The sequence below is a fragment of the Neoarius graeffei genome, chromosome 26 (assembly GCF_027579695.1).
Source record: "Neoarius graeffei isolate fNeoGra1 chromosome 26, fNeoGra1.pri, whole genome shotgun sequence".
NCBI lineage: Eukaryota > Metazoa > Chordata > Actinopteri > Siluriformes > Ariidae > Neoarius > Neoarius graeffei.
The window spans coordinates 12,216,614-12,360,792 of record NC_083594.1 but is presented as its reverse complement, the minus strand read 5'-3'; the positions used below and the strand labels follow the sequence as shown (position 1 = coordinate 12,360,792).

The 144,179-nt window shown below is 41.5% G+C and overlaps 6 protein-coding genes and 1 pseudogene across 7 annotated transcripts in view; 2 read left to right on the top strand and 5 right to left on the bottom strand.

Moving 5' to 3' along the window:
• The first annotated feature begins 4,662 nt into the window (after nucleotides 1–4,662).
• On the top strand, nucleotides 4,663–5,683 carry LOC132874593 (aerolysin-like protein). The gene has a single exon (XM_060910899.1). It carries the CDS (start codon nucleotides 4,678–4,680, stop codon nucleotides 5,665–5,667), a length of 990 nt encoding a protein of 329 aa, XP_060766882.1. The 5' UTR covers nucleotides 4,663–4,677; the 3' UTR covers nucleotides 5,668–5,683.
• Nucleotides 5,684–43,336: 37,653 nt separating this feature from the next.
• On the bottom strand, nucleotides 43,337–52,174 carry LOC132874608 (aerolysin-like protein). Its single transcript, XM_060910920.1, has 2 exons — nucleotides 52,115–52,174; nucleotides 43,337–44,356 (listed from the first exon to the last, which is right to left on the bottom strand). Exon 2 carries the CDS (start codon nucleotides 44,333–44,335, stop codon nucleotides 43,337–43,339), a length of 999 nt encoding a protein of 332 aa, XP_060766903.1. The 5' UTR covers nucleotides 44,336–44,356; nucleotides 52,115–52,174.
• Nucleotides 52,175–62,404: 10,230 nt separating this feature from the next.
• Nucleotides 62,405–68,316, bottom strand: LOC132873940 (aerolysin-like protein; annotated as a pseudogene).
• Nucleotides 68,317–75,063: 6,747 nt separating this feature from the next.
• Nucleotides 75,064–106,019, bottom strand: abhd6a (abhydrolase domain containing 6, acylglycerol lipase a). Its single transcript, XM_060910855.1, has 9 exons — nucleotides 105,944–106,019; nucleotides 102,634–102,765; nucleotides 97,755–97,911; nucleotides 97,453–97,566; nucleotides 94,506–94,638; nucleotides 91,520–91,677; nucleotides 83,886–83,940; nucleotides 83,697–83,797; nucleotides 75,064–75,968 (listed from the first exon to the last, which is right to left on the bottom strand). Exons 2-9 carry the CDS (start codon nucleotides 102,750–102,752, stop codon nucleotides 75,786–75,788), a joined length of 1,020 nt encoding a protein of 339 aa, XP_060766838.1. The 5' UTR covers nucleotides 102,753–102,765; nucleotides 105,944–106,019; the 3' UTR covers nucleotides 75,064–75,785.
• Nucleotides 106,020–112,824: 6,805 nt separating this feature from the next.
• LOC132874066 (deoxyribonuclease gamma-like) lies at nucleotides 112,825–122,587 on the top strand. Its single transcript, XM_060909952.1, has 8 exons — nucleotides 112,825–112,985; nucleotides 114,742–114,830; nucleotides 114,986–115,078; nucleotides 115,209–115,321; nucleotides 118,643–118,755; nucleotides 120,577–120,734; nucleotides 121,230–121,326; nucleotides 122,283–122,587. The coding sequence occupies exons 1-8, from the start codon at nucleotides 112,857–112,859 to the stop codon at nucleotides 122,346–122,348; spliced, it is 858 nt and encodes a 285-aa protein (XP_060765935.1). The 5' UTR covers nucleotides 112,825–112,856; the 3' UTR covers nucleotides 122,349–122,587.
• Nucleotides 122,588–122,902: 315 nt separating this feature from the next.
• Nucleotides 122,903–123,558, bottom strand: LOC132873978 (protein SPMIP1). Its single transcript, XM_060909819.1, has 2 exons — nucleotides 123,156–123,558; nucleotides 122,903–123,038 (listed from the first exon to the last, which is right to left on the bottom strand). Exons 1-2 carry the CDS (start codon nucleotides 123,556–123,558, stop codon nucleotides 122,920–122,922), a joined length of 522 nt encoding a protein of 173 aa, XP_060765802.1. The 3' UTR covers nucleotides 122,903–122,919.
• Nucleotides 123,559–124,502: 944 nt separating this feature from the next.
• flnbl (filamin B, like) overlaps nucleotides 124,503–144,179 on the bottom strand; it is an 82,277-nt gene continuing 62,600 nt past the window's right edge. The window contains exons 31-45 of one of the 2 annotated variants that reach the window (XM_060910947.1): nucleotides 143,034–143,174; nucleotides 141,949–142,077; nucleotides 141,655–141,828; nucleotides 141,362–141,520; nucleotides 138,620–138,847; nucleotides 137,808–137,960; nucleotides 136,980–137,102; nucleotides 132,277–132,543; nucleotides 131,867–132,004; nucleotides 131,684–131,799; nucleotides 128,837–128,969; nucleotides 128,375–128,551; nucleotides 127,115–127,333; nucleotides 126,020–126,223; nucleotides 124,503–125,585 (exon numbers count right to left, since the gene is read on the bottom strand). In XM_060910947.1, coding sequence (XP_060766930.1) covers nucleotides 125,398–125,585; nucleotides 126,020–126,223; nucleotides 127,115–127,333; nucleotides 128,375–128,551; nucleotides 128,837–128,969; nucleotides 131,684–131,799; nucleotides 131,867–132,004; nucleotides 132,277–132,543; nucleotides 136,980–137,102; nucleotides 137,808–137,960; nucleotides 138,620–138,847; nucleotides 141,362–141,520; nucleotides 141,655–141,828; nucleotides 141,949–142,077; nucleotides 143,034–143,174 — 2,549 coding nt within the window. In that variant the 3' untranslated portion in view covers nucleotides 124,503–125,397. The remainder of the gene's footprint in view (nucleotides 125,586–126,019; nucleotides 126,224–127,114; nucleotides 127,334–128,374; nucleotides 128,552–128,836; nucleotides 128,970–131,683; nucleotides 131,800–131,866; nucleotides 132,005–132,276; nucleotides 132,544–136,979; nucleotides 137,103–137,807; nucleotides 137,961–138,619; nucleotides 138,848–141,361; nucleotides 141,521–141,654; nucleotides 141,829–141,948; nucleotides 142,078–143,033; nucleotides 143,175–144,179) is intronic. The other variant, XM_060910948.1, reaches the window with a different exon arrangement.

Here is a 144,179-nt window from a genome sequence, read left to right as displayed (position 1 = left end):
AGCTCACTGTTTCCAACATCATAGTTCCTCTCCAGAGAGGTGACTTTCCTAGAGAAGAAGGCTCCTGGATGAAGCTTGTGCTTCTCACCAAAGCGCTGAGATAAGTTTCCTCCTACCCTTGTGTCGGACACATCTACCTCCAAGGTGAATGGTTTGGTTGGGTCAGGATGCTGCAAAACTGGGGCAGAGGTAAAGGCGTGCTTGAGTCGGTTAAATGCTTCTTCTGCCAAAGGGTTCCATTGGAGGCGCTTAGGTCCTTTCTTGAGCAGGACTGTTAGGTGAGCAGCAATCGTGCAAAATCCCCTAATGAAATGACGATAAAAGTTAGTGAAGCATGAGAAATGTTGAAGGTCCTTTGCAGACGTGGGTGTTGGCCAAGACGTGACAGCAGAAACCTTGGCTGAGTCCATACTGACTCCTTCTGCGCTGATGATATAGCCCAGGAAGGAGATTCAGTTCTGATGGAACTCACACTTTTCTGCCTTTACATAGAGCTGCTTGTCCAGCAGGCACTTGAGAACCGCTCTGATATGAGCCTGGTGACTTTTCTCATCAGAAGAGTAGATCAGGATGTCGTCTCTGTAGGCGATGGCGAATTTACCTAGCATGTTCTGTAGCACATCGTTGATAAGACACTGGAACATGCTAGGAGCTGAAGAAAGGCAATAAGGCATTACCCAGTACTCAAAATGGCCTTCAGTACTACCGCTAACTCAGTAGTCACTGGACTCACTGCTCGAGCTGTGCTTGCAGCTGGAACTGCACGGGACGGACAGATGGGGCAGTGGCTGATCTGATGCTCGGAACTCCCACAGTAGAAACACAGACCCTCTTTCCTCCTTCTCTCATGCTCAGTATGTGTCAAACGGGTACGGGACACTTCCATAGATGTGTTGTCCTCAGAAGGTTGAACCGGTTAGGTACTTTCTTGTATAGAGGACCAACAAATGATCTACATGTCAACAAATGTCAACAAATGATCTACATGGATCGCTAGGTCAGTGAGGGTGTCCAGCATGGGCGTAGCGAACGCGGGGTATGCGGGGGACATGTCCCCCGCACTTCCCATATTTGTGCCCTCTGTCCCCTGCACTTTTTACAGCCATTACAACCACTCAATTCATTTTTAACATGTGGAAACACATTTTTCCGAGCCGCCTCTAAACGCATCATGAGCAGGAGGAGCTAAGGCAGCAAACAAACACCGCTGTCGTGTGTGATCAGAAACGCTTTAGAAAATATTGTATGAGTATCTTTGGTGTGATTCAGATCTGGGCAGCGCTTCTGTATGTTCAGCAAACCAGCCAAGAGGCTAAAGACTTTAGACAGTTTTTTCCAAACCGTCTAAGTTGAGTAATGCTGTTGAATGTAGATAATGTTTAGCTAAAAGATGACAAATAGATGTCAATTTAGTTAGTTAAGCTAGCTAGCTAACTTAGAGGCAGTAGTAACTAGTTACATTTACTCCGTTACATTTACTTGAGTAACTTTTTGGATAAATTGTACTCTTAAGAGTTGTTTTGTTGCAAAATACGTTTTACTTTTACTTGAGTAATATTATTCTAAAGTAACAATACTCTTATTTGAGTAACCTTACTATTTGGGTTACTCTAGGATTACTCAGTTTTGGGTAGAAAATAAGAATATAAATGTATTTGTGTTCCTTTGACTGTTATTTTTGTAAAGATTTAATTTATTTTTGTGGTAGTTAAAGTTTGAAGTACATGAATTTGCTGATTATTATTACTGTATTCCTAATTCTATTTCAAAATGTTGCTTTCCACATATTTTTTAATCTTTATTGCCACAATAGGAAGAGCAGGGTGAGAGAGGAGACAGTGGACCAGAGGCCAACAGGGATGATTATGCAGGGTCACAGGTGAGAAGAGAATATAACTAGCTATGTCACTACTACTATTCTTAATTCTATTTATAAATTTTACTTTATAGATTTATAGATGGGTGGCACGGTGGTGTAGTGGTTAGCGCTGTCGCCTCACAGCAAGAAGGTCCTGGGTTCGAGCCCCGGGGCCGGCGAGGGCCTTTCTGTGCGGAGTTTGCATGTTCTCCCCGTGTCCGCGTGGGTTTCCTCCGGGTGCTCCGGTTTCCCCCACAGTCCAAAGACATGCCAGTTAGGTTAACTGGTGACTCTAAATTGACCATAGGTGTGAATGGTTGTCTGTGTCTATGTTTCAGCCCTGTGATGACCTGGCGACTTGTCCAGGGTGTACCCTGCCTTTCACCCATAGTCAGCTGGGATAGGCTCCAGCTTGCCTGCGACCCTGTAGAAGGATAAAGCGGCTAGAGATAATGAGATGAGATTTATAGATTTTGACTTTAGATTTTGATAGTATATCATTTTAAAGAACTAAAGTCGGTTCCCTGGTGCTGCACTGTTTGTGGTTATGTGGTTCTTTAGCTGCTAAGGAGAGGTGCAATTGAATGCGAGAGGATGATAAATCACTCAATAGACCTCTGAACAAATTGTCCCCCTCACTTCTAAAATGATGGCTACACCCCTGGTGTCCAGCATTAGTTGTTCATCCCTACATGCCAGCTCACTAAGGATCTCAGGATAAAAACCTTGGCGGAAGACGGCTTTCAGTGCTGGGAATGGGCTAAAATTCCTCCAAGCCAGTGTGCAGGACTGATCAACAGTTACCGGAAACGTTTAGTTGCAGTTATTGTTGCACAAGGGGGTCACACCGTCACACCAGATACTGAAAGCAAAGGCTCACATACCTTTGCCACTCACAGATATGTAATATTGGATCATTTTCCTCAATAAATAAACGAGAAAGTATAATATTTTTGTCTCATTTGTTTAACTGGGTTCTTTTTATCTACTTTTAGGACTTGTGAAAATCTGATGATGTTTTAGATTATATTTATGCAGAAATATAGAAAATTCTAAAGGGTTCACAAACTTTCAAGCACCACTGTAGTCAGCTGGGATAGGCTCCAGCTTGCCTCCAACCCTGCACAGGATAAGCGATTACGAATAATGGATGGATGCATGGATGGATGGATGGATGGATGGATGGATGAAATCAAATCATGTCAAATCGCACTGCATTGCAATAGGGGTGAATCATATATCATTTCATATCACATCATATCAATATTGGTGAATCATGGCACGGTGGTGTAGTGGTTACCACTGTTGCCTCACAGCAAGAAGGTTCTGGCAATTCATCTCCACTTTTAATTTCTGGTCTCTGTCTCTCACATACTCTGCATACCACCATGGACTGGCCTAACCTCCTGTTTGGCTGCGCTTTTGTAAACATTTTCCTGGAGAATAGCCCTATATATACACTCATGCGTTATCAGAAAACTTCAGATTGAGCAGAACACCACAGCTGTGTGTATGTCTCTGTAGCAATGAGAGCGGGTGAGTGGAGCACAGAAGTACGGCAGGCCAGAACTGAGTTCCAAAAACTCTTTATTTTTGCACTTTTCAGTGTCTGTTTTTCACTCTCCCAGCCCACCACACCACACCACACCACACCACACCACACACTACACACACACACAAGTCATCTGGTTGGGGAGAGAGCTCCCTTCCTCTGCTCTCTCTCTCCTTTTATAGGGTGCGGTCACTGGGGAAGACACACAAACACAGGTTAACTAACATCAGGTGTAGTTATTCTGCCACTTACCTTCCCTGACTCCGCCCTCCATTCAAAGACTGACGCTTGACCACACCCCTGCTGCCACAGTCTCATCTCTCTCTTTTTCCAGGATCTCGTAACCAATAAACAACAGGAAGAGGACAGACGAGGTGGAGATTGAACCCAAACAGCAATCTAAACATCTTTTAAGAAGGCTTTTCTCACTAGCTGATTCTGATCACATTTGTGTGTCTGTTATTTTTGATAAAATTGGGTAGGTTATGAAGCTCTGTAATGTTTATTTTACCCACATTTACACCAGGGATAGAGATTATGGCAACTTACATTAATATTGATTTTATTATATGTGGTAACTCCCCCGCCTCTTGCCCATAGTCAGCTGGGATAGGCTCCAGCTTGCCTGCAACCCTGTAGAACAGAATAAGTGGCTACAGATGATGGATGGATGGATGGATGGATGGATGGATGGATGTGGTAACAGTTTACATGATGTACCTCATTAATGAGCACTAACAATCCATGAACTTCAGCATTATAAAACATAAGCAGTGTGAACAAAGTAAGTTAACATGTGTTAATCGATGTTTGTTTAAATGTTGTTGAAATCCACCAACATTGACTGACACTGATGTTTTTTTGCTTTTTTTTAATCCAAACCTAAAAATAAGTCTGCATAAATGAGCAAAACTGAAACTACAGTGTGTTCCTAAATGTTTATAGCTAGGTGAATTCTGGTATCTAAGTGAAAATGTTAGATACTCTATAATAATCAATGACATGCACTGGCCATTAGGATTTATAAATCCATCTAAAATATATGGTGACAACTGGTGACACTTTATGAACTCAATCAGCAAATAATACTAACCATCTTGCAGCTGTTTGTTAAAACTTCTGACATTTGAAAATTTAATTTATTAGAAATTAGGAAATCAAAAGTCTTCTTAAACTTGCCTCTATTGCAGCATATTTATCTTCCATACTAACTAATTAAACCTAAATATTTGTTTGTCTTTTTAAGGTACAGATTAAGAACAAGATCATGTCATACCTAGCAGGCATCCTTATAATCGGTGGGCGAGGAGGATCTGCCTTTGATTTTAATGGTACTGGAAATGGAGCCACACTGAAAAAGATCTGGGTGTGGGCTGGCGGGCGGCAGATAAAATCCATCAAGGTTTGGCTTACTGATGGCCAGTCCAAGCAGTTTGGAAACCCTGGTGGGAAGTTTTCAGAATTTATATTTGAAGATGGAGAGCATTTCATCTCCCTTTCACTTTGGGGAAATGGAGCTGGAACACGTCTGGGTGGCATCAAATTCAAGACAAATCGCTCCCGGGAGTTCTTTGCATACATGACAGACTGGGGGCTGAAAACAGAATATCCAATTGATGTGGGTTCGGGGATCTGTGTTGGACTCACAGGACGTTCCGGTTCAGATATTGATAACTTAGGCTTCATGTTCATCAACACCATCAGGTCGACTAAGCTAACAGATGTTCAGTATCCCACAATTCATAGTGTGATACCCAATGTGGCTGTTGAGGGAATCAAATCCATGACTTACCAAAATAAGTCCAGTGTAACTCAAGAATATAAAATAGAAACCTCCAAAAAAATCACCAAAACGTCATCCTGGTCTGTTACCAACAAGATTGAATTCTCATTTTCAATGGAAGTGAAGGCAGGAATTCCAGAGGTTGTGGAAGTATCAACTGGATTTGGCTTCACAGTGGGAACCGAGGGCTCATATGGTTTAGAGTACACTGAAGAGAAAATGGAGCTGTTCTCATTTCCTGTCAAAATCCCTCCAGGGAAAACCATGGATGTGGACATCACAATTGGCCATGCTACAATTGATCTCCCCTACAAAGGCACAGTCAAGATTACCTGCTATAATGGCAGCGTGCTGCAGTTTCCAACCAGTGGAATCTACAAAGGTGTCACTTACACTGATGCAAAAACAGTTGTGACGGAATCAGCGAAAAAGGTTGCTGAGGAGCCAGGGGCCAAGAGCGAATTGATTTCGTAAAACACTTCACAGTTTAAAAAAAAAAAGTTAAATATAATCAATCAATCAATCTCATTAATTCTACTTCTTAAGATTTTTCTGTGTGGAATAAAAGATTGGCTTAAATGATTGCTGGCTTTTCCTAATGATCATTAGAATGATTCTTTTGTTGCTTCTTTTAGAATAAAAACATTTTAGAATAAAAAGAAAGTGTTAAACATAATAAATCTCATTGATTGTGCTTCTTCAGGTTTTTCATTTATTCTGAGATGGATAAAATAATCAAATGATTAGATTTGATTACTGGCTTTTCCTAATGTTGATCATAATGATTATTTTGTTGCTTTACCCTAGTAGTGTACAAGTGATGCAGACACACACTTTTTGATTTGTAAAACATCCTTTAAAAAGCATTCTGAAAAATGTAAAATGAACAAGTCTTATTTGATGTTGATGCTGTTTGTAGATTTTTACCCATTCTCATTAGTTACTGCTGTCGAGATGATTCTTTGCTCCTTTTCAAATTTTTAAACAATAAAATCTTGCAATTCATCCTACTTGTTTCAAATACTTTACAAAGTTGTGTTTCAAAGCATGGTCTCTCTTTATCAGAGACACAGCCTTGGTAAACATCTCATTTAGTGCTCGGCAAACATACAGGATGCAATGTGAATACTCCTTAATTATGTCAATTTGAATAATTAATTCCAATATCATGTGCTTTCTTGGGCGGCACGGTGGTGTAGTGGTTAGCGCTGTCGCCTCACAGGAAGAAGGTCCTGGGTTCGAGCCCCGGGGCTGGCGAGGGCCTTTCTGTGTGGAGTTTGCATGTTCTCCCCGTGTCCGCGTGGGTTTCCTCCGGGTGCTCCAGTTTCCCCCACAGTCCAAAGACATGCAGGTTAGGTTGACTGGTGACTCTAAATTGACCGTAGGTGTGAGTGTGAATGGTTGTCTGTGTCTATGTGTCAGCCCTGTGATGACCTGGCGACTTGTCCAGGGTGTACCCTGCCTTTCACCTGTAGTTAGCTGGGATAGGCTCCAGCTTGCCTGCGACCCTGTAGAAGGATAAAGTGGCTAGAGATAATGAGAATGGGATGAGAATGTGCTTTCTTTGGTGCATGCCATTTGATAAAGTAATTTTTGGTATTTAAAAATGAGGTGGTATAATAGCACATCTTCCGTCAACCTGGTTAAAAAAAATTAAGATGAATTTTGGTGTCAGGACGATGATGTTAAAGATGTAGCCTCAAACAATATTAAGTTGAGAGACTATAAGATTTGCTACAGTCAAATGCATTAGGCTACTAGTTAGTGTATGTTTCAATAACCCCATAATAAGCAACAACATGCAGTCTAGCACTGTATTCTGAATGGTTTGGACGTACATCTGTTCAAATATGTTTGATATAGCAGGTGTGATTGCCAGGCTCTCTTATCAAAAAGAAGTTTCATCTCATCTCATTATCTCTAGCCGCTTTATCCTTCTACAGGGTCGCAGGCAAGCTGGAGCCTATCCCAGCTGACTACGGGCGAAAGGCGGGGTACACCCTGGACAAGTCGCCAGGTCATCACAGGGCTGACACATAGACACAGACAACCATTCACACTCACATTCACACCTACGGTCAATTTAGAGTCACCAGTTAACCTAACTGGCATGTCTTTGGACTGTGGGGGAAACCGGAGCACCCGGAGGAAACCCACGCGGACACGGGGAGAACATGCAAACTCCACACAGAAAGGCCCTCGCCAGCTCCGGGGCTCGAACCCAGGACCTCCCCGCTGTGAGGTGACAGCGCTAACCACTACACCACCGTGCCGCCAAGTATACTTATATATAACTTTATTAAGTACATCTCTGACAAGTAAATAAAAAGTACACTGAAAGCATACACTCTTATTTTTAGTTTAAAAAAAGTATACTAGAAGCACACTTGAAGAAACTTCTTTTTTGTAAGGCATAGCATGAACAAAGGAGATTTCTGAGGACTATTAGTTTTCTAGCCCGAACCCTTACCTCATGCACACTACCAGTAGACAACTTAAGTGTTTTGTACCTTAAGTTACAATGAAGTTATAAAGGTAAGAATTCACAAAATAACAACAGATACTCAGGATTAAGAACATATTCATTTTCTTTAAAAATCAAAATTTAAAGCAACATTGTATCAACAATGTTGATACAATGTATCAACATTGTTGATACAATGTTTGATACAACGTATCAACAACGCTTTCAGAGAAAGCGTTGTTGATGCTCATCGGGCTGGAAAAGGTTACAAAACCATCTCTAAAGAGTTTGGACTCCACCAATCCACAGTCAGACAGATTGTGTACAAATGGAGGAAATTCAAGACCATTGTTACCCTCCCCAGGAGTGGTCGACCAGCAAAGATCACTCCAAGAGCAAAGCTTGTAATAGCCGGCAAGGTCACAAAGGACCCCAGGGTAACTTCTAAGCAACTGAAGACCTCTCTCACATTGGCTAATATTAATGTTTATGAGTCCACCATCAGGAGAACATTGAACAACAATGGTGTGCATGGCAGGGTTGCAAGGAGAAAGCCACTGCTCTCCAAAAAGAACATTGCTGCTCGTCTGCAGTTTGCTAAAGATCACGTGGACAAGCCAGAAGGCTATTGGAAAAAAGTTTTGTGGGTGGATGAGACCAAAATAGAACTTTTTGGTTTAAATGAGAAGCGTTATGTTGGGAGAAAGGAAAACACTGCATTCCAGTATAAGAACCTTATCCTATCTATGAAACATGGTGGTGGTAGTATCATGCTTTGAGCCTGTTTTGCTGCATCTGGGCCAGGACGGCTTGCCATCATTGATGGAACAATGAATTCTGAATTATACGGTACCAGTGAATTCTAAAGGAAAATTTCAGGACATCTGTGCATTAACTGAATCTCAAGAGAAGGTAGGTCATGCAGCAAGACAACGACCCTAAGCACACAAGTCGTTCTACCAAAGAATGGTTAAAGAAGAATAAAGTTAATGTTTTGGAATGGCCAAGTCAAAGTCCTGACCTTAATCCAATGGAAATGTTGTGGAAGGACCTGAAGGGAGCAGTTCATGTGAGGAAACCCACCAACATCCCAGAGTTGAAGCTGTTCTGTATGGAGGAATGGGCTAAAGTTCCTTCAAGCCAGTGTGCAGGACTGATCAACAGTTACCGGAAACGTTTAGTTGCAGTTATTGCTGCACAAGGGGGTCACACCAGATACTGAAAGCAAAGGTTCACATACTTTTGCCACTCACAGATATGTAATATTGGATCATTTTCTTCAATAAATAAATGAGCAAGTATAATATTTTTATCTCATTTGTTTAACTGGGTTCTCTTTATCTACTTTTAGGACTTGTGTGAAAATCTGATGATGTTTTAGGTCATATTTATGCAGAAATATAGAAAATTCTAAAAGGTTCACAAACTTTCAAGCACCACTGTAATTGTCCACCTTAATTGATATGATTTTCACTTAATGTGTACCTTAAAATGACAAACACATTTAGTTTTAACACATTAAAATGAAAAATAAACTGAGAAAGAGACAAGAATTTTGATTTCCTGATTGCTTATAAATTAGATATTGAAATATCTGAAGAAAAAACCCTTCACTGAGCTAAGCCCAAGTGACACTGGGTACACCACTGAATTTAGAGTAGCCAGTTGACCTAATCCGTATCTCTCACACTGGTTGACAAAGACAAGACATAAGACACAATCTGCTCCATCTGGACTGTTAGTTTACAAATTGCAAACTTTCAAAAGTCACTTCACATAACTCAGATATTCACAACTTCTTAGGTGTATTATATCTTGAAAGACATCACATCTTACCGGTATCAACAACACTAGTAAAACCACTAAAACTCATGTCTGTGTTCAAATAATTTTATCAAAAAAATCCCATTAGAGCAGCACTGAGCAGCTGAAGTCTCTCGTGGCTCCAAAGTTCCTCAACCAGCAGCTTGACTCCAAGTTGGAGAAAGACAATATCCTGGAGACCACAGTCAGCTTCCTGGGATGACAACAGCAGCAACAGCAGCCTGCATTCTCCTCCAGCTCAACAGCTGTCAATCAAGCCTTCTCCAGATGTGCCCATGACATTGTCCACTTTTTGTCCAAAGTCAAGTCAAGTGCTTTTATTTGTCACATACATTTTACATGTAGTGAAATGTTGAAGGGGTCATCAGCTCAGCATATATATAAGAATAAAAACATATGCAAATAAGTAAACGCACTAGAAAAATAAAAGATGACTCCTGAAGCATGACATGTAAAAAATAAGTCTAAAATACTAATGAGTAAGTTAAAATAGCCTGAGGATAACAACAAGATTAAAATGAAATGTGCACAGTTAAAAAGAGGAAAATGAGTCCTCTAACACTGATATAAAAACTGTAGTAAAAGGGATTATTTAAAATGTACTGAGTTTAGCAGTCTAACTGCCTGTGGATAAAAACTCTTCCTCAGTCTCTCTGTTCGTGCATGGGGAAGAGTTTTTATCCACAGGAGTTTTTATCCAAAGAAGAGGTGAAGACACAGAGCCAGAGAAAACTCCTAAAGCACTTCCAGAATCTGCAGCCATCTTCAGATGAGAACAGGAGGGAACGTGCTCCGCCTCAGCTGAGCTCTACAGAGCAGCAGATCATCAGCCAAGAGAAGAGTTCAGTGAAGAACGCCCTCTGGAGGCCCTGGTAGTCCTCTAGAGGTCTTTATTATTAGACTTTGAATAGATTTAAGAGTAGAAAAATAAGCAACGTCCTCTTAGAGGGAGGATTTCCCATCTCATCTCATCATCTCTAGCCACTTTATCCTGTTCTACAGGGTCGCAGGCAAGCTGGAGCCTATCCCAGCTGACTACGGGCGAAAGGCGGGGTACACCCTGGACAAGCCGCCAGGTCATCACAGGGCTGACACATAGACACAGACAACCATTCACACTCACATTCACACCTACGGTCAATTTAGAGTCACCAGTTAACCTAACCTGCATGTCTTTGGACTGTGGGGGAAACCGGAGCACCCGGAGGAAACCCACGCGGACACGGGGAGAACATGCAAACTCCACACAGAAAGACTCTCGCTGGCTACGGGGCTCGAACCTGGACCTTCTTGCTGTGAGGTGACAGCGCTAACCACTACACCACCATGCCGCCCAGAGGGAGGATTTATTACTGAAAAATACTTTGAAGAGATTCAGTTATGGATTCTGCATCACAGGATTCATATTTTCCTTCTGAGGAGTGTCAGGACATTGGTTGAGATATCAGACCTTTCGACTGGATAGCATGATTTAGACCTGAAAGACCGATATCTGGCATGTTTTAAGCTGAAAACTGGAGGTTTACTGTTTACCCGTAAGCTAGAATTTGTTACAGTTACTTTGTCTGTATGACACATTTTATGCATCCCTCTGTATGGATGTGTTTATTACTGTAATCATTAATTGCAATTCATACTGAATATTCGAGCGTGTCTTTCGATTCCTCAGGATTTTCTCTTATTGAGAAAGGTTTCATAAATGTATGAATGTGTCTTTTCTAAAGACCTCTTTAAGTTGTTCCATCGTACTGTCTTGCAGAATTCTTCCAGCAGCTGTTGTGATTTATTATCACTAATCACAGAAATATAGAGAAATAGAATGTTGTCATATGTTGTGGTCACTTTCTACTTTCTCAACAATTCATTACACTAAATACAAGTTCTATAGTGAATATCACATGCGCAAGACTTTTTCTGAAATGAATAATCAATGTTTTAATTGTAAAATGTGATATTTTGGTATGAGATCAATCTGTTCTCGTCAGTGATACTGAAATTCTTCAATTTGTTTGGACTCGTAGCATTTCTTACTTTTATAATGTCCATGAAACTGCTCTCGTTCAAATACTCAAGGGTTGTTTGGACAGCTAAGGCCTTTTAAACTCCCACTGACTGACAAAGAAATGAGATACATACGTTTCATCTGAATCACTGACCTTCCTCATCAATGTAAGAGTGCAAAATACACTGCACACACCCAAAGTTCAAGAAGTAAAGAAATAAAATATGACAAGATGTGCTGTTATAAAAGATTAATCAATGACCATCTGAAAGTTGATTCTTTTCCTTTCACAGCACATCCTGAACTGTTTTAGTCCTCTTAGACCACTGGGATTTGTCAATGATTACTATTTTTTTGATTAATTAAAAAATGACATATTTTATCTGTTTATAGTTATCAATGTAATTCACATCACCTGTCAGTGTTTTTAATTTTATGGCTGATTGGTGTGTGTGTGTGTGTGTGTGTGTGTGTGTGTGTGTGTGTGTGTGTGTGTGTGTGTGGACACAAGTGTTTTACTGGGAAATACGCCACTCATATTTTTCATACGAACTACATCTGGGACATTGAGTAATATATTTAACAGTTATTCCATGAAATCAAGTCGTACATGAATAGATAGCTGACGAGGCACGTAGCACCAAGTTTGATATAAGCCATGTATGAGATTGAGTGGAATAATGGTTTTATTCTATCCACATTCACTGGATTTGGAGAAACAGAGCGTTTTTATTTTTTGCAAATTCGAGAAATAAAAACTTTATACAAAATGTCCAACAAAATCATTTCCGCTCAGAATGTGAACAAACCATCAAAATGACAGTAGCAATTTGTGACATCTAAAATGTACTTGTTTTCTCAGGTGAAGTGTCAATTTCTGATTTATTAATTTTTGAAATAGTTAGCGGACAGTGGGGTTTAGCAAACGTAATGTGATTCTGTGATCCTGAGCTTTCCTATACTTTTCCCCATTCAGACGAAGCTCTGGACAGTGGAAGCATGTCCATTCAGATATGAATGATTCTGACAGGCTTCATTATGAGTGTGCTGAAAAGCCATAAACACTGCATCATAGGCAAGGTGGAGTCATTGTTTCCAACATTCAGATTAAATTTAAAATAATTGTCTCATGGATAAAAATCATTACATCCCTGAAATAATCAGAGGTGGACAAAGTACCCAACTGCATCAGATCGTGCTGGCTCATCAAAACCTGGATCAGTCAGAGCAGACGGCACAGCAGCAGCATACAGCTTGAAAGGATACCTGCAGCAAAAAATGGGCTAGAAATATTACACGTTTTAAACAAATGCATTTTGACGACCCTGTATTGTCACACTGTTGCGTAAAACAGTGCTTTAAAATCCTTTTGTATTCCTGCTCACTCATGGGTGCAGCCATATTGCCATTTTGTGGGCGATGTCAAATGTCAGCATGTCATAGTATCGTTGATAGGGCATCCTGTATCCTGACTGGCTCGCTGCTCCTGTGATGTAACCAGATGTACAAAACATTGCTGAAAAACAGCAGCATGTAAAGCCTATGGTTGAAAAAATAATAAATGAGATTAATAATTTTTTTTTTCCTGTGTTCCATTGCTGACAACCGAGCAACGTAAACAACTTGCTAAACAGTGGCTACACAATTTGGGAACAGGTCATGCTTTAGAAACACTCTCCTTTGGCAAATATTCTATTGTTTAGCTTTCTTTTTTTTAAATTCAATGTCAGTTTTCTGCTTGGCACACTTTCCACATCAGCATCGGATAGCTGCCAAACACTATGACCTGCCTTCCCAACTGTGCACTTGCAAAGCACCACTGATTTCATCCTGAGATTCATCTGCTGATTCACTCCTGATTCTGGTTCATTTACCAGATGCAGATGGTCCTTTTTCCTTTAGGAGGATAACTGTGACAGCAGGGGCGTGGTCGAGCACCCGTTTGTGAAAGGAGAGCAAGGCCACGGAAGGTGAGTGGAAAAGTGGACCAACTGTGTTTAGAAAAGAAAGAAAGAAAGCACAACTTTATTCATCACACACTTGTGAAATTTCCTCTCTGCATTTAACCCATCTGAAGCAGTGAAAACACACACACACACACACACACACACACACACACACACACACACACACAGCAGTGGGCAGCCATGCTAACAGCACCCAGGGAGCAGTTGGGAGTTGGATGCCTCACTCAAGGGCACCTCAGCCCAAGGCCGTCCCATATTAACCTTACCTGCATGTCTTTGGATTGTGGGGGAAAGCAGAGCACCCGAAGGAAACCCACACAGACACGGGGAGAATATGCAAACTCCACACAGAAAGGCCCTTGCCAGCTGCTGGGTTCGAACCCAGAACCTTCTTGCTGTGAGGCGACCATGCTAACCACTACACCACCGTGCCGCCCACAACGTGTTTAATTAACGTTGTGTGTGTCTTGCAGTGACGGCCGAGGACTGATAAGAGAGAAAGAAATTTTGCCGTCAGGGAATGTTGTGTGGTGTGGAAGAAGCTGAAAAGCCAAGCAGTGTATATTAAAAAAGTGTCAGTGATGCAAGAACCCGCCTGTCCCTGCTTCAGTGTCCCACCCAAGCAGGGAATTGTTGCAATAACTCTTTCATCTGACTGTATCCAGGCTAACAAGGATGTTTATATCGACAACACTTAACTTCCATTACCTGGCTATCAGAAACTTGGCGTCACATCCTGGATGCCATATTGGTTTCCTACAGTATGTCCGATAAAGCTTGAGGTGATTAAAAAAAAAAAAGTCAATGATACCTCATCAGATGGCGCACTTGTGTGCATTATTATAATTAGGGCTTGTACTATTGATATCGATCATGTTTAAATGCTGTACCAGTCCCCTTTCAGTAGTCATGTGACTTTAACATGTCTTTTCATGTCATGTGCTGATTATGTGATTCCCTTGTATTTTTCCCCCCCAGAGTTACTTCCTGTCACATTTTTACAAATGAGTGTATGAACACCGAAACATCTCGTTTGAATAGTCCAGTGATTCCAAATAAATATTTAAGAATTTATGTCAAGGTATGAGAAGTTTCCAAACAGATTCACATGCTCATGATGATCAATGGTGGTCGTACGTCGGCTGTCCATCGCTAGCACTGATGACGGATTCATTAGGATGCGCAGAAATGGAGATGGGCCGTGAGGCCTGCACCAGAGCACATCAGACTTATTCTCCTTTCCTAATGAAGCACCTTAAACAGTAAGGTAAGCCAAACGATGTCGTGCCCCCATTGTGTTGTCTCTCCGGACCGCCAGACCTGATGTCAAGTGGTGCACAAAAGTGCCACAGACCTGACAGGTATGGAAGCTGCCCCGCAGTGACAACTGACTTGCCGACTGAGGTCATCCATTGTCCATTTGAGTGGCTCTTCCACATTCCATCAGGTGGTGTGTCATTGACCCTGATCTGCCACAGTGCACCAAAAAGCGCCCTGCTGCCTGCGCCTTATCAGTAATGTACTATTTAATCCAGAGCTGGAACCCAGGCAGGTGCTACCACTCCAGGTCAGAGCGGACCTGGGAGCAATGGTGATTAAGGGGTAACTCCACTTTCCCCCAGTCCTCAAGTCTTCCAGGACCTGAAACTCACCACTGGTTGCAGTTTAAAGTCATACCCAGAACTAATGGTGGTCATAATCACACTTAAATTATCACATTATTTATGTTTGGCAAAGTTTAGAGTAAATGCTTCATTATAGTGTCTACTAATGCATCTCAAAAAATTAGAATACCATGAAAAAGTTCCTTTTTTTCATAATTTAATTCAAAAAGGTAAACTTTCATATATTCTATATTCATTACATGTAAAGTGAAATATTTAAAGCCTTTTTTGTTTTAATTTTGATGATTATGGCTTATAGCTCATGAAAATCAGAAATCCAGTATCTCAAATTATTTGAATATTCCCTAAGATCAATCAAAAAAAGGATTTACAACATAGAAATGTCCAACTTCTGAAAAGTATATTCATTTATATACTCAATACTTGGTTGGGGCTCCTTTACCATGAATTACTGTATCAATGCGGTGTGGCATGGAGGTGATCAGTCTGTGACACTGCTGAGGTGTTATTGAAGCCCAGGTTGCTTTGATAGTGGCCTTCAGCGTATCTGTATTTTTGGGTCAGGTGTTTCTCATCTTCCTCTTGACAATACCCCATAGATTCTCTATGGGGTTCAGGTCAGGCAAGTTGGCTGGCCAATCAAACACAGTAATATCATGGTCAGCAAACCATTTGGTAGTAGTTTTGGCACTGCGGGTAGGTGCTAAGTCCTGCTGGAAAAAGAAATCAGCATCTCCAAAAAGCTCATCAGCAGATGGAAGCATGAAGTGCTCTAAAATCTCCTGGTACATGGCTGTGTTGACTTTGGACTTGATAAAATACGGTGGACCAACACCAGTAGATGACATGGCACCCCAAATCATCACAGAGTGTGGAAACTTCACACTGGGCTTCAAACACCTTGGATTCTGTGCCTCTCCACTCTTCCTCCAGACTCTAGAACCGTGATTTCCAAATTAAATGCAAAATGTACTTTCATCTGAAAAGAGGACTTTGGACCACTGAGCAACAGTCCATTTCTTTCTCTCCTTAGCCCAGATAAGACACTTCTGACATTGTCTCTGGCTCAGGAGTAGCTTGATATTAGGAATGCGAAAGTTGTATCCCCTTTCTTGAAGATGTCTGTTCGTGATGGGTCTTGATACACTGACACCAGCCTCAGTCCACTCCTTGTGAAGCTCTCCCAAGTTCTTGAATCAACTTTTCTTGACAATCCTCTCAAGACTGCGGCCATCCCTGTTGCTTGTGCACCTTTTCCAGCCACCCTTTTCAGCAATGACCTTTTGTGGCTTACCCTCCTTGTGGAGGGCATCAGTGATCATCTTCTGGACAACAGTTAAGTCAGCAGTCTTCCCCATGATTGTGGTTGCATGTACTGAACTAGACCGAGAGATACACTGTGTTCATACTGTTTTACTCAAACTCGAAATGAAATATTCTAATATTTTGAGATGGGTTTTTTTATGTTTTTGTACTGTATGCCATAATGATTAAAATTAAAATAGAAAAATGCTTGAAACATTTTAGTTTATGTGTAATTAGTTTATAATATATAACATTTTCACTTTCTTAAATAACTGATGGAAAATATTGAACTTTTTCACAATATTCTAATTTTTTGAGATGCACTAGTATAAGAGCATACAGTATACACAGTATAATAGCACTGAAACAAGGTTATTAAACAAATATATTTAACTTGAACCATATGAAAATCAACATCTGTTGACCTGCATGTTCAATTCTGTTATCCCAGCCAGTTTCCATTTCACATAGAATGCTGTATTATTTCTCCTGTTTCCACAGTTAAACCTCAGCCACTAAATTTTACATGAACATAATTTACAAATTTTATTTATTCTTTCTGTATTTTTACTATGGCATATTGTAGCATATTTAATGAACGAATGTACTTGATTATATTTGTATTAAACACTTGAAATATATTGAAAGGTTCTTTGTAATGGTGTTTGTATGATCATATAGGTGGAAAGTTAATATTTCGACAAAGAAGACCAAAGTTCATGGCATATTAATAAACCTGAATAGACCTGTCAAATGTGGTTTACCCAAAGCAGCACACTTGTCAGGAATGCAGGTGACAGATGGATGTAAAAGTGGCAGGGAGTTTATTAAAGGCTGGCAGAAAAATCCAAATAGTAGATCAAAATCAGTGTCAATAAACAAGCAATGGTCAGGGGAGGCACAAACAGTATATCAGAGGTGGTGAAATCAGAGAGCATAAACCAAAATACAAATGGTCAGTAACCAGATAAACAAAGACTTGGTAAAGTCAGGCAAGGGAACACTGAGCATTTACTTCACAGTGTTAGTGTGAGCTGGGCAGGCCCGACTCTAGGTCTTTGGCTGCCCTAGGCGAGATTGAGTTTTGGCGCGCCCCCCCCCCCGGAAAAAAAACCCCTCTAATAACATCTAAATAACACTTTAATCTAATCACTCTATTCTATTACTATTAAACAATGTACGGTGCATGGACAATAAACAAGAAGTCATTTTTATCTTTTTCATTATTATTATTGTTATCATTATTCACATAAAGTGTCACAAAGTAAAATGACCACACAAATTCAATACATATCTCCATATAATGGGCAAAAACTCTTCCGCACCCTGTTCAAAGTGTAGTGCATGGACAATAAACAAGAAATTATTTTTAGTTTCTTTTTTGCTATTAAAAGTTAAGTCATCTCTGAAGAATTAACAAATTAAGTGAATAAAAAATTCTACAATTCTAAATTGTGCAAACTTAAGCACCCTGTTAGGACATCAATGGGCTGTATTTTCAAACAAAAGTGCTATTATGGGTACTTTGTTATTGAAGTGACATTACAATGGGACTCGTCTGGTCTTCCTAATGGCAAATTCCTTGATAATATCATCAAAAGATATTTCTCTTGAGATCTCTTGGTTGATGCTCATTAGAGAAAGCCCATTCAGACGTTCTTGACTCATTGTTGACCTTAAGTATGTCTTCAGCAGTTTTAATTTTGAAAAGCTTCTTTCAGCAGAAGCTACTGTCACAGGTAGTGTAACAGCAGAGGTAAGGAGCGCGTATTTCTACATCCCCAGCCGCATCAGAGGTGTTGTAAAAAAGGTTTTCAACCTTTCATGAGCCAGGGCGCACTTTTTTCAATGAAAAAATCTCAAGGCACATCACCAATAGAAAATATTGACTGAAACTAAAACGCTGTTGCCAATATTTACAATATACAGTCATTCTATAATTTTCCACGGTACACTTGGTGATCTCTCACGGCACACTAGTGTTCCGCGGTACTAGAGTTCGGCAGCACAGTGGTTGAAAACACTGTACACCACTGATGCACTTGGTAACATCTCCATTCAATAACTCCATCCCTCCTTTTTGGTGGGGTTTTGGTCGCCCTTGGCGCCCCTGGGCGCACTTTGCGCTCTAGGCAGTTGCCGGCGCTGGTAAAGAGAACACATCTGAGTGCTTGTTTCGTTTCCCTGCAGTCTTGACGCACTGAGATTGTTTCTTGTTTTCAACGCGTTTATTATATTTTCCTCCAGGAAGCTCTTCGCAACATGGTTGCTTGAATGAGCTGCTAAACTGTCATTTTAATGAGAACACAGATCAACAAAACAACTTTGTTTTATTAAAAAAAAAACGTGCCAGGCACCATTGGAATATCTCGCTGCGAAACGTGTTCGGTGCATAAAAGACCTTTACTTCAGCCCAGACTGCTCAATGACACCGACAGACTGCTCCAAGTGCAGCCATATTCAAAACAAGCAACAGATCTATGTCAGTTATCTACGTTATGCAAAAACACTCTTTAGCCAACAACACTTAGGCTATTACATGGCCAAAACAGAGAATAGCTGCGGATGCGCACTTGAGCGCTTATTGTTTCATGATTAACAACCACCACCCCACCCCACCCCACTTTTTTGACAAATCGCACCCTAACTACATGCTTTGCTGTACAGTTAAATTAGGCTAAGACATTATAATGCTGACTCGTTTTCAGAATAGTGGAAGTCATAATTTTTCTCCCCCCGTTGCACCCCTGGATGGACGCAGCACCCTTAGCATTTGCCTATATTGCCTATGCCACGGGCCGGCTCTGGAGCTGGGAGTCCTTTTATGCACTATGGTAATGAGGCTATGATTCAGAACCGGTGCGATCAGTATTCTGGAGCCTGAGAGCAGTGAGGTGCACGGTGGTTGTCATAGTCTGCGGCAGCCATGTTTGAAGGCCGCTGTGAACTCTCAACAGATGCAGATGCAACAGCTGTTCATTCATCTGTTCTTCTCTGCAATGATGGAAGGTCATTCGCCCAGGCTTAAGCTCTAGTTTAAGTCTTGTTTTAGCTCTAGAGTGAATTGGAATTTTATCTGGTTCACTAAAACCACTAAATCATCTGAATTACAAATATCTGTTCATGTATTCGAGAACAAACCAGTAGGAATGGGCCTTTACTCATAGCACAGAACCTGTGCATCAGATTCTGTCCTTTCTATCTGCTCAGCCAGACAAACTCAAACTAGGACTCCTGTTGTGTGAAAACACTAATTATACAGAGGACTGCACAAATAGATACTTAGTTACATGGTTTCTTTGTAATCATGAGGTCCGTTTTCTCCTTATGTTCCTGCTCTCAGAATGTTTTTGTCATTAACTGATGTTTTCCTTGGCCAACCTGTTCAATGTCTATTTGTGAGTACATCATGAGTTTCTTCCTTTTTCAGGACATTTCTAATTGTTGTATTGTCTATGGCTAGTGCTTGTGCATTGGATCTGATCAAGTGTCCCTCTTTTCTCAGCTTCAAATGGCTTGTTTTTCTCCCATAGACAGCTCTCTAGTTTTGATGTTGGTTTGTCTTTTTGACAACAAATGCAGTCTTCACAGGTGAGACCTTGAGCTCAAACTAATAGAAAACATTCAATGCTAGGATATTCTTTTAAACAATCAAATAGCTCACACCGGGCGGCATGGTGGTGTAGTGGTTAGCGCTGTTACCTCACAGCAAGAAGGTCTGGGTTCGAGCCCCGTGGCTGGCGAGGGCCTTTCTGTGTGGAGTTTACATGTTCTCCCTGTGTCCGCGTGGGTTTCCTCCGGGTGCTCCGGTTTCCCCCACAGTCCAAAGACATGCAGGTTAGGTTAACCGGTGACTCTAAATTGACCGTAGGTGTGAATGGTTGTCTGTGTCTATGTGTCAGCCCTGTGATGACCTGGCGACTTGTCCAGGTTGTACCCCACCTTTCGCCCGTAGTCAGCTGGGATAGGCTCCAGCTTGCCTGTGACCCTGTAGAACAGGATAAAGTGGCTAGAGATAATGAGATGAGATGAAATAGCTCACACCAGACAACAAGAAACACATCAGTTGCTTGTTCCAATATTTTTGATTACTTGATAAATGGTTATGTTCAAACAAAAGGTCCCATGTTTTAAGTTGTTTAACACATCTAGATGTAAATATCAGGAAATAAATGCTGACATTCTGATTTATCTTCTCATATTCATCTTTTGATCTCAAACCCAGATGTCTTCAGTGTATACTGAAAACAAAAGATTTGGCATTGCTGTTCCAATATTTTTGGAGGGGATATAAGCATTCAGACTTTTGTTTTTGTTATTCCATATGCTTCCAGTGCATATGTAAAGTGTGTATTTATAAGCATAAATAAAGATATATTTAAAAACATGATAGAAATGGCTTTATTTCTGCCTGTACACAAGTGTTTTAGTAACTATCATGTGCCTGTATAACCTGAATAAGTTTATCATGCCTATATTTGTTTCTCACATCAAAGAATGATTGAATTATACAAACAGATATTCAACATGTTCAACATGACAATGCCCCTGTGCATAAAACAAGGTCCATAGAGATACATGCCCTGGAAGATCAAGGACTGGCACAAATGGGTAATTCAAGGATATCTAGGTCCTTGTATTATCTACATCCTTGGTTTTTGTGTTTTATGCTTTTTGCAATTATGCTTGTATAGCACTTTGGTCAACTGCTGTTTTTAAATGTGCTTTTATATTTGACTTGACTTCATGGCAGTGGTATTCTATTCCCTAATGCCAATGGCCTCTTTCATCAGGATAAAAATAACCCTACCACACTACAAAAACTGTTCATGAATGGTTTGAGGAGCATAACAGAGTTCAAGGTGTTTACTTGGCCTCCAAATTCCCCAGATCGAGTATCTGTGGGATGTGCTGGACAAATAAGTCCAATCCATGGAGGCCCCACCTTGCAACATACAGGACTTAAAGGATCTACTGCTAATGCTTTGGTGCCAGATACCCTGGCATACCTTCAAAGTCCATACCTCAAAGGGTCAGAGCTGCTTTTGTGGCTTAAGGAAGACCTACACAATATTAGGCAGGCAGTTTTAACATTTTTTTTAATTTATGGCTGATTAGTGTGTTTGTGTCCATTACAACTCTTCTTGAATATATTTTACATATTCTACAACTTTACACTTTGACCATTAGGTGAGAGCAAGTGTTCAGATTAGTCATTTTATTTTTTGTAGCAGACACATGGCCATTGCCATGTGAATGCTACTTCTCATCCAACAATTGCACAGCAATGTTGTACTACTCTTCATAACTGGCACAAAAGTAACATCACTATTCACTGGTGAATAAATGTGCATTAATTCAATCTTTGATGGTAGTTTTCATATAGAATCCATGTAAGAAGTTAAGTCCTGATTGTATCTCATCTCATCTCATTATCTGTAGCTGCTTTATCCTGTTCTACAGGGTCGCAGGCAAGCTGGAGCCTATCCCAGCTGACTACGGGCGAGAGGCGGGGTACACCCTGGACAAGTCGCCAGGTCATCACAGGGCTGACACATAGACACAGACAACCATTCACACTCACATTCACACCTACCGTCAATTTAGAGTCACCAGTTAACCTAACCTGCATGTCTTTGGACTGTGGGGGAAATCGGAGCACCCGGAGGAAACCCACGCGGACACGGGGAGAACATGCAAACTCCACACAGAAAGGCCCTCGCTGGCCACGGGGCTCAAACCCAGGACCTTCTTGCTGTGAGGCGACAGCACTAACCACTACACCACCGTGCCGCCCCCTGATTGTATCTTGATCACATAAACGGTGTCCTCCAGATCAAGTACGTAGAGGGAAGCATCAGTGGCGGTTGACGTGAGTGTGGCTTGAAAGTGAGACATTACCATATATGAATTATTAATGTTTCATTACACACACACACACACACACACACACACACCACTGATTGTGTCTTAGCTCACATATCTAAAGAAAGTTGGTGTTGTCTGTAGCGAGTAATTACAGTATACCATCCATTATCTGTAACTGCTTATCCTGTGCAGGGTCACAGGCAAGCTGGAGCCTATCCCAGCTGACTATGGGCAAGGGTCCAGGGTGTACCCTGCCAAGTCGCCAGGTCATCACAGGGCTGACACAGACACACAACCATTCACACCTACAGTCAATTTAGAGCCACCAGTTATACTAACCTGCATGTCTTTGGACTGTGGGGGAAACCGGAGCACCCGGAGGAAACCCACGCAGACACGGGGAGAACATGCAAACTCCGCACAGAAAGGCCCCCAGCAGCTGCTGGGCTCAAACCCAGAACTTTCTTGCTGTGAGGTGACAGTGCTAACCACGACGCCACCGTACCACCCTATACAGTATACTTTAATTTCAATTTCACTGCAATTCTATTTGACTAATTATGTGACTCAATGGTGAGTGGTTGCACAAAAATTCATTTGTTACACACCAACAATACACTAGCGATCACAATTTTTACATGTTGCATTGCAAATAATATTGCGAGCTATATTTATTATTTCTCCCATTTCAGTATTATGGGTCATTTTGTGTAGATTCATGGCACAAAGTCCCAGTTAAATCCATTTCAGTTTGTACTATGGTGTTTTTCAAATATAAATCACATCCACAATCATGTTGATTAATTTACTTTAAGCAGAACAATGATGTTGAGGGGCGGCACGGTGGTGTAGTGGTTAGCGCTGTCGCCTCACAGCAAGAAGGTCCTGGGTTCGAGCCCCGTGGCCGGCGAGGGCCTTTCTGTGTGGAGTTTGGATGTTCTCCCCATGTCCGCGTGGGTTTCCTCTGGGTGCTCCGGTTTCCCCCCACAGTCCAAAGACATGCAGGTTAGGTTAACTGGTGACTCTAAATTGACCGTAGGTGTGAATGTGAGTGTGAATGGTTGTCTGTGTCTATGTGTCAGCCCTGTGATGACCTGACGACTTGTCCAGGGTGTACCCCGCCTTTCGCCCATAGTCAGCTGGGATAGGCTCCAGCTTGCCTGTGACCCTGTAGAAGGATAAAGCGGCTAGAGATAATGAGATGAGATGATGTTGAGCTTATTAAAAGTAAATGAAGTTGATTCTATTTGGGCTGTTATATAAATATAAAAATCTGTTCCATGTATTTGATTTGGCATTGGTTTTACACCAGCTGTGCCTTTCCTGACGCAACCCTCCCCAATCTATCCGGACTTAGAATAAGTCCATAAGTATGTACTGGCTTGTGCAATTCAAGTAGCTGAGTATTTTTACCTAACCGCATGTCTTTTGTACTGTGGGGGAAACCAGAGCACCTGGAGGAAACCCATGCAGGCATGGAGAGAACATGCAAACTCCACACAGAAGTTTGAACCCAGAACCTTCCTGCTGTGAGGTGACAGTGCTCACCACTGCACCACCATGCCACCTAATTCTACTTTAGTAAAGTAGTAATTCTTTAATTATGCTTAGATTTTACTGGTTAAATTCAGAATATTCTGTTTCAGCAAAGTAAAAAACAGGACTTGAAACAGATGCAAGACACATTTGCAGCAGAGCTTCACATTTGGTTGAAATGTGAGTCCATCAAAAAGTGTCCTCTCCGGAAACCACAAGGATAGTCACCACTTTGGTTGTTATTAGTTACCACCATGTACAAACTTCGCTGCACATCTCATCTCATCTCATTATCTCTAGCCGCTTTATCCTTCTACAGGGTCGCAGGCAAGCTGGAGCCTATCCCAGCTGACTACGGGCGAAAGGCGGGGTACACCCTGGACAAGTCACCAGGTCATCACAGGGCTGACACATAGACACAGACAACCATACACACTCACATTCACACCTACGGTCAATTTAGAGTCACCAGTTAACCTAACCTGCATGTCTTTGGACTGTGGGGGAAACCGGAGCACCCGGAGGAAACCCACGCGGCTTCGCTGCACAGTATTTGAAAATTTGTACTTAATCACATACATTTCAACAGTTTTCCCACGTTGTATACCTTACTCTTGTGGACAAGCAAGTGGGTCAATTTTAAAAATACACTATATGCCTCTTCTCACTACAAGCAACATACCCAGTATATGACCTGTAGCTCTGAAAGTCTGCGCAGTTCATTTCCATCTCAAAAGGTCATTTTTTGGCAGCAGAGAAACACAAAAAAGCTGAGGTTTGATTTTTGGACTACTGTGAACCCAAAAAGTATACCCTGATTGTGAAAGGGTCCTTTAAAAGTAATAATAAATTGATTTATGAATCGGGCGGCACGGTGGTGTAGTGGTTAGCGCTGTCGCCTCACAGCAAGAAGGTCCTGGGTTCGAGCCCCGGGGCCGGCGAGGGCCTTTCTGTGTGGAGTTTGCATGTTCTCCCCGTGTCCGCGTGGGTTTCCTCCGGGTGCTCCGGTTTCCCCCACAGTCCAAAGACATGCAGGTTAGGTTAACTGGTGACTCTAAATTGACCGTAGGTGTGAATGTGAGTGTGAATGGTTGTCTGTGTCTATGTGTCAGCCCTGTGATGACCTGGCGACTTGTCCAGGGTGTACCCCGCCTTTCGCCCATAGTCAGCTGGGATAGGCTCCAGCTTGCCTGCGACCCTGTAGAAGGATAAAGCGGCTAGAGATAATGAGATGAGATGATTTATGAATCATCATAATTACAGTAAGCAAGTAAATACAGGAAAGAAATTGAGACCGAGCTTACCGAAAAATTGTCTTTGCCAAATATCTTCTGCCAAGTCATTCTGAAGCGTGTATTGTTCTTGTGTTGCGATAAGCTCTGCACCTGGATCATACATCATTTAACATATGTTGTGCTGGTTTGACCAAAGCCATTCTGAATCATGTACTGTATTGTACACTATGAATAGTGTATTCATTCTGCATTAATTATCACTTTGTATTGTGTCATTTCTGCACCTGTATCAATCTTAATCTTATATCATGCTGATTTGGCTGCAGTCATTCTGCAACATGCATTGTACACTCCGAATAGTGTGTTGGTCAACGGTATATTGCTTCTTATCATGTGTTTGAACTCTCTTGAATCATGCATTCATGGACTTAAGTGTTTGGCCCAGTCGATACAAAATATGAGAAGCGTGAGATGTACTGTGCAATAGAGAATGTTGATGTATGGTGAGACATTTTAACCAGTGAGATACTGCACAATTGGTTTTCTGCAAATAAGTATTTCTTTCAGCTCTCATTCAGTGCCAGAGCACAGTTTTGGTGTTGTAAATGTAACTCAAATGTAATTAGATTCTGCCTTATCCATGCATAAACTTAAAGCTAAGAGCCACAGCTCTAAATATTTACATCAGGGAACAGATCCAGGGGCAGACTGGCAATCTGTGCATTCTAGAAAAGTCCAGAATGGCTGTCCGGTATACGGCCGTCGGCCCCGTTCAATAACCAAAATTTTCAGTCTATCAACTAACAGGTGGCACTAAGACAATAATTTATCTGTCAATCATTATTCCATAGGCCTAAAAGCCAACAAAGAGTAATGTTAGTGTCTGTCAACAGAAAGATGGCAAGCAGAAAACGTAAGGAGAAAGGTGGATGGGAAAAGTTAAAACAAAAGAAAGTGAAGTCACTTGAAGATGCTTCAAAATGTAGAAAGCTCACAGAGCTTATTGGCAGCAGTGCAGCTGCAAGCAGCAGCAGTAACGTTCATGTCACGTTATCACCGAGCAAGACCAAGAACCAGGTGGACATCCAACCTGACCAACCACATGCTGATGGTCATGATGAGGGGCAGGCAGCTGAGGGAATTTCACCAGAGGAGGAGGTACCGGTAAGTGACAATGACATAAAACCATAGCATAAAACAGGTTACGTAAAGGCCACTCATAGACCCCTCTCATAGTAGGCCAATCTTCTGTTGACTGGATTTGCAGTGTGGTGAGAAATGTGGTTTATTGCTGTCAAAACAAACATGTAACTACCAAGCAAGCCAATTATAAATAGATAGGCAAGCACAAATGGCCACGATTTCATATGTTCACCTCTGCATAATTCATGCAGATGAGGCTCTTTACGTTCAAGAGAACCAAAGCTCTAGCCTATCATTAACCAAAAGTTGGAAGGGGAGGAGTGTTTTCCATTTTGGCACTATTTATCTTCTCTTTCATGGTGCATGGTGGAATGTCTGTGGAATAGGCTACAAAAGTTGTTTGAAGGATGATTGGTTGAATGGTATCATAACTAATCACAGCAGCATTGCATTGTGCAATTTGTTAATACCCTAATTTTAGATCTGTTTGTCAGGCTTACCTACCAAAAATCAGCATAATATTAAAACTATAAAATGTGTCAAGCAGGCTAATTCTTACACAGAATAGACTTAAAAGGCTAAAAATGTAATTGGGATTTAGGAAAAACCTCAATCTGTTTTATTCTTGTCTGTAGCCTAGGTATCAAATGCTATGTTTATCCAAAGTTTTGGCTGGTTTTTAAAAATAGAATTTTGAGGTACAAGTACAGGTTTAAAGGCCGTCATTCCAAATAATACTGTTAAACAAATGTTAATCAGCATAATGTCAGTGCACAGTGTGAAGGGTTTTCCTAGATGACATTGCATAGTTTAGATATAATCAACAATAGCATTAGCATCCAACTTCATCTTTTCAATTGTTTGTTTATTCAGGTTGAAGATAGTGGCAGCTCAAGAGATGACAGGGAGAGTCCAGGAAAGTGCCAGAATGAGGGATCAGTGCCCCAATATTTCAGCCGCCCCAGCTTAAGGAGCAGCAGTTCTCAGGAACACCAGGAGTGAAAGTAAGCCGGTCCTGGCCGGTCCACCACTAAAAGATTTGGCCGTACTGGAAAGAAAAAAAAAAGGGCACTTTCAGCAGAACACACCTGCTAACGTCAATTTACAACCCCGATTCCAAAAAAGTTGGGACAAAGTACAAATTGTAAATAAAAACGGAATGCAATGATGTGGAAGTTTCAAAATTCCATATTTTATTCAGAATAGAACATAGATGACATATCAAATGTTTAAACTGAGAAAATGTATCATTTAAAGAGAAAAATTAGGTGATTTTAAATTTCATGACAACAACACATCTCAAAAAAGTTGGGACAAGGCCATGTTTACCACTGTGAGACATCCCCTTTTCTCTTTACAACAGTCTGTAAATGTCTGGGGACTGAGGAGACAAGTTGCTCAAGTTTAGGGATAGGAATGTTAACCCATTCTTGTCTAATGTAGGATTCTAGTTGCTCAACTGTCTTAGGTCTTTTTTGTCGTATCTTCCGTTTTATGATGCGCCAATTGTTTGCTATGGGTGAAAGATCTGGACTGCAGGCTGGCCAGTTCAGTACCCGGACCCTTCTTCTACGCAGCCCTGATGCTGTAATTGATGCAGTATGTGGTTTGGCATTGTCATGTTGGAAAATGCAAGGTCTTCCCTGAAAGAGACGTCGTCTGGATGGGAGCATATGTTGCTCTAGAACCTGGATATACCTTTCAGCATTGATGGTGTCTTTCCAGATGTGTAAGCTGCCCATGCCACACGCACTAATGCAACCCCATACCATCAGAGATGCAGGCTTCTGAACTGAGCGCTGATAACAACTCGGGTCGTCCTTCTCCTCTTTAGTCCGAATGACACGGCGTCCCTGATTTCCATAAAGAACTTCAAATTTTGATTCGTCTGACCACAGAACAGTTTTCCACTTTGCCACAGTCCATTTTAAATGAGCCTTGGCCCAGAGAAGACGTCTGCGCTTCTGGATCATGTTTAGATACGGCTTCTTCTTTGAACTATAGAGTTTTAGCTGGCAACGGCGGATGGCACGGTGAATTGTGTTCACAGATAATGTTCTCTGGAAATATTCCTGAGCCCATTTTGTGATTTCCAATACAGAAGCATGCCTGTATGTGATGCAGTGCCGTCTAAGGGCCCGAAGATCACAGGCACCCAGTATGGTTTTCTGGCCTTGACCCTTATGCACAGAGATTCTTCCAGATTCTCTGAATCTTTTGATGATATTATGCACTGTAGATGATGATATGTTCAAACTCTTTGCAATTTTACACTGTCGAACTCCTTTCTGATATTGCTCCACTATTTGTCGGGGCAGAATTAGGGGGATTGGTGATCCTCTTCCCATCTTTACTTCTGAGAGCCGCTGCCACTCCAAGATGCTCTTTTTATACCGAGTCATGTTAATGACCTATTGCCAATTGACCTAATGAGTTGCAATTTGGTCCTCCAGCTGTTCCTTTTTTGTACCTTTAACTTTTCCAGCCTCTTATTGCCCCTGTCCCAACTTTTTTGAGATGTGTTGCTGTCATGAAATTTCAAATGAGCCAATATTTGGCATGAAATTTCAAAATGTCTCACTTTTGACATTTGATATGTTGTCTATGTTCTATTGTGAATACAATATCAGTTTTTGAGATTTGTAAATTATTGCATTCCGTTTTTATTTACAATTTGTACTTTGTCCCAACTTTTTTGGAATCGGGGTTGTACCAAAAGCAACACATTTTCCTCAATATACATTGCGTAAAACTCGTTCTGACCTGTCTGAATTATGTCTGAAGTGAATTCCTTCCGTGTTTCGCTCGACAGAAAACGTGCAAGAGAGTGCTTAACCATCTTGCGCCAACGTGCGCAGCTGGTATCCAAAGTGTTTTAGTAGACAGAATGTCCAAAATGAAGTTAGTTTTCAACTGTTCAGCTAAAAAAAAAATAAATAAAAAAGTTATTAAAATGATTGTGTTGTTGAAATGATGCGTTTGCAATTTATTTATAATCAAAAACTGATACAAGTGGATGAAAGACTGATAGTGTAATAAAAAAGTACTATACTAGTACTACTGAGTGATAAGAAGTCCTAGTGAATGCTTGATAAGTAGACAATAATAATTAGGTGTATTTTTCGGTGCGCGCACTATGACTCAAAATAATAGTACCAGCAAGAAATAAAAGTTACTTTCACCCCGAGGAACACCTTGAGGCCTTCATGTTAATGGCTACTGAAAGACATCCTCATGTCCCTGGATAGTGACTGCATCATTGACAGAGTGGCAGAAAACAGTGACCTTCTGAGGAAACTTCTCTCTCAGCACTATTTGTACCAACCTTTAATAGCCAACATTCAGAATGACTGCTCAGTGTAATTATTGTTGGCAAAGTCAGTTACAAATATCAGTGATACAGATTTTTTTTTCCTCTTTAAAATGCAAGCATAGAAGTGACTGTAAAATAGCAGTATAAAAGACAATGTCTATGTTCATTTTTGTTTAGGAGATGCAAGTGATGTTTAGTCGTTCTTGAATATTAGGTGTTCGTGTTCTTGAATAAACAATCAGAAATAGTTCATCTGTGTGGGTTATGACAGACAATATACCACTATAGTATACCATAGTATAGTGGGCCTATTTGGGGGGGAAAGTCCAGGGCCGTTTTTTGGTCCCAGTCCATCCCTGAACAGATCCATTGCCCAAAGTATATGGCAGAAAATGTTATATTTTTACTCTTGGTTAGAGATCATTTTATAGAGCATTTAAGCCAAAATATTCCATTGTTTTTTCTACTAGGAGAATGCCCATATTCAAGAATTACTAAAGGAGACAAAGCAATACAGTTCACAAGCCTACCATCAAAATTATCAACATAAAGAACATTAACTCAATTTATAGCTCAGTAAACAAGAAAAAAACTAGATCAAATGTGTAAAGGAACAGATAAATATTAATAATGCAGTCAAGTCATGCTTAGAAATCACTGTTCAAGGGACCAACTCCCCTTTCCCATAATGCAGTTCATTGTTTTTGTTTTGAAAGCATGTGACCACTGCTCCACTAACTTTCTGTGCAGCAAAACCTCTGCAAATTCACTATCAGCGATCTCTTCAAAAGCCATCTTGAACTTTTCCTTCATCTACATGTCAGATGTGGAAACTTTGAATAGAATATGCAGTTCTGTTGGTGAATAAATTATAATTTCTTAAAACCTACTAGAGCGGTGGCTACAATTATTGACACCTTAATGATCTTTTGGCTGTTGCAAAAGTAGAAAAGGCTTTCAATATGTAAATATGGAACGGCATGGTGGTGTAGTGGTTAGCACGGTCGCCTCACAGCAAAAAGGTTCTGGGTTCGAACCCAGCAGCCGGCGAGGGCCTTTCTGTGTGTAGTTTACTTGTTCTCCCCGTGTCTGTGTGGGTTTCCCCCACAGTCTAAAGACATGCGGTTGAGGTGGGACGGCCTTGGGCTGAAGTGCCCTTGAGCGAGGCACCTAACTCCCAACTGCTCCCCAGGTGCTGTTAGCATGGCTGCCCACTGCTCTGGGTATGTGTGCGCTCACTGCTTCAGATGGGTTAAATGCAGAGAGAAAATTTCACAAGTGTGTGATGAATAAAGTTGTACTTTCTTTCTTATTGTGCATGAATAATTACTCAAACGTCCACTGGGGGGGAAGAAAGGAGTTGATTCCCGATTACTTAGTGTATCAGATTATGTGACACCATTCCACAATTATCGACATCTTTGTCCACAGTTACTGACATCCAGATGATCCAGTTGATCTCATCTCATTATCTCTAGCCGCTTTATCCTGTTCTACAGGGTCGCAGGCAAGCTGGAGCCTATCCCAGCTGACTACGGGCGAAAGGCGGGGTACACCCTGGACAAGTCGCCAGGTCATTACAGGGCTGACACATAGACACCATTCACACTCACACCTACGGTCAATTTAGAGTCACCAGTTAACCTAACCTGCATGTCTTCGGACTGTGGGGGAAACCGGAGCACCCGGAGGAAACCCACGTGGACACAGGGAGAACATGCAAACTCCGCACAGAAAGGCCCTCGCCGGCCACAGGGATCGAACCCGGACCTTCTTGCTGTGAGGCGACAGCGCTAACCACTACACCACCGTGCCGCCCATCCAGATGATTATTTATAAAAAAAAAAAATCATCAGTATGTGGTAAAGTTAACAGTTTATTTAAGATGTTTTACATCTCTTTTATATAAAATATCAATGTCAGTGCTTATGTAAATGAAGTAATTCTAGTATTTGTAAACAAATGAACAATGTTGAACCTGTGTCAGAAAATCTTTGTTCCACTTTTTAGTATTTTCATAGATCACATTTTGTTAATCATTCATTGTTATTTGTATTAATTTCTATTTTTGTAGTTTACCAATAAATGTCAATGTTAAAATGCAGGCATTTACAGATGTATGCATGGAGGAGAACAGATTGCAGAATGTCAACAAAGCCAAGCTGGGGGACTGGAATCGGTGTCGGTAAACTAGCGAGGGTCAGGCGATCTGTAAACAACGTAACACAGGGAAGACAAAGAGCAAAAACATGGAGGCAATACCAAAGGGTCAGGAAATATAAGAGGCAGTCAGAAAGGATACAAGCCTTGTTATGAACTGAACTAACAGGACAATATTTCACAATGGTGTGTTCGTTAGGGGAGCTTAAATAGAGGAACAGGTGATTAAGGAAATGAGAGCCAGCTGAGATTCAGTAGGTGGGAGACAGAGGGCACTGTGTGTTTTGGGAGCTGTAGTCCAGAGTGTCCATGTTTGTAGTTCGTTCTTTCTCAGCAGGTTTACTGACAGAACCCCCGAGGAGCTACCTCCAGGAGTTACATTCTTTCTGGGACAACCCCTACCTCTGGGTACTGGTTTATTAGGATACTGGGCATGGAATTCCTGCTTAAGAAATGGGTCGAGGATGTCCCTGGACTTGACCCAACTTTGTTCCTCAGGCCTGTATCCTTCCCAATCTACCAGGTACTCGACTTGGCCTCCTTTTTGTCTCAAGTTGAGGATCTTGTTGACCTGGTAGATGGGCTCTCCCTCTAGATTAAGCGCAGAGTGTTCCTGGGTAAGTGTGTTGCTGGCAAGGGGCCCTGGGATAGCAGGTTTTAGGTGCGAGACGTGAAATGTCAGCGATACTCAGCTGTGAGGGGGGAATTCAAGATGGTATGATACTTTATTGACGCAGCGCAAGACCTTAAATGGCCCGATGTAGCGTGGCTGGAGTTTTCTACAGGTGTTGGTTTCTCCCAGGTTCTTTGTGGCCACCCATACTCTGTCACCAGGGAGGAAGTTAGGAGTCTCTCCTCTATGCTTATCTGCATATTCCTTGTACTTGGCGCAGACTGATCCTAGCCGTTGATGGACCTCCTCCCAGATGGTTTGACTGCATCTGAACCAGTCAGTCATTGACAGCTTGTACCTGGCTGGGTGCATCACCCCAGGGAAACAAGGGCGGTTGGTAGTAGAGTATGCATTGAAACGGTGTCAGTTGGGTGGCTGAGTGTTTAAGCGAGTTTTGTGCATACTCAGCCCAAGGAAGGAAGCGTGCCCAGTTCCCCAGTTAGAGCCTTAAAAACACTCGATCTAAAAAACACTATGCCAGCCACTTGGTTAGAGAGTTCCATGTACACTTTTCCTGCTAGCATTTTAGGCCCTGCTGTTATGTGCTGATGACCTGGCGACTTGTCCAGGGTGTACCCTGCCTCTCGCCTATAGTCAGCTGGGATAGGCTCCAGCTTGCCTGCAACCCTATAGAACAGGATAAGCAGCTACAGATAATGGATGGATGGATGTTATGTGCTGAATTGTCTTGGGGGCATCTTTGCACAGTCTGCACCTGGGGTCCTCCCTCATATGGTAGACTTCAGCCTCTGTCAATCTTGTGCTTGTTCCTGTGCAGCTATGATTAGCACCTCTGTGCCGTCTTCCAGTCCAGCCTTATCCAGGCACTGGTAGGATTTTTCGATATCAGCCACTTCTTCTATCTGCTGGTGGCACATCCCATGCAGTGTTTTATCTTTCCATGATGGTTCCTCTTGCACTTCCTTCTTGGCTTCTGCTGCCTGAGGTATTAGCTCAGTTGATAACATCACTGACTTAATGCACTCTGGTGCAAGAGGTCATGGGTTTGTGCCCTGGTTGAAGCAACTCCAGTGAGGGCCTGTAGGCAAGGCCCTTAATGCTACCTGCCTACCTCATAAATGAGAGACAGGAAAACAAGAGGCTTGGATGTTGCCTGGTCTAACAAAGTCTGTATCAGGTGTTGAGGAACCAGGGCAACCTGATGAGAAATGGGCTACTGGAACAAGAGCAAGACACTCATAGATAAGTGTGTGTGTATGTATATATGGTGTGTATATATATATATATAAATGTCTCATTCTTCTCTAGCCGCTTTATCCTGTTCTACAGGGTCGCAGGCAAGCTGGAGCCTATCCCAGCTGACTACGGGTGAAAGGCAGGGTACACCCTGGACAAGTCGCCAGGTCATCACCAGTGTTGGGCACGTTACTTTCAAAAAGTAATTAGTTATAGTTACTAGTTACTTTTCCCAAAAAGTAACTGAGTTAGTCACGGAGTTACTTTGTCATGAAAGTAACTAATTACCAGGGAAAGTAATTATTCCGTTACATTTTGTTCCCCCTCAAAAAAAATCAAATTCAATTAGTGTAATCATAATAAAAATGAATGTTAAATGTGTTTAATGACTGAAATGGACACTTAACAGAACCAATTAGTAATGTTATCTACACTATATTAATATTTTTGTGGGACAATGTGAGATAAGACATCTATCAAATGTAATATATTTTTGTAGTTATTAAAATTATGTTACTAATTACTGGCCACTGACGAGGACAAACGCTTTGTTCCTCGACATAATGTGCATTGCATGTAAACACTCTTGCCTTTTATTTCAAGTAATGAAAAGTAATGGCTGTATTTCCAATGTGAAAGCGCAGTGCTGGGCTGACCGCTCGCCATCGCTGTGTCTTCCGATTGAAAGAGCACGCAGTAGTGCAGTAGGCGTGGCCTACCTACGTATGTTGTCCAAATCTACTCTGATTGGCTTACTGTGCCGTTGTCTCGTGTCTCCCCGCCCCACACGAAAGCAGAGTAAAGAAAGGCTGAACGAGCAGCGTGCCAGATGAGAACAGCTTTAATAAAGTAACGCATAGTATTTTATTGTAAGTAACGGGAACGGCGTTATAACGATGTAAAAAGTAATTAGTTAGATTACTCGTTACTAAAAAAAGTAACGCCGTTAGTAACGCCGTTATTTCTAACGCCGTTATTCCCATCACTGGTCATCACAGGGCTGACACATAGACACAGACAACCATTCACACCTACGGTCAATTTAGAGTCACCAGTTAACCTAACCTGCATGTCTTTGGACTGTGGGGGAAACCGGAGCACCCGGAGGAAACCCACGTAGACACGGGAGAACATGCAAACTCCGCACAGAAAGGCCCTCGCCGGCCACGGGGCTCGAACCTGGACTTTCTTGCTGTGAGGCGATAGCGCTAACCACTACACCACCGTGCCGCCTATATAAAATGTACATATAGATATTTATATACTGTATGTATGCCAAGATTGAGCAGAATAGCTGTTTTATTCTATCCACATTCACTGGATTTTGAGAAACAGAGAATTATATATATATATGTATGTATACACACACACACACACATATACATATGGGTCATTCTAGAATTCGGGGTACATTTCGCGTCTCTGAGATAAACCTTTTGTTATTTTCCGCAAAAGAAATCTTTATTGAATTAGTTTTGAACAGTAATGCAAATTATGACAAACTTTTACCAATAGCAATGCTTGATGTACATTTAAGACCCAATTTATCCATAAAATATGAACTAAATGACTCCCACCCCTCCCATGGGCGCCGCCGGGGGGGAAAGGTTAGAACAATTCTAGGGGCCCGGCACTGCCATGGGGCCCTTTAAGGGGCTTATAATATGCTTTTAATGATTTTAATAAGACTTTTGAAATAACAACAATGCAATATTCCATCTGGTAAAATGAGCTAATTGAACAAGGTTGTCTATTTCTTGAGTTCTTCAACATATTGTCATCTAACCCTCCCCCTTTTGCGAAATGGTACAGTCCAGTTCTGGTAGAAGCGCAATGCGTTAAATCTGTGTGCTGATCAATGCAACGCTACTTGCTGCAGTGTCGCGGTGCAGCAGCCAGCCAGCAGTGGAGTGCGTACAGTCTATGATCGCTAAATATGAAGAGTGGCTGTCAAAAACGTAAAGAAAGGCAGCTGAAAGCTGAGAGGGACTGGAGAGGCAGGCAACTGGTCACTCAGTTTTTCCCAAAGAAAGGTAGCTATCACTCACATGTGTGTTCAAAATATTAGCGAATGGTAAATGAACAGTATGAACGTGGTTGGATTAGCCTATCAAGCAGAGTGCGAATTACCCCACCATAATTGGGGGGTACCATCATGGTCCACTATCATATCAATCGCCCCCCCGGTCCTGTCCCGTCTCGTCTATAGAAGTCGGTGTCAGTAACTCAACACAATAACTCTGAACAATAATTTTTAATGTCATTAAGAAGCATGACAAACCATACAGTACTACCACAGAAGAAAAACAGCAGTACAACCTGATAACCTTCTTTGTCAGAACAAACTGGGTATCAACACTACAAATGAGTCACATACAGTATATACACACATGCAGAACAGTCCTGCTGAATGTCTTGCTCTCTTTCGTCCTGCTGTGCCTCTCCTGTCTGCTGGGAACCCATTTTCTTTATTCACATGAACAGTGTATAAAACCTAACTGCACCTACACTTGTACTGTAATTGTCTGTAGATCTTAGTGCTAATATTTACTACTTACTCTTTTAGGACCAAAAAAATGCCTGATGTCTGGCCCTTTTCTTTTCCTCATGTTTGGCCTACTGTCTCTGTGAATAAACTCAAACAGGGTACTCAGATGAAACTATGACTATCTTAAAAATAATACAAAAGGAATGTAAGTAAAAACAATAGAAAACATCCATGTACTAGGCTATTTTGCCTAGGCTAGCCTACTACCTGGCTCTTTTTATGTTGCCCCCAGTCCCCAGAGGTTCTGATTGTAATTTTACATAGGCTTAGCTAGGCCTACATCAGAACTTCTTGTGCCTAATCACACACACATGATGGGCCTATGTGCCAAATGAATTTCAGAAGGGCACAATTTATTCATGATAAAATGAGAATGGAAACATATGGAGTTCTTCTCCTTTGAAATGAGAATCGTTTCTATACCACACTGTAATAAGCTTGATTTAAATAGAGACTTAGCTTATCTTGCTAACTAATGTTGGTAACTAACGTTAACGTCTGTCCACTGTAGCCTTCTGGCCTCAGTGAGTAAGTAATTCAATGTATAAAGATGTGACATGAGCTGAAACAACAAATCACTTTAATAAATGAAAGTTGTAAAATCACACATTTTCAACAGGCTAAAAGTTGGTTAGCAACTAACATTACAATGCACGTCTTCTGCTGCAAACCACAGACTGTATAAATTGCTGCAAACCCATGGACTGTATCTGATGAATCAACTGAATACGGTGTGGACTAAAAGCTATTGCTTCTAGCGCAGGGCTTTTCAAAGTGTGGGGCGCGTCTCCCCTAGGGGGCGCCAGAGTTCTTCAGGGGGGGGCGCAACGTGAGGAAAAATAAACCAGAATAAGTTACTATTGTGGACATTTAGCGAACTTCAGCTAGCCTTTGCCAGAGACAAAATGGATCGATTTTTGGCACCTAAAGCTACAGTGAGTGAGGAGACAGAGTCTGGGCCAAGCAAAAAAAGAAGTATGTATGACCATGATTATTTAAAGTTTGGATTTTCATGGACTGGATCTGAAGATGCTCCACTGCCACAGTGTGTTGTCTGCCAAGAGGTGCTAGCTAACGATGCTATGAGATGTTTAAAATGTGTAAAACAAGATGTTTAAAAAAAGCACAGATGTTTAAAATGTGTAAAAAAAAAAGAGGTTTTCAAAAAGCACAGATGTTTAAAATGTGTAAAAAAAAAGATCTTTTAATAAAGCTCATATGTTTTAAATGTGTAAAAAAAAGATGCTTTCAAAAAGCACAGATGTTTAAAATGTGTAAAAGAAAAAAATACAAATGTGTACAACACCCATTTTTTTAAATACGAATGGAACATTAAGTATAGCAACAACAAAAATTGTAAGGGGGGGCGCTGTTGTTTATTTGCTCTCTGCGGGGGGGGGGCTGACTCTCCCACACTTTTGAAAACCCCTGCTCCATAGATTTACATAGAAGACTAGATGCCTCGTCCCTGTTGCCCGTCAACGAAGTCGAACGTCCGCACATGGCGGCCATCTTACCTCAGACAGCTGGCTTACCCATTATATTGTGTTGGTAGCGATATGTACTTTTCAGATGACCGTAACTTCCTCAAATTTCAATCGATATTCAAACAGTTTGGTTTGTCTCATCTCATCATCTCATTATCTCTAGCCGCTTTATCCTTCTACAGGGTCGCAGGCAAGCTGGAGCCTATCCCAGCTGACTACGGGCGAAAGGCGGGGTACACCCTGGACAAGTCGCCAGGTCATCACAGGGCTGACACATAGACACAGACAACCATTCACACTCACACCTACGGTCAATTTAGAGTCACCAGTTAACCTAACCTGCATGTCTTTGGACTGTGGGGGAAACCGGAGCACCCGGAGGAAACCCACGCGGACACGGGGAGAACATGCAAACTCCACACAGAAAGGCCCTCGCCGGCCCCGGGGCTCGAACCCAGGACCTTCTTGCTGTGAGGCGACAGCGCTAACCACTACACCAAGTTTGGTTTGTTATATAAAAAAAACAAACGGAAGTATGTATTTATGATATTAATGATGAATAATCATTTTATGTTTTAAAAAAAGACGCATAGCTTGGCGAAAATATTTCAGTATACTACAGACTGTAAGACAGGATGCATGCTGAAATTCCTATGCTGTGAGAAGCCTAACACTGCATACTCATGGATAACTGCGGCCTTAGGACAAATAACCATACAATTTATTTCCAATTTTTAGTGAAAATATTTTTACATGTGATAGGGCCGTAGGGGAAGCTAAAGTTAAATAAACAGCTTTAAAAAACTTCAGAAACTTCAGAAATACTTCATCCACCTCAAAAACCTAATGCACTCACATCATAGCATAATAACAAATGTAAACTCACATCACAGCATAATAACAAATGCACTGCCCGAGTAAGTAATAGTATAAAACAGTGACAGCGACTCACGGTAGTTTGTGACAAAAAAAAGCATTTAATTAATCACATGTGGTTATACTTCCAAGGATAAAAAGATATCTTTACATTTACAAAAAGAACATTCAAAGCTGATTATCATGTCAAAGTCAGTATATGTTAGCACAGAAGATTGAAATTTCATTTGACTAGGCTCCAATGTGCAGTTAAAATAAAACTAAACATACTGATATAAACATCTACAATTAAAACACACACAGACACACACATCATCTTGTCATCAAAGTCAGTACTTTGATTTCCTGTAAATCATAATGTGAGTGCTGGGCTGTACTGGGCTTGCGTAAGTCTTCAGACCCCTTGTCTGTGGTAAGATGGCCGCCCTGTGCAGACGTTCTGGAATACGCGGTGAGGAATCTAGTCTTCTATATAAATCTATGCCCTGCTCTAGCGCGTTCTAGCGCTGCGGTGACTAAAAATGGTACGGTCCACAATAGGGGTGTCTGTCTGAAATCAATTTACATTAAAATGTTTCTACAATAAGAATGCCGAATGGGAGTTGGTTTGAATTATATATTCCTTTTCACAATATCAGAAAAAATATCGGACCCCCCCCCAAAACTTATATTTTTGTCTCTTTGGGGGGTACTGGGTCTTCACTGGGGGGTATAGTACTCCCCAGTACCCCCCGTAATTCGAACTATGCTATCAAGAGAACACTTTTACAGTTTGTACAGTGACATTTTTTCCATTTTAATAACTGAACTGACTTGTGTGATAAGCAAGATGAAATATTACGTTATGCTGGTGCTAATAACTAGTGCTAATAACCAGTTTCATAACTAATGGGGTGCCCTAAATATGCACAGATTCAGCCTCAGGGGCACCTCCGCCCTACCAAACCACTGAACCCCCCTTTGGAGAAGGAGGGAAGCAGCAATACAACCCATAAATGCTTTAGGATTGAAGTTTTTAATGAGCGAGCGCCATATACAGTTTGCTAGATTAAAATGTTGCTAATAACGGACACCAGTCAAGTGTTTGACATGGTTACGTGTGTGGAATGTTCACACATTCTAAACCATTGGTTTCAAATTGAGGAGCTGGAGAAAGCACAGCACACATAAAAGAGGGATAGAGGTTACAACATATGAAGAAATATGTACGTGATCAAATTGAAATGTCACTCCGTGTCACTTTGAAATAAATTTATAATAAGATGTTTCCTGGGGCGGCACGGTGGTGTAGTGGTTAGCGCTGTCGCCTCACAGCAAGAAGGTCTGGGTTTGAGCCCCGTGGCTGGCGAGGGCCTTTCTGTGTGGAGTTTGCATGTTCTCCCCGTGTCCGCGTGGGTTTCCTCCGGGTGCTCCGGTTTCCCCCACAATCCAAAGACATGCAGGTTAGGTTAACTGGTGACTCTAAATTGACGGTAGGTGTGAATGTACTCACATTCACATGAATGGTTGTCTATGTGTCAGCCCTGTGATGACCTGGCGACTTGTCCAGGGTGTACCCCGCCTTTTGCCCATAGTCAGCTGGGATAGGCTCCAGCTTGCCTGCGACCCTGTAGAACAGGATAAAGCGGCTAGAGATGAGATGAGATGAGATGTTTCCTGTCTTTTATGGGTAACATTTGTAAGGCTACTGAGTATGGAGTTAATTTAAATGCATCAAACTTGAATGCATCAAACTTTTTCATGCATTAACTAACCCCTCATCAATTGTGACGAGGGTGGGCAAAGTTGGGGGGTCCAAAATTCTAATCTTTCATGGGGCCCAAAATTTCTGGCGGCGCCCCTGCCCCTCCCCCCACATTATTGGCTGTCTTCAACTACTGATTCATACATTTAAATCGAATAAACATGAAGTGATTCAGTCTAACAGTCTGTTTTTGGGGGCTTATTCTATTAACTGTTATAAACTCAATTGCATAGAAAGTCTATTTTCTGTATTATGTGAAATTTCAGTCATAAAAATATTTTTTTTTTTATCCGTCCCAGTGTTCTTGTCAACTCTATTAACTCTGTTATAAAACCGCATGAAATCCACAAAGACTTTTAATAATACGCATGACACCTGCACCAAGAGATGTTACTTCCTCTAGAGGGAAACTTCAGAAAGGCAGCGAGGTATGTTATGTTTCTTCTCTCATTCATTTGAACAAAATGTTGAAGATACACCGACAATAGATTCATTATTCTTCAAAGCTGTTATTGTGATATTGGAATGAATTTCTCACTCATTTTTCAAAAACAATAATGTGATTAAAAACCCATAAAATTCTGTTTTTATACATGCCATGTGGGAGCTGGTTTGAGGTTAGCATGTGGAGTTAAGACACAAAATGGTGGGAAATGTCAACTCTAATCTGTAGTTTGATAACAGAGTTGACAGTGACTAACAGAGTCAACACTTGAAATGTACCCGCAATTATAGAATGGGAGATATATATATATATATATATATATATATATATATATATATATATATATAGGGCGGCACAGTGGTGTAGTGGTTAACACTGTCACCTCACAGCAAGAAAGTCCGGGTTCGAGCCCCGTGGCCGACAAGGGCCTTTCTGTGCGGAGTTTGCATGTTCTCCCCATGTCCACGTGGGTTTCCTCTGGGTGCTCTGATTTCCCCCACAGTCCAAAGACATGCAGGTTAGGTTAACTGGTGACTCTAAATTGACTGTAGGTGTGAGTGTGAATCGTTGTCTGTGTCTATGTGTCAGCCCTGTGATGACCTGGCAGCTTGTCCAGGGTGTACCCCGCCTTTCGCCCGTAGTCAGCTGGGATAGGCTCCAGCTTGCCTGTGACCCTGTAGAACAGGATAAAGCGGGTAGAGATAATGAGATTATATATATATATATATATATATATATATATATATATATATATCCTTCTTCTTTTGGCTGCTCCCGATTAGGGGTCACCACAGCGGATCTTTTGTCTCCACTTTTCCCTGTCTTCAGCATCCTTCTCTACCACACCTACCACTTTCATGTCCTCTCTCACCACATCCATGTATCTCCTCTTTGGCCTTCCTCATTTTCGTTTGCCTGGCTGCTCCATCCTCAACATTCTCCTTCCCACATGCTCTGCATCTCTTCTCAGGATGTGCCCATACCATCTCAGTCTCATCTCTCTTAGCTTAATTTCCAAGCTGTCCACATGTGCTGTCCCTCTGATGTGCTCGTTCCTTATCCTGTCCAACCTTGTCACTCCCATCGCAAACCTGAACATCCTCAACTCCGCCACCTCCAACTTTGCCTCCTGTCTCTTCGTTAAGGGTACGGTCTCCAATCCATACATCACAGCTGGTCTCACTATTGTCTTATACATCTTACCTTTCACTTTTGCTGGGACTTTCCTATCACAAATGACTCCCGAAATCCTTCTCCAACTGCTCCACCCTGCCTGCACTCGCTTTCTCACCTCACTATCGCATCCCCCATTTTCCTGCACAGTTGACCCCAGGTACTTGAATTCACCAACTTTCTTTACGTCTACTCCTTGCATTTTCACTACACTCATCCCCATTCTCATTGATGCACATGTATTCTGTTTTGCTACTGCTCACCTTCATTCCTCTTCGTTCCAATGCATACCTCCATCACTCCAAACCCAACTCAACCTCCTTTCTACTTTCACCACATATCACAATATCATCCGCAAACATCATGTTCCATGGTGACTTTTGCCTCACTTCATCCTTCAAGCTACCCATCACGATGGCAAACAAGAAAGGATTCAAAGCAGATCCTTGATGAAGTCCCACCTTCACCTTGAACCATTCACATATATATATTACCAGTCAAAAGTTTGGAAACACCTTCAAATTCGATGTTTTTATTTATTTTTTTCCTACATTGTAGAACAATACTGAATTCATCAAAACTATGAAATAACATATGGAATTATATGGTAAACAAAAAAGTGTGGAAAAAACAACGTTTCATCTTTTAGATTCTTCAAAGTCGTCACTATTTACCTTGATAACAGCTTTGCACACTACTGGCATTATCTGAACCAGCTTCATGAGGTAGTCACCTGGAATGCTTCTCAATTAACAGGTGTGTCTGGTCAAAAATGGAATTTCTTGCCTTCTTAATGCATTTGACACCATCAACCAGTAAAGACTAAATAATAAAAATACAGTAAATAGCCCTGTTCGACAACTGTAGTAATCCATATTATGTCAAGAACCACTCAACTAAGTAAAGAGAAATAACAGTCAGTCATTACTTTAAGACACGAAGTGTCTTTAGTTAATTAAAATAAAGAAAAAACATCGAATTTGAAGGTGTTTCCAAACTTTTGAATATATATATATATATATATATATATATATATATATATATATATATATATATACACACGTGTGTGTGTGTACAGTATATCATGTAACAATTATCACTCGACAAAAGACTAATGATGTCTCACACAGATACTTTTGCAAATGGCGTCTACGAAAATAGCCAGATAATTTTCCATGAATGAGACTTTTAACAAAACTGTTTCTCAGACAGACAGAACATGCTTTGCGATGCAACTTTGTACACAGTAGAGCATGAGTTTGGTGAATCACTCAATTTTTATTTTTGAAATTTTGAAAAGAAGCAGGAGAATAATTTCCATAGCAGCAAATTAACATGTACAAAGGTTAAAAAAAAGCTACAATCAAACTAAATCTTTTTAAAAAATCAATCAATTTTTTTTAAATATAAATGTTTTACTGATCATAAAATGTGGGTCTGCATCATTTGTATACTAATAGAGTAAAGCAGCAAAAGAATAATTTTAATCAACATAATGAAAAACCTTAAGAAGTAGAATTAACAAGATTTATTATATTTAACTTTTTTTTTTTTAACTCTAAAATGTTTGACGAATCAATTCACTCTCAGCCCCTGGCTCCTCAGCAAGCTTTTTTGCTGATTCCTTCTCATTTACTTTTGCTGTTGTATAATTGACACCATTGTAGATTCCACTGGTTGGAAACTGCAGCACGCTGTCATTATAGCAGGTAATCTTGACTGTGCCTTTGTAGGGGAGATCAACTGTAGCACGGCCAATTGTGATGTCCACATCCACGGTTTTCCCTGGAGCGACTTTGACAGGAAATGAGAACAGCTCTATTTTCTCTTCAGTGTTCTCTAAATCATATGAGCTCTCGGTTCCCACTGTGAAGCGAAATCCACCTGATACTTCCACAACCTCTGGAATTCCTGCCTTCACTTCCCTTGAAAATGAGAATTCAAGCTTGTTTGTAACAGACCAAGAGGATTTTTTGGTGATTTTTTTGGAGGTTTGCAGTGTATATACTTGAGTTTCACTTGTATTATTTTGGTAAGTCATGGATTTGATTTCCTCAACAGCCACATTGGGTATCACACTATGAAGTGTGGGATACTGAACATCTGTTAGCTGAGTAGACCTGATGGTGTTGATGAACATGAAGCCTAAGCAATCAATATCTACACAGGCACGTCCTTTGATTCCAACACAGATCCCTGAACCCACATCAATTGGATATTCTGTTTTCAGCCCCCAGCTTGTCATGTATGCAAAGAACTCCTGGGAGCGATTTGTCTTGAATTTGATGCCACCCAGACGTGTTCCAGCTCCATTTCCCCAAAGTGAAAGGGAGGTGAAATACTCTCCATCTTCAAATATAAATTCTGAAAACTTCCCAGCAGGTTCACCAAACTGCCTGGACTGGCCATCAGTAAGCCAAACCTTGATGGATTTTATCTGCGAGCCGCCGGCCCACACCCAGATCTTTTTCAGTGTGGCTCCATTTCCAGTACCATTAAAATCAAAGTCAGATCCTCCTTGCCCACCAATTATATGGACTTGTGCAAGGTATGACATGTTCTTGTTCTTAATCTGTACCTTAAAAAGGCAAACAAATATTTAATTAGTTAGAATGGAAGATAAATATTCTGAGATACAGGCAATTTTAAGAAGATTTTTGATTTTCTAATTACTTAGAAATGAAATGTTGAAATGTCAGAACCTTTAACAAACAGCTGCAAGATTGCAAATATTATTTGCTCGTTGAGTTCATAAAGTGTTTTCAAGTCACTTCCACCTCCACGAATTGTAAGGATGTCTGCCAAGTATGACATGATCTTGCTCTTAATCTTAATCTTAATAATCTTGCTCTTAAAAAAGGCAAAGAAATATTTAGGTTTAATGTGTTAAAAATGAAATGTCAGATACATATACATATACATGAAATATTTAGGTTTAATGTGTTAAAAATGAAATGGCAGATACAGTGGTGCTTGAAAGTTTGTGAACCCTTTAGAATTTTCTATACTTCTGCATAAATATGACCTAAAACACCATCAGATTTTCACACAAGTCCTAAAAGTAGATAAAGAGAACCCAGTTAAACAAATGAGACAAAAATATTATACTTGGTCATTTATTTATTGAATGAAAATGATCCAATATTGCATATCTGTGAGTGGCAAAAGTATGTGAACCTTTGCTTTCAATATCTGGTGTGACCCCCTTGTGCAGCAATAACTGCAACTAAACGTTTCCAGTAACTGTTGATCAGTCCTGCACACCGGCTTGGAGGAATTTTAGCCCATTCCTCCGTAAAGAACAGCTTAAACTCTGGGATGTTGGTGGGTTTCCTCACATGAACTGCTCGCTTCAGGTCCTTCCATAACATTTCGATTGCATTAAGGTCAGGACTTTGACTTGGCCATTCCAAAACATTAACTTTATTCTTCTTTAACCATTCTTTGGTAGAACAACTTGTGTGCTTAGGGTCATTGTCTTGCTGCATGACCCACTTTCTCTTGAGATTCAGTTCATGGACAGATGTCCTGACATTTTCCTTTAGGATTCACTGGTATAATTCAGAATTCATTGTTCCATCAATGATGGCAAGCCGTCCTGGCCCAGATGCAGCAAAACAGGCCCAAACCATGATACTACCACCACCATGTTTCACAGATGGGATAAGGTTCTTATGCTGGAATGCAGTTTTCCTTTCTCCAAACATAACGCTTCACATTTAAACCAAAAAGTCCTATTTTGGTCTCATCCGTCCACAAAATATTTTTCCAATAGCCTTCTGGCTTGTCCACATGATCTTTAGCAAACTGCAGATGAGCAGTAACGTTCTTTTTGGAGAGCAGTGGCTTTCTCCTTGCAACCCTGCCATGCAGGCCATTATTGTTCAGTGTTCTTCTGATGGTGGACTCATGAACATTAACATTAGCCAATGTGAGAGAGGCCTTCAGTTGCTTAGAAGTTACCCTGGGGTCCTTTGTGACCTCGCCGACTATTACGCGCCTTGCTCTTGGAGTGATCTTTGTTGGTCGACCACTCTTGGGGAGGGTAACAATGATCTTGAATTTCCTCCATTTGTACACAATCTGTCTGACTGTGGATTGGTGGAGTCCAAACTCTTTAGAGATGGTTTTGTAACCTTTTTCAGCCTGATGAGCATCAACAACACTTTTTTTGAGGTCCTCAGAAATCTCCTTTGTTCGTGCCATGATACACTTCCACAAACATGTGTTGTGAAGTTTCAGAGTTTGATAGATCCCTGTTCTTTAAATAAAACAGAGTGCCCACTCACACCTGATTGTCATCCCATTGATTGAAAACACCTGACTCTAATTTCACCTTCAAATTAACTGCTAATCCTAGAGGTTCACATATTTTTGCCACTCACAGATATGTAATATTGGATCATTTTCCTCAATAAGTAAATGACCAAGTATAATATTTTTGTCTCATTTGTTTAACTGGATTCTCTTTATCTACTTTTAGGACTTGTGTGAAAATCTGATGATGTTTTAGGTCATATTTATCCAGAAATATAGAAAATTCTAAAGGGTTCACAAACTTTCAAGCACCACTGTACATGCTTTTGTCTATATCATTTGCTGATAAGCTCATAAAGCATTATCGAGAAATTATCACCATATATTTGTCGATAAGTTTATGCATGCTATTAGACAGAGCATACTCTGTGATTGAAACCAGTTTAATATAGTATATTATTATACATATGGGATACTGTTTCCATGGAATAAAAACATGTATTCTATTCCCTTCTAGCGGGTTTATTGATGGCATGCAATATTATTATCATATTACTTATCCTCCATGTATTACGCCACACTCCCCAATGGAGAATGAGCGTGCAATATTGTTATAGCATTGCATGCTGTCAAGACAACACGACGTCATATGTCGGAACTCATGCAAAGATCCAATGAGACAACTTTTCTGCTGCGCATGCACCCAGCTGTTTCTTTGTCAGTTGGGAAAGAGAGAAGGCGAGGCTAATCCAGTGCTCGGTTTAAGCACTAAATAAATAAACTGAAACTAAAAACGTGCTGAACACCCAAAAGGCTACCAAAACATAATTAAATATTCTTCATGCATATTTACAAGAGACAAACATACCAACGGACATTGAAAAAGTGGAAAAGAGACACATTGGAGATGTAAAACTTCCACATTAGCGAGTGACTGTGACAGTTTGTAAACAAACATGGCCACAAGGTTTGCTTCGTTAAAAGCCGAAGATTTTGAGAGAATTTTGGCTGCCAGGTCGCTCCGTTGTGTGTAGTTGTTGATGTTGATTTTAAAAGTAACTAAGTAAATTACACAGGGAAAATAATAGTCTAATAACAATATTTGGCTTGACTGTGCTAGCATTGGCCTGCACTAACGTTACACTAGCGAGAACATAACTGGACTGCCACGCTAACAGCACTGAGTCGTGGGTAAGCTAGCATCGGCCTTCAAGAATGCTGATATGAAGAGAGTGTATGTATAATAATAATAATAATAATATTGGCTGGCTTTTTTTTTGTGGTCTATCAGATATAGTCCATTCAGCTAGCATGATACTGAACTCGTCTTCGACTTGTTCAAGATCATGCTAGCTGAATGGAATATATCTTATAGACCACTCAACACCAGCCAATATAATATAATATAATATAATATAATATAATATAATATAATATAATATAATATAATATAATATAATATAATATAATATAATATAATATAATATAATATAATATCTCATCTCATCTCATTATCTCTAGCCGCTTTATCCTTCTACAGGATCGCAGGCAAGCTGGAGCCTATCCCAGCTGACTACAGGTGAAAGGCAGGGTACACCCTGGACAAGTCGCCAGGTCATCGCAGGGCTGACACATAGACACAGACAACCATTCACACTCACATTCACACCTATGGTCAATTTAGAGTCACCAGTTAACCTAACCTGCATGTCTTTGGACTGTGGGGGAAACCGGAGCACCCGGAGGAAACCCACGCGGACACGGGGAGAACATGCAAACTCCACACAGAAAGGCCCTCACCGGCCCCAGGGCTCGAACCCAGGACCTTCTTGCTGTGAGGCGACAGGGCTAACCACTACACCACCGTGCCGCCCATAATATAATATAATATAATATAATATAATATAATATAATATAATATGGGCGGCACGGTGGTGTAGTGGTTAGCGCTGTCGCCTCACAGCAAGAAAGTCCGGGTTCGAGCCCCGGGGTCGGCGAGGGCCTTTCTGTGCGGAGTTTGCATGTTCTCCCCGTGTCCACGTGGGTTTCCTCCGGGTGCTCCGGTTTCCCCCACAGTCCAAAGACATGCAGGTTAGGTTAACTGGTGACTCTAAATTGACCGTAGATGTGAATGTGAGTGTGAATGGTTGTCTGTGTCTATGTGTCAGCCCTGTGATGACCTGGCGACTTGTCCAGCGTGTACCCCGCCTTTCGCCCATAGTCAGCTGGGATAGGCTCCAGCTTGCCTGCGACCCTGTAGAACAGGATAAAGCGGCTAGAGATAATGAGATGATATAATATAATATGGGCGGCACGGTGGTGTAGTGGTTAGCGCTGTCGCCTCACAGCAAGAAGGTCCGGGTTCGAGCCCCGTCGCCAGCGAGGGCCTTTCTGTGGAGAGTTTGCATGTTCTCCCCGTGTCCGCGTGGGTTTCCCCCACAGTCCAAAGACATGCAGGTTAGGTTAACTGGTGACTCTAAATTGACCGTAAGTGTGAATGGTTATCTGTGTCTATGTGTCAGCCCTGTGATGACCTGGCGACTTGTCCAGGGTGTACCCTGCCTTTCGCCTGTAGTCAGCTGGGATAGGCTCCAGCTTGCCTGCGACCCTGTAGAACAGGATAAAGTGGCTAGAGATAATGAGATGAGATTAGATAATATAATATGGCTTACACTAGGAGTAGTATTAAGTCCATCATTATTGTCTGAGACATTAAAGTAACCACAATATGTCACACTGAAATGTACAACCCCGATTCCAAAAACGTTGGGACAAAGTACAATTGTAAATAAAACCGGAATGCAATAATTTACAAATCTCAAAAACTGAGATTGTGTTCACAATAGAATATAGACAACATATCAATGTCGAAAGTGAGACATTTTGAAATTTCATGCCAGATATTAGCTCATTTGAAATTTCATGACAGCAACACATCTCAAAAAAGTTGGGACAGGGGCAATAAAAGGCTGGAAAAGTTAAAGGTACAAAAAAGGAACAGCTGGAGGACCAAATTGCAACTCATTAGGTCAATTGGCAATAGGTCATTAACATGACTGGGTATAAAAAGAGCATCTTGGAGTGGCAGCGGCTCTCGGAAGTAAAGATGGGAAGAGGATCACCAATCCCCCTAATTCTGCGCCAACAAATAGTGGAGCAATATCAGAAAGGAGTTCGACAGTGTAAAATTGCAAAGAGTTTGAACATATCATCATTTACAGTGCATAATATCATCAAAAGATTCAGAGAATCTGGAAGAATCTCTGTGCGTAAGGGTCAAGGCTGGAAAACCATACTGGGTGCCCATAATCTTTGGGCCCTTAGATGGCACTGCATCACATACAGGCATGCTTCTGTATTGGAAATCACAAAATGGGCTCAGGAATATTTCCAGAGAACATTATCTGTGAACACAATTCACCGTGCCATCCGCCGTTGCCAGCTGAAACTCTATAGTTCAAAGAAGAAGCCGTACCTAAACATGATCCAGAAGCGCAGACGTCTTCTCTGGGCCAAGGCTCATTTAAAATGGACTGTGGCAAAGTGGAAAACTGTTCTGTGGTCAGACAAATCAAAATTTGAAGTTCTTTATGGAAATCAGGGATGCTGTGTCATTCGGACTAAAGAGGAGAAGGACGACCCAAGTTGTTATCAGCGCTCAGTTCAGAAGCCTGCATCTCTGATGGTATGGGGCTGCATTAGTGCGTGTGGCATGCGCAGCTTACACATCTGGAAAGACACCATCAATATTGAAAGGTATATCCAGGTTCTAGAGCAACATATGCTCCCATCCAGATGACGTCTCTTTCAGGGAAGACCTTGCATTTTCCAACATGACAATGCCAAACCACATACTGCATCAATTACAGCATCATGGCTGCATAGAAGAAGGGTCCGGGTACTGAACTGGCCAGCCTGCAGTCCAGATCTTTCACCCATAGAAAACATTTGGCGCATCATAAAATGGAAAATACGACAAAAAAGGCCTAAGACAGTTGAGCAACTAGAATCCTATATTAGACAAGAATGGGTTAACATTCCTATCCCTAAACTTGAGCAACTTGTCTCCTCAGTCCCCAGACGTTTACAGACTGTTGTAAAGAGAAAAGGGGATGTCTCACAGTGGTAAACATGGCCTTGTCCCAACTTTTTTGAGATGTGTTGTTGTCATGAAATTTAAAATCACCTAATTTTTCTCTTTAAATGATACATTTTCTCAGTTTAAACATTTGATATGTAATCTATGTTCTATTTTGAAAAAAATATATGGAATTTTGAAACTTCCACATCATTGCATTCCGTTTTTATTTAGAATTTGTACTTTGTCCCAACTTTTTTGGAATCGGGGTTGTATGTTTTGGGTTGTAAATAAATGAAAAAACCTATGGAATGCCATTTGAGGTCAATATTAAATAATTAACAGTGAGGATGGAAGCCATTTTGTTAAATGACACCAAATTAATGTGATAATTAAAACTAGGTCTATACATGCAGCAATATTTTTGGCAAAAGACTATGAGAGTATATTCTGCTTTTCGTCTTTTTATTCAAAGATCATATGATAAATTCTCATCTCATCTCATCTCATTATCTGTAGCTGCTTTATCCTGTTCTACAGGGTCGCAGGCAAGCTGGAGCCTATCCCAGCTGACTACGGGCGAAAGGCGGGGTACACCCTGGACAAGTCGCCAGGTCATCACAGGGCTGACACATAGACACAGACAACTATTCACACTCACATTCACACCTACGGCCAATTTAGAGCCACCAATTAGCCTAACCTGCATGCCTTTGGACTGTGGGGGAAACCGGAGCGCCCCATACGATAAATTGTTTTTATTAATTCATTTTAAATGGTCTCTTAATAGGTATAAAATCCATCTCTGAATATCTCTGAATAAAATCCATTTTTTTCCAGTGTAAATAAGTACAAAAGCTATGTTAGTAAATAAGTCTCTTACTCTGAATAAGGGCCTTACTGTATTACTTTATGCTTTATTACCACTGAAGTTCATGGCTTATTGATGTTAACTAATGCAGTCAGTAACAAATTAAAACACACACACACATAGTTTGGCATACTGTTGCAGGAAATAATGAATAGTGTGTGGTGTGATGGAGCCTGATGCAAAGCAGAGTCTTCCTATACCATAGCAATTTTTTATTTATTAAAGAATGACATCGTCCAAGTTGGGGGTGGTGTAGTGGTTAGCACTGTCGTCTCACAGCAGGAAGGTTCTGGGTTTGAGCCCAGTGGCCTACGTGAGCCTTTCTGTGTGGGTTTTGCATGTTCTCCCTTTGTCTGCTTGGGTTTCCTCCAGGTGCTCCAGTTTCCCCCACAGTCCAAAGACATGTAGGTTAGGTTAATTGGTGGCTCTAAATTGGCCGTAGTCAATACGTCAGCTGGGATAGGCTCCATCTTGCCCGCAGCCCTGCACAGGATAAGCGGTTACGGATAAGTTCTGCTCCATCCATTATCCATAACCGCTTATCCTGTGCAGGATCACAAGCAAGATGGAGCCTATCCCAGCTGACTATGGGTGAGAGACTGGGTCCACCCTGGACAAGTCGCCAAATCATAGCAGAGCTGACACATAGAGACACAAAATCATTCACACCTACGGTCAATTTAGAGCCACCAATTAGCCTAACCTGCATGTCTTTGGACTGTGGGGGAAACCGGAGCACCCAGAGGAAACCCACACAGACGCAGGGAGAACATGCAATCTTCACACAGAAAGGCCCCCATTGGCCACTAGGCTTGAACCCAGAACCTTCTTGCTGTGAGGAGACAGTGCTAACCATTACACCACCATGCCACTCTCCAGGTTGTGCTGTTATAGAAAATTAATCAAGACCTTCGCACAAATTAGAATCAAGCATTCGACAGCATTATGGCATACATAAATAATATTAGTTAAAGAAACTTGAATAGAAAGCGGTACCATATAAAGTAACAGCAAGATTAGGTATTAGTTATGTAACTTACCATCCCTCCATCCCTGCAGTAAATAAGAATTACAAAGCTTGAATTTAATAACCTACATTATTTGTTCAAGAATATAGTGAGTATACTTACAAGAAAGTTCTCCGAAGCAGGCAGCAAGAAATCCCTTCCTTCCAAGATGTTCTTTGAAGGATGGAAATTTTATGGCTAAAGAGAAACTGCGAGCTATCATATTTATACTCATTAAAGAGGGTGGTGTTTATGCTTCTGAAGGTGTGGTGTTATGAGTGCAAAGTCAGCAATTATATTTGGCTTTTTTTATGGGAATATGAGAAATGAAATGAGTTAAGCAATTTACAGTCTAGTGCCTTATTCCTTAAATAACATACTGTGTATCATTTTATTATTCTAATAACGTCCTTTAAGGCTATTCTAAAGATGTTTCACTGTTAAAATAACAATTACTAATTAATATTGCAAATAAGGAATGGAATAAGTAACGTATTTTAAATAAAAGCACAAGATACTTGAAATTTGTCGATTCCAATGGATATTCCTTAATGTATTCTCATTCTTCTCTAGCCACTTTATCCTGTTCTACAGGGTCGCAGGCAAGCTGGAGCCTATCCCAGCTGACTACGGGCGAAAGGCGGGGTACACCCTGGACAAGTTGCCAGGTCATCACAGGGCTGACACATAGACACAGCCAACCATTCACACTCACATTCACACCTACGGTCAATTTAGAGTCACCAGTTAACCTAACCTGCATGTCTTTGGACTGTGGGGGAAACCGGAGCACCTGGAGGAAACCTACACGGACACGGGGAGAACATGCAAACTCTGCACAGAAAGGCCCTCACCGGCCACAGGGCTCGAACCCAGGACCTTCTTGCTGTGAAGCAACAGCACTAACCACTACACCACCGTGCCGCCCTCAATGTATTCTATGTACTATAATATTAATTTTTTTTATCTCTTCTCTATACTAAATCACATGGATGTTGCCTTGCCATTAATGTCATGAACAGACCAAAATTAAATGAGCAAAATAATGACTGACCTCATTAAACTATGAGCAGCAGCTCTAGGGGTGAAAGCAACTTGTTGAGTAGAAGGTCACTCGATAGAGTGCATACCTCCAACAAGCCACATATCCAGATGTTTACTATGTTTAAATACATATCTAGATTTGCATGAAAATGTAACCAACTGTTCCTTGGTCCATGGCCAACCTTTCCTCAAAATTTCATCAAAATTCATTCACTACTTTTTGAGTTACATTGGAAACAAGCCAAAAAAAATCCTGGATCTGCATACATCACTGGATTTCCATCAAAATCTAGTAAATTGATCCTTGCCTCATGGCCAACCTTTCCTCAGAATTTCATCAAAATTCATTAACTACTTTTTGAGTTACGTTGGGAACAGATAAACAAAAGGGGGCAAAAACATAACCTCCTCCAACAAAATTGGCGGCGGTAATAATAGAGGTGGAGGAGAAGAGCCAAACTGATACAAGCTGACAGAAAGGTCACGGTAACTCAATTAACCTCTCTGTACCACTCTCAGGAGCAGAAAAGCATCTCAGAAGACACATTTCAAATGTTGAGGCGGATGGATGACAGCAGCAAAATACCATATCTGCTTCCATTCCTGTCAGCCAAGAACAAATACCTGGGGCTACAGTGGGCACAGGATCACTAAAATGGGACAGACTGGAAAAATATCATCTGGTCTTCTGAAAGTCGATTCCTGCTGCAACATGCAAATGGTAGCATCGGAATTTGGGGTCAAAACTATGAACTCATGGACCGAACCTGCCTTGTCTCAACTGTTTAGGCTGCTGGTGGTGGTGTAAAGGTGTGGGGAATGTTTTTGCACACATTGGGCTTCTTAATGCCAATCGAGCATTGATGGAATGCTGTTTGAAGTCATCTTAAAGTGGTTCCATGACCATTACACTGAGTTCAGTGCATTTCAATAATACTGTATTGCACAGTATTAATTATTCATTATCAATTTACTACTTAAGTATTATCCATCCATCCATCCATCCATCCATTATCTTTACTGCTACTCTGTCAGGGTTGTGGAGGAGCTGGAGCCAATCCCAGCTGACTTCAGGTGAGAGGTGAGGAACACCCTGGGCAGGTCACAATCCATCGCAGGGTTTGCTTAGGTATTAATACGTGCTTATTTGTGGACCTTTAGCGTGTCGAGTTAAATTGTTACCAAAATATCACTGACATGTTACTATGGGCATGGGATTATCAAAAATATCTTTAATTCATAACGTTTAACATCTGCTTGACTATTAATAAAGTTATTGGAAACTGTGCAATCAAGGAAGCAATGACACTTTACCAGTGGCAGTTTGTTAAATTTATTTCACTTTCCATATTTTCCTGGACTGTGGACCGACCCACACAAACTCTCTCTCTCTCTTTGAAAAATCATGCTCTTAAACTTGCATAATATGACCTGGCGACTTGTCCAGGGTGTACCCCGCCTTTCGCCCGTAGTCAGCTGGGATAGGCTCCAGCTTGCCTGTGACCCTGTAGAAGGATAAAGCGGCTAGAGATAATGAGATGAGATGAGATGAAACTTACATAACTATGAAAGCACACAGCTTCTCTCTTATTCATATGACATGAATGACTGAAGTTCATGGAAAGGTTGTGGTTTCATAATGAGGCATTGTTACTTAAGATGCAGTGTGACTGACAGTGGTCAATGGTACATGGAAATATATTTTATGGGAAGATGAAAAATGAAATTAGTTAAGCAGGTTACTTTCTAGTGTCTTCCTCAAACAACTTACTGTTGAACATTTTCTTGTTCTAATGATGTCCTTTAGGGCCACTCGAAAGATGTTTCAGTGTTACAATAACAATAACTAATTAATATTGCAATTAAGGAATGGGATAAGTAATTTATTTATCCCATAAATAATTATGGGATAATTATCCCATATCACTCTTTTCAAGTGATGGCCGTTCCAGGTTGACAAAAATGGCTTCAAAACAACCGCTTCACAGGCTCATGGCTCAGCACAGGAGAGCCAGTTCCTCAGGCCAGGACTCTGCTGTCTATCTTCATCTTAACAACAAAGGACACTCATTTCAGGATTGCAACGTACGCATTTTAGCCAGAGAGGATTGTTGGTAGGCGGCACGGTGGTGTAGTGGTTAGCGCTGTTGCCTCACAGCAAGAAGGTCCTGGGTTCGAGCCCCGTGGTCGGCGAGGGCCTTTCTGTGCGGAGTTTGCATGTTCTCCCCGTGTCCGCGTGGGTTTCCTCCGGGTGCTCCGGTTTCCCCCACAGTCCGAAGACATCCAGGTTAGGTTAACTGGTGACTCTAAATTGACCGTAGGTGTGAATGTAAGTGTGAATGGTTGTCTGTGTCTATGTGTCAGCCCTGTGATGACCTGATGACTTGTCCAGGGTGTACCCCGCCTTTCGCCCGTAGTCAGCTGGGATAGGCTCCAGCTTGCCTGCGACCCTGTAGAAGGATAAAGCAGCTAGAGATAATGAGATGAGATGAGATGAGGATTGTTGGTATGAGCGAGGAGTTAAAGAAGCCATTTTTGTCAACCTGGAATGGCCATCACTGAACAGAGGTGGTGGTCTAAGACACCATTTATCAGCCACCTACAATGCAGTCCTTGGCACACTTCCCAGACAACTGAATGCACACCAAAACCCAGCTGTTTTCAGTGACTCACAGGAGGACAGAGAGAACCAACAACCCATTGATCACCCCAACGACTCTCTAGGCCGTTCACACCCAGTCCCCAGTGACCCACACCAACAGGATGACTCAGCAACACCTTAGGATTGCTTTTCATCCATGAGAGGATAAATACCTGATACTCCCTATTAGTCAGACAGAACTGAATAAGCCTTTCGGATGAGAGGTGAAAAGTCTTCAATAATCTTCAAGCAAGTCCAGCTGCTCTCTTTTACCACCCACAGATCACATGGTCTTCTAAAAGTCGATTTCTGCTGGAACATGCAAATGGTAGCATCAGAATTTGGGATCAAAACTATGAACTCATGGACCAAACCTGTCTTGTCTCAACAGTTTAGGCTGCTGGTGGTGGTGTAAAGATGTGGGAATGTTTTTGCACACATTAGGCCTCTTAATGACAATCGAGCTTTGATAGAATGCTGTTTGAAGTCATCTCAAAGTGGTTCCATGACCATTACAGTGAGTTCAGTGCACTTCAAAAGTACTGTATTGCACTGTATTAATTATTCATTATGAATTTACTATTTAAGTATTATCCATCCATCCATTATCTTTACCGCTTATCGGTCAGGGTTGTGAAGGAGCTGGAGCCAATCCCAGCTGACTTCAGGTGAAAGGCGGGGAACACCCTGGGCAGGTCACAATCCATCGCAGGGTTTACTTAAGTATTAATACGTGCTTATTTGTGGAACTTTAAAGGGTCAAGTTAAATTATTAACAAAATACGTTTTCCAGGGAATATTGGTCTCAGTTCTTGATAATGAAATCACAGTTCACTGACATGCTACCTTGGGCATGGTATTATCTAAAATATCTTTAATTCATAATATTTAACATCTGCTTCACAATTAATAAATTTACTGAAAATTGTGAAATCAAGGAAGTAATGACACTTTACAGTGGCAGTTCGTTAAATTTATTTCACTTTCCATATATTTTCTAGACTGTGCACATGTGCACACGCACACTTTCAAAAACCATGCTCTTTAAATTGCATAACTATGAAAGCATTCAACTTCTCTCTTATTCATACGACGTGCATGAAGGAGGTTCATGGAAAGGTTGTGGTTTCATCATGAGGCATTGTTACTTAAGATGCAGTGTGACAAAAAACATAAAATGTCATGAAATATATATTTACATACATCTTTAACTCATAACATTTAACATCTGCTTCACAATTAATACATTTATTGGAAATTGTGGAATCAAGGAGCAGCACGGTGGTGTAGTGGTTAGCACTATCACCTCACAGCAAGAAGGTCCTGGGTTTGAGCCCAGCAGCCGACGAGGGCCTTCCTGTGTGAAGTTTGCATGTTCTCCCCATGTCTGCGCAGGTTTCCTCTGGGTGCTCTGGTTTCCCCCACAGTCCAAAGACATGCAGGTTAGGCTAATTGGTGGTTCTAAATTGACCGTAGGTGTGAATGGTTGTTTGTCTCTATGTGTTAGCCCTGCGATGATCTGGCAACTTGTCCAGGGTGTACCCCGCCTCTTGCCCATAGTCAGCTGGGATAGGCTCCAGCTTACCTGCGACCCTGCACCAGATAAGTAGCTACAGATAATGGATGGATGTGGAATAAAGGAAGTAATGACACTTTACAGTGGCAGTTTGTTAAATTTATTTCACTTTCCATATGTTTTCTAGATTGTGGACGTGTGCACACACACACACTTTCAAAAATCATGCTCTTTAAGTTGCATAACTCTGAAAGCATACAACTTCTCTCTTATTTATACGACATGCATGATGGAAGTTCATGGAACAGTTGTGGTTTCATTATGAGACATTGTTACTTAAGATGCAGTGTGACAAAAAACATAAAATATGTCATAAAATATATATTTACATATGAAAACCTAATGAACACGCTTTCAAACTAATTAATGGTATTTCTATGTCCAATACAAGGACATCTATGTCCATGAGACTTTGCATTATGTGATGAAAAATGAGATAATAAACCCACAAAAAGAAGCAGATTGTCTCGTTTGATATTGTGGCTATATGTTCTGTATTTGTCCATTTGTTCAATATTGAGAGGCATTGAAAGATCGGACAAACTACTATTGCTGCAACATATTACAGCTGAAACATAGTATTATTTTTATCATTATCCCTATGGCTAATTTACATGAGGAACATATAATCTGAGCTTTAATAAAGTCAATTATATTGATAACGTCACTAGAGGAAGAGAGCAGAGATATAGATTCTCAGTTTCTTCTCCCTACTAACGCTCCCTATGCATAGATGACATTATATGCAGAGGACAAGAAGCAGAATTTTGTGACGCACATATAATATATCTACCATTAAAACCTGGTGAGAGCAAAAGGGCAAGCAGAGAAGCCGAAATTTTGTTTGTCAAAAGTGGTGGCACTTAAGTTGTCTTTGAGCTAGATAGCTTGCAATAATCGCTTTCAAAGATACTATATGAGTCATTCTAGAATTCGGGTTACATTTCGCGTCTCTGAGATAAACCTTTTGTTATTTTCCACAAAAGAAATCTTTCTTGAATCAGTTTTGAACAATAATGCAAATTATGACAAACTTTCACCAATAGCAATGCTTGAGCTACATTTTAGACCCAATTTATCCATAAAATATTAACTAAATGACTCCCACCCCTCCCCTCACATTATTGGCTGTCTTCGACTCCTGATTCATACATTCAACTCGAATAAACATGAAGTGATTCAGTCTAACAGTCTGTTTTTGGGGGGCTCATTCTATTAACTGTTATAAAATCAATTGCATAGAAAGTCTATTTTCTGTCTTATGTGAAATTTCAGTAAGAGAAAATAAATTTTTTTTATCCGTCCCAATGTTCTTGTCAACTCTGTTAACTTTGTTATAAAATCGCCTAAAATCCGCAAAGACTTTTAATAATACGCATGACACCTGCACCAAGAGATGTCACTTCCTCTGGCGGGAAACTTCAGAAAGGCAGCGAGGTATGTTATGTTTCTTCTCTCATTCATTTGAACAAAATGTTGAGGATACACCAACAGTAGATTCATTATTTGTCAAAGCTGTTATTGTGATATTGGAGTGGATCTTTCACTCATTTTTTAAAAACAATAATATGTTGAAAATCCACAAAATTCTGTTTTTATACATGCCATTTGGTAGCTAGTTTGAGGTTAGCATGTAGAGTTAAGACACAGTATACCATGTAACAATTGTCAGTAGACAAAAGACTAATGATGTCTCACACAGATACTTTTGCAAACGGTGTCTGCCAAAATAGTCACATAATTTTCCATAAATAAGACTTTTAACAAAACTGCTTCTCAGACACAAAATGCTGGGAGATGTCAACTCTGTTATCATCAATTCTGTTAATGGATTGCCCAGTTTAATGATAACAGAGTTGACCGTGACTAACAGAGTCAACATTTGAAATGTACCCGCAGCGACAGAATGGGCCATATACCAAATAACAAAGAGAAGCTTTTCTCCTTTAGTAAGCTCTTGTGTTTTAGTAAGCATGCTCATGTTAGTCTGGTCATGCAGGATGAACACAGTCAAACTAATTAAATGAACAAGGTCACAGAAACACAAACTCTGTAGAGTGGACCACTGTGTCTGATAGTGGTCAATGGTAAAAGTACAGTCAATGTTGCATGGATAGTGTGATCAGGAGGCCCTGAATAATCACCTCCTTCCACCAGAAAAAAAAAATCTGGCTGAAACTTGAAGGGATGGAGCATGGATTTGCACACAAGGCTTCATCAGCATGTTCCACTAATGAAGCCACTGGTCTTTCTACCAGAGGCAGTGAGCTCAAGCTTCGAGCTTCTGCCATGCTGCCATTATACATGACCTTTTATCAGGTCACACCCCATTCACTCACTTGGACAGATGTATTTTTATTTTTATCTTTTAAAGAGACATTTGAAACTGCATTGTGTGGAGACTCCACATTTAGTTTTGCCAAGGATTATTTAACGCCACTCTTCACTGCAACACTTAGAAGCTTAGAGGATGAGACAGACCTATCAGAAGTTCATCAGGGTCTGTCTCTGTATATGTGGCAGCTGTACTAAACTCTTCTTAGCTTTGTATTTATTGAACTGTTGTATTGTTACGAAGAGCTCCTGCATTTGGTCCATGCCCTCAGCTCTGCATTTCAACACCTTCAGTTTGCCATTCAGAAGCCATTTATGAGGTAAGAGTTATCCATGTAAATCTCTTGTTTCAAAATAAAGAATGTTATATTTATTAACAAATGCCACATGACAAAAGTATAATCTGTTCTGTTGTAGATTTATGCAAATACTGTCTGATTAAAAAAAGCAACACGGGTTTATACAGTGATCAGCGTAAATGAGTGCACCCCCTTTGAAAAGTAACATTTTAAACAATATCTCAATGAACACAAACAATTTCCAAAATGTTGACAAGACAAAGTTTTGTATAACATCTGTTTAACTTATAACGTGAAAGTAAGGTTAATAATATAAACTTAGATTACACATTTTTCAGTTTTACTCAAATTAGGGTGGTGCAAAAATGAGTACACCCCACAACAAAAACTACTACATCTAGTACTTTGTATGGCCTCCATGATTTTTAATGACAGCACCAAGTCTTCTAGGCATGGAATGAACAAGTTGGCAACATTTTGCAACATCAATCTTTTTCCATTCTTCAACAATGACCTCTTTTAGTGACTGGATGCTGGATGGAGAATGATGCTCAACTTGTCTCTTCAGAATTCCCCATAGGTGTTCGATTGGGTTCAGATCAGGAGACATACTTGGCCACTGAATCACTTTCACCCTGTTCTTCTTCAGAAATCCAACAGTGGCCTTAGATGTGTGTTTAGTCATGTTGGAAAAGTGCACAACAACCAAGGGCACGGAGTGATGGTAGCATCTTCTCTTTCAGTACAGAGCAATACGTCTGTGAATTCATGATGCCATCAATGAAATGCAGCTCCCCGACACCAGCAGCACTCATGCAGCCCCACATAAGGACACTGCCACCACCATGTTTCACTGTAGGCGCCATGCATTTTGCTTTGTATTCCTCACCTTTGCGATGCCATACAGTTTTGAAGCCATCAGTTCCAAAAACATTTATCTTGGTCTCATCACTCCAGAGTATAGAGTCCCAGTAGTCTTCATCTTTGTCAGCATGGGCCCTGGCAAACTCTAGGCGGGCTTTTTTGTGCCTGGGCTTTAGGAGAGGCTTCTTTCGTGGACGGCATCCATGCATGCCATTCCTCTGCAGTGTATGCCATATTGTGTCATGGGAAATAGTCACCCCAGTTTGGCTTTCTACTTCTTTAGATAACTGCAGTGATCTTGCATGCTGGTTTTCTTCAACCCTTCTCATCAGAAGACACTCCTGTTGAGGTGTAAACTTCCGTGGACGACCTGGACGTCTCTGTGAGATGGTTGCAGTTCCATCTTTCTTAAATTTTTGTACCACTTTTGCTACAATATTCTGACTGATAAGTAAAGCTTTGCTGATCTTCTTGTAGCCTTCGCCTTTGTGGTGTAAAGAAATTATTTTCTTTGGGGAATTCTGAAGAGACAAGTTGAGCATCACTCTCCATCCAGCATCCAGTCACTAAAAGAGGTCATTGTTGAAGAATGGAAAAAGATTGATGTTGCAAAATGTCACCAACTTGTTCATTCCATGCCTAGAAGACTTGGTGCTGTCATTAAAAATCATGGAGGCCATACAAAGTACTAGATGTAGTAGTTTTTGTTGTGGGGTGTACTCATTTTTGCACCACCCTAATTTGAGTAAAACTGAAAAAATGTGTAATCTAAGTTATATTATTAACCTTACTTTCACATTATAAGTTAAACAGATGTTATATGAAACTTTGTCTTGTCAACATTTTGGAAATCGTTTGTGTTCATTGAGATATTGTTTTAAAATGTTACTTTTCAAAGGGGGTGTGCTCATTTACGCTGAGCACTGTATAAACCGGATTTAACTGAAGAGCATCCGTATACAATATATAGTTTCGTAAATTTCCCTCACCTCCAAATGAAATATCCACAAAGCTGCTTCTCAGACAAAAAAAGAACATACTTTGGTATGCATGTTTGAATACCAGTTAGATTAGATTAGATTAGATTAGATTAGATTAGATTAGATTAGATTAGATTAGATTAGATTAGATTAGATTAGATTAGATTAGATTAGATAAAACTTTATTGATCCCTTTGGGAGGGTTCCCTCAAGGTTCCCTCAGTTAATTGAACAGCAAATTTTTATTGATTGAAATCATTACAGATAAAAAGAAGAAGAATCATATTCATACAGGTAGCAGTAACTTAACATGAAAATTAATAATCAAATAAAATTGTCTAAACCAAGTTACAGTTAAACTAATTCTAAATGCAATCATGAGATTTGTTATATTTATTTTTCAGAATGGTAAACCATTCGTTGAAAAATGATCATAAAATGTGGGTTGGCACAACTTGAACACTAGCAGGTTAATCGAGTCATTTTATTGATAGATTTACAGGATTTTTTTTAAAAGCACCAATATAAACATTATGATCAACATTATGGAAAGTTAATACTCAAGTTATTTAAACCAAGTTAAAATGAACATGAACATCATCAAAGAAAATAAGCCTGAAAAAGAAGAATTATTGAATGAGATTCATTATATTTCACTTTTAAAAGGTTTCCAATTCATTTTGCAGCATCTGGCACCTCAGCAAGCTTTTTGACTGATTCCATCACAACCACTTTTCCATCAGTGTAAGTGACACCTTTGTAGGTTCCACTGGTTGGAAACTGCAGCACGCTATAGCAGGTAATCTTGACTGTGCCTTTGTAAGGCAGATCAATTGTAGCACGGCCAATTGTGATGTCCACATCCATGGCTTTCCCTGGAGGGACTTTGACAGGAAATGACAGTAGCTCCGTTTTCTCTTCAGTTTTCTCTAAACCATATGAGCTCTCGGTTCCCACTGTGAAGCCAAATCCAGTTGATACTTCCACAACCTCTGGAATTCCTGCCTTCACTTCCATTGAAAATGAGAATTCAATCTTGTTGGTAACAGACCATGAGGATTTTTTAGTGATTTTTTTGGAGGTTTCAATTCGATATTCTTGAGTTTGAGTAGAATTATGATGGTATGTCATGGATTTGATTTCCTCAACAGCCACATTGGGTATCACACTATGAAGGGTGGGATACTGAACATCTGTTAGCTCAGTAGACTTGTCGGTGTTGATGAACATGAAACCTAAGTGTGGCAGCGGAGGCGTGGTCGAGCACCGGTCTGTGACAGGAGGGCGGAGTCAGGGAAGGTAAGTGGCAGATTCACTTCACCTGAGAGCAATTAACCTGTGTTTGTGTGTCTTCCCAGGGACCGCGCCCTATTTAGGGAGGGAGAGCGAGAGCAGAAGAGATCTCTCCCGAACCAGACACCTGATGTGTGTGTGTGCGTGTGTCTGCGTAAAACCTATTGTGTTCCCTGAAAAGTGGAACAATAAAACGGTTTGTTGAACCTGATCTCTGTCCTGCCGTCCTCTGTGCTCCACCCACACCTAGGGAAAGCTACAGTGGTGCCGAAACCCGGGAAATGGAGCACCAACCCAGCAGCCCCATGGAATCCTCCCCGTTCACCGACCTGGTCCACGCCCTCGCCACGGCTCAGCAAAGCCAGCACCAGGCGCTCGTCACACTCCGAAAGGAACAAGAGCGATGCCCTGGTGCTGGCCCAGCAAGAAGATCGCAAGGCGTTCCGGCGTCTCCTCGCGTCGGCGGGGCCCACCAGCGCTCCGGCCGCGGGCCCGTCTCCCCTCACCTTAACTAAGATGGGCCCGCAGGATGACCCTGAGGCTTTCTTCACGTTATTCGAGCAGGTCGCTGAAGCCTCGGGGTGGCCGATGGAGCAGCGCGCGGCGCGCCTCCTCCCCCTCCTGACGGGAGAGGCGCAGCTGGCTGCACTACAGCTCCCCGCCGATCGCCGGCTGGCCTACGCCGACCTTCGCCGGGCTGTCCTTCAGCGCGTGGGGCGCACGCCGGAGCAGCAGCGCCAGCGCTTCCGCGCGCTGCGGATGGAGGAAGTCGGCAGCCTGTTCGCGTTCGGCCAGCAGCTCCGGGACGCCTGCTGGCGGTGGCTGAGGGCCGAAGATCGCGACGCCGAGGGAATCGTCGATCAGGTGGTACTGGAACAGTTCATCGCCCGCTTACCAGCAGGAGCCGCGGAGTGGGTCCAGTGCCACCGCCCGGCGTCGCTGGATCAGGCAGTCGAGCTGGCGGAGGATCATCTGGCGGCTGTCTCGGCGGCAGGACAGCGGATGTCGACATCTCTTCTCTCCTCTTCTCTTTCTCTCTCTCTCTCCCCTCCTTCTGTGTCCCGTCCTCGCCCCATTCCCCCACCGCGGAGGCGGGGGCCGGCACCACCCCTGCCGGCCCGCCGCACCCACGGTGCCCTCCCGTTTCTCCCTTCTGTGTCTGTCTCTCCCCCACCTCAGGTGAGTGAGCCCCAGAGCACCGGTGCAGAGGAGAAGCCCGGGCCGGTTTGCTGGCGCTGCGGGGAACCGGACCACCTTCAACAGCAGTGCACAGCAATGGAAGTGGGCGCGGTGGTTCGGATCCCCGACGCGCCAGAGGCCGCCCTCGATCGGGCCGGAGCGTATCGCATACCGGTGAGTATCCAAGGGGCTACATATTAGGCATTGGTGGATTCTGGTTGTAATCAGACCTCAATTCGCCAAAGCCTGGTTCAAAACGAGGCATTGGGGGGAGCACAGGGGGTGAAGGTTTTGTGTGTGCACGGGGATGTTCACAGCTACCCTTTGGTGTCGGTCCATATTATTTTCAGAGGGGAAAAATTTATAGTGAAGGCGGCGGTTAATCCTCGCCTTACCCACTCGTTAATTTTGGGGACTGATTGGCCGGGATTTCGGGGTTTAATGACGCGCCTAGTAGAGAGTGGGTCCTGCCAGTTGACAGGGGGAGGTCCCGGTGTCGTTTTGGCGGGAGCAGCTGTCGCGGAGCCGTCTACGTCATCTCCGCGTCAGGGTGAGGAGCCACCGGCTCCTCCTCTCTCTATTGGGGAATCCCTCGCGGATTTCCCATTAGAGCAGTCGCGAGACGAGACTCTGCGGCATGCGTTTGACCAAGTGAGAGTAATCGATGGTCAAACGCTCCCGCCGAACGCCACCCCGTCCTTCCCCTACTTCGCGATTATGAAGGATAGGTTATACCGAGTGACGCAGGACACTCAAACTAAAGAGCGAGTCACGCAGCTTTTGATTCCAAAGAGCCGCCGGGAATTGGTATTCCAGGCGGCTCACTTTAATCCCATGGCTGGACACTTAGGGCAGGATAAAACACTAGCCCGAATAATGGCCCAATTCTATTGGCCGGGGATTCGCGGCGATGTCCGTAGGTGGTGTACGGCATGCCGCGAATGCCAGTTAGTAAATCCAGCGGCCATTCCAAAAGCGCCATTGCGCCCTCTACCGTTAATCGAGACCCCGTTTGAAAGAATTGGGATGGATCTCGTCGGGCCATTAGATCGGTCAGCACGAGGGTACCGCTTTATATTAGTTCTAGTGGACTATGCAACGCGATACCCGGAAGCAGTGCCTCTGCGCAATATCTCAGCACGCAGTATTGCAGAGGCACTCTTCCGCGTCATCTCCCGAGTTGGAATCCCGAAAGAGATTCTGACTGATCAAGGCACTACGTTTATGTCACGAACACTACGCGAACTGTATGGGTTATTGGGGATTAAGCCGATCCGCACCAGCGTATATCACCCACAAACGGACGGTTTAGTAGAACGGTTCAACCGCACCCTCAAAAATATCATTAAAAAATTCGTAAGTGAGGACGCACGTAATTGGGATAAGTGGCTCGAACCCTTGCTGTTCTCAGTGCGAGAGGTCCCTCAAGCCTCCACGGGGTTCTCCCCGTTCGAATTATTATATGGGCGTAAGCCGCGCGGCATCCTGGACGTGCTGCGGGAAAATTGGGAGGAGGGACCTTCACAAAGTAAGAATGAAATTCAGTACGTTATGGACCTGCGCGCAAAACTCCACACGCTCACCCACCTAACTCAGGAGAATTTGCGGCAGGCCCAGGAACGGCAAGCCCGCCTGTACAACAAGGGTACGCGCCTTAGAGAGTTCACACCGGGAGATAAAGTACTCGTACTCTTGCCCACGTCGAGCTCCAAATTAATCGCCAAGTGGCAAGGACCCTTTGAGGTCACACGGCGAGTCGGGGATGTCGACTATGAGGTGAGGCGAACAGACAGGGGTGGGGCGCTACAGATTTACCACCTCAATCTGCTCAAACTCTGGAACGAGGAGGTCCCCGTGGCGTTGGTGTCGGTAGTTCCGGAGAAGGCGGAGCTGGGGCCGGAGGTTCAAAAAGGGAATTTGGCATCACGTACCTCTCCGGTCCCCTGTGGAGACCACCTCTCCCCGACCCAACTCACGGAGGTCGCCCAGTTGCAGGCCGAGTTTTCGGATGTGTTCTCGCCCCGGCCCGGTCGCACTAACCTCATAGAACACCACATAGAGACACCCCCGGGGGTGGTAGTGCGTAGCCGCCCGTATAGACTACCCGAACACAAAAAAAAGGTGGTTCGGGAAGAACTTCAGGCCATGCTCGAAATGGGCATCGTCGAGGAGTCCCACAGCGACTGGAGCAGCCCGGTGGTCTTGGTTCCCAAGGCCGACGGCTCGGTCCGGTTCTGTGTGGACTATAGAAAAGTCAACGCGGTGTCTAAATTCGACGCGTACCCAATGCCTCGTATTGATGAGCTGCTCGATCGACTAGGCACGGCTCGCTTTTACTCGACACTGGATTTAACGAAGGGATATTGGCAGATCCCCTTGACTCCATTATCCCGGGAGAAAACGGCCTTTTCCACACCGTTCGGCTTACACCAGTTCGTCACACTTCCGTTTGGGCTGTTTGGGGCGCCCGCTACGTTTCAGCGGCTGATGGACCGGGTCCTCCGGCCCCACGCCACCTATGCGGCCGCCTACCTGGACGACATTATCGTTTATAGTAACGACTGGCAGCGGCACCTGCAACACCTGAGGGCCGTCCTTAGGTCGCTGAGACGGGCGGGACTCACGGCCAACCCAAAGAAGTGTGCGATTGGGCGGGTGGAAGTACGGTATCTGGGCTTCCACTTGGGCAACGGGCAGGTGCGTCCCCAAATTAATAAGACAGCAGCGATTGCGGCCTGCCCGAGGCCCAAGACCAAAAAGGGGGTGAGACAGTTCCTGGGGCTGGCTGGCTACTATCGTAGGTTTATACCTAATTATTCGGACGTCACCAGCCCGCTGACTGACCTCACTAAAAAGGGGGCGCCAGATCCGGTCCAGTGGACGGAGCAGTGCCAGCGGGCTTTCTCTGAGGTAAAGGCTGCACTGTGTGGGGGGCCACTTTTACACTCCCCTGACTTCTCTCTCCCTTTTATGTTACAGACGGATGCGTCGGACAGAGGGCTGGGGGCCGTTTTGTCCCAGCAGGTGGAGGGGGAGGATCGCCCGGTCCTATACATCAGCCGGAAGCTGTCAGTGCGTGAGGGGCGCTACAGCACGATTGAGAAGGAGTGCCTGGCGATCAAATGGGCGGTCCTCGCCCTCCGGTACTACCTGCTGGGGCGCTCTTTCACCCTCTGTTCGGACCACGCGCCCCTCCAGTGGCTCCACCGCATGAAAGATGCCAACGCGCGGATCACCCGTTGGTATCTGGCGCTCCAACCCTTTAATTTCAAGGTGGTCCACAGGCCGGGGGCGCAGATGGTCGTGGCGGACTTCCTCTCCCGTCAAGGGGGGGGGGGAGTCGGCTGCGGGCCGGACGGCTGCCCGGCCTGAGTCGGGCGGTGGGGGTATGTGGCAGCGGGGGCGTGGTCGAGCACCGGTCTGTGACAGGAGGGCGGAGTCAGGGAAGGTAAGTGGCAGATTCACTTCACCTGAGAGCAATTAACCTGTGTTTGTGTGTCTTCCCAGGGACCGCGCCCTATTTAGGGAGGGAGAGCGAGAGCAGAAGAGATCTCTCCCGAACCAGACACCTGATGTGTGTGTGTGCGTGTGTCTGCGTAAAACCTATTGTGTTCCCTGAAAAGTGGAACAATAAAACGGTTTGTTGAACCTGATCTCTGTCCTGCCGTCCTCTGTGCTCCACCCACACCTAGGGAAAGCTACACTAAGCAATCGATATCTGAAGCTGCACGTCCTGTGATTCCCATGCAGATCCCAGAAGCAACATCAACTGGATATTCTGTTTTCAGCCCCCAGTCTGTCATGTATGCAAAGAACTCCCGGGAGTGATTTGTCTTGAATTTAATGGCACCCAGACGTGTTCCAGCTCCATTTCCCCAAAGTGAAAGGGAGGTGAAATGCTCTCCATCTTCAAATATAAATTCTGAATACTTCCCATCAGGGTTTCCAATCTGCTTGGACTGGCCATCAGTAAGCCAAACCTTCATGGCTTTTATCTGCCAGCCGCCGGCCCACACCCAGATCTTTTTCAGTGTGGCTCCATTTCCAGTACCATTAAAATCAAAGGCATTTCCTCCTCGCCCACCAATTATAAGGACTTGTGCAAGGTATGACATGTTCTTGCCCTTAATGTGAACTTAAAATGAAGAAGAAGAATTTATTTTGCATTTGCATTGCATTGGTGTAGGGTGTTTACATGGATGTCCATGTGAAGAATAATAAGAAAAATCAGAAATAAGGATGAATATGTTTGTTCTCTAGGTTGTTTAACAGCTGTTTGTATTTAGTTAAGTCAGTTCTAGGAGAGAAGAAACCAGATATAAATACTTAGTTTGGATGTTTGTAGGAGGATATGCTCACATTACAGAAACTAGAAAGATTTTCTTTACTATATTAAAACAAATATTGTCCTTCTTAAAGATACTACTTCTTCTTCTTCTTTTGGCTGCTCCCGAATAGGGGTCGCCACAGCGGATCTTTCGTCTCCACTGCTCCCTGTCTTCAGCATCCTTCTCTACCACACCTGCCACTTTCATGTCCTCTCTCACCACATCTCTCACCTCTTTGGCCTTCCTCATTTTCGTTTGCCTTGCGGCTCCATCCTCAACATTCTCCTTCCCACATGCTCTGCATCTCTTCTCAGGATGTGCCCATACCATCTCAGTCTCATCTCTCTTAGCTTAATTCCCAAGCTCTCCACATGTGCTGTCCCTCTGATGTGCTCGTTCCTTATCCTGTCCAACCTTGTCACTCCCATCGCAAACCTTAACATTCTCAACTCCGCCACCTCCAACTTTGCCTCCTGTCTCTTCGTTAAGGGTATGGTCTCCAATCCATACATCACAGCTGGTCTCACTACTGTCTTATACATCTTACCTTTCACTTTTGCTGGGATTTTCCTATCACAAATGACTCCTGAAATCCTTCTCCAACTGCTCCACCCTGCCTGCACGCTCTTTCTCATCTCACTATCGCAGCCCCCATTTTCCTGCACAGTTGACCCCAGGTACTTGAATTCACCAACTTTCTTTCCGTCTACTCCTTGCATCTTCACTACACTCTCATCCCCATTCTCATTGATGCACATGTATTCTGTTTTGCTACTGCTCACCTTCATTCCTCTTCATTCCAATGCATACCTCCATCACTCCAAACCCAACTCAACCTCCTTTCTACTTTCACCACATATCACAATATCATCCGCAAACATCATGTTCCATGGTGACTCTTGCCTCACTTTGCCCATCAAGCTATCCATCACTATGGCAAACAAAAAAGGACTCAAAGCAGATCCTTGATGGAGTCCCACCTTCACCTTGAACCATTCAGTTGTTCTAACTGCACACCTCACTGCTGTTTCACTGTTCTCATACATGTCTTGCACCACTCTAATATACTTCTCATTCACTCCACTCTTTCTCATACAGTACCATAACTCATCTTTCGGCACTCTATCGTATGCCTTCTCCAGGTCTACAAACACACAATGTAGCTTTCTCTGGCCTTCCCTGTACTTCTCCATTAACATTCTTAAAGCAAAAATTGCATCCGACATGCTCTTCCTTGGCATAAACCCGTACTGCTGTTCACAGATTGCTACCTCTCTTCTCAATCTCGCCTCCAATACCCTTTCCCATAGCTTCATGGTGTGGCTCATCAATTTTATTCCTCTGTAATTACTGCAGCTCTATACAGCTCCCTTATTCTTGTATATTGGGACTAGCACACTCTCTATTCATTTGGCATTTTCTCATTCTCTCGGATCTTATTAAACAATCTCGTTAGGAACTCCACAGCTATCTCACCCAAACATTTCCAAGCCTCAATCGGGATACCATCTGGTCCGACTGCTTTCCCAGTTTTCATTCTTTTCATGGCTGCCCTCACCTCATCCTTACTAACCAACTCTGCTTCCTGATTTGCTGTCTCCAACAAATCGGACCTTTTCTCTCTTGGACTCTCCTCATTTAATAAATCCTCAAAGTACTCTTTCCACCTTCTTAATACACTCTCTTTGTTTGTCAGCACATTTCCATTTACATCTTTTATCACCCTTACCTGCTGTACATCCCTCGCTTCCCTGTTTCTCTGCCTAGCTAGTCTGTACAGGTCTTTCTCTCCTTCAGTAGCACACTTTCCACCAGCACCCTGTTGACCAACAGTACCAAAGGTGGTCGTTGTTAACCCGGGCCCCGACCAATCCGGTATGGTATTTCTCTTTTCATTCCGCATGTTAGATTTGGCATAGTTTTACACCGGATGCCCTTCCTGATGCAACTCTCTCCAATTTATCCGGGCTTGGGACCGGCACCAAGAGTACACTTATGCACCCCCAGTGGCTGGATTGTCCTTCTTAAAGATACTATATATCGAAATAAAACAGATTTCACACTTTTAGGCTTCCCTTTAAATGTTGCATACACAAACACAGAAACTCTTATTAAACCTATTTCTTAGTGTTATCTAACAGAAACAATTCAGCAACAGCTCTGATAATAGCTCTAACTGCTATTTCCTAGGGCTCATGCTGCATCACAGGGCAGCATAACACAGTCTGAGCAAAGTGCTATTCACCCCCTCCGCATACATGAGCTCACAGATGCTCTCAATTGACACATGTCACTGTGACTGACGGGGAGAGAGGATATGACACCCTTCACACCCAGTCATCACGGCCCATTTTTCCTCTCACAAACTCCAGAATGGCTCTGGCATCACCAGGATTCCATCTCACGAGCTTGCTATACTTGTGAGAAAATTTGGGATACTTACGAGAAAGTTGTCAGCAGCAGGTGACAAAATTGTTCAAGATGCTTCCTGTTAAATGCAGGATTTTTTTTTGCATAAAGCATAAGCCGAATACCCTTATTTATATTAGATACAGAGGGTGGTGTCTCAGTTTATTAACCCTCTTCTCAGACAAAGTTGACACAAGGAGAAGACGGTCAATATTTACTTTTGAGATTAACATAACTCACAGCATTTTATCTACAGCCGATAAGGAGGGTGGTGTCTACCTTTAAGTGTGTGGCAAACACATACCTTTTTGTACTTTGATGTCATATTGTTTGATCGTATCCTGACAATTTTTCACACATGCCAACAGATAAAAAAGTAGGTTGAATAAAATATTCAATTTTTTTCTATTTCCTTAAGTGTTATTTCCCAAATTGTGAAAAGAGTTGAAATCAGTGAGTGTTTGTAATGATGGCAAAATAAAAAATATATATCTGCAAGTAGCAATTAAGAGGGTAAAGCACGTTCTGGCCCCGTCCCTTAGCAATTGGAGGAATAAGAAAGCACAACTTTATTCATCACACACTTGTGAAATTCCTCTCTGCATTTAACCCATCTGAAGCAGAGCACACACACACACCCAGAGCAGTGGGCAGCCATGCTAACAGCGCCCAGGGAGCAGTTGGGAGTTAGGTGCCTTGCTCAAGGGCACCTCAGCCCAAAGGCGTCCCATATTAACCTAACCACGTCTTTGAACTGTGGGGGAAACCGGAGCACCCGGAGGAAACCCACGGAGACACGAGGAGAATATGCAAACTCTGCACAGAAAGGCCCCCGCCAGCCACTGGGCTCGAACCCAGAACCTTCTTGCTGTGAGGCAACCGTGCACTTACACCACCGTGCCGCCCAATTTTTATTGACTTTGCCATCAAATTCATTTGTGTGCAAACTGTCCCTCATATCAAAAATCTAAGAAACACATTTTGCTCAGGTTCATCTCATCTGTAGAAAAGAAGCCAAAGGATTTTATTTATTTATTTTTTTATTTATTTTTAGTGAAAACTCAAAACGGCTGAATTTGGCAAATCACAAATTCATTACATTCATTACATCGGAGACACCTTCCAGGGCATCAACAGCAAGAAGAATTGTGATTTGATGTTGAGTGGTTCGAAAGTTATGAGTTTTAAAAATTTGGTGAATTATACTGCCCCCTACAGGTGAATTTAGACAGTACTGATGTCCCTTAACATCCTGCCTTGGCCCTGAAAATAATTATTAAGTTTCTTTTGAAAAAGTCTCAGTGTTGCTGAGATAGGCCCTCACTTCATGTTTGATCTCTCTCTCTCTCACACACACACGCACTCACACACACACAATATATGTGTGTCCGTGTATATATATATATACAATTAGGGCAGCAAGCAGTGTCCTCTCACAGCTTCAGGGTCCCCAGTTTGATTTTGACCTCAGGTTATCTGTCCCGCCTTATATTCAGCGTGTATATCATTCTTTAATAAATAAGTAAGTAATGCAATAATTGGCAAATTGCTGTGGTATAAGAATAGTGCTGCCTTAAGGCCCAGTCACACAGCCGATCACGCATAAATCACGTATAAATCACGTATAAAGTTGGCTTGTGCGTGATTGTCAGTGGAGAAATTGACCATTTTTTGGGGGTGTGCGTGGTCGAAAATCACCGATTAATTGCGCATGAACTACATACAAATCACTTACAATCACTTACAAATCACGCACATCAGCGCATAGGGTCAAAAGAGGGACAATTTCTGGTTTTTATTGACGAACACTCCACGCATAAACTGCGTATGAACCACATATAAGCACGCATGAACCGCACACTAGCACTGATGAACGACGCATAGAGCGCGCATGTCAGTGGATATCAGTGAAATGTACGTGTTACTACAGCGAGACATGCGTGATATGTGCGTTATTCATCAGTGAAAAGTCATCGACGTGCGCGGTAGCGGTAAATTTCTTGCGATCAACCACTAACGGTCCACGCATATGTCGTGCATTGTCCGCGTCAGAACTACGGCAAAGGACACACGAATTACGTTAAACGGCGCACAATCGCGCATACTTGTGCGTGATCAATATTTTTGAGCAGCTCAAAACCTGGAATCGCGCACAAACCCGATTCGTCGAACATCCACTGACAACTACTGATGCTCCACGTCAAAAAAACTTATGAATTACGCACAGCACTGATGAATCGCGCACGACTCGAAATTTATGCGCAATTCATGCGTAAATCGTAAGTTTTGGCTGTGTGACTGGGCCTTTAGGAAAGTAATCAGAGTGTAAATAGGAAGAGTAAAGAGTAAAATCAGGCCACGTTACTCCACTTGGTTATTGATCATTTTACTATAACACCATGTTCCCAAGTGTTTTACTCCTTACACAACTAAATAGCATTCCAGTTATTTATACAATATCGCAATTATCTAACAGCAATATCACAATTTAACTGTAGACAAGCTCTCGAAAGTAAATATGTACACCAGGTTGCTAGTATATGAGGTAAACATAGAGTAAATGCACATTAAATTTATAATTTTCATTACGTTTACAGTGTCTTGTAAAAGTATTCATCCCCATTTGTGTTTATCCTGTTTTGTCGCATTACAAGCTGGAATTAAAACGAATTTTTAGGGGGTTAGCACCATTTGATTTACACATTACTATAACTTTAAAGGTGAAAATTGTTGTTTAATTGTGACACAATAATTAAGATGAAAAAACAAAAACAAATCTGGTGTATTCACCCCCCCAAAGTCAATACTTTGTAGAGCCACCTTTTGCTGCAATTACAGCTGCAAGTCTCTTGGGGTATGTCTCTATTAGCTTAGCACATCTAGCCACTGGGATTTTTGCCCATTCCTCAAGGCAAAACTGCTCCAACTCCTTCAAGTTAGATGGATTGCGTTGGTGTACAGCAATCTTCAAGTTATGCCACAGATTCTCAATTGGATTGAGGTCTGGGCTTTGACTAGGCCATTCCAAGACATTTAACTGTTTCCTTTTAAACCACTCCAGTGCAGCTTTAGCGGTATGTTTAGGGTCATTGTCCTGCTGGAATGTGAACCTTCGTCCCAGTCTCAAACCTCCAGCCAACTCAAACAGGTTTGCCTCCAGAATTGCCCTGTATTTAGTGCCATTCATCTTTCCTTCAATCCTGACCAGCTTTCCTGTCCCTGCAGATGAAAAATATCCCCACAGCATGATGCTGCCACCACCATGCTTCAGTGTAGGAATGGTGTTCTCGGGGTGTTGGGTTTATGCCACACGTGGCGTTTCCCATGATGGCCAAAAAGTTCAATTTTAGTCTCATTTAACCAGAGAGTCTTCTTCCATGTGTTTGGGAAGCCTGCCACATGCCATTGGGTAAACGCCAAACGTGTTTTCTTAAGCAATGGCTTTTTTCTGGCCACTCTTCCATAAAGCCCCGCTCTGTGGAGTGTACGGCTTAAAGTGGTCCTATGGACAGATACTCCCATCTCCGCTGTGGATCTTTGCAGCTCCTTCAGTGTTATCTTTGGTGTCTTTGTTGCATCTCTGATTAATGCCCTCCTTGCCCAGTCTGTGAGTTTTGGTGGGCGGCCTTCTCTTGTCAGGTTTGTAGTGGTGCCATATTCTTTCCATTTTGCTATAATGGATTTAATGGTGCTCCATGGGATAGTCAAAGTTTGGGATATTTTTTGTAACCCAACCCTGATCTATACTTCTTCACAACTTTGCCTCTGACCTGTTTGGAGGCTCCTTGGTTCTCATGTTGCTTGCTTAGTAGTGTTGCAGAGTCAGGGTCCTTCCAGTACAGGTTGAGTTATACAGACATCACGTGACACTTTGATTGTACACAGGTGGATCTTAATCAACTAATTATGTGACTTATGAAGTCAACTGGTTGGACCAGCTCTTATTTAGGTGTTTCATACTTGTGCACACTCCAGATTTCTGTTTTTTTTTTCATCTTAATTATTGTTTGTATCACAATTTAAAAAAAAATTGCACCTTTAAAGTGGTAGGCATGTTGTGCAAGTCAAATGGTGCCCCCCCCAAAAAAAAAATTAATAAATATTCATTTATTCATTTTAATTCCATCTTGTAATGCAACAAAACAGGACAAACACCAATAGGGATCAATACTTTTGCAAGACACTCTATATGGTAGGTGTTTAAATAGTTCCTGAATCTAGGTACCTAGTAAACTGACAAATCAGTATAAATAACTAGGATTTTTTTTTTTTTTTTGTATTAGAAATGGGTCGAGAGTTATAGCTCCAGTGCTTTTACTAAGTATTAAGAACAATGTTGTGTCTGAGTGCAGTGCATCGCACATGGAAAATAATAAAACACTATTGCATTTCAGCACTTGCAGGAGCTTAAAAATGTGGATTTTAAATACAGAAGAAATACCAATTAAAACATTAAAATATTCAACATAAAAATGCAATTATTTAACATCGAAGTACAGATTAAAATGTTATGCTGTTTCATACAATGAAGTGCATTGCAGCACAGGGTGCACACAAGTACATGCAGTGTTTCATGATTACCTAAAAGGATGGAGGACATTTTGTCTAAACATTAATAATTGCAATTTTTGTGGCTATTTAAATGAGTAAAACCTGAATCGTTCATTAAAATGTTATTGCCTGTTAATTTTCCAGTTCACAGTAAAATCAGCAGTGTTTCTGATTCTGATTAATATTAAATACTACAAGAGTGATGTTAAGTCTGGTGGGTTCATCCCTGAGGGTTCCCTAGAAAAATACATTTAAGATTATTTACAAATTACATCATCTTGTTGTGAGGCATGGTTTCAAGAGAGCTTTTTGCTGCTTCCGCTTCCTGAATTCTGCTGACGCGCGATGAAGTCCATGATGAGATGAGCAGCTTTCCGAGGACGCTCCATCACCACAGAATGGCCACAGTTGTCCAACAGATCAACCTGGCATCCGGGCAAAGTATTAGCCAACACAGACGCACCGGAAACATCCAGCACCTGCACACAGTCATATGATAACGCTATAGGATATCAAAACATTGTGTCAAAACAGACATGTACAGGAATGATGTGGCATGGGCACAAATGTTTACACACCCCACATTTTATTCAGTGGGGGAAAAGGAAAATGTACCTCTACATTGGTATGTATTTTACCATGTGTCTACTACAGTGGCAAAGTGTTACTATTAGAGCTGGGACTTGAGCTCAGCCAAAACTTAGCCAGACACACCAAAAAAGCAACAGGGCAAAGGATTTTGCAAGGGATTAGCAGCAGGGTGTCACGTAGCTCTGTTGTGTGTAGTTATCAATGTTGATTTAAAAGTAAATAAATTGCATAGAGAAATGAATACTTAAGTCTGAAAAATACTGGGGCGAGTGTGTGTAACTGATTATAACCAGTCAGTTACTCTGATAATAACTAAAAGTCTCTGTGTGGCTAATAGAGGAGGCGAAGAGTTCATCTGTCAGCATTTATTCTGGAAAACAATGAATGACGGGACGATCAACACACGGAGACAGGGGAAAGATTCTGGCATCACCCTTTCCAGACATCCCAAGCACTATTTAAAAAAAAAAAAAGGACTAATAGTTGTTTAGTATAGATAGATAGATAGATAGATAGATAGATAGATAGATAGATAGATAGATAGATAGATAGATAGATAGATAATATTTGAGCCAATGTAAACAGCGGATGTGTGTCAAAACATTCTTATATCAAAAAATAATCAACATATCTTGGGAAATATAATACACACACACACACATATATATATATATATATATACACATATATATATATGCGGCACGGTGGTGTAGTGGTTAGCGCTGTCGCCTCACAGCAAGAAGGTCCGGGTTCGAGCCCCGTGGCCGGCGAGGGCCTTTCTGTGCGGAGTTTGCATGTTCTCCCCGTGTCCGCGTGGGTTTCCTCCGGGTGCTCCGGTTTCCCCCACAGTCCAAAGACATGCAGGTTAGGTTAACCCTTTGGTGACTGACCCCTTGAAAATGGTTCCTCCAGGAACCATGACGTTTCAGTTGTCAAGACAACGGAAAAACTAAAATACAAATACAAGAGCATTTTGTTTTGTGCACAAGAGCATTGTGACGTATCTTTCTGTTTTTGTATTTTAGTTTTTCCGTTGTCTTGACAACTGAAACGTCATCGTTCCTGGAGGAACCATTTTCAAGGGGTCAGTCACCAAAGGGTTAACTGGTGACTCTAAATTGAGCGTAGGTGTGAATGTGAGTGTGAATGGTTGTCTGTGTCTATGTGTCAGCCCTGTGATGACCTGGCGACTTGTCCAGGGTGTACCCCGCCTTTCGCCCATAGTCAGCTGGGATAGGCTCCAGCTTGCCTGCAACCCTGTAGAAGGATAAAGCGGCTAGAGATAATGAGATGATATATATATATATATATATATATATATATATATATATATATATATATATATATATATATATACACATACAGTGCCTTGAAAAAGTATTCATACCCCTTGAACTTTTTCACATTTTTCCACCTTACAACCACAAACTTAAAAGGTCCCTTTGCATCGTTTTTTCATTAGTTGTGCGGTGGTCTCTAGTATGAATGAATGCCCTGTGCGCCGGTTTTGGTGAAAAAAATGCTGTGGTTCTCCTGTTTCTGGCTGTTCTAGTTTGGTGGAGGAGTGGGTGGCGGGAGAACGACAGGATTTCAGCTCTTACTCATTAATATTCATGACATGTAAACGTTTTACCTCTGATTGGCTAACAGCAATCAGTAAACGTTTTACCTCTGATTGGCTAACAGCAATCAGTAAACGTGTTACCTCTGATTGGCTAACAGCACTGTGACGCTACCTCCAGTGGGTCAGAACAAGCGGATGTGGGTGTCTTTGTAAAACCTGTTTCGATTGGCTATTATGGTCTCGACATCGATGTTTGTCAGTGAATGGAGTCAGGGAAGGTAAGTGGCAGAATCACTGCACCTGACAGGAATTAATGTGTGTTTGCGTGTCTTCCCCAGTGACCGCGCCCTATAAGAGGAGAGGGAGAACAGAGGAAGGGAGCTCTCTCCCCAACCAGAACGCTTGTGTGTGTGCACGTACGAGTGTCATTCATTCATTCATTCATTCATTCATTCATTTATTTATTTAATTGAATACTCCCTGCGGCAGCGGCTCTCATCAAGGCACGAGGCACAGAGCAGAGCTCGCCTCGGGGGGTGTGGGGGGAAATAACGTCCCCTGGCTGGGAGCTGACAGGCCCTGGCAGCGCTGGTTCATTCGGGAGAGGGCAGGGGTCGCTGGCTGCCAAGTCTGGGGAGGCTGGGACCTAGGGTTAGGGTTAGGTGAATTATGTCCCGAGGCGCGGAGCTAGCCCGCCCAGGGAGCACTCTTTCGTTCGGGAGAGGGCAGAGACCGCTGGCTGCCAAGTCTGGGGAGGCTGGGACCTCCCCTGCCCGAGTTACGAGTGTGCAAAGTTGGGCTGGAGCCGCCGTTAGAAACGAAACTGATGCGGAGCAACGCACCGCGCCTCGGGGCAAATTACGTCTCTCTCCTCGTGCTTTCTTCCCATGGGCGGTCGCAAGCCAAGGTGGGTGAGGCCATGAATACTAATTTTCGAAGTGATGTCACTTCGTATGGCTTTTTCTGATCCGCTCGTTTTTCCGACTATTTTCTTTCATAAGCTAATACAGGGAATGGGAGTAGAATTACATTTTCACATGCAGCATGCATATGCAACTCGGAGTGAACTATGGTATTTCAAAAAGAGCCAGTATTAAACGTTTTTGGTGGAAGGGCACCTTTAAAAAATTTTTATTGAGATTTTATGTGATAGACCAACACAGAGTAGCACATAATTGTGAAGTGAAACGAAAATGATAAATGGTCTTCAAAATTTGAAACAAATAAAAATCTGAAAAATGTGTTGTGCATTAGTATTCAGCCCCCTGTACTCTGATACCTCTAAATACAATCCAGTGCAATCAATTGCCTTCAGAAGTCATCTAATTAGTTAATAGAGTCCTACTGTGTGTAATTTACTCTCAGCATAAATACACTTGTTCTGTGAAGGCCTCAGTGGTTTGTTAGAGAACACTTTAGAACAAACAGCATCATGAAGACCAAAGAACTCACCAGACAGGTCAGGGATAAAGTTCTGGAGAAGTTTAAAGCAGGGTTAGGTTATAAAAAAATATCCCAAGCTCTGAACATCTCAAGAAGCACTGTTCAATCCATCATTCAAAAATGGAAAAAGTATGGCACAACTGCAAATCTACCAAGACATGGCCATCCACCTAAACTGACAGAGCGAGCAAGGAGAGCACTAGAGAAGCAGCCAAGAGGCCCATGATCACTCTGGAGGAGCTGCAGAAATCCATAGCTCAGGTGGGAGAATTTGTGCACAGGACAACTATAAGTCGTACACTCCACAAATCTGGCCTTTTTGGAAGAGTGGCAAGAAGAAAGCCATTGTTGAAAGACAGGCATAAGAAGTCCCGTTTGCAGTTTGCCAGAAGCCATGTAGGGGACACAGCAAACATGTGGAAGAAGGTGCTTTGGTCAGATGAGACCAAAGTTGAACTTTTTGGCCTAAACGCTATGTGTGGCGGAAAACTAACACTGCTCATCACCCTGCACACACCATCCCCACTGTGAAACATGGTGGTGGCAGCATCATGCTATGGGGATGCTGTTCTTCAGCAGGGACAGGGAAGCTGGTCAGAGTTGATGGGAAGATGGATGGAGCTAAATACAGGGCAATCCTGGAAGAAAACCTGTTGGAGGCTGCAAAAGACTTGAGACTGGGAAGGAGATTCACCTTCCAGCAAGACAATGACCCTAAACATACAGCCAGAGCTACAATGGAATGGTTTAGATCAAAGAATATTCATGTGTTAGAATGGCCCAGTCAAAGTCCAGACCTAAATCCCATTGAGCATCTGTGGCAAGACTTGAAAATTGCTGTTCACAGACGCTCTCCATCCAATCTGGCTGAGCTTGAGCTATTTTGCAAAGAAGGCCCAATCCCAATTCTAATTTCTACCCCTCCCCCTTCCCCTCCCCCTTCCCCTTCCCCTTGGCCCTTCCCCTTGAAACTGAGCTACAAGGGATAGGGCTTGAAATTCAACCATTACGTATTGGGATAGCCCTTCAACGATCGCATACGTCATCGCGTACCTCCGTCAGCGTTTACGTTAGCAAAACGCAACCAAATGCGTCATTGGCTGCGACCAGCCGCTACAGTCAGAGCCAGAGGCAGAACCAGAAATCTCTGCTGGCAGGGTGTGATCTGTTAACTAACACCACTGAATGGGATATCTTTGGCGCTTCGTGCACCACATCCGACAGAATGAGGTGTCAGAACACTCATGTAAACAATAAAAGCGAGAATAACAGAACAAAACGTACGCAGTCAAGCAACCGAAAACAATACTCACTCCCAAAGCTTTTTAGCAGCAGCTTGGATTTCAGAAATCGCTGCTCATTCTCAGCTCGAAAGCGAATCAAGCGGCGTGTTTCCTCTGGATAACAACTTAAAACATGTAAATAATGGAGAAAATACATTTATGACAATCTTTCGCCGCGGGAACCGCCATCTTTCTGAAATCCGCATGAAATCTCGCTGAAATCCGCATGGCATTGTGGGAAATCACTCAAACCCCTTCGTTCGGAGTCAGCTCCAGGAAAATCTCCGTTTGGAGGGGTACAGAAGCCCTACCCCTTCCCCTACCCCTCCGCGTTAACTGGGATTGGGATACCCCTACCCCTTCACGTGAACGCGCAAAATGGAGGGGAAGGGCCAAGGGGTTGGTCCAAGGGGTGAAATGGGATTCGGCCGAAGAATGGGCAAAAATTTCAGTGTCTAGATGTGTAAAGCTGGTAGAGACATACCACAAAAGACTTGCAGCTGTAATTGCAGCAAAAGGTGGCTCTACAAAGTATTGACGCAGGGGGGCTGAATACTAATGCACATCACATTTTTCAGATTTTTATTTGTTTAAAATTTTGAAGACCATTTATCATTTTCGTTTCACTTCACAATTATGTGCCATTCTGTGTTGGTCTATCACATAAAATCTCAATAAAACACTTTTAAGTTCGTGGTTGTAAGGTGGAAAAATGTGAAAAAGTTCAAGGGGTATGAATACTTTTTCAAGGCACTGTATATGTATGTATACATATGTATATCCACATACATACACACACACACACACACACACACACACACACACACACACTGTATTAATGAATATTGTCCATGCAGGATTCACGAGGTCAGCTTCCCCCTTTCCAGACATCCCAAGCACGATGATGTCCACAGGTGTGTTACACTAATTAACGCCCCATCAGAAACACTAGTGGAACCATTAACGGAACCCAACAAATTAACAGATTTTACAATAGAGGGATTTGAGGAAGTTCACAAAAAAAGAAAATAAAAAACTTTTATTCATATAAAATTATGGACATTGCTACATGTGTGGAAGAAGAGTCTGGAGGCAGAAATCTTAGTTCCTCGGTCGTTAGCCTGTGCTACTTGCTCTCGATATCACTGACTTGACCACTAGCATTGGCCTTTGAGAAAGCCAAGGATGATAAATTTTTGGTCCCTCCCACTATAAATCAAAATCTGATTGGTTAATTCATCTGTCACTTCCTACATAAACATACACTGCCGGCAATGAAGTCCTAACCAATGAGTGAGCAGCTCTAAACTCTTCTCAGCCTGGAGACAACAAACAAACAAATCTCATTGGATAACTCGATTTTAATGTTTTCAGGACAGTAACCCTTTCATTTCCGATGCAAATTTGATAGAAAATGAGGCCAAATTAGAATCAGGAGAGAATAATTATCATGAAATTATGAAAGAATGAAAGAAATTAAATATGACATTTGAAATGATGATATGTTTGGGCCTTCTCTGGACGGTTCCTGCTGATCTGATCTACTAAGTTAAAAATACAGTGAGGGTGCAGCATGTATACAATTCAACACAAAACAGTATAAAGTAACCAATCGAATATACTAAATACTGATTCTTTCCTCAGGAGAAATATCTGCTCTTGACTGGATTCTCAAAGACGGCTCACAAGCCAAATATACAGTACATACAGTCAGGTTCATAAATACTTGAACAATGACAAATGCGTTCTTATTTTAGCTGTCCATCCAAGTATACTGGCTTTGAAATTAAATATTGTATATACACATTAACTGGCCACTTTATTAGGAATACCCATCCACTTGGCTATCTAAAATCAGCCGATCCCTTGACAGCAGCACAATAAGATAAGCAGACCTTTATTATCGCACAATGGGGAAATTTCCTGTCTGCAGCAGCACAGTGGATAGCAGCAGAAGAGGACATATCAAGCCACACAAGTAAAAAAAAAAATACATATTATCTCAAGCCACTTTATCCTGTTCTACAGGGTCGCAGGCAAGCTGGAGCCTATCCCAGGTGACTACGGGCAAAAGGCGGGGTACACCCTGGATAAGTCGCCAGGTCATCACAGGGCTGACACATAGACACAGATAACCATTCACACTCACACCTACGGTCAATTTAGAATCACCAGTTAACCTAACCTGCATGTCTCTGGACTGTGGGGGAAACCGGAGCACCCGGAGGAAACCCACGCGGACATGGGGAGAACATGCAAACTCCACACAGAAAGGCCCTCGCCGGCCACGGGGCTCGAACCCGGACCTTCTTGCTGTGAGGCGACAGCGCTAACCACTACACCACCGTGCCACCTATATATATATATATATATATATATATATATATATTTTTTTTTTTTTTTTTTTTTTATACCTAAGATAAATACTAAATTAGAGGAATTATGAAGTAGATGAAAACACACTTATTGCACATATCAGGTGGTCGTAATTACAAAAGATAAAAAAGGAAAAAAAATGTAAGATGTTTGCATCAAATCATGCAGATACAAATCAAGAACTTCAGTTAATGTTTACTTCAAATATCATAATGGGAAAAATTGTGATCTCAAGGTGTGACTTTCTTTCACTGTGGCATGGGTGTTGGTTTGAGCCAGATGGGGTTTGAGTATTTCAGAAGCTGCTGATCTCCTGAGGTTTCCACACACAACAGTCTCTAGAGTTTATACAGAATGGTACGAAAAACAAACAAACAAACAAAAAACACTGAGTGAGCGACAGGTCTGTAGGTGGAAACAAACACCTTGTTGAGAAGAGAGGTCAGAGGAAAATGGACAGATTGGTTCGAGCTGGGGCGGCACGGTGGTGTAGTGGTTAGCGCTGTCGGCTCACAGCAAGAAAGTCCGGGTTCGAGCCCCGTGGCCGGCGAGGACCTTTCTGTGCGGAGTTTGCATGTTCTCCCCGTGTCCGCGTGGGTTTCCTCCGGGTGCTCTGGTTTCCCCCACAGTCCAAAGACATGCAGGTTAGGTTAACTGGTGACTCTAAATTGACCGTAGGTGTGAATGTGAGTGTGAATAGTTGTCTGTGTCTATGTGTCAGCCCTGTGATGACCTGGCGACTTGTCCAGGGTGTACCCCGCCTTTCGCCCGTAGTCAGCTGGGATAGGCTCCAGCTTGCCTGCGACCCTGTAGAAGGATAAAGCAGCTAGAGATAATGAGAATGAGATGAAATGAGATGGTTCGAGCTGCCAGGAAGGATATAGCAACTCTTTAAACTCTAAGTTTACTGGGGGTTTTTCCATGAAGTTCATGATGTGATCTAATCCTACCTGATCCTGCTTCCCCCAAACGACTTGAAGTGGTGTTGAAATAAAATGCATGTTCTCATGTAGGCAGTGTCTCGATTTTTCTCCTGTCAGCTCCATGAACACTGAAACAAAATGAGAAGTTTTGCAGCCACGTCAACTTGAAGCAGGTACAGAGCAGCCATGTACAAAACATCAGTGAATGGAACTAACCCTCACGGTAGAAGTTGTTGTGCGGAATACGGACTTCGACCAATCCCTGAAGGATCTATATAAAAAGATTATGGCATTAGGAAAAGAATAAAAATAGAACCATAAGGATGCAATGCTTCACAATGACGAATATAAAATAAAGATCATATCATGGTCATTTAAAATATTAAACAACATTTTACATTTTCCAGTTTACACAGTATGTGTCACGATAATTATCTGATGTAGCATTTACAAAAATATTTAACATTTACATCATGAAAAAGCAAGAAAAAGTTAAATATTATAAGATTATACCGTACTTTAAAGGGATCCTCCAGTGGATTTATTCTCAAACTTATTTTAAGTAAAAGTAGTCGCAGATTTCAAAAATCAAACTTTCATTTTCAGAGACCAAATAGTGAAAAATGCATTTTTTTAGAATGCCGGATGGGTGGTGACATACTGTATGCAATGACGTCAGTTAGTGATCGCTTGGAGCAACTCAGCTGTTTATATTCTCTGTTTACATCGTAGTTTTGCTAGTTTTACAAGTATTTTTACTGAATTTATCAGTTTTTAAATAAGTATGCCTCATTGTGTAGCATATAAATGCCACAATGATGCTAAAAAGAAAGCACAAGCTGGAAGTAGACTGCATTTCCGCAGAGAAAATGCAAAGTGTGCTTGATCAGCTGGAACAGAGGGTCACCAACAGAAACTGGATCAGACATGAGACTTCATGCTGCAAAAATTTTTTTTTCACATGATGTATAGAAAAAGTGTGTGGCAAAGTGTGTGTAGTGTGTATAGCATAATGTGTGTGACCGCACACTCTAAAATCTCAGTTTTAAGTGACTCAGCACACAGCTGAGCTCTAAAATCTCTATTTTAAACCATGTCACACACTCTCTTTGTTAATCTACCCAGAACCAGCTGTAGATCATGTTAAAAAAAATAATAATTGAGCCATTTTAAACGAGATTTTAGAGTGCGCAGCTACACACACTTTGTAGAGATCATGTGAAAAAAAATATTTTGCAGCACGAAGTCTCACATCTTATCCAGTTTCTGTCGTTGACCCTCTGCTTCAGCTGATCAAGCACACTTGGCATTTTCTCTGCAGAAATGCAGTCTACTTCCAGCTTGTGCTTTCTTTTTAGCATCATTGTGGCATTTATATGCTACACAATGAGGCATACTTGTTTAAAAACTGATAAATGTGTTAAAAATACTTGTAAAACTAGTAAAACGATGATGTAAACAGAGAATATAAACAGCCGAGTTGCTCCAAGTGACCACTAACTGACGTCATCGCATACATCACCACCACAGGAAGCCCATCTGGTATTCTAAAAAAAATGCATTTTTCTTGAAAACTATTTAGTCTCAGAAAATGAAAGTGGGGCGGCACGGTGGTGTAGTGGTTAGCGCTGTCGCCTCACAGCAAGAAGGTCTGGGTTCGAGCCCCGTGGCCGACGAGGGCCTTTCTGTGTGGAGTTTGCATGTTCTCCCCGTGTCCGCGTGGGTTTCCTCCGGGTGCTCCGGTTTCCCTCACAGTCCAAAGACATGCAGGTTAGGTTAACTGGTGACTCTAAATTGACCGTAGGTGTGAATGGTTGTCTGTGTCTATGTGTCAGCCCTGTGATGACCTGGCGACTTGTCCAGGGTGTACCCCGCCTTTCGCCCGTAGTCAGCTGGGATAGGCTCCAGCTTGCCTGCGACCCTGTAGAACAGGATAAAGCGGCTAGAGATAATGAGATGAGAGGAAAATGAAAGTTTGATTTTTGAAATCTGTGACTACTTTTACTTAAAATAAGTTTGAGAATAAATCCGCTGGAGGATCCCTTTAACGTGTCATTACTAACAGCGTTAAAATAAACTAATGATGACACTCACAATACTTCAGAAAAATGAAAAAAATCTTACTAACTTCAAGGGAAAGTGAAGGAACCCAACTTTCTCAGTTCTACATTTAAGCCTAAGAATGATCACAGCTGAAGCAGAACACCTACAGTAGATCACGAGACATCTAAAAACATTATTACTTGAGAACGTTGTCTTGCTTTCACGAGACCTTCATTACATTCGTTACCTCCGGCAACTTCTTTGGAGGAGGTTATGTTTTCGCCTCTGTTTGTTTGTTTAATTTTTCCCAATGTAACTCAAAGAGTAGTGAACGGATTTTAATGAAATTTGGAGGAAAGGTGAGACATGGGCCAAGGAACAATTGATTTGATCTTGATGCAAATCCAGATGTGTGTGTGTGCATATCCAGGGTCCAGATATGTATGTGGATCTAGCATTTTTTTTTTTTTGTCTGTTTCCAGCGTAATTCAAAGTAGTGAATTGATTCTGATGAAATTTGGTGCACAACTTTAGTATTATCCTAGGTTCAAGTCATTTAATTTTGATGTCGATAATACTGTATGTGGCTTGGCAGAGGTACGCATTCTACCGAGTGCCCTTCTAGTGCATTTTGTAGACAGTTTTATTCAAAAAGGCATTACAGAAGAAGCAGAAAAAAGTCCTAGCAAAAAGCTAGTCAGTTTGAATTTACACCAATAATACAGAACTTTCCTCAAACCTATAGCCCACAAGCATGATAAAGGTTGTAATCTGGGCCACCAAATGAATTTCAAATCTATGTTGTAAATTAAAATTGTCTTGCTGACTATAAATTAATTAGAAGTTTAAAAAAAAGGGCTAGTCTCCGTTATTCCACTAGGGGGCAAACTAGAGCAATAAACTTCATTTTATTAGCAAGTTGCAAAAAAAAAAGATAAGCCAAGATAAGACTTTATTGTCGTTGTAGTTATACAACAAAAGTTAGTTTAGTAGCACTATGAGAAAACAGCAGCAATAAAAATAAATAAATAAATAAATAAATAAAATGTATGAGACAAAGTAAGTGGGGGAACTGCAGTGTAGGCAGATATTGCACAGATTGTAAATAGCTGTATTTACAGTCCTGAATGTAAAGTGATCAGTGCGTTAGCAGCAACTTGGGGGGGGTGGAACGGAGGCTACAGCTCTGGGGAAGAAGCACTAGACGATGCTCTTTCCAAGACTACTATGTCGAAGTTTCACAGTAACAGGATAATTATTTGTACAGAATTATTTTGGGTTTTATTTGGAAAAAATTTTGCAAACTCATCAGTATAATTTTTTTTTTAAGATTTTTTTGGGGCTTTTTTCACCTTTATTGGATAGGACAGTGTAGAGACAGGAAACGAACAGGAGAGAGAGAGATGGGGAGGGATCGGGAAATGACCTCGGGTCAGAATCAAACCCGGGTCCCCGGATCTTATGGTATGGCACCTTATCCACCTGAGCCACGACGCCCCCAACTCATCAGTATTATGACCTAGTTTGTTTGTGTAGAGTCATGACATTCCCAATAATGCAATTCCCAGGGCTGAATACTTCAGCAAGTCACTGTGTGAATATTTAACAGTTATTCCATGCAATCGAGCCGTACATGAGCTGATAGCCGATGAGGCGTGTAGCACCGAGTTGGCTATAAGCCATGTACGACGAGATTGAGTGGAATAACTCTTATTCTATCCACATTCACTGGATTTTGAGAAACAGAGCATTTTTATTTTTAGCAAATTCGATAAATAAAAACTTTGTACAAAAGGTCTGACAAAATCATTTCCGCTTAGAATGTAAACAAACTGGCGAAATGACAGTAGCAATTTGTGAAAAAATGCTATAATAAACAAACAAAAACTATATCCTTTTAGCTATTTCTGTTACTTTTAAATAGCTTAACATTTTTTTTTCTCCGAGTAGAGTTTTTATTTCATCCTCGGTTGGTTCAGCAACACGGTCCGCCATTTTGTTTTTCTCTATTCACGGTATACACTACCGTTCAAAAGTTTGGTGTCACCCAGACAATTTTGTGTTTTCCATGAAAAGTCATGCTTTTATTTCCCACCATAAGTTGTAAAATGAATAGAAAATATAGTCGAGACATTTTTCTGGCCATTTTGAGCATTTAATCGACCCCACAAATGTGATGCTCCAGAAACTCAATCTGCTCAAAGGAAGGTCAGTTTTATAGCTTCTCTAAAGAGCTAAACTGTTTTCAGCTGTGCTAACATGATTGTACAAGGGTTTTCTAATCATCCATTAGCCTTCTGAGGCAATGAGCAAACACATTGTGCCATTAGAACACTGGAGTGATAGTTGCTGGAAATGGGCCTCTATACACCTATGGAGATATTGCACCAAAAACCAGACATTTGCAGCTAGAATAGTCATTTACCACATTAGCAATGTATAGAGTGTATTTCTGATTAGTTTAAAGTGATCTTCATTGAAAAGAACAGTGCTTTTCTTTCAAAAATAAGGACATTTCAAAGTGACCTCAAACTTTTGAACGGTAATCTATGAGCCGATATCCTTGTAGTAAAGTAGCCAATCAGAGCGCGCGATTCCTTGTGGATGTGGATAGAATAATCATGGATATACTGCATGATAATATATTCGATTAAAACATTTATTCAACAAAACTAAAGATTACGGTCTACTACAAATGTCTAATATGTTTATTCACACTGAATATCAGAAATTAAAATGTGATATTTCTAGATGTGTCACAATCAGGGGCGCAGATACGTTTTTGGAACTGGGGGGGACAAAAAACTGGGGGGGACAAAGCTGCCAGCAAACCAACCCCAACCCCGATATGCCTGTCAAACTTGTTGTGGGTTACCATAGCAACCAAGCTCGAGCTCGCAACCTGTGCAGTCTGCGCAGCTCAACCAACCGAATATCAGTCTTTGTTTTGTTTTATGTGAGTTGTTGCAACTATGTATACACTGCCGTGCACCTCAATAAACCGAATGGTAATTAGTCTTTTGATTTTTCCGTGAGGTTTGCCTTATGCAAAGAAAGACAGCATAGACGTTTTTTCCTCCCTATAAGTGGGGGGGACCGAACGAAGTGAATTTAAATCTGGGTGGGACGAATCCCACCCGTCCCCCCCTCTATCTGCGCCCGTGGTCACAATTAGTGAAAAGTAAAAGGTTGCAAATGCTGCTGTGACTTTTAAACGGCAAAAGTCCAAAATAAAGGGCACTGATATGATCTTTACCTCCACCGACTTTACTGGAGCAGGTTATGTTTTTACCTCCATTTGTTGTCTTTTCCCAATGTAACTAAAAAAGTAGTGAATGGATTTTGATGCAATTTGGAGAAAAGGTGAGCCATGGGCCAAGGAACAACTGATTTGATTTTGATGCAAGTAAAAAACTATATGCTTTTAAATACTTGATGAAAATTTTTGGGGCTTTGTTTTCAAATAGAGTTTTTATTTCCTCCTCGATTAGTTCAGCAACACGCCCTGCCATTTTGTTTTTCTCTACTCATGGTATATGAGCTGATGTCCTAGTAGTAGAGTAGCTAATCAGAGCGCACAATTGCTCATATCCAGCGAATGTGGACAGAATAAATATATATCAAAACCATAGCTTGAAAAAAATCTTTTTGTTATTGAATTGCAGTCTATTCATGTGTTTTGTAGGTGTTATACGTCTAATCAGTTTGTGCATTCAGAAAGCACCTTTGATAAAAATGCAGATCGCATTTAAGTGGAACTTTTGATGTGTTATTGGCCTACTAAACTGCTTTTTTGGGGGTTTTTTTTTTGCCCTGACTTGACAGTGGATTAAAGAACTGAAGGCAATTTTTTATAATCAAAATTCTATTGATCTCATTTTAGTAAATATAGGAATGCATTTTTGATCGCTGTTTTGTCACTGCTATAGTAAGTTATGAGTGTTTGAAATATGCTCTGTAATATATCAGTCTATATGTCAAAGCAATGGCCGTAAACGAGATTCATTGAGACCTGTGCGAGACATCGTAGGACGGAAGTAAAACGTACAGCGGAAACCAAAGTGACCGACATCTGCGAACATTGTCAAAAGACACGCGCGCCCTCTTTCGAATGCTGACGTAATCAAGCCGGAAGTTTTGTTTATTTTGATAGCAATCAGGAAAGTTTGAAAAAAGTAGGCAGTAATCGTCATTTAAACTCGTTTTTGTGCAATATTTCGTTTGGAAAACAGTTTTCAAAATGGCGGCACTGACACCTGGCTGACACTTCACGTTTCGAAGTCTCGCACAAGTCTCGTGAAGATCGCGCGGATAAGCGACGCCTGCCGTGGACCAAACGAACTAAATTCAACACGGCTAAAAACCGAATAGGCCGATAAGTATAATATTTAATTGCAATTAGTTGTCAATACGAGTCACGGTATAAAGTTACTAAAACTGAAAACGTAATTGAAGAACACGTTAGGGGTGTCACGATTCACTCACTCTTCGATTCGATACGATTATCGATTATTAGTACTCGATTCGATTCTTTTCGATTCGATTCACTTTAAGTTGATAAACAAGTAAGAAATGATGTACTTTGACTAGTTTCACTTTAATTTGAAAACTGTTACACAAAGGTAAAATTTTCAGTCAACAGTCAACATTAACTCAAAATAATGAAATGAGCAATAAGTAGGAGAGTTATACACGGGATCATACCTAAAATTTTATCAGAAATATAGATATGATACTATGATTCTCCCCAACATGCTACATTAGACAAGCTAACCTCATTTATAAAAAGATACACACTTATATATGACGTGTATTTGATATATATGATGTATATTCATACATTGTTACTTTACGGAAATCTTCAATAAGTTTGGTCTTTTCATGACAGCCTGTTGTAGACCTATAATGCACATGAAATGACGCTCCTCACCTCAACATGTCCTTTACAATCATTTAAGCCACCATGGGCAATGCTGAAACCACTGCTGCAAACAGTACATCGCGCGAAACTGTCATTATTTTCTACCCTTATTAGACAGGGAGATTCTTTTGTGTAATCTGAGCTGAAGTGGGGTTTGTACTTTCGTTTTTTGGGGCGCGCGCTCTCTCTCTGCTATGCCGGTCGGTCCTCGAGAAAAGGGATAAAAGCCCGCCCACACTGAAAGCTGATTGGCTTATTTTGCTGAGTAACCCAATCAGGATGCTCTTTGTCTGGCATGCGCTACATGAACAGGCACACAGGCAGTGTTGCCACATTGGGTGGTTTTAATAAGTGCATTTTGGCGGGTTTTGAACATATTTTGGGATGGAAAACGTCAGCAGTATCTGGCAACACTGCACACAGTCTCCCTCGCGCGCGCACATTCTAAGATGCGTGATGCAGACCTTAATGTTGCGCGCGCACGCTCTTGCTCGCTTCTATCAATATGCAGGAGACTCCCAGAAGTTCTGGGAGACTTGGGATGTAAGGTAATTCATGAATCAAATCGAAATTGAAGTATGACGAATCGAAATCGAATCGTACTGCTACCGATTCGATTTTCGATGAACTGAACCGAATCGTGACACCCCTATAACACGTTAATTAAGAAATAAAGCAAGTTTAAAAATGACTTCAGTTCTCCTTTAAGTGTAACGTAGCCTGTTACTTCAATGAGTTTGACACCCCCATAGAAATCTGTTGGTTCTGGGATCCTCGCTGATCACTGCAGCAAGATGGATCTGAAGTAGAGCACTTGTTTGTGCAAGATAAAATAATGTTTAAAGGTAAATTCCTAAAATAAGCTGTAAAATTGAGAGGTGTATACCTGATAAGGGATCTTAAAGCGCACGAAAGAGCACAGTTTCAGCATGTCCTCCATCTCTTCTGGAGTTGAGGGGATGAGAGGGATGCTCTGGACATGCATGCTGTTCTCCAAGTCTCTCAGACGTCTCAGGAATTCACTCTGCTTGGTGTATTTCAGACCTGCGTGACAAAAAGAGACTGATTTCTGTGGCCTTTCAGGCTCTTAGAATAATAATCCACAATCAGCTTCGGTGACACAGATATGTCTAGGGATGCGTCAATCCCAAATTGACTAACTGTGTCCCTGAAATCAAACCTGGCATATCGGCCAATTCAACACACTTAGCACTGTTGGGTCATTCCATGCCAAATCAACAAATATCTGACAAATTTATGCTCAACCATCTCAGATTTCAATGAAATTTGGAGGCCTCAGAGATACTATTAAAAGAAGTTAATCCCCAAAATTTGAGCTTCCTATCTCCAACGGTTTCAGAGATACAGGCATTTGAATTTTTCGATTTTTTGCATTTTGCTCAAAACATACATATTTCAAAGTGTAATATAATCTTTATTATGCAAGATAGAAACCTAAAATTTTGCACAGAGAGACTCAATGTCTTGTACTACAAGCTTCAACTTAGAATTTCAATGGTCATTGTATATTAGATGGTGATTTTAACAAGGAAATTAAAAAGACAAATTTGCATTTTTTGCATTTTTAATTCATTCTGGAAGCTTGCCTGTGGCAGTAATGCTTAAACTAAGAATGTTATTCAAATCTACACAGAAATATCTACCAATTTCAGTTTTACCAAGTCTCAGCCATCTAGACATCTAGAAATGGCTGAACTTCCTCCCTGTTCTATAGGAATTGGACTAAAGAAAGATTCTGACTGCCATAAACTAACATACAACAGAAATTGTAAGTTAAATACACTCTCTCAGTATAGTTTGGAGCAAATTTCATTAATTAATAAAATTTCATTTTAGAACGTAAAGTTTCTTCTACTCGTTGCAGCTTTGCTTTGCCATATGCAGCTTTCTGTTTGTGGCTATACTTGGCAATTTTCAGTGGAGAGCAACCAATTGACAAGGCTTTTGTCAAGTGATTCAGCTACCTCACCAGTGTATGTTGGATCCACATCTACACACATGCTCTCTTGTTCTGATTCTGTAGAACCTGCTGAATCTGCTTGGCTTAAATGTTCTTTCACTCTCTGTGAACATTTAGAACACAATTTTTGTCTAGGTTTAATATTTGTATTTATCAGTTCTGAAAGTAAATCTGCTGTTTCAGGAAGAATTGAACGTAATTCTGTTTTAACTTTTTTCTTGTGCCTTTCATATGGATCGCAACAACTTTTCTGTAGCTCTTCATATTTCATCAGAAACAGTTTCTCATGATGCAGACATACTGTGTCTGTGCTTGAAATGTTCTCAAGTTCAGTTCTCTGTTTAATTAATGAAATTTGCTCCAAACTATACTGAGAGAGTGTATTTAACTTACAATTTCTGTTGTATGTTAGTTTATGGCAGTCAGAATCTTTCTTTAGTCCAATTCCTTTAGAACAGGAAGGAAGTTCAGCCATTTCTAGATGTCTAAGAACAAACTCATTTATACTGATCTCAAATTGAAAGCAACTACAATTAAATTCCCTAGTCAACTATTCAAAATATCCAATCCTTGCAAAGAAACACATTCAGTTAATAACATTGGTAAATTTTCTCAGTGCTCTGTATTACAATGTATTTAATATAATCCAAGCAATATAATGTTATCTGAACAAGTATGCAGTTTACAGACTCTAAAACTATAAGATATGAGCCACCTGTTCTGGTATCAAAGGTCACCTATTGTGCTGTGTTGATATTGATAAGGCTGGCTGTTGAATGGTACACAATAGCTGGTCATTGATTGCTAATGTTACACAGTCTTAGATTAAAATCAATTTACAAATAATTAATACTGAGCATTAATTGAAATTTTATTTAACATTGAGGAAGAAACATGTCTCCTAACCTACTTGAGCCTTATTGAAGCATTTATTAACCCTCAAATATCAGTTATATGAAAATATATCAAAAATTCAAATTTGGTGAAAATGGATTTTTTTAAACCCCTGTAGTTTAAAAATACTTGAGAGACACAGAACAAAAATTTGGAAATATAAAATATGGGTCTTGGGGATTACTGAAAAAAATTTACAAGTTCCTAACTGCTATCCCACATTGGATTTCTTGCTACTGAAAATGGCATGTTTTAGAAATCGGCGAATTTCAAAACCCTATTACAGACAAACTAGGAATAGTGGAGACTTGGTAAAACTGAAATTGGTAGATATTTCTGTGTAGATTTGAATAACATTCTTAGTTTAAGCATTACTGCCACAGGGAAGCTTCCAGAATGAGTTAAAAATGCAAAAAATGCAAATTTGTCTTTTTAATGTCCTTGTTAAAATCACCATCTAATATACAATGACCATTGAAATTCTAAGTTGAAGCTTGTAGTACAAGACATTGAGTCTCTCTGTGCAAAATTTTAGGTTTCTATCTTGCATAATAAAGATTATATTGCACTTTGAAATATGTATGTTTTGAGCAAAAAACAAAAAAATAGAAAAATTCAAATGCCTGTATCTCTGAAACTATTGGTGACAGGAAGCTCAAGTTTTGGGGATTAACTTCTTTTAATAGTATCTCTGAGCCCTCCAAATTTCATTGAAATCTGAGATGGTCGAGCATAACCTCTTGTTGATTTGGCATGGAATGACCCTGTTTTCCTTTTCTCTGGTTCCTCTTAAGCTTTCTTCCTCGTGTTGTCTCAGTGAGATTTTCCTCGTCATCGTTTCCTCGGGCTTGTTCATTAGGGATCCAAGTCTACATCCGGAAAGTTCTATAAAGCTGCACTGTGATCGTTTCTATTGTTAAAGCTAGCATACAAATAAAATTGAGCTGAATGTTAACCAACACAACACAGATCAGCCTCGGTATCAGGGAATACTAACCAGCAGGACAGATCAGTGTGAGACTGGAGAGATCAGAGGGATAGCGGGCAGCGTACACCCCAGCTACACAACCACCCATGGATGCACCCACCAGATGAAAAGGTTTCTTATTCAGCTGAATACTTTCTACAAACTGCAGAGAGAGCAAAATATAAGAAATGCAAGCAAATACCAATAAAGCTGATGTTGCAAGCAGATATAAATATGTTGCCAGGAATAAAGCTCAGGCTCGTTCTGCGCTGCAAGATATTTCAGACGATTGCACACAAACTGTGGGTTTACATGTTAATATCTCAAATTAGAGTATGAAACAAGTCCCATTCACAAAGAGTTATTTTAATTTTTTTATTTTTTTATGTACTGTGGTTAACATCGCATCGAGCCATCTGAACAGTCAGGAGAAGTGAGACTCGAACGCAAATTTAAATCAGATCGTTGAAGTTTCTCTTCCTCATACACAGGCTTACTCAGCATGGAAAGAGACGGACATCAAAGCGTTTGTGTGTAACACAAGGACACCGACACACTGATGAAAAAAAAGCCTCAGGCCTCAACAAGGGCATCTATTTTAGGCACATGATTGCAGAGAGGCGCATTAGGATGAGAACTCAGTAGGAGCTTAAATCAAAACACTGATATTACACAGTGGTTTCTGACAAATTTGATACAACCTCAGGCACTAATATTAACCTTCCAGTAAAAACAAAAACACTCAGTGATTACATCCTTATCTGGTCAAATTAAGAAGAAGAACTTTATTCATCACATGTATACTTGTGAAATTGCTGTCTGCATTCAACCCATCTGAAGCAGTGAACACACACACACACACCAGTGGGCAGCCACGCTACAGCGCCTGGGGAGCAGTTGGGGGTTAGATGCCTCGCTCAAGGGCACTTCAACCCAAGGCCGCCCCATGTTAACCTAACCTGCATGTCTTTGGACTGTGGGGGAAACCGGAGCACCCGAAGGAAACCCACGCGGACACAGGGAGAACGTGCAAACTCCGCACAGAAAGGCCCTCGTCGGCCACGGGGCTCGAACCCGGACCTTCTTGTTGTGAGGCGACAGCGCTAACCACTACACCACCGTGCCGCCCTTCTACTTCATAATTCCTCTAATTTAGTATTTATCTTAGGTATAATATATATATATATATATATATATATATATATATATATATATATATATATATATATATATATATATATGGGCGGCACGGTGGTGTAGTGGTTAGCGCTGTCGCCTCACAGCAAGAAGGTCCGGGTTCGAGCCTCGTGGCCGGCGAGGGCCTTTCTGTGTGGAGTTTGCATGTTCTCCCCGTGTCCACGTGGGTTTCCTCCGGGTGCTCTGGTTTCCCCCACAGTCCAAAGACATGCAGGTTAGGTTAACTGGTGACTCTAAATTGACCGTAGGTGTGAATGTGAGTGTGAATGGTTGTCTGTGTCTATGTGTCAGCCCTGTGATGACCTGGCAACTTGTCCAGGGTGTACCCCGCCTTTCGCCCGTAGTCAGCTGGGATAGGCTCCAGCTTGCCTGCGACCCTGTAGAACAGGATAAAGCGGCTTGAGATAATATAGGTGTTTTTTTTTTTGCTTGTGTGGCTTGATATGTCCTCTTCTGCTGCTATCCACTGTGCTGCTACAGACAGGAAATTTCCCCAAAGAAAGGCCCTCGCCAGCCACTGGACTCGGACCCAGAACCTTCTTGCTGTGAGGCAACAGTGCTAATCACTACACCACTGTACCGCCCCACAGTATACAGCAGTATAGCCAAGAGCGCCCTATGATGGACTGATGCATTTCCGTCCCACGCCTGTGATCCACTGCCACCCTGACCAGCATAACAAAAACTGAAGCTCAATGAATAAATGAACAAGTTACAATTTTTAGCAGCAGATAACAACCAGTTACTCAGATGTAACTAAATGGAGATATAAGGGCCCGGTCCCACAACACCGATAACTATACCTCTGCCTGAATTTAGTTCCAGTCCGGAGCATAAACACCACAACTATAATCCTGACTGTTATATCGCTTGGTCCTGACACTCAGGGAAATAAATGCATGCACTTAGGAATAGTCATGGAAGTTTTTTCCAAGCAGTAGCGCATTATTCCGGGTCGTACTGTACAGCTTGGACTTCAAAACAACTCATGTACACACTCCAGTGGTTGATAAAATACAGGTAGGTCACAGACTGCGGAAATATAATAAAAAAGGACGTAAAATATGGAGTGGTTACGGATTTTAATAAGAATGCATCACGGATTGGTCACGGACGTTTCAGTATATTACAGACTGGTTACCGATTTCATACGGATGATGCATCACGGATAAAAAATTGAAGAAGTCTAAAACAGTTAAATGTTTGGACTGCTGAAGTTCATAATTAAAATATCTTACCTGCATTTATATGTTTACTTTATTAATTTACTATTGATAGTTCACAAAAAAAAATAAATCACATATCCGTGAATAAAAGATCCGTGCTTTTTTGTATTATATCCTGTATATTATATTTTTGTATTATATCCTGTATTAGGCCTGGAAAAATCACTCCAGAAACAATCTCACCAATACAGATAAACCCAGGCCTGGGCTATAGGGATCGTTATCGGCCTGGTGTGACCACCAACCACATAAATTGCACAGGACCGATTTATTTATAGTTATCGGTATTGTGGGACTGGGCCTTAATGCATACAGAATTTCGAGTTTATTTTTCATTCTAAATGTGCGGTATTGTTGTGTAAAAATTTCAAGCCTGGTGTGCATGTTATGATGTGCACTGATGTAGAATCTTTCAAGGGAGAATCACGATACATCCAAGAATCAAGTCTCTAATGGATGTTTCCACACTCCTAAGAAATCTGATTTGTTCTGATAAACATCTAAAATAAGAAAGCATGAGTATATGGACATTCAGAAATGCTAATAAACAATACCTGATGTATCCTTCTGACCTGGCCCTCAATGGAATAGTCCACCGCACTAGTGCGTGTAGTGCCCCCATGGCCAGGCATGTCAACACACACCAGATGCATATTGGTTGGAAAGAACTGCAAATTTGAAAACATGTCTCGTCAATTTTTTTATTTTTTTATTTTTTAAATTTCGCAATTGAAAATAATCATCTGAATAATCATGTGTCTGCATTATCCTATCAAACATAAGACTGTAAAGGACCAACAGGTTTGTTAAAGTCAGACAATTTTACGATGTAAGTAGGATGAGATAAAGCCCATACCTTCACCACACCCAGCCACATGTCTTTGTGAACAGAAAAGCCATGAAGCATGAGTATTGAAGGTCGACTCCCAGGCTTCCCGCGGTGTGTGTAACAGAAGCGATATCCGTCATGCTCTGCGTAATCCACCTGCAACCCCAGTCTCCTCCTCCAATACCTGTCAAATAGGAAGAACGTTACATTTTTTGTTAAGGCAAAAAGAGGGTTTTTTGTAAATACGCTATATGGCCAAACATTTGTGAACAGCTGGCCATGTGTGAGCCTTCCCCAAATCCCCAAATCAATGCCACAAACCTGAAAGCACACAAATGTATAGGATGCTCTCAAAAATGTATAGGATGCTTCCAAAAAAGTTGGGACATTTTCCAAAGTGCAATAAAAACAAAAATCTGTGATGAGTTAATTCACGTGAATGTTTATTTAACTGACAAAAGAACAAAGAAAAGATTTTCAATAGTTTTACTGACCAACTTAATTGTATTTTGTAAATATAAATGAAATTAGAATTTGACGCTGGGGCGGCACGGTGGTGTAGTGGTTAGCGCTGTCGCCTCACAGCAAGAAGGTCCTGGGTTCGAGCCCCGGGGCCGGCGAGGGCCTTTCTGTGTGGAGTTTGCATGTTCACCCCGTGTCCGCGTGGGTTTCCTCCGGGTGCTCCGGTTTCCCCCACAGTCCAAAGACATGCAGGTTAGGTTAACTGGTGACTCTAAATTGACCGTAGGTGTGAATGTGAGTGTGAATGGTTGTCTGTGTCTATGTGTCAGCCCTGTGATGACCTGGCGACTTGTCCAGGGTGTACCCCGCCTTTTGCCCGTAGTCAGTTGGGATAGGCTCCAGCTTGCCTGCGACCCTGTAGAAGGATAAAGCGGCTAGAGATAATGAGATGAGATGAGATGAGAATTTGACGCTTGCAACACTCTCAAAAAAAAAAAAGTTGGGACAGAGGCATTATTACTATTGTATTACATCACCTTTCCTTTAATAACACTTTCTAATCATATGGAATCTGAGGATACTCATTGTTGCAGTTTTGCAATTGGAAATTTTGTCCATTCTTGTTTGATATAAGATTTCAGCTGTTCAACAGTCTGTGGTCACCATTGTCTGATTCTCCTCTTCATGAAGCACCATACACTCTCAATAGGAGACAGATCTGGACTGACAGCAGGCCAGTCAAGCACACACACTCTGCCTACAAAGCCACACTGTTGTAACCTGTGCAGAATGAGGCCTGACATTGTCCTGCTGAAATAAGCATGGACTTCATAGGAAGAGACACTGCCTTGATGAATATGTCTCTCTAAAATCCCAATATATGCCTCTGCATCAATGGCACCTTCACACACACTGTGTGCACTGATGCCCCCCATACCATCGCACACGCTGGCTTTTGCACCTTTCTCTGATAACAAATTGGATGGTCGTGTTCACCTTTGGCCTAGAGAACTCGATGTCCGGTTTTCCTGAAAACAAGCTGAAATGTGGACTCATCTGACTACAGCACACGTTTCCACTGTCTTTCTGTCCATCTGAGAGGAGTTCAAGCCCAGAGAAATCAGCGGCGTTTCTGCATAGAATTGATAAATGGCTTCCTCCTTGCGTAATACAGTTTCAGGTTGCATTTCTGGATACAGCAGCAGACTGTGTTAAGGGACAACAGTTTTAAGAAGTACTCCCGAGCCCATGTGGCTATATTTGTCACCTTAGCATGACGGTTTCTCAGGCAGTGCCACCTGAGGGCTCGAAGATCGTGCACATTTAACAGTGGTGTCCGACTTTGCCCATTATGCACCGAGATGTCTCAGAATTCCCTGAATATTTTCGCAATATTATGTACTGTAGATTTTGAAAAACCTAAAATCTTGTGTTGAGAAATGTTCTTTTTGAATTGACTAACAATTCTCTCACGAATTTTGGCATAAAGGAGTGAGCCATGACCCATCCCTGCTTGCAAAGACTGAGCCTTTGGTGCCGCTCCTTTTATACCCAATCATGTTACCAATTAACCTGCTTATTGTGGAATCTTCCAAAATGGTGTGATTTAAATATCCTATAAACTTGTCAGTTTATTTTGCCTCTGTCCCAACTTTTTGTGTGTGTGTGTTCCAGGCATTAAATTCTAACTTTGTTTATATTCACAAAGTACAATGAAGTTTGTCAGTAAAATGATTGAAAATCTTTTGTTTGGAGAGGTTCTGGTTACGTCATGAGCGAGTAAGAGTGGTTTAGTGAGCTCCTGAAAAATTTTATGAAAAAATATAGCAAAATGAACAAAACGACGGGTGTAGACACTACAGTGTTTAGCTTTTATACTCCTCTTTAATGAAGTCGGATGTCCAAGATGCCTAAAAACAAAAAGCCAGAACAAAATCAACCAAACAGCCCGTCATCGGAAGCTAGCGACGACGAGGAAGCTAGTCAACATGCTAGCAAAGCTGTGGATGGACTAGCTGCCCTACAGACAGAAACGCGTTCATTTAAAGCTGAAATTGGGGATATGATTGACCAGAGATTCCAGCAATTTTCGTCGTCCATTAGGAATGAACTGACTGCACTGAAGAACGATACCAATAATGCTATTTCTGCTGTGAAGGAAGTAGCTAGCAGACAGACTACGACTTTGGCCGAGCTTGAGCGAGGTGCCTCGTACACATCAGACCAGGTCACTAAATTGCAGCAGGAGGTGCGACTCATCTCATCTCATTATCTCTAGCCGCTTTATCCTTCTACAGGGTCGCAGGCAAGCTGGAGCCTATCCCAGCTGACTATGGGCGAAAGGCGGGGTACACCCTGGACAAGTCGCCAGGTCATCACAGGGCTGACACATAGACACAGACAACCATTCGCACTCGCATTCACACCTACGGTCAATTTAGAGTCACCAGTTAACCTAACCTGCATGTCTTTGGACTGTGGGGGAAACCGGAGCACCCGGAGGAAACCCACGCGGACACGGGGAGAACATGCAAACTCCGCACAGAAAGGCCCTCGCCGGCCCCGGGGCTCGAACCCAGGACCTTCTTGCTGTGAGGCGACAGCGCTAACCACTACACCACCGTGCCGCCCGGAGGTGCGACTGTTAACAAAAACTGTTTCACAACTAAACGACAAATGCACAGACCTGGAAAGCCGGAGCAGAAGGCTAAATCTACGGATCTTGAACATCAAGGAAGGTGAAGAGAAAGGTCAGAACAACAGGGATTTTATTGCAAAAGTGCTACAAACGGCCCTATCCCTGGATAATCCCCCAATGATTGACCATGCTCACAGATCTATCCAGACTGCACAGAACAACCCGCACCAGCGGGCATTCATCATCAAACTGCACTACTTCCAGGAATGGGAGTGCATCATGCGGAAGGCTGCTCAGTTGAAGACCATCACCTACAAGCAAGAAACGATCCTTATCTTTCCCGATCTGCCACCTGCCATTGTGAAACAACGCGCCCGCTTTAGCAGAGCCAAGGAACTTCTACGCGATCGCCTAGACGTTCGATATGGATTTCAGTACCCAGCAACTCTGCGGATCACCTACAAGGACGGCGAGCACCGATTCACAGACCCCGAGAAGGCAGCTACATATGCGGAACGCCTCTTTGGCACTGGTAACGTAACTCAAGCTGATATCCCTGAACAGAGCTAACGTCATGGACAAATAATTTCTTATGTCTGCTATTTCCTTATGTTTTGCTATCCCATGGTATCATGAGTGGCAGGCATGAGCGGTCACCTATATTTTGCTGACTTCGTTATAATTTGCACAATTTACAAATGTTTTGTTTTTGTGCCACAGCCTGATGTATCAGGAACTAAGGAGCTATACTAGTTCGACAGTATTAGTTCACAAGACTCACTAGGATGCCTATGATAACCTGCCATTTAGGCAATGCGTACCACGGGTACGCTTTTGTTTTTTGTGCTTATTATTGTTACTTTTATCTTACCGTTTTTCATGTGTTCAATGCACCATTGTTTACAGTTCACCTGGGTGTTATGGGTTTTTGCAGGGGTTTCTGGAACAAACGGAGAGTGAACATGGGTTTAAGAAGAGGCGTGTTGGTAAATGAGAGTTTTGTCTGCTTTTATGCTTATGAAGGATTATGCGGGTTGAGGGGGAGTGGGTTACCAATGTCTGACTCTGGGAGTTACTGTTACCACTCTGAAGTTGATTATCTTTCAAGAACACCACCAACCTTTTCTGTGATTTATGAAGGAATTTTTATTGTTATATTTAATGTTGTTGAATGTCCACAAAACAGGATGCCTTTTTTTTCTCTAGCGCTGACACTCAAGTCTCATTCCATAAATGCTAAGAAGAACAACAGTGGGCAGCTATGCTACAGTGCCTGGGGATCAGTTGCCTTACTTTAGGGCACATCAGCCCAAGGCCACCCCCATGGTAACCTAACCGCATGTTTTAGGACTGTGGGGGAAACCGGAGCACCCGGAGAAAACCCACACAGACACTGGGGAGAACATGCAAACTCCACACAGAAAGGCCCTCGTTGGCCATCGGGCTCGAACCCAGAACCTTCTTGCTGCGAGACAACAGTGCTAACCACTACACCACCGTGCCGCCCAAATAAATGTGAATTACTTGTTCCTATAAAAACAATAACACATTAATATAAACCTTTGATTTGTCTTGCAGCCAGAATGAACGTCACAACCGCTGTTTTAAAAATTAATCAACACCTCCTGATTAATCAGAATTTAACGGCACTGTGGAGTGTATACAATTTTATATATCTTTTATAAATGTATATATTGGCATATATTTTACAATTTTATAAACAAGAAAAACGTTCCTTGGGTTTACATCAACTATAAATAAAACCCTAAGCAAAAAAAGAAACTGATGATGCTCCATCACACTCACCAGTAATAAATCTTGATAAGTGCTGCAGGCCAAAACAGAAAAGAAGCCACGAAAGCTAAAATGGGGATTGCAAGAGTCCCTCCAGCGATGACGAACATGTTCACCACGTCCAGATCCATCACCGCAGTTCACCTGTAAAACAGAAAGTGGGCAGTTTGTGCGTGCCAGGGTTTCATAAAATGGCGCCGCTGCTGAATTTCACAGCATTGTTTTCCTGTTCATCACAAGCCAATGATTTCTTGGTATTTTCAGCAGAGTTAGAGAATTACAGGATTATATTCAAGGAAAATAAGGAAACTTAGAAGATAGCTTCTTCCAAATTGGACAAGCTTTATCTCGAAAAGAACATTGCGAGAAGAATCCCGCCAACCCAGGGAGCCTCCTGCCAACCCAGGGAGCCTCCTGCCAACCCAGGGAGCCTCCTGCCAAATGAAACGCTGATAGAGAGATGATGATCTGTTGCTGTCGATGGTTACAGTGTTGTGCATGTTGAGTGTTGATGTATGTCATACAGTATAATCAGTGAACAGTGCAATACATCGTTATATTATATGGACATGAGTGTTTTACTCGGAAATACGACACTCGTATTTTTCTTCCGAGCTACATCTGGGACATGGAGAACCAAAACCATGACATAAATGTCACGACATGACAGTCGTGAGGAAACTGATTAATTGTTTTGGTAAATTTGGGTATTTTTTTGTTTGTGAATGTGTCGATATAATCAAAAGAAAAAAATCACATATTGGCTTGAAGATATGAAGTTTATCTTCTCATGTTTAAAAACTCACATTTTTCATACGAAGTACATCACAGACCTGAGTGACGTACTTAAATAATATTGGCTGGCTTTGAGTGGTATATCAGATATATTCCATTCAGCTCGCATGATACTGAACGAGTCGAAGACAAGAATGGAATATATCTGATATAGCACGAAAAAAAGACAGCCATTATTATTATTATAATACATACACACTCATTCTCGAAGGCCAAGGCGAGCTTAACCACGAGACGGCACCATCAGCGCAGTAGTGAAGTCACATTCCAGCTGGTGTAGTGTTCATCAGTAGTGTTCAAAAGTCAAAGAGTCCCATATACGTTTTTGTACGTACGTTGGGGAGTGCCTGTTAGAGAGCACACTCTGTCTAGGCCATCGGCATGGTGAGGTAGGGTGGCCAGTTCCTTTCCTCGCTGCCTTTAACTTCCCCAGTGTTTCCACCAGGTCCCCATTCACTACTGGGTGGACAGGAGGCGAGCCCCAGATCACCGTCCGAGGCGAGGCTCGAACCGGGGACCGTTCGCTTAGTGGTCAAGCGCTCTAACCACTTGGCCACTTCGCCTCCTCAGTAGTGTTAGCGAATGCTAATAAAGCAGTCAAGCCAGTGCTATCGAGAGCAAGTAGCACAAGCTAATATCCGAGAAACTAAGATTTCTGTCTCCAGACTCTTCTTCCATGCTGCACACTCGCTACAGTATTTTTCACTCAGACTTAAGTATTCATTTCCCTGTGTAATTTACTGAGTTACTTCTAAAATCACCATCGACAGCTACACACTACGGAGCGACCTGGCAGCCTGCCGCTAATCCCTTGCAAAATCCTTTGCCCTGTTGCTTTTTTTGGTGTCTGGCTAAGTTTTGGCTGAGCTCAAATCCCGGCTCTCATAGTAACAGTCAAGGGGTGGGATATACTGTATCAGGCAGCAAGAGAACAAAGTTGATGTGTTGGAAGCAGGAAAAATGGGCAAGCATAAGGATCTGAGTGACTCTGACAAGGGCCAAATTGTGATGGCTAGATGACTGGGGCTGAGCATCTCCAAAATGGCACATCTTGTGGGATGTTCCCAGTCTGCAGTGGTTAGTACCTACCAAAAGTAGTCCAAGGAAGGACAACCGGTGAACTGGTGACAGGGTCATGGGTGTCGAAGGCTCAGTGGGGCACAAAGACTAGCCCATATGGTCCAATCCCACAGAAGAGTTCCTGTAGCACAAACTGCTGAGAAAGTTAATGCTGGCTAAAACAGAAAGGTATCAAAGTCACTCAGATCCTTACACTTGCCCATTTTTCCTGCTTCCAAGACATCAACTTCAAGAACTGACTGTTCTCTTGCTGCCTAATACAGTATATCCCACGTCTTGACAGGTGCCATTGTAATGAGATCATCAATGTGATTCACTTCACTTGTCAGTGGTCATAATCTCATCTCATCTCATCATCTCAAGCCGCTTTATCCTGTTCTACAGGATCACAGGCAAGCTGGAGCCTATCCCAGCTGACTACGGGCGAAAGGCGGGGTACACCCTGGACAAGTCGCCAGGTCATCACAGGGCTGACACATAGACACAGACAACCATTCACACTCACACCTACGGTCAATTTAGAGTCACCAGTTAACCTAACCTGCATGTCTTTGGACTGTGGGGGAAACCGGAGCACCCGGAGGAAACCCACGCGGACAACATGCAAACTCCGCACAGAAAGGTCCTCGCCGGCCACGGCGCTCGAACCCGGACCTTCTTGCTGTGAGGTGCCAGTGCTAACCACTACGCCACCGTGCCGCCCAGTGGTCATAATGTTATGGTTAATCGGTGTAATGCATAGACGTTATGTTAATGGCATTTATTATTATCAGACGCTCTTATCCAGAGTGACGTACAACATACCCAGAACAGCCTGGGGAGCAGTTGGGGGTTAGGTGCCTTGCTTAAGGCACTTCTGCCATTCCTGCTGGTCCAGGGAATCAAACCGGCAACCTTTTGGTCCCAAAGATGCTTCTGTAGCCATTAGGCCATGGTGTTGCCCCACCACACACACACACTGTATATGAACAGGAACACTGTAACAAACTAACAGCAGCATCAGTTCCCATCATGTTACAGCTGCAAACTGGGACATTAAAGGGTCTGTTAAAAAAGGGCCATCAGGGGGGCAGATCAATGCCCAGAAAAACAAATGAAAGCTTGAAGCTGAGGGCAAATGAACAAAAACCAAAGTCCAAGCAGGTCACGTGACTGCAGCAGCCCCTGGACACTGCATGCGTGTGCACGCGCGTCTCTAATGTCTCTCTGATAAAAACAAGAGATGAAAAGAAGATAAAAGGCAGACAGACAGACAGACAGACAGACAGACAGACAGACAGATCGCACTGCAGTTCAGTGTTAAGATTCCACCACATTCAGGTGAGTATAAGCGCCTGGAGGGTTTGAGTGATGATCCTCAGCATTAATGCAGTTCAGTTGAGAATAAACAGAAATCCTGAGGTCTATTTATTTTAGAGCAAAACATAATCATGTAAACACAGCCTACCTTCAGCTGCAGTCTCCCAGATGTGACAGGGTTCTCTTCTCCAGCTGAAGGTTCTCCTGCCTTCACACACGCACACGATCAGATGACACAAGGTTGCCAGGTTGAGTTTAATGTCCATTTCCACAACTTCATGCTGATACTAATAAATACAGTTAGGTCCATATATATTTGGACACTGACACAAATTTTCTTTTTTTACCTGTTTACTGAAACATATTCAAGTTATAGTTATATAATGGACATGGACATGGACATGAAGTCCAGACTTTCAGCTTTCATTTGAGGGTATCCACATTAAAATTGGATGAAGGGTTTAGGAGTTTCAGCTCCTTAACATGTGCCACCCTGTTTTTAAAGGGACCAAAAGTAATTGGACAATTGACTCAAAGGCTATTTCATGGGCAGGTGTGGGCAATTCCTTCGTTATGTCACTCTCAATTAAGCAGATAAAAGGCCTGGAGTTGATTTGAGGTGCGGTGCTTGCATTTGGAAGATTTTGCTGTGAAGAAAACACGCGGTCAAAGGAGCTCTCCATGCAGGTGAAACAAGCCATCCTTAAGCTGCGAAAACAGAAAAAACCCATCCGAGAAATTGCTACAATATTAGGAGTGGCAAAATCTACAGTTTGGTACATCCTGACAAAGAAAGAAAGAAAGCACTGGTGAACTCATCAATGCAAAAAGACCTGGATGCCCACAGAAGACAACAGTGGTGGATGATCGCAGAATAATTTCCATGGTGAAGAGAAACCCCTTCACGACAGCCAACCAAGTGAACAACACTCTCCAGGAGGTAGGCGTATCAATATCCAAATCTACCATAAAGAGAAGGCTGCATGAAAGTAAATACAGAGGGTTCACTGCACGGTGCAAGCCACTCATAAGCCTCAAGAATAAAAAGGCTAGATTGGACTTTGCTAAAAAAACATCTAAAAAAAGCCAGCACAGTTCTGGAAGAACATTCTTTGGACAGATGAAACCAAGATCAAGCATACCATATCATTTGTAAAACACGGTGGAGGCAGTGTGATGGCTTGGGCATGCATGGCTGCCAGTGGCACTGGGTCACTAGTGTTTATTGATGATGTGACACAGGACAGAAGCAGCCGGATGAATTCTGAGGTATTCGGAGACATATGTGTGCTCAAATCCAGCCAAATGCAGCCAAACTGATTGGTCGGCGTTTCATAATACAGATGGACAATGACCCAAAACATAAAGCCAAAGCAACCCAGGAGTTTATTAAAGCAAAGAAGTGGAATATTCTTGAATGGCCTAGTCAGTCACTTGATCTCAACCCAATTGAGCATGCATTTCACTTGTTAAAGACTAAACTTCAGACAGAAAGGCCCACAAACAAACAGCAACTGAAAACCGCTGCAGTAAAGGCCTGGCAGAGCATTAAAAAGGAGGAAACACAGCGTCTGGTGATGTCCATGAGTTCAAGACTTCAGGCAGTCATTGCCAACAAAGGGTTTTCAACCAAGTATTAGAAATGAACATTTTATTTCCAATTATTTAATTTGTCCAGTTACTTTTGAGCCCCTGAAATGAAGGGATTGTGTTTAAAAAATGCTTTAATTCCTCACATTTTTATGCAATCATTTTGTTCAACCCACTGAATTAAAGCTGAAAGTCTGAACTTCAACTGCATCTGAATTGTTTTGTTCAAAATTCATTGTGGTAATGTGCAGAACCAAAATTAGAAAAATGTTGTCTCTGTCCAAATATTTATGGACCTAACTGTAATTTCCCTTCCATTATCTTCAAATCATGTGATTTTTACACATGTGGTCCTTATAACATTTAGTGCATGTGTTTATCTCATATCAAGATATTACTTATTTTCACATATCATTTTTACACACGACTTTTTTGTCCCTACATGGGACTTTTTTGTGATTAATTTTTCACCTGTAATATTTACACGTTTTGTTTTATTTGTCCCACATGTAGTGCATGTGTTTTTATTTTCACTTGTGGGGTTTTTTTTTCATGATTTAGGTCTATTTACAATCACGTGAACTTTTCCATTTATTTTCATGATTTTTGTGACGCCTTTTCACATTTACACGTGATTTTAATGATAAATTTATTTTCACATGATTTTTTTTTTATTATTCTATTTCCACATGTGATTTTATGGACGATTTATTTTTCACATGTGATTTCCCCCCCCCAAAAAAAAAAATCACTTTACAAACACATTTGCATTCATTTTACTTTTATTTATTTCTCCCTGTTTCATGCTTGATTTTTCGCATGGGATTTTTACACAAAATTCATTATTTTCACCTTTTCCACATGGAATGTATCCGTTTGATTTTTTACATGTGATTTTTGTTATTTATTTTTCACGTGATTTTTTCCTAATTATTTTTATGCGCACATTTGCATTAATTTTACTTTATTTCCCCTTTTTTTCCATATTTGATTTTTCTACACAATTCATTATTTGCACCTTTTTCACATGTAGTGCATGTTTTTTTTTATTTTCACAGGTGACACACAATATTACTTTCACGTTTGATATTTATTCATGATTAATTTATTTTCAAACTGATTTTCATGCAGTATTTGCATGAAATTTATCTTCATAATTTTTCATTTTTCACGTTTTTTTTACCACACTATAAATTTATTTTCATGCAATTTTCTTTCACAGGATTTGTGGTTTCTTTGGGATGTTATTTTCACACGATGCTGTACAATGTGCTTCATCAATGCACTCTGTTACAGAAGTGTGATTAAAACAGCTCTGTGTGTACGGGGTTTACATCAACCTGGCAACACAGCTGCTTTGAACTTTAAAGGGGAAGGAGTGATGTCATTTTTACGCCGACGGAAAATGTCTGGCAGGTGCACAGCGCGGGTTTTGGATTTAAAGGTAAAGGGGGCATGTTTCCTCTTTGACCTGCCTAAAAGGCTGGAATGATCCTGACACTGAAGGTGTTCAGAGCTTTGCAGTTTCTCACCAATATGACAAGCTGCATTTCTGTCTTATTAACTTATAGAGAGTAAAAAACAGAGACTGTTTATTGTGGTTATAATGTTAGTAAGAACAGGAACTAACCTGTTTGGAGGATGTTCATAAAACATCATTGTTTAATCAATGAAAATGGGTCACCTTTGGCCAATTGTTGTGCTATAAGAAGAATAAAACACCTCAGGATGTAGTGTTATGGGAAAACAACTGATTCCGGAGTTAGATGTTAACTCAATTTCGTTTCAGGCCACATCACACTACCTCATAGTTGTTTATTTTCCTGTAATAGCACGCCACGTTGTGTTTTATATTACACTATCACACAGCTTTGTTGAATACTCGGTTCCAATTGGTCAGTTACAGCATTTTACAGTCTGTTATTTCTGAAAAGCTATGAATATCAGACCGTTGCTATGGACACAGTTCTGATAGACTCTGGAACACCACGTCCGATCATAATCAAATTTACAACGTCAGCTCATTTAGAACATCTCATCTCATTATCTCTAGCCGCTTTATCCTGTTCTACAGGGTCGCAGGCAAGCTGGAGCCTATCCCAGCTGACTACGGGCGAAAGGCGGGGTACACCCTGGACAAGTCGCCAGGTCATCGCAGGGCTGACACATAGACACAGACAACCATTCACACTCACATTCACACCTACGGTCAATTTAGACTCACCAGTTAACCTAACCTGCATGTCTTTGGACTGTGGGGGAAACCGGAGCACCCGGAGGAAACCCACGCGGACACGGGGAGAACATGCAAACTCCGCACAGAAAGGCCCTCGTCAGCCACGGGGCTCAAACCCGGACCTTCTTGCTGTGAGGCGACAGCGCTAACCACTACACCACCGTGCCGCCCCATTTAGAACATCCTTTGGCAAAAAAGTGTTACTCCATCAGAAAACACGATGAGAGATTTTTCTAATATTAACTTTAATATATTTGGAGAGCATGAAACTTTCGATTCACTCACCATCAATGGAAATGTCCAGTTTAGCATTAACTATAACTCTAAGTAAGCTAATCTTAAGAAGGCTGTAGAGCTTACGTTGCTACGGATGAATTTCCAACCGGAGAATCTAACAGACTATTTTTAGTGGAAGCAATAAAATAATTTTTAAATCAGTAAAATCATTTTAAAACCAATATTTTGTGTCACATTATTGATTTCTTTCGAAAGCGGCCATGTAATAAGCAGGACAAGGTACAGCAAGCTGGTCATTATTGTGAAGTAAACATCTAGGACTCCAATGCAAAGCAGATCCCTTACTTACTATTCTACATGATGTCAAAGAAGGCAGGAACCAAAGGGAGATAAGCTACATACACTCAGCAGCCACTTTAATAGGAACTTGTTCTTGATTCTAAGATCCCTGTTCTTGGCTGCAGGAATGGAACCCAATGTGGTCTTCTGCTGTTGCCTGTTGAGATGCTTTTCTGCTCACCACGGTTGTAGAAGACATGGCTTGCCAAGGTTGAAGTGGAAGAACTTGAGTGTCCTGCACAGAGCTCTGACTGAACTCAACCCCACTGAACACCTTTGAGATGAACTTGAACACTGACTGGCCTGTACCCCAGGGATCCTCACCTCAATATCAGTGCCTCATTTCTCCAATACCCTTGTGGTTGAATGATCAAAAATCCCCAAAGCCACGCTCCAAAATCTGTTGGAAAGACTATACAAAAGAGCGGAGGTTATTACAACAACAAAAGGGAATAAATCTGGAATGTCACGGGGTACAATTAGTCAGGTGTCCATACAGTTTTGGCCATATTGTGTTGTGAATGTTTGGTCATGTAAGGCAGGTATATTTCAGTGGCAAAGTGTTACTATTAGAGCTGGGACTTGAGCTCAGCCAAAACTTAACCAGACACACCAAAAAAGCAACAGGGCAAAGGATTTAGCAAGGGATTAGCGGCAGGCTGCCAAGTCGCTCTGATGGTGATTTTAAAAGTAACTCAGTAAATTACACAGGGAAATGAATATTTAAGTCTGAGTGAAAAATACTGTAGCGAGATGCAGCGTGGAAGAAGAGTCTGGAGACAGAAATCTTAGTCTCGCGGTCGTTAGCCTGTGCTACTTGCTCTCGATAGCACTGGCTTGACCGCTTTATTAGCATTCGCTAACACTACTGATGAACGCTACACCGGCTGGAAGGTGACTTTACTGCTGCGCTGATGGCACTGACTCGCGGTTAAGCTCATGTTGACCTTTGAGAAGGCCGGGGGTGATACATTTTTGGTCCTGCCCACTATAAACCAAAATCTGATTGGTTAATTCATCTGTCACTTCCTACATAAACATACACTGCCATGGCCTTCTGTCCCGGTAATGAAATCCTAACCAACAAGTGAGCCAGCTCGAAACTCTTCTCAGTCTAGAGACAACAAACAAACAAATCTCATTTGATAACTCGATTTTAATGTTTTCAGGACAGTAAAGCTTTCATTTCTGAAGCAAATTTGATAGAAAATGAGCCCAAAATATAATTAGAAGAGAATAATTTCAATGAAATTATGAAAGAAATTAAATATAACATTTGAAACGCTGACATGTTTGGGCCTTCTCCGAAGGCTGAGAAGGCCCTGATGGTTCCTTTCTGGTATATTTAATGTTGGAGATGACAAAATGTAGTACAATTGAACAGAATCATTCATTCATTTACGCTGCAGCACCTTGTTTATTTTTCAGTAACCTTCATGTTTCTGAAATGAAATTTATACATTTATATCTTTTTATGGTCTAAAACGCAGACAAATTTAATTTACTCAAGTTCAAGGTTGAATTCATGTATGTTTATTATGCAACTGTTATGCATCTATTAAAGTGGCATAATTTCAACACTGTCGACAGCTAAACTGTTCATCGCATTTATATTGCATGACAATTTCATTCTTGTAACCAATCTAAATGCAAAGTAAGCAGATGCTCATTGCAGTCCTCATTCACAGCCTTCAGCTTCTCACAGAGTTGGACATTCGAATTGATGCTTCGTATTCACCTCTTAATATGGAGTTGTCTGCAGACACAGACAGGAAACTTGCATTGTATTTGTTTCCACACATGAGCCCGCAGAGGAACAGCAATTTACAAAACTTCAGACAAATAAAGGCTTGTTCTATGAATACTGGTATGTCTGTGAATATTCTCAGTCATCCAGGTCATAGTAACTATGGGTGGTAAAAGAGAGCAACTGGACTTGCTTGAAGATTCTTGAAGACGTTTCACCTCTCATCCGAAAGGCTTCTTCAGTTCTGTCTGACTGGTAGGGAGTATCAGGTATTTATCCTCTCATGGATGAAAAGCTCATCTAAGGTGTCGTTGAGTCATCCTGTTGGTGTGGGTCACTGGGGGCTGAATGTGAATGGCCTCGAGAGTCATTAGGGTGATCAATGGATTGCCCGTTAAGGTGATCAATGGAATGCTGATTCTCTCTGTTCTCCTGTGAGCCACTGAAAACAGCTGGGTTTTGGTGTGCATTCAGTTGTCTGGGAAGTGTGCCAAGGACTGCATTGTAGGTGGCTGATAAATTATGCCTTAGACCCCCACCTCTGTTCAGTGATGGCCGTTCCAGGTTGACAAAAATGGCTTCTTTAACTCCTCGCTCATACCAACGATCCTCTCTGGCTAAAATGCGTACGTTGGAATCCTGAAATGAGTGTCCTTTGTTGTTAAGATGAAGGTAGACAGCAGAGTCCTGGCCTGAGGAACTGGTTCTCCTGTGTTGAGCCATACGTCTGTAAAGCGGTTGCTTGGTTTCACCAATATACGAGTCCGTGCATTGCTCTCTTTTACCACCCATGAATACTGGTAATTTTCCAGTGTACAGATGCAGAACCAATAACCCTGAGGAAGTGGTAACATATACTGTAGCTGAGGTGACTATCTTCAGTTCTCATTTTGTGCATCGTTTCTCACAGTAATGAAGCTCGCTGTGTTTCTCCTGCTGAGCTTCGGAGGAGCGCTCAGCCTCAAACTATGCTCCTTTAACATCAGATCCTTTGGAAGAAGAAAAATTTCAAAACCTGAAGTACGGAATGTGATACTGGAGGTGAGACTCGTTTTATGCTTCTTTAATAGTTTTGATTATTTATTTATAATTATTTGATATATTTACGGAATGGTAAAATGGTTGAAAACACTAAATTAGGTATATTTGTAATGTACAATTCAAAAATCAATTAATTTTGGAAATATGTTATATAAACAAATATATGATCAGTAATAGAGATCCTTAATTGCATTTATTATTGTCTATATTGAAATGATTGACTTAATATTAAAGAATATACGAATATATATATATATATATATATATATATATATATATATATATATATATATATATATATATATTTTTTTCTTCTATAACTGCATATATAGCAAAACTCCATAGCCTGACATAAGAAATGTTAGCAGCTGGGTCCAGGTCATAAAGAGAAAGTTGTGTAAATTTGAACACTTGATGTATTCGTAGGAATTCGAAGCATTTTTTTTTTTTACTCCAAGGTTCCTATCAGTGTTTCACTTCCCAGAGTATCACAAGACAAATTGACCATCACACTTCCTCCCACTAAACCGTTACAACGCTATGATATTACTATTATTTTATAGAAAAAAATATTACTACAAAATAGAGTTGTGCATGACTTTGTACCAGCTTGCAGTATTTTCAAGCAAAGTAGTCATTTAAAAACGGTGCTGATCCTGCTCAACATTAACTGAAGGTGAGTAATTGAACATGATACATACATACTTTATGCACTCGTGTTAATCAGCATGGATGGTTTTCATTGCATAAGCTTTATACTTTCTAGGAAAAAATCAATCAACTTTTGTTGAATCCCACAGGATTCGAGTCACAATGTAAACTTCTAGTGCTGAAGTTTTTGTGTTTTTTTTAAATCCCTCATGGGTTATTAATAAAAAAAGAAAAGAATAGCTGGGGCACACGTGGTAAAGCCCCATCCTCTACAGCCAGCAGCCTCTAAGCAAATATTAAATTGCTGTAAAATCCATATTCATTCATAACTTCATACCTTTTAATTTCCATTTAAACACCAATTACTGCTTTTAGGTTTTAAAAAAAGTTGCTATTTGACAGATAAAAGCTGATACTGATTTGCTCATCTATCTGGGTGTCTAGTTTTGGGGCAGCACGTTCACTGCCCCTCCCTGAGCTTACATAATTATTTCTGCTCCTAGTGGTCAAAAGGGGAACTGCAACATGCACAAGAAGTCGTCGTCCATTTGGGAAGGAAGCACACTGCCTCACGTCAACTCCATGAACCTTTTCAGTAGAGGAATAGTGAAATAAATAAGCAATTAATAACAGGGTTGTTTTTTAATACACTAAATCAGGCTGGTTTATAAAAGCTAATACTTAAATAATCGAACGCACAGTGTCTATGATGTAAAGAAGCATTTCTATTAGAAGATATATTGCAAAATATTGGAAGGATAGGGTAGTTATGGGGTCGAAAATGTCCATACAACAAAAACATGTTGCCTTGTTTCCCCACTCAAACGCTGAGAAAAAGATTAACAACGACCTCCGTTTTGGCCTAGTTTCAGGTCTTTTGGCATGGTTTTTTGAGATGTAGTTGGGCTGGAAATTTTGCCCAAACCTGGCAAACCTTGTTAATTATATTACCTCTTCATTGCTACGGGAAATGTAGCTGCTCTACAGAAGAGTGTTGAATAAAAAGGTACATCTAAAACTGCTGTACGCTCTCAAATGCCAATTATGAGGTTATTCTAAAATGTGACACCATCCATAACACAGTCCATGTCTGTTCACTCTGCAGACCATCACCCGCTGTGACCTCATGCTCATCATGGAAATCAAAGATTCTAAGGGAGAAGTGTTTCCTCGGCTGATGACTCACCTCAACAGGTTTTTCTGTGAACCCACCCATACATGGATAAACGGATTAATATACAGTGATAAATTTCCCATTGTAGTACAAGCAGAACATGAACAGTAAGAATTATAGCAGGAAAAAAATGGTGTGACGTAGTAGTTAAATGAAGAACACATTGCATCCACAGGAAGTACAATAGGCAGACGCCTGAATACGACTACGTGATCAGTAAGAGATTGGGGCGAAAATCATACAAGGAGCAGTATGGCTTTGTTTACAGGTACTTTCCATTTGGAATTATAAACCAGAAAATATTTAGAAAAGAAACTTCAGTGCTTTCAGTATCATATAACAGGTGCTTAGTGACATTTTACTGAATGTTCAAATCATCTTATTCGCTCTTCACACAGGCAGAAGTTGGTGTCTGTGAAGTCGGTTTATCAGTATCCTGACTCACAGGCTGAAGACACTGATGCCTTCGCTAGAGAACCTTATGCTGTGTGGTTCTCATCACCAACTACAGGTGAAACAATCCCCCCTCCGAGTTCCTCCACTGTTTAAAAGTGGAGCTCCATACTTGAGAGAATATGGTAATGCAATGTCTGAACAACATATGTGTACCCAAACGCAAGTGCAAGACAACGTCTCTCAAACATTTGACCACCAGACAACAAAATTTGCATCTTTATTTGCACAAGATAGATAGGGTTTTATCCAGCGCTTATTTTTAATTTGCTTTAAAAAAACAACAACATGGGATTATTTACCAACACATTTTACACTCATCAGGAGCTCCGCTTTTAGGCAGTGTATGCATATTATATATATATTTATTTATTTATTCCATCCACAGCATATGAGCAATCGTGTGCTCTGATTGGCGACTCTATTACTAGGCTATCAGCTCATATACCGTGAGTAGAGGAAAACAAAATGGTGAAACGTGTTGCTGAAACAACTAAGGACGAAACAAAAACTCTACTCGAAAACAAAACCCAAAAAATAACAAAAAAGCAACAAAATATTGAATGAAAGTAATTGATGGTAAGAACGTATCTTTTTTCAAAAGTTATTGCCTTTTTCACCAATTGCTACTGTCATTGCGCCGGTTTGTTTACATTCTAAGCGGAAATGAGTTGGTCGGACGTTTTGAATAAAGTTTTTATTTATCGAATTTGCAAAAAATAATGTTCCGTTTCTCAAAATCTAGTGAATGTGGATAGAATAAAAACACTCACTCAATCTCATCGTACATGGCTTAGAGTCAACTCGGTGCTGTGCGCCTCATCGGCTATCAGCTCATGTACGACTCGATTTTGTGGAATAATTTAAATATATTAACCCATGTGCAATTGCATGTAACAGGACAAAGGTAGTTGGAGCCATATTTGGGTATTTTAAATTTAGTTTATAAGAACGTGCAAGAACATTTATTTGAACTGTTATATTATCAATTTATGAAATTTTAAGAAGAATTTATGCCTTTAAGTTGTGCATTAATATGATCCAATGTATACTTACCTGTATCACAGAGCCCTACTGACCTGATACCTACCTTCATGTGTGTAGCCATTCCTCCTTGATGTGTCACTTGGGCATGAATGTCTATCCATGATCTATTGAGGTATTTCACCTGACGTCACAGGGTCACGTGACGCCCCGGTGTCCACCATTTTGGACGGCAAGCTAGCTAATGTCAACAACAGTAGCTAGTATGTTACTGTAGCAATATTTACGTTCAGTCATTTGGATGACTGTTAAAACCTTTCAGTCTCAAGTTTTTCCTTTACTGGATTTACTAGTTTACTGAGCTAGCGCGCGATGGCTCCCGGCTTGGCCGGCTAGCGCGCGATGGCTCCCGGCTTGGCCGGCGAGCGCGCGATGGCTCCCGGCTTGGCCGGCGAGCGCGCGATGGCTCCCGGCTTGGCCGGCGAGCGCGCAATGGCTCCCGGCTTGGCCGAGCGCGCTAGCTCAGTAAACTAGTAAATCCAGTAAAGGAAAAACTTGAGACTGAAAGGTTTTAACAGTCATCCAAATGACTGAACGTAAACATTGCTACAGTAACATACCAGCTACGATGTTGTTGACATTAGCTAGTGCTAACAGCTAGTTGCTAATACACTGCTACAACTACACCGACCCTAATAATACAGTTCTTAGTCATTGCCTGGTAACAGCAAATTTATAACGGGCCATGTCTCAACAGACTAAGAAGTTATTTCAATGACATTTAATAACATTTTGTTTATCCTGAGGACCGAAAGTAAATGAAAATGTGAACAAACCTTAGCTGTAATAAGATGGCGACCACCGGCTCCAGGGACGACCCGCTGATGTAGGCATGTTACCCAGCCTGACACAAAATATTTGTAGGCATCCAAACTCTTATACGCTTTCAGATCAATACCTGTGTATGGCGATGGGTTTTTAACGACATAGGTATACAGATCATGTGGGCCGAAGTCAGGTAAAGACGAGGGCTTCGTGTACTTCCGTACTTCAGTGAACAATCCTGGTTGAAGCAGGTAAACGTCGTTCTCTAAGCCTGCTAACCTCAATTTTTGCAAATCCCTCTCCCTCTGCTCGCCCTGTAAATGCCCTACATCACTGGATAGTGAAGGTGTTTTCTGCATCTCGCTCCTTTTTCTTTTATATTTTTCGTTTGTCGCCTTCCTCGCATTCAAACTGATTCGAGCCGTGCCGTCCAAAATGGCAGCATCACATGACTTGGTCACGTGAGTGAAATACCTCAATAGCCGCTTATCCTGTGCAGAGTCACAGGTGAGCTGGAGCCTATCCCAGCTGACTATGGGCGAGAGGCGGGGTACACCCTGAACAAGTCACCAGATCATCACAGGTCTGATACATAGAGACAACCATTCACACCTACGGTCAATTTAGAGCCACTAAAATAACCTAACCTGAATGTCTTTGGACTGTGGGGGAAACCGGAGCACCCGGAGGAAACCCACACAGACACGGGGAGAACATGTAAACTCCGCACAGAAAGGCCCCCGTCGGCCACTGGGCTCGAACCCAGAACCTTCTTGCTGTAAGGCGACAGTGCTAACCACTACACCACCGTGCCGCTGGGCACGAACATGCATGCCTTAATAGACTCATTGGAATCATTTGCTGCAGGTTAGATGGAGAGAGGCAGTAGTTTTTCAACCTTCTCATTTCACATCCATTGTTTAGTAGAGTTTTGTATCCTTTGTTCTATATTTCTGGAAAGTTAACCAGAGTTTGAAGTTTAATAAATTACTTTTTTGTTATTTGAACTTTGAATCTCCACGAGTGCTTCATCAGGAATGTGTGGCAGGAGACTCCTCACTAACCTCATGTGGCTTGAAGGAAAACTTTGAATTGGAATAGCCACTATAAAAGGTGTTATGTAGTTGGATGCAACACTAACATTAATACAGAACATTAAATCAGTTCCCAGGGCTAACAAGTTGTTTTACAAGTCAGTAATATTAATGTTGCTACTGAGCTACTATATTATTTTTCCACATGTAAAATGGAATACAGGTATAGTGAAGACACAACATTTGTTCTCAGCAATAAACAATACAAGCATTTTACTTGTAGAATTTTGAACTAGTTTGTTACCCATCTAGTGCACCAATTCAGCAGGTTGGTGACTAGTGATTCAAATAAAGCAAGTGATGTTCAAATCACTTTTTCTGGTGTTCTGAAAAGAAAATTGCATCAGATCGCAGAAGTTGTATTCCTGAAGCCTATAGTTTAATTTGATCCTTCAGGGCTTCAGTGACGCATCTAACCAACTTCTTTTTAATCATCGAGAACCAGAATGACCATACATTAAATTTTGTTCTTCCAGAAATCAAGGATTTTGTGATCATTCCCATTCACACAACTCCAGATGCAGCAGTTAAAGAAATAGACGAGCTGTATGATGTTTACCAAAACATCTCTCGACACTGGCAATCGCAGGTAAAGAACACAAGCAACACACAAACGCTTTATAATGCATTTTTATAGATGCATCACAAATGCTCTTAAATTCTCAAACCTGAGTGGTTGATCTATAAAAGCAGTACTGACTCAAATACAAAATCACAGGTTGATGTTAATGCACTCGTTCTAAAGTACTTGTATGACTAGTTTTCTGTAAGGATACGTTTGACATTTCGGCAAGGAGCCTCCAGTGTCTGTGCTTTGAAACAACCAGAAGTAAGACCCAGTTTTCTGGAAAGTCTTCAGACAGAGGGGGTTGTAGTTACATGACAATCTGCAATTTTTATTTTTAAATGTCTTATTGACTGGGAGAAGGGAGTATGGCTGAAGGTTCTCAGTCATCCAGGTCATCGTAAACCGTAGGTGCTAAAGAAGGCAACTGGACTTGCTTGAAATTCTTGAAGATGTTTCACCTCTTGTCTGAAAGGCTTCTTCAGCGCTGTCTGACTAGTGGGGAGTTCCAGGTATTTATCCTCTAGTGGCCCAAAAGCAACCCTACGGAGAAGCACTTCAGAAGTGTGGGTATCCCAACTGGGTTTTCGTCAAGACCAGAAAAAGAAACATAACAGATGGGAGAAAATGGCAACAAATGCAAGAACATCGTCATTCCCTACATTTCTGGATTATCTGAGAAACTCAGGAGGATCTTCTACAAAACACAACATCCTCGTACACTTCAGACCCAGTAACACTCCAAGGCAGAAATTGGTCCACCTTAAGGACAGAATACCCAGACACAAACAGGACAACATAGTGTATGCAATTCAGTGCAGTGAGGAATGCACAGACCTGTATATTGGGGAAACAAAACAACTGCTTCACAAGCGCATGGCTCAACACAGGAGAGCCATTTCCTCAGGCCAGGACTCTGCAGTCTATCTTCATCTCAACAACAAAGGACACTTGTTTCAGGACTGCGATGTATGCATTCTAGCCAGAAAAGATCAGTGGTTTGAAAGTGGAGTAAAAGAAACCAACACAGTCCTTGGCACACTTCCCAGAAAACTGAGTACACATCCACACCAAGACTCAACTGACTTCAATGACTCACAGGATGACCGAGAGAACCAACAACCCACAGATCACCCTAACAACCCTCTAGGCTGCCAACACCGTTCACACCTGGCCCCCAGTGACCCTAACAACCTACAGGATGACAGAGCATCAACGACCCATGTGGCCTCAACGACTCTCCTTAGGGTTGCTTTTGGTCCACTAGAGGATAAATACCTGGAACTCCTCACTAGTCAGACAGAACTGAAGAAGCCTTTCGGACGAGAGGTGAAACATCTTCAAGAATTTCAACCAAGTCCAGTTGCTTTCTTTTAGCACCAATGGTTTTTTTTTTGGGGGGGGGTGGGGGGGGGGTGGGGGGCTGGCAGATAAGGGAATTGCTGATTATAGCTGCTACACCATAAAAGATAGCAGGAACTAACTTTGTTCCACAACATTAACAATGAAGAAAAACAGCATGACCTTTATTTAATTAAAACATGGTTTAGGAAGAAAATTTAGGACATGCTATTATAGGAAAACATTGTACACACACAAAATATACTTATCCCTAATAATCAAGAGACTGTCCTTTTTATTGCAGAAAGTCATAAAAGCCTTTGATTCCCCCCGATGTTTGGAGTTGAAGTAGAAATTAGAGATGTTCCTCTGTATAAGTAGAGCTGATCTTTCATCACTCAGTCATCCCATGCACCTGGTTACACACAAGGGCTCCGATTACTTCAATTTAACACTTGGTTCCTGTTTCACCTCTGTCGTGCCCCTGACCTCCCTTTTCAACAGAATTACATCATCATGGGGGACTTCAATGCTGCCTGTGGCTATGTCCCCAAGAGGGAATGGCGCAACATCCGCCTGCGCTCAGACAGCAGCTTCAGGTGGCTAACGGATGATAACCTAGACACTTCGGTGAGAGTGTCCACAGAATGTGCTTATGACAGGTCAGGGGGGAAACCCAATCATTATGTCCTGTTTTTTTCCATATGACAAACAGAAAATAAACACTGAATTATTTCAGAATATCAGTAATGTGTGATGTATGATCAGTTCCATTATTTAAAACCCAACCAAAAAAAAAAACTTCCAGAACCCATCACAAGGTCCATTCCTCAGCCAATGAATAACAATACGAATTTGCAAATGAAGCCATGTTAATCGTTTCTTCAGTTTCAAGTTTGCACTGTAATAACTTTATACACAAGCTCCATTTTGCTCTTTGCAGTTTCAAACTTTCACAAGGAATTATTTAAAAAAAATGCAACAATTCCAATAAAATAAAATTGGTGATAAAAGCTAAGCAAGCATGGCCTATAATAATGCAAAATCAACTAAAGCAATTTTTAAAAGCATGCGACTTATTTTAAAACAACTTCCAAGTTTAATGAATGATTAATGTATTTGAATAAAATATATGTGACAGGCTGTTTTCTCTACAGGGTTGTTCTTCATGGAAAGACCATGATCCAGGCTGTCAAACCAGAATCAGTAGAAGTGTACGACTTCAAACAGGCATTTGGACTCGCTGAAGAAGAGGTACACTGATATTTCACCCTCATTCCAGAGGAAGTGTTCTCAGGCTGCCTATAAGTATATCATAAGAGTAAATGTGGCCCGAGTACTGATCCTTGAGGGATATCTGATCCATGTGCTTTTCAGAAAGCAAATTTCACTGAGTGGAACAAAAATCAGTTAAAGGTGCACTGTGTAGGATTTACTGAGTTCTATTAGCAGAAATGAATATTCATATTCTCATTAGTGTATAATCATTTGGATCAAAGAAGCACCGTTTTAGTAAGTTTAGAATGAGCCCTTCATATCTACATAAGGAGCAGGTCCGTCATGTTGAGATGCCATGTTTCCACAGGAGCCCTGAACAGACGAACCAAACAAAACGGCCTCTATAGAATGTTTCAGGTTTTTAAAAAGTGGCAAAAGAAAGGAAACAAGACGTGATTGGCACTGAAGTTGTATTCTTGCGTGATCGTTTTGGTGGTTCTATCATGCTCACAGTTAAAGCCTGTTTGAAGTAAGGTTTTATTCCTGCACATAACGCAAGCATACACAAAGCCCAGGCAAACACCGAGCCCAACAACCACATACAGTACAAGATTCAAAAAGTGTTTGACACTAGCATTGTTTAATTTTATATGAAACTGACCAGAAATCAACTGAACCACTAAAATGTTGATTCAGCCTAACAAATCATGAAGATTTAAGTGTCTGCATGTGCTGTAACTAGGATTAAACTGCAGTCATCCTGCAAGACACTAGTGCACCTGAAGCCATAGGATCTACACACTTGGAACAGGTATTCAGTTGGTTGCAATTTGGAACCTCACCACTAGATGCCACCAAATCCTACATGGTGCACCTTTAAATCGACTTTTCCAAGAGTTTTTATTAACCATTCTTTGGGGGGGGGGGAAATGGTTTATTCCTACTACAGCTACGTTGTAACATTTAATCTCTTTCCTGTTCCATCTTCCTAGGCCTTGGCTGTGAGTGACCATTTCCCTGTGTGCATTACTGTAAATGCAGCTCGGAAGAGAGGATGAGATTCTTTTCTGGATCTTACAAAGCTTTTATTTTTAAAAAAGGGGGAAAAAAACCCTGCTCTTTGCTTGCACTGTAGAGTAACTCAACTAATCAGGCGTTACATGAACATTTAGGTCACATGTTCAAGCAGTTTGTTCATGATGAAAATTAAACCATGCTTAAAGTATCTTCTGCCTAAAGCTGCATTGTGATGTCCATTACTGTATAAGCGCTATACAAATAAATTGACTCAACTTGACTAGTGTCCCCCAGCCTGTGGCTTTTATTGCAAAGGCAATGCATGTTAATTATAAACTAGCAGTCCAAGGGGTTGCTTGGAAACTGGCGGTTTCCAAAGTTCTTGCCTTCACCCCCAGTGGATAGCATGTGACCATATCAAGTTTGACAGAACTTGAACAAGGTATTTAAAGCATTTAAAATCAAGTTCTTGAACAAACCTTGAAATGTAATCCAGCTAATTTAACACTTGTAGTACAACCATGTACAAATTGTTACTTGGTAGAAATTTCATGGAAGGTTCATTTCCGTGGAAATAATTCTCAACGCTCTAGTCTCTTGTTGGAAAGTCTGTCATCCAAGGCGATCAGTGGCAGAGGGAACATTAAAAATTCCATTCCTGGCATAGAAAGTGCTCCTGACAATTGCTGATCTTCCATTAACTGGTGATTTGTAATCATGCCCATAATCACCTGAAAATACAGTTGGGTAACAATTCAAGTGAAATCCAGTTTTTTTAATTGGGGGGGGGGGGGGGGGGGGGGTGTCACCTAACATACCAACTACAAAAAAGCAAAATAGACCATTACCTAATTTCCATCCATATTCCCACGAAGACAATAGCGGGTATTCAAACCTTTCTTCAGGCATCTTCTGTATGCGTTTCTTCAGGTATTGGCTGCGTCCTTTGCCCTCTCTGGATAAGCCATTATAAAGAGTCTCTCTGGATTGAGGACTGACCGGTCGCATCAGAGGAGCTTCACTGAGCACACGTTGTAGCTGTGGGGATTCCTTTTTCTCTGGAGCCTTTACTATAGGGGGCAGGGTGAGTTTAGGAGCAGGGATCAGAGTCCTGGGTTTGGGTTTTTGTGAAGCGAATCTGATCGGATAGTCCTTGCCGTATTTCATCTTCCAGTTGAGCCGTGTGTAGGCCTCCTTCATAATCTGCTCCTGGTAGCTGTTCTGGTTCTGGGTTGTCAGTAAGGGCCTCATTCTCAGGCTGGAGTTGATGTGCACTGGCCTGAGTCCTTCACTCAGGTTAAAGTGAAACCCAAGAGCAGTTTGTTATTTATGCTTTACCTGTGGTCATCCAATCAGAGGCCTGATCTTGGGGGGGGGGATATGCAGACAGACAAGACGTGGTTCACATCCTGACCCAGAGTGCAGCAATAGTGACTCAGCAAATTCATACCCATTACCCCACACACCCACAAAGCATAAAAGAGCTAGAGAAGTAGTGACAGTCATGAATAGTTCATTTGTTTGCAAATGTAGTTCTCATATTAACCCAAATGATGGCAGTGGCATTCTCCAAAAGGTCACCACTTCATGTATCCTATTCAACTCTGGCTTCAAAAACCAAGCATTAATTTGGGGGGGGGGACAGACCTTAATCCCAAAATGAGAGGAAGCAAAAACTGCTCCCGATTAAAGTGGATCAGAAAAATAGCACTTCAGCCAGGAAGCACATTACATGTAATTGAGATCTGATCTGCTTGAATAAAAAAGGTCTGTGCCGCACAAAGCAATTTAAATTACAACTCCAACTGGGTGTTGCAGGGAAACCAACTCATGATGCAGGACAGACAAAGGCTTCTATATTTAGCCCTGCACAGTAGAGCAAGTTTCTCATATCTCCAGCCTCAGGTTTCTGCCAAGTGAAGAGCAAATTTTTTAGCTATATATATATATATATATATATATATATATATATATATATATATATATATATATCTCAGTAAAGATTTGATAACATGCATGCAGATGAAATACAAGTCAGGGTTCCCTCATTTATACATTTAAAAAAACAGTCAAGCTGGTTGTGTGCGCAGCTGGCGAGAGTCTACATTAAATCACAGGCCAACAATGGTGCCTGGTCACCTGTGGAAACGAGTGGCGTTTAAAAAGTTACACAATTAAATCACAGCACTGCATAATCAGTTTTACACCTTTATTTCAATCTTTATTCCAGTTTCAGTTTTTAAAATGTACATCATTTCACATTAAGGCACCCTGGACTATGAATACAATAATAGCATAGCCCTTTTTGCTTTAAAAATATTAAGAAAAAAAAAACTATTACCTTATCAAAACTGCTAGATAAGACTGACAAATACCAGTATACATGAAAAGATCTCTGTAAATCTGTCACTGTTCGGAAGTGAATTCTCTCCAATCTCCATGAAAACCAGACAATACTGCATGTTCTAGGGGAAAGTGTACATAGTTTAAATGCTTGGTAAAAAATTGACTAAAAGAACAGGGAAAGAGATGGACTAGACATTCGTGTGCTTTCTGATCATTTGAGTGTTCACATCTTCCCCAGATATTGAACTAATCTGAACAGTTTGGATACAAATGCTGCATCTATGCTCTAATCGAGTGAGGTACAGACAAAAGGAGAATGGAAAGTCTGTTGAAGTGGTTCAATTGATAACTCAAACTGTAGAGCCTCATTTGATTCGGAACATGTAAACAATCGCAGTAGTCCAGGTAACGCAGCAGGTACAAGAATATTAAAAAAAAAAAAAGACGAATTGAAAAATACAGGAGTCAGACAAAACAGCATCAGTAGTCAAGACTTCAAAAGGAACAGACTTCAAACTGACACCTGAATCCAACGTCTGTTTGCAAATCTGGTTTTGTGCCCCTGGAAGTTGTTGGGAAACTCAGTGGTAAAGACCAAAAAAGTCACAGGATTTGCAACTTAAGCACAACAGTCCACACATCCCATGTACAAAATACAAAAGCAAGTGCAAGTTTGTCATCGATAATTAAGTGTTTGATGGTTTGGCCATTTTCTATTGCTCCGATGGCTTACTTGCATTAGATTTAAGGCACAGTGATCTGAAACGGTGAGCCTGGGATGTGTTCCTCACCCCACTTCACCGCCAGAACATAGTTTCCACGCTCCTTCAGGATGTAGCTGACGTTGTACTGCATGCTGCCCACGTGTTTCACCATGATCTCCTCGCATGGAGTCTGAGGTCCAAGAACTCCTACCAGAAGCATGTTCTTACCTGAGACACAAACATGCACCTCATTGAATACTTCAAGATTTAACGCTACTTCAAAATGTCATACAAAACCTAATTTGTGAAACAGACCATTAAGGGTAAAGCAAAAAAAAAGAGGGGGGGGGCTTTAAAGGGGACACTTCCAGAAAGACATGAAATACAACCAAATGTAAACCTGCAAGCAAGCAGCTTGACTCATAACCAGGGAAGGAGAAAAAAAAAAACAAACAAAACAGCATAGTGTGCAGATTAATAAATTACTGGCCTTCAGATTAGGGGGGGGGGGGGGGGGGGGGCGGCAGCAAAACAGCTTACTGGTTCAACACAATCCATAGTATTGAGTACTGCCACAAAGTGCAGAATATTTCGCATCAATTATTCAACATGCCTTTACAGTAAAGGCTATTTGACAGTCACGGGGATGGCTCTTTGCTCACCTGCTTTGCTGCAGTCCACAGAGAAGCTGGCTTTCTGGCCCACATAGGCCTTGCTGAGACCTGGGCCCCGACTGGTCACTTTGCTGGCATCTGAGACAATCCTTGGCATGGCATTTGAGGAGTTGGCACTGATCGCCCTGACTGGGGAATCCACCATCAGTGTGGAGGTCTCACTGGCGTTGGTCACGTTCACAAGCCGGGAGCCTGAGGAGGGAGAAACGTGATGCATGCATTTGACAAATAATGAACTCGCATGTATATTTGAAATGGCACTGGATAACTCCCTAGTAAAATTTGCTGTGTATTTTTAAAGCTCAAACAGAGAGCAGTACATTATGGTCCCAAGTGTGCAAACTGATCACAGAACCAGTCACGAGTCAAAATCGTTACCAACAAGATCAACTGTGAGCTACTGCTGACTTGCATACCCCCCCCCGCTCTCACTTATCAGAATGCAAGCAATCAAAGGAATAGGACACTTATGAAATGTTGACTTCAACAAATAAATTAACCCTGAAACAAGAGCAGTGTTCTCCCCAGGGATTTCAAATAGCATCCTGGTAAACTCATTTTGAAATAGCATCTTGCTTCTTGAAATAGCATAAAAACCCACCCTACACATTTCGTAAATACATTCAGTTGGTAAACAGGAAGTCGATGTGCAACAGACCTGCATAGTATAGAACCCCAAGCTGAAGCTCAGTACCAAATATCAAGCAGTTGTGATTTGTAGTTGCTGAGAAGGGTTATGAAAACTTCATAAATCTATTCTTTCAGTAAACAAGAAGTCAATGTGCGATAGACCTGAAAATGGTATGCACGGTATAGAACCCCAAGTGGCTATGATTTGTGGCTGCTGAGAAAAAGGGCATGTCAGATGGACGGAAATACAGACAGACAGACGTAAGCCAGTATCTCCCCCCCCCCTCGGATTGGGGGGGGGGGGGGGGGGGAGATAATAAAATAGTACATTAGTAATAAAAGATCTTTTGTATGCTTACAGAAAGATGCTTTTACTGCATCTGTCAATATTGTAAAGAACAAAATTGGTGGTACAAATGTACAATATGTCCAATCTCAAATCTTATACCATACCTGTGACTTTGGCTTTGAAAGGACTGCCTGGGATGTGATTAGGGCCACCATATTTGATGCTGATCAGATAATTTCCAGGAGCCATTGGTGTGTAGTGCACTCTAAAGCCTTCGGGACACTCCAAGCACTCGAGCTTCACTTTCGAAGGTCCTTCAACGGTCACTGCCAGGGAGCCTGGTCCTGCTTTGCTGGTGTTGATTATGAACTCTGATTGGCTGCCTGGATAAAGTGACAATTCATTCAGCACAATAATGCCAAGAAACAAACAGGGAAGGCATGAAAACTTACAAGTACACCATTTACTGAGCCAGATAACGCCAGATCTACATAAAAACATGATAAACAGCAAGACCATAAGTGTAGAGGGATTAATAAATCCTAAGAGACCCTCTGACGCTATTGCTATAGAATAAGACAATGAAGGCACGACTGGGCCGAGCTGATAAAGCCAGTGTCTTTCTTGCCACTGCTGTGCTCAGTGTAATCATCGAGCTCCACAAGGGAATCACTGTTCTCCTTTTAGACACTTCAGGGTGTAAACAATTACAACAATCAAACCCTGAATACAAACAGCCAAGAGTTACAGATGGACACTTCTGTGACATGTAGAGCTAAGCAGTTATAAAGAAATGCATTTTTGCTTTGGGTGGAACACAAGTTAAGCAACTTGTTTAAGTCAGAGGTGAAGAACCAACAGTCTTCGATTTTAGACGTTTATCAGAGGGGGATAAATGAACAGCCCAAAACAGATCGTGTCCAGGCTTAGATTTTTACAAGCTTTTCTTACCTAGTGTGCTAATGAAGGTCATGTCTACAGGTGAGGAAGGATTTGGGGTTGAAATAGACAAAAATCATAACCAATTCCAAATCCTTTATAAGGGATAAATACTGCCTAGACAATTTTCCCCACATATTTTAAAAACAGTCTTTCAAGGCAAGCTGTAAAAGTTGCACAAGATGCTCAACAAGCTTATTTGACCACAGCACGATGCAGAAATTCTAGCACACAGTCCAACTTTACCCCCATGTGTTACTTGGAGAACCTTACAGACTTGATCCTAAAGTTACAGAAAACTGGAATAAATATTTCAGAGAAAATGCCTCCAAAACATTTTAATTCTCTTTAGCAGCTGGAATCAAGCCTTGGGTAAGTAAAGTTAACCATCCATCAGCAAAGACCGACAGCACAAACTGGCACGAATGGAATATAAAACCCCAAGCAAATCGAGATATCCAGAAAACGTGTTCATGAATTGCTACCTGTAGTTCCTCTCTCAAGTCCAGCACCATAAGCAGTGACCAGCCCGGCATCTCCGCCCTGTCCTGGCTCCCCAACTCTCACCTGGAACGGGCTGCCTGGGATATGCGTGCCATTAAACTTCACATCAATAGTGTGGACGCCGTTCTCTCGTGGGATAAAACGAATAGCGTACTTGTCTGGAGAAGGACCAATAAAACAGTTAAGGCAATATGAACTGCTGACAAGATGAGCTAACTAAAGAAAATGCATGCCAGCAAGCAAGAGAAATGGAAAAGGCCACCAGGTCTCTGGCTCTTCAACAATAAAAACATTTTTGTTAAACATTTTACTTGGATGATCTTTATACTGTCAATTCATGCTGTCAAGTTTCATTTAAAAAAAATAAATTAAAAAAACAGCACGCGTCAATTTTTCTGACGATTTCTTTACATTTTGTCTACTGGCTTCCATTTGAGTCTTACCTTGGTCCACTTCAGAAACCACACAGTCCTCGAGAGCTCCGGAGGGACTATGCACTTTGGCATCGATGGTGCCTTGAGCACCGTTCAGACGCACAGCGAACGAAGCTGGCTGGTTTACCTTGAGGCCCGACTCCTGAAGCAGCAAACAGTAGAGACTTGATCACACCCTTCCACACCAGTCAGGCACTGCACTATGGGCTGGACAATTCTGAACACTCCATAAAAACTGGAACTTGTACAATTTTACACTTGTTAAACATGACCAGCCAAGACGTGCTTGCTGTCTGGCGTTTGCTTCTTTAGTTACTGGAGCTGTGAATCTTTGGCACAATGTACATCTCTTCTAAAAATACACATCTCCAAGTCTTTACAGGTAGCGCTCTGAGAAAACCCATCAGCTCTCAGTAGGGAGAAATTCTGGAAGATTTTGACTTCAAGAACACAATATAAATCCATCAAAATGGACATTTAGCCAACAGAAAACTGTTGGAATTATTCAGTCATCATTTCCTTAGCAATGTCCATGTGAACAGAGTCATGATGGGAGACCATAACGAGGCTTGTGCTTAAATGTTACGTCAGAAAAGACTTGTCTGGTGACAAAATATAACTCATTTCTCATCATAAAACATGCAATTCTGTACAATTTGATAACAGTTGATTTTTTTCCCACAAGTACTGGTGTTAAAAAGACGCAAGACGGCATTTCAATAAAACAAATAAAAATGCTAAAACTTGCCTGCAAAAGAGAAACCTTACAATTCAGGAAAGTTTGGAGTTGCAGTTGGGTTTTCCCAGGCCACCAAACAATTGTGTCAGATATTTTACATCACTGCCGCCTTTGGAAGCCCAAAGAACAGAATGAATTACACCATATCCTAAACCAGCAAATCTGAGTAAGAATATGGAAAACCTGGCTGCCACATGCATTTAGCACAAGTGCAATATTGTACAAACTTCTGGCAAATTCTTCCCCAATTATTACTACAACACATTACATTTTGGAAACTATATCTATACCACCTCTATACCATCACATGCCCTCAAATTCTTTTAAAAGATCAATACCATTACCTGATCTCAACAGACCAGCTAAAGTTCAGGAGAAAGAGGTTCCACATTCTAACAACGCAATTTCAGGAAACAGATGAACAAGATCTCTTACATTACCGAAAACCAAAAATGACAAAAGTTGCTAGAAGCATGTGGTGCACCTCTCTCACTGCTTTAACAAGGCCTAGTGAGTTTTGCAGTTGGGTGTCTGTTAAAAGCCTTTAAATGAAACACAAGTGAAACACCAAGTCCCACACAAGTTTCGTCATGTCCAGCAGCTACTCAAAGAAGCATCACCTCCCAGCTAAACACAGTCACGAAATCAGGGATGTACAGTACATACAAGCTTTTACTTCCCTGTAAAAATGAGAAACACCCGGAATTTATCTGCCTTCAGGCACAGTCATGGCTTATTAAGCTTTAGGGAGCAGCTGTTTCAATAAATTAAAAAAAAAAAAAAAAAAAAAAAAAAAAAACACACGAGCTTACATCACTCAAAAGCATTCTGTGTAGAAAAAATGTCTCCAAACATTGTCGAGATTAATTTTAATATACAAGATGTCTCATGGACTTCTTGATATTGATTTAAACAGTTATTCATGTCCTTATAATACTGGCATTAGTATCCATTCAAGTCATAATCAAGTTCAAAACACCACAAGGCTACTAAGGGAGGTTTATTTTTATTCTCCCCCAGTCATTAGACTTAGGAATCATCTGCCTAGAAACAGCTGAAAGTTATTTAGAGACATTTAAAGTTGAGGCTCTTCAATATTTAATTAACAGGTCTTGGTAAGGGTAGCACAGTGGTGTAGTGGTTAGCGCTGTCGCCTCACAGCAAGAAGGGTCCGGGTTCGAGCCCCGTGGCCGGCGAGGGCCTCTCTGTGCGGAGTTTGCATGTTCTCCCCGTGTCCGTGTGGGTTTCCTCCGGGTGCTCCGGTTTCCCCCACAGTCCAAAGACATGCAGGTTAGGTTAACTGGTGGCTCTAAATTGACCGTAGGTGTGAATGTGAATGGTTGTCTGTGTCTATGTGTCAGCCCTGTGATGACCTGGCGACTTGTCCAGGGTGTACCCTGCCTTTCTCCCGTAGTCAGCTGGGATAGGCTCCAGCTTGCCTGCGACCCTGTAGAACAGGATAAAGCGGCTAGAGATAATGAGATGAGGTCTTGGTAATTCTGGGGCTGTTTAATTTAAGCAGTGTTTAGGATGCATTTTTACAATGTGTATGAACAGATGGTAGTTTTTACTTGATTTTTATATAGGGTTTGTTTCATAGTTAGTGTAATGTCAAATGACTTTTACCGACTTAAAAACTACAATAGATTCTATAGTTTTTCTATCATTTCATTTCTTTTACAATATCTCAATTATGAGTCTCAAAATATTTAAAATCCGACTGGTCAGCTGTTGAATCATGTTAATTTCAGCAAGCATTCAGAGAGACTCCACTTTTTCTACTTCCTGCCAAACAAATTTCAAAAGCACAAGTTGTAAACCTGCATTGTGAAAAGGTTTTCTAAAACTTGGATCAGCACAGACCAGCTTGCTTTTGGAGTTAATGACTCCATACTGTTCCCACTACTTTTTCTGAAAGCTACAAACCACATAATTCCACGATAATGATTCACAGCCTCGTCCCATGTACGAAATCCTGGATTTAGTCAGTTTTGTCTGTTCTGTCCCGTCAGAATGCCAAATCCTCTACGTGACAAGATACAACTGCCTACAGCTGAGATTTGTTCTTTGATAGCTGCGGACATGCCCCGGTGTGGTGATGTTTCCTCATGTCTCACCTGAAGACTGGAAACAGTGAGGCGTCGGGCATCGTGTGGGGGTGCACACACGGGCACCAGGTAGGGGCTTTCGGGGATGTGCTGGTCGTTGAACTTGACAGACACCTCGTAATCACCTGCAAAACACAGCCATTAGAAAGGCGTCTCCGTTAACTATCACAATCGCAGTGCAATTATACACACCAGGTTCCTGAGCCACATAAGAAACGCCACATGAGCCGTCCTTCCTGTCTTCGAAGGAGATTTCTGCACGGCTGGGGCCCTCCACGGCGATGGACAGGCCTCCAGCACCTGCCTCACGCGTCCAGATACTGAACTCCGCTATAACATGGTGCACAAATACATATCAAATCTTAAGTGAACTAGAAATATATACCAAGTACATCTTTATCTAGAACAGTAGATTCCATCTTGAGTACTTAAAAGTTAAATACCCCCCAACAATACTGAAGAATTTAACAACCATTTACTTACCATCCATTAACTAGCTAGCAAAGCACAGAGGTTGTGTACCCAGGTTCCCACACAAGACCAATTAAGCCATTTACAGCCTTAACCAACTTTAAGATGAATTTTTATTCAAATTTCTGTACCTGGTACACCGATCTCTGCCCTCTCCAGCCCAGGGCCTCCTGCCTGGACTTTCTGGGCCCCTCCTTCTCCCAGAGGCCCCACAGTAAACTGGAAGGGGCTGCCTGGCACATGCTGCCCACGGTATTTCACGCTCACTGTGTGCACGCCCATCTCATGTGGAACAAAGCGCACGCAGTAGGTGTGGTTTCCCACTGCTACAATCTCTGCAGGTTCAGTACTGCCTGAAGGGCTGGTGACTTGAGCGGAGAGGTCATGGGCATCAATCTCTGGACAGCAGAAGAGAGAGGTGGAAAGATTAAGTGGTGAAGGATAACACTCAGGAACTCCACCTCCAGGTAGAAGTGAAGCATCATTCAAGAGCAGCATTAACTAAGCAGCTTTGATGTCGATACTTTTAGAAAGATCCTCAAATTCTTGCTGGCTTCGCAGGATGGATTTTGCAAGCAACATGGCACAACATTCCAAAGGAGGCCAATAGTACATGGTTATTCAACATGTGAACTAGCCATATGCTATTTTACATGCACGGTGACACTCATGCTGCAAACAATAGCAAGCGCTTTCTGCCAACCTCTTTGTCCTGCATGCCCAGCGCTTACAACGCACCCTCCAGCCCAAAGGGCCTCGACAGGGATGCTGTGCTCATCCTGTTGAGCCTCACTGTGTGCACAGTGATGCTCCTGACACTCAAGCACCGTGGAGTGTATGAGGGTTTTCCCCCAAGCCACAGAGAACAGTGAGAACGATACACTCCATGAGAAAGGAGTTCCCGGGCCAGAGCCAGGAGAAACCACGTCACTGAAGAGACAAAAAAGACACAGGCAGAGAAAGAGAAAGGAAACTAGTGAGGAAAGGTAAAAGGATAGCAAAAAGACAGCAGGGAAATGTCAAGGGGGAGATGAAAAATATACTACCTAGACTATTTTCTGAATAAATAAAATTAGGAAAAAAAACCCATACAGGTATTCACTTTTAAAACTTGTCTATGGCTCCAGATTTGCATTCCACACTCACTCAAGCACAGACCTTCTGCATTAGTTCCACTTAAGTTAATGAGTAATGTGCCTCAAGATGTACAACATGGTTGAAAGCCAACAGTTTAGAGTTAAAATGGTCTAGAAACATGCAAAGAAAAGATAAATGAATTAAAAAAAAGTTCCTGTTATCACTTGCGATACAACAGCTATAAAAAAAAAAAAAAAAAAAAAAAAAAAAAAAATCCATGCCCTCATTAGTCTCCGCTTTTTCTTGAAACGAACAATAAAGGGGGAATAAAAACATGCACCTTGTCACAGAGAAAGCACAAAGGGCCCTGGCCTCAAGTCCTGCAAAACTCAAGCTTTACCTTATAGACTTATTGTAAAGTGACCAGCTTAACTTCAAACCTATTTAATGAGTCACACTTAAAGGAACAGTCCACCGTACTTCCATAATGAAATATGATCTTATCTGAATTGAGACGAGCTGCTCCGTACCTCTCCGAGCTTTGCGCGACCTCCCAGTCAGTCAGACGCGCTGTCACTCCTGTTAGCAATGTAGCTAGGCTCAGCATGGCCAATGGTATTTTTTGGGGCTGTAGTTAGATGCGACCAAACTCTTCCGCGTTTTTCCTGTTTACATAGGTTTATATGACCAGTGACATGAAACAAGTTCAGTTACACAAATTGAAACGTAGCGATTTTCTATGCTATGGAAAGTCCGCACTATAATGACAGGCGTACTAACACCTTCTGCGCGCTTCGGCAGCGCATTGATATCTGAGCTCAGAGGTACCTATGTAAACAGGAAAAACGCGGAAGAGTTTGGTCGCATCTAACTACAGCCCCCAAAAAAAAAAAAAAAATACCATTGGCCATGCTGAGCCTAGCTACATTGCTAACAGGAGTGACAGCGCGTCTGACTGACTGGGAGGTCGTGCAAAGCTCAGAGAGGTACGGAGCAGCTCGTCTCAATTCAGATAAGAGCATATTTCATTATGGAAGTACGGTGGACTGTTCCTTTAAGGCACTGCTCATTTCATAATCTAAAAAGCAACACGATTTAACAAGTGCTGTTTTAATCATTTAAACCCAATGTACGTGAAAATCTGCAATAAATGGGATTCTCCTGTACAGATTGCTTGGTGTCCAGGTTGTATATGCAGACTGGTTCCAGGTTTTAGCTGTGGCGCAAGTGTGTAGCAGTTGGCAAGCGAAGTGCGTCACCACCCTCACACCCAGCCAGGATGCGAGCTTTGTCAAAAGGGAGCAAAAAAAGTCTGTGTGGCCTCCGTTCCATTACAGTACCCATTACTCAGAGCTAACCCTCCATTACATTACAACCTCATCCTCCAAGATTGATTCTTTAAATGTGGCTCACATATGGCCCGAGTCAGAATGCATCCAACTCCATGAACACGTCCCAGACCATCTGACGTGACCGATCCACACAACAGCTGCACTGGTCTCTAGCGCAATCCTGTTAAATTACAGCACAGATCCAGTGTCCTCATTCTTTAATATTACACATGAGTCATGTTGCATATGGATTCACTTACACTATACAATTCCCATTTGGCAAGATACGAGCGAGCGAATGAATAAAACCTCCCTTTGTTTATTAGAATCTTTTTGGAGGGCTTTATCATCATGACGGAAGGGTTGGGGGGGGGGGGGGGGGGGGGCACAATTGAGCTCAAACGCTCGAAAGTCAAAAGCAAGGTCTTGTTAACATGCATCCCCGAGTAGTAAAAACACAAGGTGTAGTGATGTCATGTTAACCAAAGCAGAGCAATTACCACTTTTATTCCTCTTCTACCAAAACAATTTGCCTTTTTAAAAAAACAAACCCACTACACTGACCAGTTTTTAGCCATTTATAGTTAATTGTCTGGAAAACCATTTCTTGCCTTGGTATCACTAAACAGCCAACCCCCCCCCCCGAAAAGAACACCCTTATTTTTGCAGCAAAACCCAGCAGCCATCATTATGTTCTTTGAAACGTGAACTCTTGTGCAATATGCTGCTTTATTTACTGACCCGCAAAAATTTCCTAATTTAATTTTATGCTGGAAAACTATTTGGAAATCAAGATTGTTTTTGTACTGACTCAATGTACAAATCCATATAATCTAAATTTGTACTTAAATAGGGTGGCCAATTTATTTTCTCACATCTGTTGAATTCTCAATTCCAATTAAAATCAGGTGTTCGTGCAACTTTCTATAAACAGCAGTGTGCTAGTTGTGCCAGCTACATTAACGCACCCCTTCTAATGTATGGTGGACATGCCACAAAAACAGATTAAAAAAAAGTCCAGATTATTAAAGATGGAGTTTGTGTTGTATTTTCTGGAAGGAGTCACCAGTAACAGTCAGCGGTAAAGCTGTAGCCAAGTTTTTCAACATGGGAAAGTCTTCAGGATGGAGTTGTTCACACACTTCTGGTTTCTCCAACATGACAATTTGTGTCTTATTAACTTTTGAAAGAAGCTTGGCGCTCTCGGGGGAAACCCTCCAGATACTAGACCGACATCCATCTGAATCCAGGAAATACAAATGGACATCAATACATCCATTTAGCCCCTTTTTATCCAGGAATTTCTCCTCAAGCGTGCTTACAGGAATCCTAATGCAACTCAAACACCAAGATCAATGTCTGTATTTCATCATTTTTGTAAATATTTTCTCCATCTTGAAGTTTGGTAGTAAAACTCATTTATCACATTATGAAAGAACCAAGTGGAGACCTAAAAATTCCACCTCTCGCTCAAGAATAAGCAGAATATCTTCCCTCATGCAACTAGTATTTATAACACTGATCCCTCACTCCTTATGGGTGTGTATATAACAATCTCTGTCCTGGGAGTCAGTTAGTCCAGGCCCTCTGATTCATGCTTGGGTCAAATAGTTTCGCAAGTCTGAAAGGCTTTGTTTTTTTTTTTTAAACAAAAAAGACAAACCAACCCTAGGTGGCAGACATCTTCCACTTGATCTCTCCAGCCACTTAATATGCATGAAAGACTGGGTGGCAACATTAACAGCCATAACTCATGTCACCCTGTATAAAGCTTGCACTTTTAAACAAAAAAAAGTTTTGTGGTCATGGTTATGTGGTCAAGTCACTGATTTAAGAAGGATGATCTTAAAGGAAAGTTTCAAACCTTGGACTGTACAAGATGCCTCAAAACATCTGGAATATGAACAAACTAAAGTGGATTACACCACAGCAATGCTGATCGGTCAGAAAGTTCTGATGACTTCTATCGCAGGAACTGAAAATCCAGCTGCAGGTTCATATTAACACTCATAAGAACCTCTATATTGCTAATTTACAGAGCCATAGATTGCATAGTGTCAGCCACACAAGGTGAATAAATTCACTTTTAAAAAAAAAAAAAAAGCATGTATAAATAGTTGCTATTGGCCAAGTTTTCTGAAAGGATGTTTTACACCACAGGAACTTCAGAACAAGATCTTATGAACCTGTCGTTCATTAATGAATCAAAATCCCTACTGACTAATTTTTTCTCTGTGCCACTGTAACTCAACACTTCAGGACTTGTTACAGGAATATAATCCACTTCCAAATAGAAAAGCAACACTGTGCTGCATCAGGCCACGTCACACCACCAACTCATCGCCATTTCCCATATTTAACATCCCAGATGTGTTTGAATAAAATCATGATTTAACAAATGGCACCAACAGGACCCATTTGCTCACCTGGGATCCTCAGGTTAAGATCACAAACGCTTCCAACTGTGGCAACAGAAGCAGCTCTCTGACGACGGCTGATACTCTCACGGACTCGTCCTTCTCCTGTTACCTTCACACTGAATGGACTCCCTGTGGACAGAAAAGAGAAAGTTGAGAATGCCAAAGTGAGCCGGTCATACCCTTCACAAAGCACTGTGGTGTTACACATCAGCAGAATGCAAACAATTAATCTGTGTATAACCTTACAGTAAGAGCCATGCTTGGTGTATTAACTATGGGGTCGTGTTAAAGGGCAAAAAGGTCACGGACTCAATTGCGTGCAAGGGCAGAGCACATTTCTACCATGTCAAGATCAGATAGTACTGGATATAATTGCCCTTGTGGAGCCAGGGTATAATTCAATTCTTATTTCTGATTCAAATGTGGCCAATATGAACGTCAAAATTTGATCACATGATGGAGCATTCCTTAATACCTAAGGCACATTTTACTTGCTTATGTGCCAAAAGTGCATCTTTATACACGCCAGGCTAAGCTATTAACTGAAAAAGTGAAAGTGAAGCAGCACTTATAACACCTGATTCCATTTTCCTGTAATCTGAACTGAGATCTTTTGAAAGTGGAGTTTCAACACACACGAAACCAGGATCAGACAGCCCAAGAGGAACTGAGCAGGTTAAGGAGGCCGCTCCTTTGGATTAACTATACTCCTCCAATCCACTTACACAAATAGAAAGGAATATCACATCACCTGTCCCTTTGCTGCAAGTGTATTCAAGGTGTGTGAGGGCTGAATACGTTAAAACGTACACTTCATTAATGCATTTAACTTACCAGGAACATGCTCTTCTGCAAACCTAATGGACACTACATAGGTACCAGGCTCTGTAGGACAGTAGGCAACGCTACAGGTGCCATCATCCAGGTCCTCTGTCTGAATATCCACCTTACTTGGGCCTTCAATGGACAGAGCCAGTCCTCCATAACCTTGGTGCAGAGATGAGCATTAGTCAAAAGCTAAGACAGAAATTAGCTCGACATTCACAATTAAACACGCAGAAATGCATAAACTCGGGCCAGTTTATTACTACATTAACTACAACTAGAAATTGAGATTCACAATATAAATATTTGACCAATTATATTTGACTTGATATTTAGAAAGTTTCCCCTAGAGGCACTTGACACTTTAGCTGGATCATGTCCCGCCCAATTAAGCACACTGGGAGCATAAATACAGCAGTAAATTAAATTTAAGACAGGCAGACATTCTGGCAGAAATGCACTTCATTTAGCGCTTACACAGTTCACCCCAGAGATGATGCAAATTAGACTAAATAGACCATAATTACATGGCAACATCAAGTTAACAGGGAAATGCCTGCTGTAAACTATTCCCATCAGGACTACTTTATTCATGTCTACAGCTGGCCGACAGCCTGAATTCCCAATCAGGGACACAACAGTTCAGCAGCTTCCTTTTAAAACAGACTTCTGGGTCAAAGCATCCATTATTGTAAAGGACAGACTGTTCACGGCAACAAACTTCTTAAATCACATTTCACATTGCATCTCCATGTACACGTACTTGTGTGCTTTCTGTAAACCCCTCAATAAATAAATAAATAAATAAATAAAATAAAAACCTTGAGAACTTCTTGATTTCTCACCAGCGTCTCTCGTGTCCACAATAAAGTCAGCTATCTGGAAGGTGCGTCCTTCTACCAGGCCTGGGCCAAACACCTTCACCCTGCTGGCATCTCCGATCTCAGATTGCACCACCATGATGGAAATGGGGCTGTTGGCAACATGGCGCCCGTTCTTCTTAATGCTGACCAAGTGCTCCCCGACCTCCCGGGGAATGAAAGAAATACCTGGGGGGATAAATAGAAGAGAAACATAAGCCGTCATACCTTGACGGGGGGGGGTGTAGGTGTGGTACACTCAGGTGGTCAAGACAAAAATGGTTTTGAAGTCTTATTTTAAGAAGGTGGTCAATAATTGGTGGATGTGTCAAATACACCGATATTTGATTCTAATCTGAAGAATTGAACCAACTGAGTCATATTACAGCAGCACAGCAAAGGAAATGTACCGGTATGGGAGTGGTCTGAATTTTTTGCAGCATTCTAGTACCGATATAAATGATGGGAACATACTAGGCATGTAATGATTTCATTTTCCCATGATACTTTTGGAAAGAGAAAAAAAATTTTTTATATATATATATATATATATATATATATATATATATATATATATATATATATATATATATAATTTCATTTTAATCCCCCCCAAAAAACCCACAAAATTTTCCTATTCTTAATTTACTCCTTTTGTTCAGTTAAAAACCTTTTTCACTTATTAACCAACAATTATATACTCACATTTGTAAATGTCTCAAAAATACAATAGCCTGTTGGCGAAAATATTCCTTTTATTAAAAAGGGAAATTAATAAACTTGGGTTTATTATTATGTAAGGATAAATAATTGTAAGTATTTATTCTTGACCTAGAAGGCAGTAATTTGTGACAAAAGTGTAAAGGATTTATTCTGTTCAGTTAAAAAAAAAAAAAAAAAAAAATGACCTTCTGGTCAGCTAGACATTGTTTAAAAATTCCATTTCTGTCATAAGGCTGTGTTCTATCTTAGGAACAGGCTGTGCGTAAGCAATGGCCTTTGATATCATAACATTGCTATCATATCAGAACAGTCTGCTTATTTTGATATGAAATGTGTATTATTGATCAGAGATGTGTCTGGACGGCGTCAACGTGTATGTTAGATTTAAAGCTGCATTAAGTGATTCATGTTATAGTTTATAGATTTGTATTTGCCTTATTGCTGCACAAAGTGTTAAGACTATATTTTAGAGCTTTTTAAGATCCTTTATTATTTTGGACTACTGCATATACTATGGCAGTGATTTAGACTTAATTGTTAGATCTAAGATGCATTTAGTGATGTTAGTTTTATAGTTTTAAGTTAGTTTTATAATTACAGAATACAATTTAGGATTGTTAAGACTTTATGATTCTAATGTTAAGACTTTATGAGTTTAATCCTGAATCCTGTTTGACCTTCCTCTGGAGAAGTAGCACTTCTATTCTTATTTTTCGTATGACTATCTTTGTTTAAAATTGTTAGACATATTCTTATTTATTATTTTGCTTATGATTGTCTTACTCAAGATGTAATTTGCTGACTTAGCACAAGACACACATTCATGTGTTAAGAATTTATGATTTTAATATTTTAGCTTTTCATCCTTTAGCTTTTAGATCCTTTAAACTATTTCTGTTTAACTTGGCATTAATTTCTGATGTATTTGACCTTCTTTGACTAGACTTCATAGACTAAGACATTATCTGTGTTTAAAAATTCCATCACCATCTTAAGTACATATTGCCCTGTTATATCGGACCTGAAGGGGTGTACGTAAGCAATGACCTTTAAAATCTGTCTGTACCCTGCCATCATGTCATATCATCAGAAATATATGTCATTATGTTATGATTTACACACACACACACACACACACAGAGATGGAGATTTGACCTGCCCCAAGATCAAGCTGCTCACTTGCACGCAAGTCAAACACACACACCTGAACATTCCATCAGAACAGTGATGTAATTAAGATGTGACCTGCTCATTCATACACACACACACATCAAAATGATGTCACTCACTCACACCCCCCCAGAGACACACACCCTCTACAGTGATGTCATTTATACACAGATAACACTCACATATAATAACCCTCTGTATTCTTGTCTAATTGGGGAACTTGCGAATAGAGATGTGAACTACATTGGGGTTCCTGTCTTTCTTTGCGACTAACCCCCAGACGTCTGGGTGGCATGAGGGCAGTGGTCTCGAGAAGCAAGTTGACCGTTCTGACTGGGAGAACCTAACAAACCTTTTCATAAAAGGTATGATCATTTGCACTACCTCTTTACTACCACTATCGCATTATTTCTCTTTAGCTTTCAGCAGCCTAAAAAGTGTGCAGATATCTTAAATCCATTTGTCCTATCAATCGCACAACAGCCCTTTCCTGTTCTAGATTCATTTAACCCCCCCCGCTTTTTCATGTTATTACAGCTGCGTTACTTCCGCTTAGGGTTAAGTCACATGCCGGCTATTTTACATTGTTGCAACCTCTCGTCTCAATAATGCGACTACAGCTAGGAAAAAGTCAGATCGCAATTTATTTCATCGATTCAAGTCATCAAATTCGTATCATAATTTATCACTTAGAAAAACACCACTGACTGAAAACCTTAATCTAGCTATATTCTGAAGCAGGTTATACAATAAATAGCACCCAACAGAATTTTCATTCTAAAAATCATCCATTTAATGAGCTCCTCATACCAATGTGGTTGTTAGGCTGCCTCTTGAGTAGACAAGGCTCATCACGGCCAGAGGGAGCTTTGATGCTTGCTGTGAGCTGACTGAGGTCCGTTTCAGTGATGTCCAGTGCGAAGTCAGCAGCTGAGCCCAGCTTCACCTGAGACCTCCTCTTGTTGTCCTCTGCAAACAAGAAAAAACAGCCATTACATCAGAGATGAGCAAGCCATTTCTCTCATTACACAAGTCATTTGAATTATTGCAAATCTAAATGAATAAAAGCGGTACATTACTACACACGCAGCCGAGGTCCTCACCTGTGATCCTGGCAGTGAAAGGGCTGCCGGCTATGTGCTTGTCATTATAACGCACCAGAATGTTGTAATCTCCAGGCAGTGTAGGAAGATACGTGACTGTACAAGTGCCATCCTTGTTGTCAATGCAACCGATCTCTGCCTTTGACGGGCCTTCAACAGCCAAATCAAGGCCACCTACGCCAAAAGTAGACAGAAGTTTCGTCAGTTCAAGAACCAATAGAGTACAAAAATTATGAACAACGAACGAACAGATTTCTGTATACAAGGTTCTCTCTTTGACAAGGTAATAACTACCTTCTGCAGCATCCTCTGTGTAGATGGTAAAAGTAGCTGGTTTGTTAGCGACACCATACACAAGGCCAGGTCCATACGCTGTCACATTGGGACTATTAGCATGGTTGACATAGAACTGTAGAGGACTCTCTGTAGAGAAAACATTGAAGGGGGGGCATTAATCTATGACCAGCTTTTTTTGGTGGGAGATCCCACCATACAAAACCGCATAGGTGGTTTCAGGTCAGTATTAAAAAAAAAACACACACAAAAAAAAAAGTGCTTTGCCCCAAGGTTAATTACATCTTGCACACCCATAAATTGCTCAAAATCACAAGCTAATACATAGAGAGGCGAGGAAATGCTCTACTGGCTACTGTTGGACTTCGGAACAGTTTCTTACAAAAGAACTTAGCACAATACCATTTTTCCCCCCGGGTCACTGCAAAGGAAAAAACATTGAGCATCCACTTTGTAGCACTGGAGTAGAGTGAACAATAAACAATAAGCATTTTATCTAGGTGCAGTGTTAATACTGAACAGGATATTCGCATGTGCAATTTGCCTCAAGTCAACCTTTATCCTGGGGCAAATGGAGGAATGGTGAATCACCCGTGACTTCTGGTTTACATGGTAATAACTATGGGGAAGGCTTGTCTTGTTGACTCTTCTCAGGACTGAACTGATGCATTAATACCTGCTGTGACAGCTGATATGTGGATTATTGACTGGATACTGTCGTAACTGCCTTTTGTACAAGTCTCAGCATGAGGATCCTTGCTTGACTCAAGTTCCCATACTACACAAAGGCTGCATGAATTCCCAAAGCATGATCTCAAAACAAGAGCTCTTGCACATCAAAATCAATCATGAACGATTAATTTCCCCAACCCTACAACTTCAAGGAATATCATGAAAGGTGAAGCTTTAACACCCTTCAACTTCTAAGATCAATTCTAGTTTCAAACCTGCATACAGGACAAAAAAAAAAAAAGCTGATCAGGAATTAATTATGGAAGAGCACACTGATCCTCAGCTGGTGAGAGCTGCATACTCTTCTTGGTGCATTTTTTTTAAGCTCCAAGACACTCCCTTCACCCTTTTACCTGGTATGTGGCTGCCATTGTATTTGATGTGCATCTCATGAAGCCCTGCTTCTGTAGGAGCATATTTCACAGTAACCGTCCCATCCTTGTTGTCGATGATCTCAGGCTGAGCCGTTTTGCCTGACGGCATGTGAACTTCACCTGGATATGCAAAGCAAAATTATATGCCAACACCATAACAGAACATTTCACACTAAACTTGCAAACCTGTACTAATTTGGGTAACTGCATACAAATGAGGCATCATCCCATGTCCCAGGGCCCAATGAGTGAGCTTTTTGCCTTTACACTGTTGTCCAAGCTAGCCTCGCAGTAGCTTACCCAAATAAGTCATTATGAAAAGACAAACCAAATCTTTCAATGGCTTGTTTTCATCTTTTTTTTGTGACCAATTGTTTATTTTATAATGATGCACATATTCATAATCAATACAAATAGAGGCAACACTTCACACCCACCCACCCCAACCCAGTGGTGAGCATCTGTAATCTTACATGTTATATAAACATTTAAAGTGCATTGGTATACAAGTGTATAGAAACGAAACAACATTTTCCAGCAAAAAAGTAAATAAATTTAAAGAAAAAAGTTACAGAACTGTACACAGCACCTTAGACACGAGTATCAGCAATAAAGGTTTTGACCTCATCAAAAGCACGGTTCCACCTCATTAGAGTTTGCGATCTGGCACCATGTATACGGGCTGTTGAGAGTTCCATAGATACATCAAGTAAACTTGGAGCCCATAGACGTCTACACAACATGTGGGGGGTTCCATTGGCTGACTAACAGTTTTTTGGCTGCGGTAAAAGCAGCCAAAAGTAGGCTGCTCTGGAAAAGCGTCAGCGAGAGGTTGGAATAAATCATTTAGAAAAAATAGACTTGGAGTTATAACAATATCTGTGTCTATCAGAGTTGAAATATCAACAGATAGCCATTGCCAGAAAGGTACCAGGGCTTGTTTTCATCTTTGAAAGATCATTTAACACTACTTTTGTATGCATCTATCAGAATAAGATCCTAGGACAGGGAAATTCAATTCACTGCTTACAAGAAAAGTCCAGACAAGTAGTTCATGAGTAGCCAAGATGAAGAGTGACCACTCAACTTAACAGTTAAATGGTAAACATAATGGCAATAAGAAAA

Coding starts and splice junctions, on each gene's coding strand:
- LOC132874066 (XM_060909952.1), top strand. CDS start 112,857: ATGAAGCTCGCTGTGTTTCTCCTGCTGAGCTTCGGAGGAGCGCTCAGC. Junction 118,756..120,576: donor CTCGACACTGGCAATCGCAG/GTAAAGAACACA, acceptor CCTTTTCAACAG/AATTACATCATCATGGGGGA. Junction 120,735..121,229: donor ACAGAATGTGCTTATGACAG/GTCAGGGGGGAA, acceptor TTTTCTCTACAG/GGTTGTTCTTCATGGAAAGA.
- LOC132873978 (XM_060909819.1), bottom strand. CDS start 123,558: ATGAGGCCCTTACTGACAACCCAGAACCAGAACAGCTACCAGGAGCAG. Junction 123,039..123,155: donor GGAATATGGATGGAAATTAG/GTAATGGTCTAT, acceptor CTGTATTTTCAG/GTGATTATGGGCATGATTAC.
- LOC132874608 (XM_060910920.1), bottom strand. CDS start 44,335: ATGTCATACCTTGCACAAGTCCATATAATTGGTGGGCAAGGAGGATCT.
- LOC132874593 (XM_060910899.1), top strand. CDS start 4,678: ATGTCATACCTAGCAGGCATCCTTATAATCGGTGGGCGAGGAGGATCT.
- abhd6a (XM_060910855.1), bottom strand. CDS start 102,752: ATGGATCTGGACGTGGTGAACATGTTCGTCATCGCTGGAGGGACTCTT. Junction 97,567..97,754: donor TGTGGCTGGGTGTGGTGAAG/GTATGGGCTTTA, acceptor TCAAATTTGCAG/TTCTTTCCAACCAATATGCA. Junction 83,941..91,519: donor GCTTTAAGATCCCTTATCAG/GTATACACCTCT, acceptor CTTTTTATATAG/ATCCTTCAGGGATTGGTCGA.